General features: G+C 47.4%; 1 protein-coding gene across 1 annotated transcript; it reads left to right on the top strand.

Annotated features, from left to right (window-relative positions):
- Nucleotides 1-50924: 50924 nt before the first annotated feature.
- Nucleotides 50925-125301, top strand: LOC140387342 (long-chain fatty acid transport protein 2-like). Its single transcript, XM_072470288.1, has 10 exons — nt 50925-51473; nt 56904-57113; nt 61775-61933; nt 63913-64037; nt 65267-65461; nt 96582-96672; nt 98937-99135; nt 100539-100636; nt 119621-119751; nt 123418-125301. The coding sequence occupies exons 1-10, from the start codon at nt 50999-51001 to the stop codon at nt 123592-123594; spliced, it is 1860 nt and encodes a 619-aa protein (XP_072326389.1). The 5' UTR covers nt 50925-50998; the 3' UTR covers nt 123595-125301.
- The last annotated feature ends 18878 nt before the right edge of the window (nt 125302-144179 follow it).

The following is a 144179-nucleotide window of genomic DNA, read 5'->3' as shown; positions in this document are numbered from 1 at the left end:
ACATCATCAACACTAACTGGATTAATGTTAGATTATAAATCTCAGTGTGTGCTGGGACATCATCAACACTCACTGGATTAATGCTAGATTATAAATATCAGTGTGTGCAGGGACATCATGAACACTAACTGGATTAATGTTAGATTATAAATATCAGTGTGTGCTGGGACATCATCAACACTCACTGGATTAATGTTAGATTATAAATATCAGTGTGTGCAGGGACATCATCAACACTAACTGGGTTAATGTTAGATTATAAATATCAGTGTGTGCAGAGACATCATGAACACTAACTGGATTAATGTTAGATTATAAATATCAGTGTGTGCTGGGACATCATCAACACTAACTGGGTTAATGTTAGATTATAAATATCAGTGTGTGCAGGGACATCATCAACACTAACTGGATTAATGTTAGATTATAAATATCAGTGTGTGCAGGGACATCATCAACACTAACTAGATTAATGTTAGATTATAAATATCAGTGTGTGCTGGGACATCATCAACACTTACTGGGTTAATGTTAGATTATAAATATCAGTGTGTGCAGGGACATCATCAACACTAACTGGACTAATGTTAGATTATAAATATCAGTGTGTGCAGGGACATCATCAACACTAACTAGATTAATGTTAGATTATAAATCTCAGTGTGTGCTGGGACATCATCAACACTAACTGGATTAATGTTAGATTATAAATATCAGTGTGCGCAGGGACATCATCAATACTCACTGGGTTAATGTTAGATTATAAATATCAGTGTGCGCAGGGACATCATCAACACTAACTAGATTAATGTTAGATTATAAATATCAGTGTGTGCACGGACATCATCAACACTAACTAGATTAATGTTAGATTATAAATCTCAGTGTGTGCAGGGACATCATCAACACTCACTGGATTAATGTTAGATTATAAATCTCAGTGTGTGCAGGGACATCATCAACACTAACTGGATTAATGTTAGATTATAAATATCAGTGTGTGCTGGGACATCATCAACACTAACTGGATTAATGTTAGATTATAAATATCAGTGTGTGCAGGGACATCATCAACACTAACTGGATTAATGTTAGATTATAATTATCAGTGTGTGCAGGGACATCATCAACACTAACTAGATTAATGTTAGATTATAAATCTCAGTGTGTGCAGGGACATCATCAACACTAACTAGATTAATGTTAGATTATAAATCTCAGTGTGTGCAGGGACATCATCAACACTAACTGGATTAATGTTAGATTATAAATATCAGTGTGCGCAGGGACATCATCAACACTCACTGGATTAATGTTAGATTATAAATATCAGTGTGTGCAGGGACATCATCAACACTAACTGGATTAATGTTAGATTATAAATCTCAGTGTGTGCAGGGACATCATCAACACTAACTAGATTAATGTTAGATTATAAATCTCAGTGTATGCAGGGACATCATCAACACTAACTAGATTAATGTTAGATTATAAATCTCAGTGTGTGCAGGGACATCATCAACACTCACTGGATTAATGTTAGATTATAAATATCAGTGTGTGCAGGGACATCATCAACACTAACTGGATTAATGTTAGATTATAAATATCAGTGTGTGCAGAGACATCATCAACACTAACTGGATTAATGTTAGATTATAAATCTCAGTTTGTGCAGGGACATCATCAACACTAACTAGATTAATGTTAGATTATAAATCTCAGTGTGTGCAGGGGCATCATCAACACTAACTGGATTAATGTTAGATTATAAATCTCAGTGTGTGCAGGGACATCATCAACACTAACTGGATTAATGTTAGATTATAAATATCAGTGTGTGCAGGGACATCATCAACACTAACTGGATTAATGTTAGATTATAAATATCAGTGTGTGCAGGGACATCATCAACACTCACTGGATTAATGCTAGATTATAAATATCAGTGTGTGCAGGGACATCATCAACACTCACTGGATTAATGCTAGATTATAAATATCAGTGTGTGCAGGGACATCATCAACACTCACTGGATTAATGCTAGATTATAAATATCAGTGTGTGCAGGGACATCATCAACACTAACTAGATTAATGTTAGATTATAAATCTCAGTGTGTGCAGGGACATCATCAACACTCACTGGATTAATGCTAGATTATAAATATCAGTGTGTGCAGGGACATCATCAACACTAACTAGATTAATGTTAGATTATAAATCTCAGTGTGTGCAGGGACATCATCAACACTAACTGGATTAATGTTAGATTATAAATCTCAGTGTGTGCTGGGACATCATCAACACTCACTGGATTAATGCTAGATTATAAATATCAGTGTGTGCAGGGACATCATGAACACTAACTGGATTAATGTTAGATTATAAATATCAGTGTGTGCTGGGACATCATCAACACTCACTGGATTAATGTTAGATTATAAATATCAGTGTGTGCAGGGACATCATCAACACTAACTGGGTTAATGTTAGATTATAAATATCAGTGTGTGCAGAGACATCATGAACACTAACTGGATTAATGTTAGATTATAAATATCAGTGTGTGCTGGGACATCATCAACACTAACTGGGTTAATGTTAGATTATAAATATCAGTGTGTGCAGAGACATCATGAACACTAACTGGGTTAATGTTAGATTATAAATATCAGTGTGTGCAGGGACATCATCAACACTAACTGGGTTAATGTTAGATTATAAATATCAGTGTGTGCAGGGACATCATCAACACTAACTGGATTAATGTTAGATTATAAATCTCAGTGTGCGCAGGGACACCATCAACACTAACTGGGTTAATGTTAGATTATAAATATCAGTGTGTGCAGGGACATCATCAACACTAACTGGATTAATGTTAGATTATAAATATCAGTGTGTGCAGGGACATCATCAACACTAACTGGACTAATGTTAGATTATAAATATCAGTGTGTGCAGGGACATCATCAACACTAACTAGATTAATGTTAGATTATAAATATCAGTGTGTGCAGGGACATCATCAACACTCACTGGGTTAATGTTAGATTATAAATATCAGTGTGTGCAGGGACATCATCAACACTCACTGGGTTAATGTTAGATTATAAATATCAGTGTGCGCAGGGACATCATCAACACTAACTAGATTAATGTTAGATTATAAATCTCAGTGTGTGCAGGGACATCATCAACACTCACTGGATTAATGTTAGATTATAAATATCAGTGTGTGCACGGACATCATCAACACTAACTAGATTAATGTTAGATTATAAATCTCAGTGTGTGCAGGGACATCATCAACACTAACTGGATTAATGTTAGATTATAAATATCAGTGTGTGCAGGGACATCATCAACACTCACTGGATTAATGCTAGATTATAAATATCAGTGTGTGCAGGGACATCATCAACACTCACTGGATTAATGCTAGATTATAAATATCAGTGTGTGCAGGGACATCATCAACACTCACTGGATTAATGCTAGATTATAAATATCAGTGTGTGCAGGGACATCATCAACACTAACTAGATTAATGTTAGATTATAAATCTCAGTGTGTGCAGGGACATCATCAACACTCACATGATTAATGCTAGATTATAAATATCAGTGTGTGCAGGGACATCATCAACACTAACTAGATTAATGTTAGATTATAAATCTCAGTGTGTGCAGGGACATCATCAACACTCACTGGATTAATGCTAGATTATAAATATCAGTGTGTGCAGGGACATCATCAACACTAACTAGATTAATGTTAGATTATAAATCTCAGTGTGTGCTGGGACACCATCAACACTAACTGGGTTAATGTTAGATTATAAATATCAGTGTGTGCAGGGGCATCATCAACACTAACTGGATTAATGTTAGATTATAAATCTCAGTGTGTGCAGGGACATCATCAACACTAACTGGATTAATGTTAGATTATAAATATCAGTGTGTGCAGCGACATCATCAACACTAACTGGATTAATGTTAGATATTAAATATCAGTGTGTGCAGGGACATCATCAACACTCACTGGACTAATGCTAGATTATAAATATCAGTGTGTGCAGGGACATCATCAACACTCACTGGATTAATGCTAGATTATAAATATCAGTGTGTGCAGGGACATCATCAACACTCACTGGATTAATGCTAGATTATAAATATCAGTGTGTGCAGGGACATCATCAACACTAACTAGATTAATGTTAGATTATAAATCTCAGTGTGTGCAGGGACATCATCAACACTCACTGGATTAATGCTAGATTATAAATATCAGTGTGTGCAGGGACATCATCAACACTAACTAGATTAATGTTAGATTATAAATCTCAGTGTGTGCAGGGACATCATCAACACTAACTGGATTAATGTTAGATTATAAATCTCAGTGTGTGCTGGGACATCATCAACACTCACTGGATTAATGCTAGATTATAAATATCAGTGTGTGCAGGGACATCATGAACACTAACTGGATTAATGTTAGATTATAAATATCAGTGTGTGCTGGGACATCATCAACACTCACTGGATTAATGTTAGATTATAAATATCAGTGTGTGCAGGGACATCATCAACACTAACTGGGTTAATGTTAGATTATAAATATCAGTGTGTGCAGAGACATCATGAACACTAACTGGATTAATGTTAGATTATAAATATCAGTGTGTGCTGGGACATCATCAACACTAACTGGGTTAATGTTAGATTATAAATATCAGTGTGTGCAGGGACATCATCAACACTAACTGGATTAATGTTAGATTATAAATATCAGTGTGTGCAGGGACATCATCAACACTAACTGGACTAATGTTAGATTATAAATATCAGTGTGTGCAGGGACATCATCAACACTAACTAGATTAATGTTAGATTATAAATCTCAGTGTGTGCTGGGACATCATCAACACTAACTGGATTAATGTTAGATTATAAATATCAGTGTGCGCAGGGACATCATCAATACTCACTGGGTTAATGTTAGATTATAAATATCAGTGTGCGCAGGGACATCATCAACACTAACTAGATTAATGTTAGATTATAAATATCAGTGTGTGCACGGACATCATCAACACTAACTAGATTAATGTTAGATTATAAATCTCAGTGTGTGCAGGGACATCATCAACACTCACTGGATTAATGTTAGATTATAAATCTCAGTGTGTGCAGGGACATCATCAACACTAACTGGATTAATGTTAGATTATAAATATCAGTGTGTGCTGGGACATCATCAACACTAACTGGATTAATGTTAGATTATAAATATCAGTGTGTGCAGGGACATCATCAACACTAACTGGATTAATGTTAGATTATAATTATCAGTGTGTGCAGGGACATCATCAACACTAACTAGATCAATGTTAGATTATAAATCTCAGTGTGTGCAGGGACATCATCAACACTAACTAGATTAATGTTAGATTATAAATCTCAGTGTGTGCAGGGACATCATCAACACTAACTGGATTAATGTTAGATTATAAATATCAGTGTGCGCAGGGACATCATCAACACTCACTGGATTAATGTTAGATTATAAATATCAGTGTGTGCAGGGACATCATCAACACTAACTGGATTAATGTTAGATTATAAATCTCAGTGTGTGCAGGGACATCATCAACACTAACTAGATTAATGTTAGATTATAAATCTCAGTGTATGCAGGGACATCATCAACACTAACTAGATTAATGTTAGATTATAAATCTCAGTGTGTGCAGGGACATCATCAACACTCACTGGATTAATGTTAGATTATAAATATCAGTGTGTGCAGGGACATCATCAACACTAACTGGATTAATGTTAGATTATAAATATCAGTGTGTGCAGAGACATCATCAACACTAACTGGATTAATGTTAGATTATAAATCTCAGTTTGTGCAGGGACATCATCAACACTAACTAGATTAATGTTAGATTATAAATCTCAGTGTGTGCAGGGGCATCATCAACACTAACTGGATTAATGTTAGATTATAAATCTCAGTGTGTGCAGGGACATCATCAACACTAACTGGATTAATGTTAGATTATAAATATCAGTGTGTGCAGGGACATCATCAACACTAACTGGATTAATGTTAGATTATAAATATCAGTGTGTGCAGGGACATCATCAACACTCACTGGATTAATGCTAGATTATAAATATCAGTGTGTGCAGGGACATCATCAACACTCACTGGATTAATGCTAGATTATAAATATCAGTGTGTGCAGGGACATCATCAACACTCACTGGATTAATGCTAGATTATAAATATCAGTGTGTGCAGGGACATCATCAACACTAACTAGATTAATGTTAGATTATAAATCTCAGTGTGTGCAGGGACATCATCAACACTCACTGGATTAATGCTAGATTATAAATATCAGTGTGTGCAGGGACATCATCAACACTAACTAGATTAATGTTAGATTATAAATCTCAGTGTGTGCAGGGACATCATCAACACTAACTGGATTAATGTTAGATTATAAATCTCAGTGTGTGCTGGGACATCATCAACACTCACTGGATTAATGCTAGATTATAAATATCAGTGTGTGCAGGGACATCATGAACACTAACTGGATTAATGTTAGATTATAAATATCAGTGTGTGCTGGGACATCATCAACACTCACTGGATTAATGTTAGATTATAAATATCAGTGTGTGCAGGGACATCATCAACACTAACTGGGTTAATGTTAGATTATAAATATCAGTGTGTGCAGAGACATCATGAACACTAACTGGATTAATGTTAGATTATAAATATCAGTGTGTGCTGGGACATCATCAACACTAACTGGGTTAATGTTAGATTATAAATATCAGTGTGTGCAGAGACATCATGAACACTAACTGGGTTAATGTTAGATTATAAATATCAGTGTGTGCAGGGACATCATCAACACTAACTGGGTTAATGTTAGATTATAAATATCAGTGTGTGCAGGGACATCATCAACACTAACTGGATTAATGTTAGATTATAAATCTCAGTGTGCGCAGGGACACCATCAACACTAACTGGGTTAATGTTAGATTATAAATATCAGTGTGTGCAGGGACATCATCAACACTAACTGGATTAATGTTAGATTATAAATATCAGTGTGTGCAGGGACATCATCAACACTAACTGGACTAATGTTAGATTATAAATATCAGTGTGTGCAGGGACATCATCAACACTAACTAGATTAATGTTAGATTATAAATATCAGTGTGTGCAGGGACATCATCAACACTAACTGGACTAATGTTAGATTATAAATATCAGTGTGTGCAGGGACATCATCAACACTAACTAGATTAATGTTAGATTATAAATCTCAGTGTGTGCTGGGACATCATCAACACTCACTGGGTTAATGTTAGATTATAAATATCAGTGTGTGCAGGGACATCATCAACACTCACTGGGTTAATGTTAGATTATAAATATCAGTGTGCGCAGGGACATCATCAACACTAACTAGATTAATGTTAGATTATAAATCTCAGTGTGTGCAGGGACATCATCAACACTCACTGGATTAATGTTAGATTATAAATATCAGTGTGTGCACGGACATCATCAACACTAACTAGATTAATGTTAGATTATAAATCTCAGTGTGTGCAGGGACATCATCAACACTAACTGGATTAATGTTAGATTATAAATATCAGTGTGTGCAGGGACATCATCAACACTCACTGGATTAATGCTAGATTATAAATATCAGTGTGTGCAGGGACATCATCAACACTCACTGGATTAATGCTAGATTATAAATATCAGTGTGTGCAGGGACATCATCAACACTCACTGGATTAATGCTAGATTATAAATATCAGTGTGTGCAGGGACATCATCAACACTAACTAGATTAATGTTAGATTATAAATCTCAGTGTGTGCAGGGACATCATCAACACTCACTGGATTAATGCTAGATTATAAATATCAGTGTGTGCAGGGACATCATCAACACTAACTAGATTAATGTTAGATTATAAATCTCAGTGTGTGCTGGGACACCATCAACACTAACTGGGTTAATGTTAGATTATAAATATCAGTGTGCGCAGGGACATCATCAACACTACCTGGATTAATGTTAGATTATAAATCTCAGTGTGTGCAGGGACATCATCAACACTAACTGGATTAATGTTAGATTATAAATCTCAGTGTGTGCTGGGACATCATCAACACTCACTGGATTAATGCTAGATTATAAATATCAGTGTGTGCAGGGACATCATGAACACTAACTGGATTAATGTTAGATTATAAATATCAGTGTGTGCTGGGACATCATCAACACTCACTGGATTAATGTTAGATTATAAATATCAGTGTGTGCAGGGACATCATCAACACTAACTGGGTTAATGTTAGATTATAAATATCAGTGTGTGCTGGGACATCATCAACACTCACTGGATTAATGTTAGATTATAAATATCAGAGTGTGCTGGGACATCATCAACACTAACTGGACTAATGTTAGATTATAAATATCAGTGTGTGCAGGGACATCATCAACACTAACTAGATTAATGTTAGATTATAAATCTCAGTGTGTGCTGGGACATCATCAACACTAACTAGATTAATGTTAGATTATAAATATCAGTGTGTGCAGGGACATCATCAACACTAACTGGACTAATGTTAGATTATAAATATCAGTGTGTGCAGGGACATCATCAACACTAACTAGATTAATGTTAGATTATAAATCTCAGTGTGTGCTGGGACATCATCAACACTCACTGGGTTAATGTTAGATTATAAATATCAGTGTGTGCAGGGACATCATCAACACTCACTGGGTTAATGTTAGATTATAAATATCAGTGTGCGCAGGGACATCATCAACACTAACTAGATTAATGTTAGATTATAAATCTCAGTGTGTGCAGGGACATCATCAACACTCACTGGATTAATGTTAGATTATAAATATCAGTGTGTGCACGGACATCATCAACACTAACGAGATTAATGTTAGATTATAAATCTCAGTGTGTGCAGGGACATCATCAACACTCACTGGATTAATGTTAGATTATAAATCTCAGTGTGTGCAGGGACATCATCAACACTAACTGGATTAATGTTAGATTATAAATATCAGTGTGTGCAGGGACATCATCAACACTCACTGGATTAATGCTAGATTATAAATATCAGTGTGTGCAGGGACATCATCAACACTCACTGGATTAATGCTAGATTATAAATATCAGTGTGTGCAGGGACATCATCAACACTCACTGGATTAATGCTAGATTATAAATATCAGTGTGTGCAGGGACATCATCAACACTAACTAGATTAATGTTAGATTATAAATCTCAGTGTGTGCAGGGACATCATCAACACTCACTGGATTAATGCTAGATTATAAATATCAGTGTGTGCAGGGACATCATCAACACTAACTAGATTAATGTTAGATTATAAATATCAGTGTGTGCAGGGACATCATCAACACTAACTGGATTAATGTTAGATTATAAATCTCAGTGTGTGCAGGGACATCATCAACACTAACTAGATTAATGTTAGATTATAAATCTCAGTGTATGCAGGGACATCATCAACACTAACTAGATTAATGTTAGATTATAAATCTCAGTGTGTGCAGGGACATCATCAACACTCACTGGATTAATGTTAGATTATAAATATCAGTGTGTGCAGGGACATCATCAACACTAACTGGATTAATGTTATATTATAAATATCAGTGTGTGCAGAGACATCATCAACACTAACTGGATTAATGTTAGATTATAAATCTCAGTGTGTGCAGGGACATCATCAACACTAACTAGATTAATGTTAGATTATAAATCTCAGTGTGTGCAGGGACATCATCAACACTCACTGGATTAATGTTAGATTATAAATCTCAGTGTGTGCAGGGACATCATCAACACTCACTGGATTAATGTTAGATTATAAATATCAGTGTGTGCAGGGACATCATCAACACTAACTGGATTAATGTTATATTATAAATATCAGTGTGTGCAGAGACATCATCAACACTAACTGGATTAATGTTAGATTATAAATCTCAGTGTGTGCAGGGACATCATCAACACTAACTAGATTAATGTTAGATTATAAATCTCAGTGTGTGCAGGGGCATCATCAACACTAACTGGATTAATGTTAGATTATAAATCTCAGTGTGTGCAGGGACATCATCAACACTAACTGGATTAATGTTAGATTATAAATATCAGTGTGTGCAGGGACATCATCAACACTAACTGGATTAATGTTAGATTATAAATATCAGTGTGTGCAGGGACATCATCAACACTCACTGGATTAATGCTAGATTATAAATATCAGTGTGTGCAGGGACATCATCAACACTCACTGGATTAATGCTAGATTATAAATATCAGTGTGTGCAGGGACATCATCAACACTCACTGGATTAATGCTAGATTATAAATATCAGTGTGTGCAGGGACATCATCAACACTAACTGGATTAATGTTAGATTATAAATCTCAGTGTGTGCAGGGACATCATCAACACTCACTGGATTAATGCTAGATTATAAATATCAGTGTGTGCAGGGACATCATCAACACTAACTAGATTAATGTTAGATTATAAATCTCAGTGTGTGCAGGGACATCATCAACACTAACTGGATTAATGTTAGATTATAAATCTCAGTGTGTGCTGGGACATCATCAACACTCACTGGATTAATGCTAGATTATAAATATCAGTGTGTGCAGGGACATCATGAACACTAACTGGATTAATGTTAGATTATAAATATCAGTGTGTGCTGGGACATCATCAACACTCACTGGATTAATGTTAGATTATAAATATCAGTGTGTGCAGGGACATCATCAACACTAACTGGGTTAATGTTAGATTATAAATATCAGTGTGTGCAGGGACATCATCAACACTAACTGGATTAATGTTAGATTATAAATATCAGTGTGTGCAGGGACATCATGAACACTAACTGGATTAATGTTAGATTATAAATATCAGTGTGTGCTGGGACATCATCAACACTAACTGGGTTAATGTTAGATTATAAATATCAGTGTGTGCAGGGACATCATCAACACTAACTGGATTAATGTTAGATTATAAATATCAGTGTGTGCAGGGACATCATCAACACTAACTGGACTAATGTTAGATTATAAATATCAGTGTGTGCAGGGACATCATCAACACTAACTAGATTAATGTTAGATTATAAATCTCAGTGTGTGCTGGGACATCATCAACACTAACTAGATTAATGTTAGATTATAAATATCAGTGTGTGCAGGGACATCATCAACACTAACTGGACTAATGTTAGATTATAAATATCAGTGTGTGCAGGGACATCATCAACACTAACTAGATTAATGTTAGATTATAAATCTCAGTGTGTGCTGGGACATCATCAACACTCACTGGGTTAATGTTAGATCATAAATATCAGTGTGTGCAGGGACATCATCAACACTCACTGGGTTAATGTTAGATTATAAATATCAGTGTGCGCAGGGACATCATCAACACTAACTAGATTAATGTTAGATTATAAATCTCAGTGTGTGCAGGGACATCATCAACACTCACTGGATTAATGTTAGATTATAAATATCAGTGTGTGCACGGACATCATCAACACTAACTAGATTAATGTTAGATTATAAATCTCAGTGTGTGCAGGGACATCATCAACACTCACTGGATTAATGTTAGATTATAAATCTCAGTGTGTGCAGGGACATCATCAACACTAACTGGATTAATGTTAGATTATAAATATCAGTGTGTGCAGGGACATCATCAACACTCACTGGATTAATGCTAGATTATAAATATCAGTGTGTGCAGGGACATCATCAACACTCACTGGATTAATGCTAGATTATAAATATCAGTGTGTGCAGGGACATCATCAACACTCACTGGATTAATGCTAGATTATAAATATCAGTGTGTGCAGGGACATCATCAACACTAACTAGATTAATGTTAGATTATAAATCTCAGTGTGTGCAGGGACATCATCAACACTCACTGGATTAATGCTAGATTATAAATATCAGTGTGTGCAGGGACATCATCAACACTAACTAGATTAATGTTAGATTATAAATATCAGTGTGTGCAGGGACATCATCAACACTAACTGGATTAATGTTAGATTATAAATCTCAGTGTGTGCAGGGACATCATCAACACTAACTAGATTAATGTTAGATTATAAATCTCAGTGTATGCAGGGACATCATCAACACTAACTAGATTAATGTTAGATTATAAATCTCAGTGTGTGCAGGGACATCATCAACACTCACTGGATTAATGTTAGATTATAAATATCAGTGTGTGCAGGGACATCATCAACACTAACTGGATTAATGTTATATTATAAATATCAGTGTGTGCAGAGACATCATCAACACTAACTGGATTAATGTTAGATTATAAATCTCAGTGTGTGCAGGGACATCATCAACACTAACTAGATTAATGTTAGATTATAAATCTCAGTGTGTGCAGGGACATCATCAACACTCACTGGATTAATGTTAGATTATAAATCTCAGTGTGTGCAGGGACATCATCAACACTCACTGGATTAATGTTAGATTATAAATATCAGTGTGTGCAGGGACATCATCAACACTAACTGGATTAATGTTATATTATAAATATCAGTGTGTGCAGAGACATCATCAACACTAACTGGATTAATGTTAGATTATAAATCTCAGTGTGTGCAGGGACATCATCAACACTAACTAGATTAATGTTAGATTATAAATCTCAGTGTGTGCAGGGGCATCATCAACACTAACTGGATTAATGTTAGATTATAAATCTCAGTGTGTGCAGGGACATCATCAACACTAACTGGATTAATGTTAGATTATAAATATCAGTGTGTGCAGGGACATCATCAACACTAACTGGATTAATGTTAGATTATAAATATCAGTGTGTGCAGGGACATCATCAACACTCACTGGATTAATGCTAGATTATAAATATCAGTGTGTGCAGGGACATCATCAACACTCACTGGATTAATGCTAGATTATAAATATCAGTGTGTGCAGGGACATCATCAACACTCACTGGATTAATGCTAGATTATAAATATCAGTGTGTGCAGGGACATCATCAACACTAACTGGATTAATGTTAGATTATAAATCTCAGTGTGTGCAGGGACATCATCAACACTCACTGGATTAATGCTAGATTATAAATATCAGTGTGTGCAGGGACATCATCAACACTAACTAGATTAATGTTAGATTATAAATCTCAGTGTGTGCAGGGACATCATCAACACTAACTGGATTAATGTTAGATTATAAATCTCAGTGTGTGCTGGGACATCATCAACACTCACTGGATTAATGCTAGATTATAAATATCAGTGTGTGCAGGGACATCATGAACACTAACTGGATTAATGTTAGATTATAAATATCAGTGTGTGCTGGGACATCATCAACACTCACTGGATTAATGTTAGATTATAAATATCAGTGTGTGCAGGGACATCATCAACACTAACTGGGTTAATGTTAGATTATAAATATCAGTGTGTGCAGGGACATCATCAACACTAACTGGATTAATGTTAGATTATAAATATCAGTGTGTGCAGGGACATCATGAACACTAACTGGATTAATGTTAGATTATAAATATCAGTGTGTGCTGGGACATCATCAACACTAACTGGGTTAATGTTAGATTATAAATATCAGTGTGTGCAGGGACATCATCAACACTAACTGGATTAATGTTAGATTATAAATATCAGTGTGTGCAGGGACATCATCAACACTAACTGGACTAATGTTAGATTATAAATATCAGTGTGTGCAGGGACATCATCAACACTAACTAGATTAATGTTAGATTATAAATCTCAGTGTGTGCTGGGACATCATCAACACTAACTAGATTAATGTTAGATTATAAATATCAGTGTGTGCAGGGACATCATCAACACTAACTGGACTAATGTTAGATTATAAATATCAGTGTGTGCAGGGACATCATCAACACTAACTAGATTAATGTTAGATTATAAATCTCAGTGTGTGCTGGGACATCATCAACACTCACTGGGTTAATGTTAGATTATAAATATCAGTGTGTGCAGGGACATCATCAACACTCACTGGGTTAATGTTAGATTATAAATATCAGTGTGCGCAGGGACATCATCAACACTAACTAGATTAATGTTAGATTATCAATCTCAGTGTGTGCAGGGACATCATCAACACTCACTGGATTAATGTTAGATTATAAATATCAGTGTGTGCACGGACATCATCAACACTAACTAGATTAATGTTAGATTATAAATCTCAGTGTGTGCAGGGACATCATCAACACTCACTGGATTAATGTTAGATTATAAATCTCAGTGTGTGCAGGGACATCATCAACACTAACTGGATTAATGTTAGATTATAAATATCAGTGTGTGCAGGGACATCATCAACACTCACTGGATTAATGCTAGATTATAAATATCAGTGTGTGCAGGGACATCATCAACACTCACTGGATTAATGCTAGATTATAAATATCAGTGTGTGCAGGGACATCATCAACACTCACTGGATTAATGCTAGATTATAAATATCAGTGTGTGCAGGGACATCATCAACACTAACTAGATTAATGTTAGATTATAAATCTCAGTGTGTGCAGGGACATCATCAACACTCACTGGATTAATGCTAGATTATAAATATCAGTGTGTGCAGGGACATCATCAACACTAACTAGATTAATGTTAGATTATAAATCTCAGTGTGTGCAGGGACATCATCAACACTAACTGGATTAATGGTAGATTATAAATCTCAGTGTGTGCTGGGACATCATCAACACTCACTGGATTAATGCTAGATTATAAATATCAGTGTGTGCAGGGACATCATGAACACTAACTGGATTAATGTTAGATTATAAATATCAGTGTGTGCTGGGACATCATCAACACTCACTGGATTAATGTTAGATTATAAATATCAGTGTGTGCAGGGACATCATCAACACTAACTGGGTTAATGTTAGATTATAAATATCAGTGTGTGCAGAGACATCATGAACACTAACTGGATTAATGTTAGATTATAAATATCAGAGTGTGCTGGGACATCATCAGCACTAACTGGGTTAATGTTAGATTATAAATATCAGTGTGTGCAGAGACATCATGAACACTAACTGGGTTAATGTTAGATTATAAATATCAGTGTGTGCAGGGACATCATCAACACTAACTGGGTTAATGTTAGATTATAAATATCAGTGTGTGCAGGGACATCATCAACACTAACTGGATTAATGTTAGATTATAAATCTCAGTGTGCGCAGGGACACCATCAACACTAACTGGGTTAATGTTAGATTATAAATATCAGTGTGTGCAGGGACATCATCAACACTAACTGGATTAATGTTAGATTATAAATATCAGTGTGTGCAGGGACATCATCAACACTAACTGGACTAATGTTAGATTATAAATATCAGTGTGTGCAGGGACATCATCAACACTAACTAGATTAATGTTAGATTATAAATCTCAGTGTGTGCTGGGACATCATCAACACTAACTAGATTAATGTTAGATTATAAATATCAGTGTGTGCAGGGACATCATCAACACTAACTGGACTAATGTCAGATTATAAATATCAGTGTGTGCAGGGACATCATCAACACTAACTAGATTAATGTTAGATTATAAATCTCAGTGTGTGCTGGGACATCATCAACACTCACTGGGTTAATGTTAGATTATAAATATCAGTGTGTGCAGGGACATCATCAACACTCACTGGGTTAATGTTAGATTATAAATATCAGTGTGCGCAGGGACATCATCAACACTAACTAGATTAATGTTAGATTATAAATCTCAGTGTATGCAGGGACATCATCAACACTAACTGGATTAATGTTAGATTATAAATATCAGTGTGTGCAGAGACATCATCAACACTAACTGGATTAATGTTAGATTATAAATCTCAGTTTGTGCAGGGACATCATCAACACTAACTAGATTAATGTTAGATTATAAATCTCAGTGTGTGCAGGGACATCATCAACACTAACTGGATTAATGTTAGATTATAAATCTCAGTGTGCGCAGGGACACCATCAACACTAACTGGGTTAATGTTAGATTATAAATATCAGTGTGTGCAGGGACATCATCAACACTAACTGGATTAATGTTAGATTATAAATATCAGTGTGTGCAGGGACATCATCAACACTAACTGGACTAATGTTAGATTATAAATATCAGTGTGTGCAGGGACATCATCAACACTAACTAGATTAATGTTAGATTATAAATATCAGTGTGTGCAGGGACATCATCAACACTAACTGGACTAATGTTAGATTATAAATATCAGTGTGTGCAGGGACATCATCAACACTAACTAGATTAATGTTAGATTATAAATCTCAGTGTGTGCTGGGACATCATCAACACTCACTGGGTTAATGTTAGATTATAAATATCAGTGTGTGCAGGGACATCATCAACACTCACTGGGTTAATGTTAGATTATAAATATCAGTGTGCGCAGGGACATCATCAACACTAACTAGATTAATGTTAGATTATAAATCTCAGTGTGTGCAGGGACATCATCAACACTCACTGGATTAATGTTAGATTATAAATATCAGTGTGTGCACGGACATCATCAACACTAACTAGATTAATGTTAGATTATAAATCTCAGTGTGTGCAGGGACATCATCAACACTAACTGGATTAATGTTAGATTATAAATATCAGTGTGTGCAGGGACATCATCAACACTCACTGGATTAATGCTAGATTATAAATATCAGTGTGTGCAGGGACATCATCAACACTCACTGGATTAATGCTAGATTATAAATATCAGTGTGTGCAGGGACATCATCAACACTCACTGGATTAATGCTAGATTATAAATATCAGTGTGTGCAGGGACATCATCAACACTAACTAGATTAATGTTAGATTATAAATCTCAGTGTGTGCAGGGACATCATCAACACTCACTGGATTAATGCTAGATTATAAATATCAGTGTGTGCAGGGACATCATCAACACTAACTAGATTAATGTTAGATTATAAATCTCAGTGTGTGCAGGGACATCATCAACACTCACTGGATTAATGCTAGATTATAAATATCAGTGTGTGCAGGGACATCATCAACACTAACTAGATTAATGTTAGATTATAAATCTCAGTGTGTGCTGGGACACCATCAACACTAACTGGGTTAATGTTAGATTATAAATATCAGTGTGCGCAGGGACATCATCAACACTACCTGGATTAATGTTAGATTATAAATCTCAGTGTGTGCAGGGACATCATCAACACTAACTGGATTAATGTTAGATTATAAATCTCAGTGTGTGCTGGGACATCATCAACACTCACTGGATTAATGCTAGATTATAAATATCAGTGTGTGCAGGGACATCATGAACACTAACTGGATTAATGTTAGATTATAAATATCAGTGTGTGCTGGGACATCATCAACACTCACTGGATTAATGTTAGATTATAAATATCAGTGTGTGCAGGGACATCATCAACACTAACTGGGTTAATGTTAGATTATAAATATCAGTGTGTGCTGGGACATCATCAACACTCACTGGATTAATGTTAGATTATAAATATCAGAGTGTGCTGGGACATCATCAACACTAACTGGACTAATGTTAGATTATAAATATCAGTGTGTGCAGGGACATCATCAACACTAACTAGATTAATGTTAGATTATAAATCTCAGTGTGTGCTGGGACATCATCAACACTAACTAGATTAATGTTAGATTATAAATATCAGTGTGTGCAGGGACATCATCAACACTAACTGGACTAATGTTAGATTATAAATATCAGTGTGTGCAGGGACATCATCAACACTAACTAGATTAATGTTAGATTATAAATCTCAGTGTGTGCTGGGACATCATCAACACTCACTGGGTTAATGTTAGATTATAAATATCAGTGTGTGCAGGGACATCATCAACACTCACTGGGTTAATGTTAGATTATAAATATCAGTGTGCGCAGGGACATCATCAACACTAACTAGATTAATGTTAGATTATAAATCTCAGTGTGTGCAGGGACATCATCAACACTCACTGGATTAATGTTAGATTATAAATATCAGTGTGTGCACGGACATCATCAACACTAACGAGATTAATGTTAGATTATAAATCTCAGTGTGTGCAGGGACATCATCAACACTCACTGGATTAATGTTAGATTATAAATCTCAGTGTGTGCAGGGACATCATCAACACTAACTGGATTAATGTTAGATTATAAATATCAGTGTGTGCAGGGACATCATCAACACTCACTGGATTAATGCTAGATTATAAATATCAGTGTGTGCAGGGACATCATCAACACTCACTGGATTAATGCTAGATTATAAATATCAGTGTGTGCAGGGACATCATCAACACTCACTGGATTAATGCTAGATTATAAATATCAGTGTGTGCAGGGACATCATCAACACTAACTAGATTAATGTTAGATTATAAATCTCAGTGTGTGCAGGGACATCATCAACACTCACTGGATTAATGCTAGATTATAAATATCAGTGTGTGCAGGGACATCATCAACACTAACTAGATTAATGTTAGATTATAAATATCAGTGTGTGCAGGGACATCATCAACACTAACTGGATTAATGTTAGATTATAAATCTCAGTGTGTGCAGGGACATCATCAACACTAACTAGATTAATGTTAGATTATAAATCTCAGTGTATGCAGGGACATCATCAACACTAACTAGATTAATGTTAGATTATAAATCTCTGTGTGTGCAGGGACATCATCAACACTCACTGGATTAATGTTAGATTATAAATATCAGTGTGTGCAGGGACATCATCAACACTAACTGGATTAATGTTATATTATAAATATCAGTGTGTGCAGAGACATCATCAACACTAACTGGATTAATGTTAGATTATAAATCTCAGTGTGTGCAGGGACATCATCAACACTAACTAGATTAATGTTAGATTATAAATCTCAGTGTGTGCAGGGACATCATCAACACTCACTGGATTAATGTTAGATTATAAATCTCAGTGTGTGCAGGGACATCATCAACACTCACTGGATTAATGTTAGATTATAAATATCAGTGTGTGCAGGGACATCATCAACACTAACTGGATTAATGTTATATTATAAATATCAGTGTGTGCAGAGACATCATCAACACTAACTGGATTAATGTTAGATTATAAATCTCAGTGTGTGCAGGGACATCATCAACACTAACTAGATTAATGTTAGATTATAAATCTCAGTGTGTGCAGGGGCATCATCAACACTAACTGGATTAATGTTAGATTATAAATCTCAGTGTGTGCAGGGACATCATCAACACTAACTGGATTAATGTTAGATTATAAATATCAGTGTGTGCAGGGACATCATCAACACTAACTGGATTAATGTTAGATTATAAATATCAGTGTGTGCAGGGACATCATCAACACTCACTGGATTAATGCTAGATTATAAATATCAGTGTGTGCAGGGACATCATCAACACTCACTGGATTAATGCTAGATTATAAATATCAGTGTGTGCAGGGACATCATCAACACTCACTGGATTAATGCTAGATTATAAATATCAGTGTGTGCAGGGACATCATCAACACTAACTGGATTAATGTTAGATTATAAATCTCAGTGTGTGCAGGGACATCATCAACACTCACTGGATTAATGCTAGATTATAAATATCAGTGTGTGCAGGGACATCATCAACACTAACTAGATTAATGTTAGATTATAAATCTCAGTGTGTGCAGGGACATCATCAACACTAACTGGATTAATGTTAGATTATAAATCTCAGTGTGTGCTGGGACATCATCAACACTCACTGGATTAATGCTAGATTATAAATATCAGTGTGTGCAGGGACATCATGAACACTAACTGGATTAATGTTAGATTATAAATATCAGTGTGTGCTGGGACATCATCAACACTCACTGGATTAATGTTAGATTATAAATATCAGTGTGTGCAGGGACATCATCAACACTAACTGGGTTAATGTTAGATTATAAATATCAGTGTGTGCAGGGACATCATCAACACTAACTGGATTAATGTTAGATTATAAATATCAGTGTGTGCAGGGACATCATGAACACTAACTGGATTAATGTTAGATTATAAATATCAGTGTGTGCTGGGACATCATCAACACTAACTGGGTTAATGTTAGATTATAAATATCAGTGTGTGCAGGGACATCATCAACACTAACTGGATTAATGTTAGATTATAAATATCAGTGTGTGCAGGGACATCATCAACACTAACTGGACTAATGTTAGATTATAAATATCAGTGTGTGCAGGGACATCATCAACACTAACTAGATTAATGTTAGATTATAAATCTCAGTGTGTGCTGGGACATCATCAACACTAACTAGATTAATGTTAGATTATAAATATCAGTGTGTGCAGGGACATCATCAACACTAACTGGACTAATGTTAGATTATAAATATCAGTGTGTGCAGGGACATCATCAACACTAACTAGATTAATGTTAGATTATAAATCTCAGTGTGTGCTGGGACATCATCAACACTCACTGGGTTAATGTTAGATTATAAATATCAGTGTGTGCAGGGACATCATCAACACTCACTGGGTTAATGTTAGATTATAAATATCAGTGTGCGCAGGGACATCATCAACACTAACTAGATTAATGTTAGATTATAAATCTCAGTGTGTGCAGGGACATCATCAACACTCACTGGATTAATGTTAGATTATAAATATCAGTGTGTGCACGGACATCATCAACACTAACTAGATTAATGTTAGATTATAAATCTCAGTGTGTGCAGGGACATCATCAACACTCACTGGATTAATGTTAGATTATAAATCTCATTGTGTGCAGGGACATCATCAACACTAACTGGATTAATGTTAGATTATAAATATCAGTGTGTGCAGGGACATCATCAACACTCACTGGATTAATGCTAGATTATAAATATCAGTGTGTGCAGGGACATCATCAACACTCACTGGATTAATGCTAGATTATAAATATCAGTGTGTGCAGGGACATCATCAACACTCACTGGATTAATGCTAGATTATAAATATCAGTGTGTGCAGGGACATCATCAACACTAACTAGATTAATGTTAGATTATAAATCTCAGTGTGTGCAGGGACATCATCAACACTCACTGGATTAATGCTAGATTATAAATATCAGTGTGTGCAGGGACATCATCAACACTAACTAGATTAATGTTAGATTATAAATATCAGTGTGTGCAGGGACATCATCAACACTAACTGGATTAATGTTAGATTATAAATCTCAGTGTGTGCAGGGACATCATCAACACTAACTAGATTAATGTTAGATTATAAATCTCAGTGTATGCAGGGACATCATCAACACTAACTAGATTAATGTTAGATTATAAATCTCAGTGTGTGCAGGGACATCATCAACACTCACTGGATTAATGTTAGATTATAAATATCAGTGTGTGCAGGGACATCATCAACACTAACTGGATTAATGTTATATTATAAATATCAGTGTGTGCAGAGACATCATCAACACTAACTGGATTAATGTTAGATTATAAATCTCAGTGTGTGCAGGGACATCATCAACACTAACTAGATTAATGTTAGATTATAAATCTCAGTGTGTGCAGGGACATCATCAACACTCACTGGATTAATGTTAGATTATAAATCTCAGTGTGTGCAGGGACATCATCAACACTCACTGGATTAATGTTAGATTATAAATATCAGTGTGTGCAGGGACATCATCAACACTAACTGGATTAATGTTATATTATAAATATCAGTGTGTGCAGAGACATCATCAACACTAACTGGATTAATGTTAGATTATAAATCTCAGTGTGTGCAGGGACATCATCAACACTAACTAGATTAATGTTAGATTATAAATCTCAGTGTGTGCAGGGGCATCATCAACACTAACTGGATTAATGTTAGATTATAAATCTCAGTGTGTGCAGGGACATCATCAACACTAACTGGATTAATGTTAGATTATAAATATCAGTGTGTGCAGGGACATCATCAACACTAACTGGATTAATGTTAGATTCTAAATATCAGTGTGTGCAGGGACATCATCAACACTCACTGGATTAATGCTAGATTATAAATATCAGTGTGTGCAGGGACATCATCAACACTCACTGGATTAATGCTAGATTATAAATATCAGTGTGTGCAGGGACATCATCAACACTCACTGGATTAATGCTAGATTATAAATATCAGTGTGTGCAGGGACATCATCAACACTAACTGGATTAATGTTAGATTATAAATCTCAGTGTGTGCAGGGACATCATCAACACTCACTGGATTAATGCTAGATTATAAATATCAGTGTGTGCAGGGACATCATCAACACTAACTAGATTAATGTTAGATTATAAATCTCAGTGTGTGCAGGGACATCATCAACACTAACTGGATTAATGTTAGATTATAAATCTCAGTGTGTGCTGGGACATCATCAACACTCACTGGATTAATGCTAGATTATAAATATCAGTGTGTGCAGGGACATCATGAACACTAACTGGATTAATGTTAGATTATAAATATCAGTGTGTGCTGGGACATCATCAACACTCACTGGATTAATGTTAGATTATAAATATCAGTGTGTGCAGGGACATCATCAACACTAACTGGGTTAATGTTAGATTATAAATATCAGTGTGTGCAGGGACATCATCAACACTAACTGGATTAATGTTAGATTATAAATATCAGTGTGTGCAGGGACATCATGAACACTAACTGGATTAATGTTAGATTATAAATATCAGTGTGTGCTGGGACATCATCAACACTAACTGGGTTAATGTTAGATTATAAATATCAGTGTGTGCAGGGACATCATCAACACTAACTGGATTAATGTTAGATTATAAATATCAGTGTGTGCAGGGACATCATCAACACTAACTGGACTAATGTTAGATTATAAATATCAGTGTGTGCAGGGACATCATCAACACTAACTAGATTAATGTTAGATTATAAATCTCAGTGTGTGCTGGGACATCATCAACACTAACTAGATTAATGTTAGATTATAAATATCAGTGTGTGCAGGGACATCATCAACACTAACTGGACTAATGTTAGATTATAAATATCAGTGTGTGCAGGGACATCATCAACACTAACTAGATTAATGTTAGATTATAAATCTCAGTGTGTGCTGGGACATCATCAACACTCACTGGGTTAATGTTAGATTATAAATATCAGTGTGTGCAGGGACATCATCAACACTAACTGGGTTAATGTTAGATTATAAATATCAGTGTGTGCAGAGACATCATGAACACTAACTGGATTAATGTTAGATTATAAATATCAGAGTGTGCTGGGACATCATCAGCACTAACTGGGTTAATGTTAGATTATAAATATCAGTGTGTGCAGAGACATCATGAACACTAACTGGGTTAATGTTAGATTATAAATATCAGTGTGTGCAGGGACATCATCAACACTAACTGGGTTAATGTTAGATTATAAATATCAGTGTGTGCAGGGACATCATCAACACTAACTGGATTAATGTTAGATTATAAATCTCAGTGTGCGCAGGGACACCATCAACACTAACTGGGTTAATGTTAGATTATAAATATCAGTGTGTGCAGGGACATCATCAACACTAACTGGATTAATGTTAGATTATAAATATCAGTGTGTGCAGGGACATCATCAACACTAACTGGACTAATGTTAGATTATAAATATCAGTGTGTGCAGGGACATCATCAACACTAACTAGATTAATGTTAGATTATAAATCTCAGTGTGTGCTGGGACATCATCAACACTAACTAGATTAATGTTAGATTATAAATATCAGTGTGTGCAGGGACATCATCAACACTAACTGGACTAATGTCAGATTATAAATATCAGTGTGTGCAGGGACATCATCAACACTAACTAGATTAATGTTAGATTATAAATCTCAGTGTGTGCTGGGACATCATCAACACTCACTGGGTTAATGTTAGATTATAAATATCAGTGTGTGCAGGGACATCATCAACACTCACTGGGTTAATGTTAGATTATAAATATCAGTGTGCGCAGGGACATCATCAACACTAACTAGATTAATGTTAGATTATAAATCTCAGTGTATGCAGGGACATCATCAACACTAACTAGATTAATGTTAGATTATAAATCTCAGTGTGTGCAGGGACATCATCAACACTCACTGGATTAATGTTAGATTATAAATATCAGTGTGTGCAGGGACATCATCAACACTAACTGGATTAATGTTAGATTATAAATATCAGTGTGTGCAGAGACATCATCAACACTAACTGGATTAATGTTAGATTATAAATCTCAGTTTGTGCAGGGACATCATCAACACTAACTAGATTAATGTTAGATTATAAATCTCAGTGTGTGCAGGGGCATCATCAACACTAACTGGATTAATGTTAGATTATAAATCTCAGTGTGTGCAGGGACATCATCAACACTAACTGGATTAATGTTAGATTATAAATATCAGTGTGTGCAGGGACATCATCAACACTAACTGGATTAATGTTAGATTATAAATATCAGTGTGTGCAGGGACATCATCAACACTCACTGGATTAATGCTAGATTATAAATATCAGTGTGTGCAGGGACATCATCAACACTCACTGGATTAATGCTAGATTATAAATATCAGTGTGTGCAGGGACATCATCAACACTCACTGGATTAATGCTAGATTATAAATATCAGTGTGTGCAGGGACATCATCAACACTAACTAGATTAATGTTAGATTATAAATCTCAGTGTGTGCAGGGACATCATCAACACTCACTGGATTAATGCTAGATTATAAATATCAGTGTGTGCAGGGACATCATCAACACTAACTAGATTAATGTTAGATTATAAATCTCAGTGTGTGCAGGGACATCATCAACACTAACTGGATTAATGTTAGATTATAAATCTCAGTGTGTGCTGGGACATCATCAACACTCACTGGATTAATGCTAGATTATAAATATCAGTGTGTGCAGGGACATCATGAACACTAACTGGATTAATGTTAGATTATAAATATCAGTGTGTGCTGGGACATCATCAACACTCACTGGATTAATGTTAGATTATAAATATCAGTGTGTGCAGGGACATCATCAACACTAACTGGGTTAATGTTAGATTATAAATATCAGTGTGTGCAGAGACATCATGAACACTAACTGGATTAATGTTAGATTATAAATATCAGTGTGTGCTGGGACATCATCAACACTAACTGGGTTAATGTTAGATTATAAATATCAGTGTGTGCAGAGACATCATGAACACTAACTGGGTTAATGTTAGATTATAAATATCAGTGTGTGCAGGGACATCATCAACACTAACTGGGTTAATGTTAGATTATAAATATCAGTGTGTGCAGGGACATCATCAACACTAACTGGATTAATGTTAGATTATAAATCTCAGTGTGCGCAGGGACACCATCAACACTAACTGGGTTAATGTTAGATTATAAATATCAGTGTGTGCAGGGACATCATCAACACTAACTGGATTAATGTTAGATTATAAATATCAGTGTGTGCAGGGACATCATCAACACTAACTGGACTAATGTTAGATTATAAATATCAGTGTGTGCAGGGACATCATCAACACTAACTAGATTAATGTTAGATTATAAATCTCAGTGTGTGCTGGGACATCATCAACACTAACTAGATTAATGTTAGATTATAAATATCAGTGTGTGCAGGGACATCATCAACACTAACTGGACTAATGTTAGATTATAAATATCAGTGTGTGCAGGGACATCATCAACACTAACTAGATTAATGTTAGATTATAAATCTCAGTGTGTGCTAGGACATCATCAACACTCACTGGGTTAATGTTAGATTATAAATATCAGTGTGTGCAGGGACATCATCAACACTCACTGGGTTAATGTTAGATTATAAATATCAGTGTGCGCAGGGACATCATCAACACTAACTAGATTAATGTTAGATTATAAATCTCAGTGTGTGCAGGGACATCATCAACACTCACTGGATTAATGTTAGATTATAAATATCAGTGTGTGCACGGACATCATCAACACTAACTAGATTAATGTTAGATTATAAATCTCAGTGTGTGCAGGGACATCATCAACACTCACTGGATTAATGTTAGATTATAAATCTCAGTGTGTGCATGGACATCATCAACACTATCTGGATTAATGTTAGATTATAAATATCAGTGTGTGCAGGGACATCATCAACACTCACTGGATTAATGCTAGATTATAAATATCAGTGTGTGCAGGGACATCATCAACACTCACTGGATTAATGCTAGATTATAAATATCAGTGTGTGCAGGGACATCATCAACACTCACTGGATTAATGCTAGATTATAAATATCAGTGTGTGCAGGGACATCATCAACACTAACTAGATTAATGTTAGATTATAAATCTCAGTGTGTGCAGGGACATCATCAACACTCACTGGATTAATGCTAGATTATAAATATCAGTGTGTGCAGGGACATCATCAACACTAACTAGATTAATGTTAGATTATAAATCTCAGTGTGTGCTGGGACACCATCAACACTAACTGGGTTAATGTTAGATTATAAATATCAGTGTGCGCAGGGACATCATCAACACTACCTGGATTAATGTTAGATTATAAATCTCAGTGTGTGCAGGGACATCATCAACACTAACTGGATTAATGTTAGATTATAAATCTCAGTGTGTGCTGGGACATCATCAACACTCACTGGATTAATGCTAGATTATAAATATCAGTGTGTGCAGGGACATCATGAACACTAACTGGATTAATGTTAGATTATAAATATCAGTGTGTGCTGGGACATCATCAACACTCACTGGATTAATGTTAGATTATAAATATCAGTGTGTGCAGGGACATCATCAACACTAACTGGGTTAATGTTAGATTATAAATATCAGTCTGTGCAGAGACATCATGAACACTAACTGGATTAATGTTAGATTATAAATATCAGTGTGTGCTGGGACATCATCAACACTAACTGGGTTAATGTTAGATTATAAATATCAGTGTGTGCAGAGACATCATGAACACTAACTGGGTTAATGTTAGATTATAAATATCAGTGTGTGCAGGGACATCATCAACACTAACTGGGTTAATGTTAGATTATAAATATCAGTGTGTGCAGGGACATCATCAACACTAACTGGATTAATGTTAGATTATAAATCTCAGTGTGCGCAGGGACACCATCAACACTAACTGGGTTAATGTTAGATTATAAATATCAGTGTGTGCAGGGACATCATCAACACTAACTGGATTAATGTTAGATTATAAATATCAGTGTGTGCAGGGACATCATCAACACTAACTGGACTAATGTTAGATTATAAATATCAGTGTGTGCAGGGACATCATCAACACTAACTAGATTAATGTTAGATTATAAATCTCAGTGTGTGCTGGGACATCATCAACACTAACTAGATTAATGTTAGATTATAAATATCAGTGTGTGCAGGGACATCATCAACACTAACTGGACTAATGTTAGATTATAAATATCAGTGTGTGCAGGGACATCATCAACTCTAACTAGATTAATGTTAGATTATAAATCTCAGTGTGTGCTAGGACATCATCAACACTCACTGGGTTAATGTTAGATTATAAATATCAGTGTGTGCAGGGACATCATCAACACTCACTGGGTTAATGTTAGATTATAAATATCAGTGTGCGCAGGGACATCATCAACACTAACTAGATTAATGTTAGATTATAAATCTCAGTGTGTGCAGGGACATCATCAACACTCACTGGATTAATGTTAGATTATAAATATCAGTGTGTGCACGGACATCATCAACACTAACTAGATTAATGTTAGATTATAAATCTCAGTGTGTGCAGGGACATCATCAACACTCACTGGATTAATGTTAGATTATAAATCTCAGTGTGTGCAGGGACATCATCAACACTAACTGGATTAATGTTAGATTATAAATATCAGTGTGTGCAGGGACATCATCAACACTCACTGGATTAATGCTAGATTATAAATATCAGTGTGTGCAGGGACATCATCAACACTCACTGGATTAATGCTAGATTATAAATATCAGTGTGTGCAGGGACATCATCAACACTCACTGGATTAATGCTAGATTATAAATATCAGTGTGTGCAGGGACATCATCAACACTAACTAGATTAATGTTAGATTATAAATCTCAGTGTGTGCAGGGACATCATCAACACTCACTGGATTAATGCTAGATTATAAATATCAGTGTGTGCAGGGACATCATCAACACTAACTAGATTAATGTTAGATTATAAATCTCAGTGTGTGCAGGGACATCATCAACACTAACTGGATTAATGTTAGATTATAAATCTCAGTGTGTGCTGGGACATCATCAACACTCACTGGATTAATGCTAGATTATAAATATCAGTGTGTGCAGGGACATCATGAACACTAACTGGATTAATGTTAGATTATAAATATCAGTGTGTGCTGGGACATCATCAACACTCACTGGATTAATGTTAGATTATAAATATCAGTGTGTGCAGGGACATCATCAACACTAACTGGGTTAATGTTAGATTATAAATATCAGTGTGTGCAGAGACATCATGAACACTAACTGGATTAATGTTAGATTATAAATATCAGAGTGTGCTGGGACATCATCAACACTAACTGGATTAATGCTAGATTATAAATCTCAGTGTGTGCAGGGACATCATCAACACTAACTGGATTAATGTTAGATTACAAATCTCAGTGTGTGCTGGGACATCATCAACACTCACTGGATTAATGCTAGATTATAAATATCAGTGTGTGCAGGGACATCATGAACACTAACTGGATTAATGTTAGATTATAAATATCAGTGTGTGCTGGGACATCATCAACACTCACTGGATTAATGTTAGATTATAAATATCAGTGTGTGCAGGGACATCATCAACACTAACTGGGTTAATGTTAGATTATAAATATCAGTGTGTGCAGGGACTTCATCAACACTCACTGGATTAATGCTAGATTATAAATATCAGTGTGTGCAGGGACATCATCAACACTAACTAGATTAATGTTAGATTATAAATATCAGTGTGTGCAGGGACATCATCAACACTAACTGGATTAATGTTAGATTATAAATCTCAGTGTGTGCAGGGACATCATCAACACTAACTAGATTAATGTTAGATTATAAATCTCAGTGTATGCAGGGACATCATCAACACTAACTAGATTAATGTTAGATTATAAATCTCAGTGTGTGCAGGGACATCATCAACACTCACTGGATTAATGTTAGATTATAAATATCAGTGTGTGCAGGGACATCATCAACACTAACTGGATTAATGTTAGATTATAAATATCAGTGTGTGCAGAGACATCATCAACACTAACTGGATTAATGTTAGATTATAAATCTCAGTGTGTGCAGGGACATCATCAACACTAACTAGATTAATGTTAGATTATAAATCTCAGTGTGTGCAGGGGCATCATCAACACTAACTGGATTAATGTTAGATTATAAATCTCAGTGTGTGCAGGGACATCATCAACACTAACTGGATTAATGTTAGATTATAAATATCAGTGTGTGCAGGGACATCATCAACACTAACTGGATTAATGTTAGATTATAAATATCAGTGTGTGCAGGGACATCATCAACACTCACTGGATTAATGCTAGATTATAAATATCAGTGTGTGCAGGGACATCATCAACACTCACTGGATTAATGCTAGATTATAAATATCAGTGTGTGCAGGGACATCATCAACACTCACTGGATTAATGCTAGATTATAAATATCAGTGTGTGCAGGGACATCATCAACACTAACTGGATTAATGTTAGATTATAAATCTCAGTGTGTGCAGGGACATCATCAACACTCACTGGATTAATGCTAGATTATAAATATCAGTGTGTGCAGGGACATCATCAACACTAACTAGATTAATGTTAGATTATAAATCTCAGTGTGTGCAGGGACATCATCAACACTAACTGGATTAATGTTAGATTATAAATCTCAGTGTGTGCTGGGACATCATCAACACTCACTGGATTAATGCTAGATTATAAATATCAGTGTGTGCAGGGACATCATGAACACTAACTGGATTAATGTTAGATTATAAATATCAGTGTGTGCTGGGACATCATCAACACTCACTGGATTAATGTTAGATTATAAATATCAGTGTGTGCAGGGACATCATCAACACTAACTGGATTAATGTTAGATTATAAATATCAGTGTGTGCTGGGACATCATCAACACTAACTGGGTTAATGTTAGATTATAAATATCAGTGTGTGCAGAGACATCATGAACACTAACTGGGTTAATGTTAGATTATAAATATCAGTGTGTGCAGGGACATCATCAACACTAACTGGGTTAATGTTAGATTATAAATATCAGTGTGTGCAGGGACATCATCAACACTAACTGGATTAATGTTAGATTATAAATCTCAGTGTGCGCAGGGACACCATCAACACTAACTGGGTTAATGTTAGATTATAAATATCAGTGTGTGCAGGGACATCATCAACACTAACTGGATTAATGTTAGATTATAAATATCAGTGTGTGCAGGGACATCATCAACACTAACTGGACTAATGTTAGATTATAAATATCAGTGTGTGCAGGGACATCATCAACACTAACTAGATTAATGTTAGATTATAAATCTCAGTGTGTGCTGGGACATCATCAACACTAACTAGATTAATGTTAGATTATAAATATCAGTGTGTGCAGGGACATCATCAACACTAACTGGACTAATGTTAGATTATAAATATCAGTGTGTGCAGGGACATCATCAACACTAACTAGATTAATGTTAGATTATAAATCTCAGTGTGTGCTGGGACATCATCAACACTCACTGGGTTAATGTTAGATTATAAATATCAGTGTGTGCAGGGACATCATCAACACTCACTGGGTTAATGTTAGATTATAAATATCAGTGTGCGCAGGGACATCATCAACACTAACTAGATTAATGTTAGATTATAAATCTCAGTGTGTGCAGGGACATCATCAACACTCACTGGATTAATGTTAGATTATAAATATCAGTGTGTGCACGGACATCATCAACACTAACTAGATTAATGTTAGATTATAAATCTCGGTGTGTGCAGGGACATCATCAACACTCACTGGATTAATGTTAGATTATAAATCTCAGTGTGTGCAGGGACATCATCAACACTAACTGGATTAATGTTAGATTATAAATATCAGTGTGTGCAGGGACATCATCAACACTCACTGGATTAATGCTAGATTATAAATATCAGTGTGTGCAGGGACATCATCAACACTCACTGGATTAATGCTAGATTATAAATATCAGTGTGTGCAGGGACATCATCAACACTCACTGGATTAATGCTAGATTATAAATATCAGTGTGTGCAGGGACATCATCAACACTAACTAGATTAATGTTAGATTATAAATCTCAGTGTGTGCAGGGACATCATCAACACTCACTGGATTAATGCTAGATTATAAATATCAGTGTGTGCAGGGACATCATCAACACTAACTAGATTAATGTTAGATAATAAATCTCAGTGTGTGCAGGGACATCATCAACACTAACTGGATTAATGTTAGATTATAAATCTCAGTGTGTGCTGGGACATCATCAACACTCACTGGATTAATGCTAGATTATAAATATCAGTGTGTGCAGGGACATCATGAACACTAACTGGATTAATGTTAGATTATAAATATCAGTGTGTGCTGGGACATCATCAACACTCACTGGATTAATGTTAGATTATAAATATCAGTGTGTGCAGGGACATCATCAACACTAACTGGGTTAATGTTAGATTATAAATATCAGTGTGTGCAGAGACATCATGAACACTAACTGGATTAATGTTAGATTATAAATATCAGAGTGTGCTGGGACATCATCAACACTAACTGGGTTAATGTTAGATTATAAATATCAGTGTGTGCAGAGACATCATGAACACTAACTGGGTTAATGTTAGATTATAAATATCAGTGTGTGCAGGGACATCATCAACACTAACTGGGTTAATGTTAGATTATAAATATCAGTGTGTGCAGGGACATCATCAACACTAACTGGATTAATGTTAGATTATAAATCTCAGTGTGCGCAGGGACACCATCAACACTAACTGGGTTAATGTTAGATTATAAATCTCAGTGTGTGCTGGGACATCATCAACACTCACTGGGTTAATGTTAGATTATAAATATCAGTGTGTGCAGGGACATCATCAACACTCACTGGGTTAATGTTAGATTATAAATATCAGTGTGCGCAGGGACATCATCAACACTAACTAGATTAATGTTAGATTATAAATCTCAGTGTGTGCAGGGACATCATCAACACTCACTGGATTAATGTTAGATTATAAATATCAGTGTGTGCACGGACATCATCAACACTAACTAGATTAATGTTAGATTATAAATCTCAGTGTGTGCAGGGACATCATCAACACTCACTGGATTAATGTTAGATTATAAATCTCAGTGTGTGCAGGGACATCATCAACACTAACTGGATTAATGTTAGATTATAAATATCAGTGTGTGCAGGGACATCATCAACACTCACTGGATTAATGCTAGATTATAAATATCAGTGTGTGCAGGGACATCATCAACACTCACTGGATTAATGCTAGATTATAAATATCAGTGTGTGCAGGGACATCATCAACACTCACTGGATTAATGCTAGATTATAAATATCAGTGTGTGCAGGGACATCATCAACACTAACTAGATTAATGTTAGATTATAAATCTCAGTGTGTGCAGGGACATCATCAACACTCACTGGATTAATGCTAGATTATAAATATCAGTGTGTGCAGGGACATCATCAACACTAACTAGATTAATGTTAGATTATAAATCTCAGTGTGTGCAGGGACATCATCAACACTAACTGGATTAATGTTAGATTATAAATCTCAGTGTGTGCTGGGACATCATCAACACTCACTGGATTAATGCTAGATTATAAATATCAGTGTGTGCAGGGACATCATGAACACTAACTGGATTAATGTTAGATTATAAATATCAGTGTGTGCTGGGACATCATCAACACTCACTGGATTAATGTTAGATTATAAATATCAGTGTGTGCAGGGACATCATCAACACTAACTGGGTTAATGTTAGATTATAAATATCAGTGTGTGCAGAGACATCATGAACACTAACTGGATTAATGTTAGATTATAAATATCAGAGTGTGGTGGGACATCATCAACACTAACTGGGTTAATGTTAGATTATAAATATCAGTGTGTGCAGAGACATCATGAACACTAACTGGGTTAATGTTAGATTATAAATATCAGTGTGTGCAGGGACATCATCAACACTAACTGGGTTAATGTTAGATTATACATATCAGTGTGTGCAGGGACATCATCAACACTAACTGGATTAATGTTAGATTATAAATCTCAGTGTGCGCAGGGACACCATCAACACTAACTGGGTTAATGTTAGATTATAAATATCAGTGTGTGCAGGGACATCATCAACACTAACTGGATTAATGTTAGATTATAAATATCAGTGTGTGCAGGGACATCATCAACACTAACTGGACTAATGTTAGATTATAAATATCAGTGTGCGCAGGGACATCATCAACACTAACTAGATTAATGTTAGATTATAAATCTCAGTGTGTGCAGGGACATCATCAACACTCACTGGATTAATATTAGATTATAAATATCAGTGTGTGCACGGACATCATCAACACTAACTAGATTAATGTTAGATTATAAATCTCAGTGTGTGCAGGGACATCATCAACACTCACTGGATTAATGTTAGATTATAAATCTCAGTGTGTGCAGGGACATCATCAACACTAACTGGATTAATGTTAGATTATAAATATCAGTGCGTGCTGGGACATCATCAACACTAACTGGATTAATGTTAGATTATAAATATCAGTGTGTGCAGGGACATCATCAACACTAACTGGATTAATGTTAGATTATAAATATCAGTGTGTGCAGGGACATCATCAACACTAACTAGATTAATGTTAGATTATAAATCTCAGTGTGTGCAGGGACATCATCAACACTAACTAGATTAATGTTAGATTATAAATCTCAGTGTGTGCAGGGACATCATCAACACTAACTGGATTAATGTTAGATTATAAATATCAGTGTGTGCAGGGACATCATCAACACTCACTGGATTAATGTTAGATTATAAATCTCAGTGTGTGCAGGGACATCATCAACACTCACTGGGTTAATGTTAGATTATAAATCTCAGTGTATGCAGGGACATCATCAACACTAACAGGATTAATGTTAGATTATAAATATCAGTGTGTGCAGGGACATCATCAACACTAACTGGGTTAATGTTAGATTATAAATATCAGTGTGTGCAGGGACATCATCAACACTAACTAGATTAATGTTAGATTATAAATATCAGTGTGTGCAGGGACATCATCAACACTCACAGGATTAATGTTAGATTATAAATCTCAGTGTGTGCAGGGACATCATCAACACTCACTGGGTTAATGTTAGATTATAAATCTCAGTGTATGCAGGGACATGAACAACACTCACTGGGTTAATGTTAGATTATAAATCTCAGTGTGTGCAGGGACATCATCAACACTAACTGGATTAATGTTAGATTATAAATATCAGTGTGTGCAGGGACATCATCAACACTAACTGGGTTAATGTTAGATTATAAATATCAGTGTGCGCAGGGACATCATCAACACTAACTGGATTAATGTTAGATTATAAATATCAGTGTGCGCAGGGACATCATCAACACTAACTGGATTAATGTTAGATTATAAATATCAGTGTGTGCTGGGACATCATCAACACTCACTGGGTTAATGTTAGATTATAAATCTCAGTGTATGCAGGGACATCAACAACACTCACTGGGTTAATGTTAGATTATAAATCTCAGTGTATGCAGGGACATCATCAACACTAACTGGATTAATGTTAGATTATAAATATCAGTGTGTGCAGGGACATCATCAACACTAACTGGGTTAATGTTAGATTATAAATATCAGTGTGCGCAGGGACATCATCAACACTAACTGGATTAATGTTAGATTATAAATATCAGTGTGCGCAGGGACATCATCAACACTCACTGGATTAATGTTAGATTATAAATATCAGTGTGTGCAGGGACATCATCAACACTAACTAGATTAATGTTAGATTATAAATATCAGTGTGTGCTGGGACATCATCAACACTAACTGGATTAATGCTAGATTATAAATATCAGTGTGTGCAGGGACATCATCAACACTCACTGGATTAATGTTAGATTATAAATCTCAGTGTGTGCAGGGACATCATCAACACTAACTAGATTAATGTTAGATTATAAATATCAGTGTGTGCAGGGACATCATCAACACTAACTAGATTAATGTTAGATTATAAATCTCAGTGTGTGCAGGGACATCATCAACACTAACTGGATTAATGTTAGATTATAAATCTCAGTGTGTGCAGGGACATCATCAACACTCACTGGATTAATGTTAGATTATAAATATCAGTGTGTGCAGGGACATCATCAACACTCACTGGATTAATGTTAGATTATAAATCTCAGTGTGGGCAGGGATATCATCAACACTAACTAGATTAATGTTAGATTATAAATATCAGTGTGTGCTGGGACATCATCAACACTCACTGAATTAATGTTAGATTATAAATCTCAGTGTGTGCAGGGACATCATCAACACTCACTGGATTAATGTTAGATTATAAATCTCAGTGTGTGCAGGGACATCATCAACACTCACTGGGTTAATGTTAGATTATAAATCTCAGTGTATGCAGGGACATCATCAACACTAACTGGATTAATGTTAGATTATAAATATCAGTGTGTGCAGGGACATCATCAACACTAACTGGGTTAATGTTAGATTATAAATATCAGTGTGTGCAGGGACACCATCAACACTAACTAGATTAATGTTAGATTATAAATATCAGTGTGTGCAGGGACATCATCAACACTAACTGGGTTAATGTTAGATTATAAATCTCAGTGTATGCAGGGACATCATCAACACTAACTGGATTAATGTTAGATTATAAATATCAGTGTGTGCAGGGACATCATCAACACTAACTGGGTTAATGTTAGATTATAAATATCAGTGTGTGCAGGGACATCATCAACACTAACTAGATTAATGTTAGATTATAAATATCAGTGTGTGCAGGGACATCATCAACACTCACTGGATTAATGTTAGATTATAAATCTCAGTGTATGCAGGGACATCATCAACACTAACTGGATTAATGTTAGATTATAAATATCAGTGTGTGCAGGGACATCATCAACACTAACTGGGTTAATGTTAGATTATAAATCTCAGTGTGTGCTGGGACATCATCAACACTCACTGGATTAATGTTAGATTATAAATATCAGTGTGTGCAGGGACATCATCAACACTAACTGGATTAATGTTAGATTATAAATATCAGTGTGTGCAGGGACATCATCAACACTAACTGGATTAATGTTAGATTATAAATATCAGTGTGTGCAGGGACATCATCAACACTAACTAGATTAATGTTAGATTATAAATCTCAGTGTGTGCAGGGACATCATCAACACTAACTGGATTAATGTTAGATTATAAATATCAGTGTGTGCAGGGACATCATCAACACTAACTGGATTAATGTTAGATTATAAATATCAGTGTGTGCAGGGACATCATCAACACTAACTAGATTAATGTTAGATTATAAATCTCAGTGTGTGCAGGGACATCATCAACACTAACTAGATTAATGTTAGATTATAAATCTCAGTGTGTGCAGGGACATCATCAACACTCACTGGATTAATGCTAGATTATAAATCTCAGTGTGCGCAGGGACATCATCAACACTAACTGGATTAATGTTAGATTATAAATATCAGTGTGTGCAGGGACATCATCAACACTCACTGGATTAATGTTAGATTATAAATATCAGTGTGTGCAGGGACATCATCAACACTAACTAGATTAATGTTAGATTATAAATCTCAGTGTGTGCAGGGACATCATCAACACTCACTGGATTAATGTTAGATTATAAATCTCAGTGTGTGCAGGGACATCATCAACACTAACTAGATTAATGTTAGATTATAAATCTCAGTGTGTGCAGGGACATCATCAACACTCACTGGATTAATGTTAGATTATAAATATCAGTGTGTGCAGGGACATCATCAACACTAACTAGATTAATGTTAGATTATAAATCTCAGTGTGTGCAGGGACATCATCAACACTAACTAGATTAATGTTAGATTATAAATCTCAGTGTGTGCAGGGACATCATCAACACTCACTGGATTAATGTTAGATTATAAATATCAGTGTGTGCAGGGACATCATCAACACTAACTAGATTAATGTTAGATTATAAATATCAGTGTGTGCAGGGACATCATCAACACTCACTGGATTAATGTTAGATTATAAATATCAGTGTGTGCAGGGACATCATCAACACTCACTGGATTAATGTTAGATTATAAATATCAGTGTGTGCAGGGACATCATCAACACTAACTAGATTAATGTTAGATTATAAATCTCAGTGTGTGCAGGGACATCATCAACACTCACTGGATTAATGCTAGATTATAAATCTCAGTGTGCGCAGGGACATCATCAACACTAACTGGATTAATGTTAGATTATAAATATCAGTGTGTGCAGGGACATCATCAACACTCACTGGATTAATGTTAGATTATAAATATCAGTGTGTGCAGGGACATCATCAACACTAACTAGATTAATGTTAGATTATAAATCTCAGTGTGTGCAGGGACATCATCAACACTAACTGGATTAATGTTAGATTATAAATATCAGTGTGTGCAGGGACATCATCAACACTAACTAGATTAATGTTAGATTATAAATCTCAGTGTGTGCAGGGACATCATCAACACTAACTAGATTAATGTTAGATTATAAATCTCAGTGTGTGCAGGGGCATCATCAACACTAACAGGATTAATGTTAGATTATAAATCTAAGTGTGTGCAGGGACATCATCAACACTAACTGGATTAATGTTAGATTATAAATATCAGTGTATGCAGGGACATCATCAACACTAACTGGATTAATGTTAGATTATAAATATCAGTGTGTGCTGGGACATCATCAACACTCACTGGGTTAATGTTAGATTATAAATATCAGTGTGTGCAGGGACATCATCAACACTAACTGGATTAATGTTAGATTATAAATATCAGTGTGTGCAGGGACATCATCAACACTAACTGGATTAATGTTAGATTATAAATATCAGTGTGTGCTGGGACATCATCAACACTCACTGGGTTAATGTTAGATTATAAATATCAGTGTGTGCAGGGACATCATCAACACTAACTGGATTAATGTTAGATTATAAATATCAGTGTGTGCTGGGACATCATCAACACTAACTAGATTAATGTTAGATTATAAATATCAGTGTGTGCAGGGACATCATCAACACTAACTGGATTAATGTTAGATTATAAATATCAGTGTGTGCTGGGACATCATCAACACTCACTGGGTTAATGTTAGATTATAAATATCAGTGTGTGCAGGGACATCATCAACACTAACTAGATTAATGTTAGATTATAAATATCAGTGTGTGCTGGGACATCATCAACACTAACTGGATTAATGTTAGATTATAAATCTCAGTGTGTGCAGGGACATCATCAACACTCACTGGATTAATGTTAGATTATAAATATCAGTGTGTGCTGGGACATCATCAACACTCACTGGGTTAATGTTAGATTATAAATATCAGTGTGTGCAGGGACATCATCAACACTAACTAGATTAATGTTAGATTATGAATCTCAGTGTGTGCAGGGACATCATCAACACTCACTGGATTAATGCTAGATTATAAATCTCAGTGTGCGCAGGGACATCATCAACACTAACTGGATTAATGTTAGATTATAAATATCAGTGTGTGCAGGGACATCATCAACACTCACTGGATTAATGCTAGATTATAAATATCAGTGTGTGCAGGGACATCATCAACACTCACTGGATTAATGCTAGATTATAAATATCAGTGTGTGCAGGGACATCATCAACAATCACTGGATTAATGCTAGATTATAAATATCAGTGTGTGCAGGGACATCATCAACACTAACTGGATTAATGTTAGATTATAAATCTCAGTGTGTGCAGGGACATCATCAACACTCACTGGATTAATGTTAGATTATAAATATCAGTGTGTGCTGGGACATCATCAACACTCACTGGATTAATGTTAGATTATAAATATCAGTGTGTGCAGGGACATCATCAACACTAACTGGGTTAATGTTAGATTATAAATATCAGTGTGTGCAGGGACATCATCAACACTAACTAGATTAATGTTAGATTATAAATATCAGTGTGTGCTGGGACATCATCAACACTAACTGGATTAATGTTAGATTATAAATATCAGTGTGTGCAGGGACATCATCAACACTAACTGGATTAATGTTAGATTATAAATCTCAGTGTGTGCAGCGACACCATCAACACTAACTGGATTAATGTTAGATTATAAATATCAGTGTGTGCAGGGACATCATCAACACTCACTGGATTAATGTTAGATTATAAATATCAGTGTGTGCAGGGACATCATCAACACTAACTGGGTTAATGTTAGATTATAAATCTCAGTGTGTGCAGGGACATCATCAACACTAACTGGATTAATGCTAGATTATAAATATCAGTGTGTGCTGGGACATCATCAACACTAACTGGATTAATGTTAGATTATAAATCTCAATGTGCGCAGGGACATCATCAACACTCACTGGATTAATGCTAGATTATAAATATCAGTGTGTGCTGGGACATCATCAACACTAACTGGATTAATGTTAGATTATAAATCTCAATGTGTGCAGGGACATCATCAACACTCACTGGATTAATGTTAGATTATAAATATCAGTGTGTGCCGGGACATCATCAACACTCACTGGGTTAATGTTAGATTATAAATCTCAGTGTGTGCTGGAACATCATCAACACTCACTGGATTAATGTTAGATTATAAATATCAGTGTGTGCAGGGACATCATCAACACTAACTGGGTTAATGTTAGATTATAAATCTCAGTGTGTGCAGGGACATCATCAACACTCACTGGGTTAATGTTAGATTATAAATCTCAGTGTGTGCTGGGACATCATCAACACTCACTGGATTAATGTTAGATTATAAATATCAGTGTGTGCAGGGACATCATCAACACTAACTGGGTTAATGTTAGATTATAAATCTCAGTGTGTGCAGGGACATCATCAACACTAACTGGGTTAATGTTAGATTATAAATATCAGTGTGTGCAGGGACACCATCAACACTAACTGGATTAATGTTAGATTATAAATATCAGTGTGTGCAGGGACATCATCAACACTAACTGGATTAATGTTAGATTATAAATTTCAGTGTGTGCAGGGACATCATCAACACTAACTGGATTAATGTTAGATTATAAATATCAGTGTGTGCAGGGACATCATCAACACTCACTGGATTAATGTTAGATTATAAATATCAGTGTGTGCAGGGACATCATCAACACTAACTGGATTAATGTTAGATTATAAATATCAGTGTGTGCAGGGACATCATCAACACTAACTGGATTAATGTTAGATTATAAATATCAGTGTGTGCAGGGACATCATCAACACTAACTGGGTTAATGTTAGATTATAAATATCAGTGTGTGCAGGGACATCATCAACACTAACTAGATTAATGTTAGATTATAAATATCAGTGTGTGCAGGGACATCATCAACACTAACTGGGTTAATGTTAGATTATAAATCTCAGTGTGCGCAGGGACATCATCAACACTAACTGGGTTAATGTTAGATTATAAATATCAGTGTGTGCAGGGACATCATCAACACTAACTGGATTAATGTTAGATTATAAATATCAGTGTGTGCAGGGACATCATCAACACTAACTGGGTTAATGTTAGATTATAAATATCAGTGTGTGCAGGGACATCATCAACACTAACTAGATTAATGTTAGATTATAAATCTCAGTGTGTGCAGGGACATCATCAACACTAACTAGATTAATGTTAGATTATAAATCTCAGTGTGTGCAGGGACATCATCAACACTAACTAGATTAATGTTAGATTATAAATCTCAGTGTGTGCAGGGACATCATCAACACTCACTGGATTAATGTTAGATTATAAATATCAGTGTGTGCAGGGACATCATCAACACTCACTGGATTAATGTTAGATTATAAATATCAGTGTGTGCTGGGACATCATCAACACTCACTGGATTAATGTTAGATTATAAATATCAGTGTGTCCTGGGACATCATCAACACTCACTGGATTAATGTTAGATTATAAATATCAGTGTGTGATGGGACATCATCAACACTCACTGGATTAATGCTAGATTATAAATATCAGTGTGTGCAGGGACATCATCAACACTAACTGGATTAATGTTAGATTATAAATATCAGTGTATGCTGGGACATCATCAACACTAACTGGATTAATGTTAGATTATAAATATCAGTGTGTGCTGGGACATCATCAACACTAACTGGATCAATGCTAGATTATAAATATCAGTGTGTGCTGGGACATCATCAACACTCACTGGATTAATGTTAGATTATAAATATCAGTGTGTGCAGGGACATCATCAACACTAACTGGATTAATGTTAGATTATAAATATCAGTGTGTGCTGGGACATCATCAACACTAACTGGATTAATGTTAGATTATAAATATCAGTGTGTGCTGGGACATCATCAACACTCACTGGATTAATGTTAGATTATAAATATCAGTGTGTGCTGGGACATCATCAACACTAACTGGATTAATGCTAGATTATAAATATCAGTGTGTGCAGGGACATCATCAACACTCACTGGATTAATGTTAGATTATAAATATCAGTGTGTGCTGGGACATCATCAACACTATCTGGATTAATGTTAGATTATAAATATCAGTGTGTGCTGGGACATCATCAACACTAACTGGATTAATGCTAGATTATAAATATCAGTGTGTGCAGGGACATCATCAACACTCACTGGATTAATGTTAGATTATAAATATCAGTGTGTGCTGGGACATCATCAACACTCACTGGATTAATGCTAGATTATAAATATCAGTGTGTGCTGGGACATCATCAACACTATCTGGATTAATGTTAGATTATAAATATCAGTGTGTGCTGGGACATCATCAACACTAACTGGATTAATGCTAGATTATAAATATCAGTGTGTGCTGGGACATCATCAACACTATCTGGATTAATGTTAGATTATAAATATAAGTGTGTGCTGGGACATCATCAACACTAACTGGATTAATGTTAGATTATAAATATCAGTGTGTGCTGGGACATCATCAACACTATCTGGATTAATGTTAGATTATAAATATCAGTGTGTGCAGGGACATCATCAACACTAACTGGATTAATGTTAGATTATAAATATCAGTGTGTGCAGGGACATCATCAACACTAACTGGGTTAATGTTAGATTATAAATCTCAGTGTGTGCAGGGACATCATGAACACTAACTGGGTTAATGTTAGATTATAAATATCAGTGTGTGCAGGGACATCATCAACACTAACTGGATTAATGTTAGATTATAAATATCAGTGTGTGCAGGGACATCATCAACACTGACTGGGTTAATGTTAGATTATAAATATCAGTGTGTGCAGGGACATCATCAACACTAACTGGATTAATGTTAGATTATAAATATCAGTGTGTGCAGGGACATCATCAACACTAACTGGATTAATGTTAGATTATAAATCTCAGTGTGTGCTGGGACATCATCAACACTAACTGGATTAATGTTAGATTATAAATCTCAGTGTGTGCAGGGACATCATCAACACTCACTGGATTAATGTTAGATTATAAATATCAGTGTGTGCAGGGACATCATCAACACCAACTGGGTTAATGTTAGATTATAAATCTCAGTGTGCGCAGGGACACCATCAACACTCACTGGATTAATGTTAGATTATAAATATCAGTGTGTGCAGGGACATCATCAACACTAACTGGATTAATGTTAGATTATAAATATCAGTGTGTGCTGGGACATCATCAACACTAACTGGGTTAATGTTAGATTATAAATCTCAGTGTGTGCAGGGACATCATCAACACTAACTGGATTAATGTTAGATTATAAATATCAGTGTGTGCAGGGACATCATCAACACTCACTGGATTAATGTTAGATTATAAATATCAGTGTGTGCAGGGACATCATCAACACTCACTAGATTAATGTTAGATTATAAATATCAGTGTGCGCAGGGACATCATCAACACTAACTGGGTTAATGTTAGATTATAAATATCAGTGTGTGCAGGGACATCATCAACACTAACTGGATTAATGTTAGATTATAAATATCAGTGTGCGCAGGGACATCATCAACACTCACTGGATTAATGTTAGATTATAAATCTCAGTGTGTGCAGGGACACCATCAACACTCACTGGATTAATGTTAGATTATAAATCTCAGTGTGTGCAGGGACACCATCAACACTCACTGGATTAATGTTAGATTATAAATATCAGTGTGTGCAGGGACACCATCAACACTCACTGGGTTAATGTTAGATTATAAATCTCAGTGTGTTCAGGGACATCATCAACACTAACTAGATTAATGTTAGATTATAAATATCAGTGTGTGCAGGGACATCATCAACACTAACTGGATTAATGTTAGATTATAAATATCAGTGTGTGCAGGGACACCATCAACACTCACTGGATTAATGTTAGATTATAAATATCAGTGTGCGCAGGGACATCATCAACACTCACTGGATTAATGTTAGATTATAAATATCAGTGTGTGCAGGGACACCATCAACACTCACTGGATTAATGTTAGATTATAAATATCAGTGTGTGCAGGGACATCATCAACACTAACTGGATTAATGTTAGATTATAAATATCAGTGTGTGCAGGGACACCATCAACACTCACTGGATTAATGTTAGATTATAAATATCAGTGTGTGCAGGGACATCATCAACACTAACTGGATTAATGTTAGATTATAAATCTCAGTGTGTGCAGGGACACCATCAACACTAACTGGATTAATGCTAGATTATAAATATCAGTGTGTGCAGGGACATCATCAACACTAACTGGATTAATGTTAGATTATAAATATCAGTGTGTGCAGGGACACCATCAACACTCACTGGATTAATGTTAGATTATAAATATCAGTGTGTGCAGGGACATCATCAACACTAACTGGGTTAATGTTAGATTATAAATATCAGTGTGTGCAGGGACACCATCAACACTAACTGGATTAATGCTAGATTATAAATATCAGTGTGTGCAGGGACATCATCAACACTCACTGGATTAATGTTAGATTATAAATATCAGTGTGTGCAGGGACATCATCAACACTCACTAGATTAATGTTAGATTATAAATATCAGTGTGTGCAGGGACACCATCAACACTAACTGGATTAATGCTAGATTATAAATATCAGTGTGTGCAGGGACATCATCAACACTCACTGGATTAATGTTAGATTATAAATCTCAGTGTGTGCAGGGACATCATCAACACTCACTGGATTAATGTTAGATTATAAATATCAGTGTGTGCAGGGACATCATCAACACTAACTGGATTAATGTTAGATTATAAATCTCAGTGTGTGCAGGGACACCATCAACACTAACTGGATTAATGCTAGATTATAAATATCAGTGTGTGCAGGGACATCATCAACACTAACTGGATTAATGTTAGATTATAAATATCAGTGTGTGCAGGGACACCATCAACACTCACTGGATTAATGTTAGATTATAAATATCAGTGTGTGCAGGGACACCATCAACACTAACTAGATTAATGTTAGATTATAAATATCAGTGTGTGCAGGGACATCATCAACACTAACTGGATTAATGTTAGATTATAAATATCAGTGTGTGCAGGGACACCATCAACACTCACTGGATTAATGTTAGATTATAAATATCAGTGTGTGCAGGGACATCATCAACACTAACTGGATTAATGTTAGATTATAAATATCAGTGTGTGCAGGGACATCATCAACACTAACTGGATTAATGTTAGATTATAAATCTCAGTGTGTGCAGGGACACCATCAACACTAACTGGATTAATGCTAGATTATAAATATCAGTGTGTGCAGGGACATCATCAACACTAACTGGATTAATGTTAGATTATAAATATCAGTGTGTGCAGGGACACCATCAACACTCACTGGATTAATGTTAGATTATAAATATCAGTGTGTGCAGGGACATCATCAACACTAACTGGATTAATGTTAGATTATAAATCTCAGTGTGTGCAGGGACATCATCAACACTAACTGGATTAATGTTAGATTATAAATATCAGTGTGTGCTGGGAAATCATCAACACTAACTGGATTAATGTTAGATTATAAATATCAGTGTGCGCAGGGACATCATCAACACTAACTGGATTAATGTTAGATTATAAATATCAGTGTGTGCTGGGACATCATCAACACTCACTGGATTAATGTTAGATTATAAATATCAGTGTGTGCTGGGACATCATCAACAGTAACTGGATTAATGCTAGATTATAAATGTCAGTGTGTGCAGGGACATCATCAACACTCACTGGATTAATGTTAGATTATAAATGTCAGTGTGTGCAGGGACATCATCAACACTAACTGGATTAATGCTAGATTATAAATGTCAGTGTGTGCAGGGACATCATCAACACTAACTGGATTAATGCTAGATTATAAATGTCAGTGTGTGCAGGGACATCATCAACACTCACTGGATTAATGTTAGATTATAAATATCAGTGTGTGCTGGGACATCATCAACACTATCTGTATTAATGTTAGATTATAAATATCAGTGTGTGCTGGGACATCATCAACACTCACTGGGTTAATGTTAGATTATAAATATCAGTGTGTGCAGGGACATCATCAACACTCACTGGATTAATGTTAGATTATAAATATCAGTGTGTGCTGGGACATCATCAACACTCACTGGATTAATGCTAGATTATAAATATCAGTGTGTGCTGGGACATCATCAACACTATCTGGATTAATGTTAGATTATAAATATCAGTGTGTGCTGGGATATCATCAACACTAACTGGATTAATGCTAGATTATAAATATAAGTGTGTGCTGGGACATCATCAACACTAACTGGATTAATGTTAGATTATAAATATCAGTGTGTGCTGGGACATCATCAACACTATCTGGATTAATGTTAGATTATAAATATCAGTGTGTGCAGGGACATCATCAACACTAACTGGATTAATGTTAGATTATAAATCTCAGTGTGTGCAGGGACATCATCAACACTAACTGGATTAATGTTAGATTATAAATCTCAGTGTGTGCTGGGACATCATCAACACTCACTGGATTAATGTTAGATTATAAATATCAGTGTGTGCAGGGACACCATCAACACTCACTGGATTAATGTTAGATTATAAATATCAGTGTGTGCAGGGACATCATCAACACTCACTGGATTAATGTTAGATTATAAATCTCAGTGTGTGCAGGGACATCATCAACACTCACTGGATTAATGTTAGATTATAAATATCAGTGTGTGCTGGGACATCATCAACACTCACTGGATTAATGTTAGATTATAAATATCAGTGTGTGCAGGGACATCATCAACACTCACTGGATTAATGTTAGATTATAAATATCAGTGTGTGCTGGGACATCATCAACACTCACTGGATTAATGCTAGATTATAAATATCAGTGTGTGCAGGGACATCATCAACACTAATTGGATTAATTTTAGATTATAAATATCAGTGTGTGCAGGGACATCATCAACACTAACTGGATTAATGTTAGATTATAAATCTCAGTGTGTGCAAAGACATCATCAACACTAACTGGATTAATGTTAGATTATAAATATCAGTGTGTGCTGGGACATCATCAACACTAACTGGATTGATGTTAGATTATAAATATCAGTGTGTGCAGGGACATCATCAACACTCACTGGGTTAATGTTAGATTATAAATATCAGTGTGTGCAGGGACATCATCAACACTAACTGGATTAATGTTAGATTATAAATATCAGTGTGTGCACGGACATCATCAACACTAACTGGATTAATGTTAGATTATAAATATCAGTGTGTGCAGGGACATCATCAACACTAACTGGATTAATGTTAGATTATAAATCTCAGTGTGTGCAGGGACATCATCAACACTAACTGGATTAATGCTAGATTATAAATCTCAGTGTGTGCAGGGACATCATCAACACTAACTGGATTAATGTTAGATTATAAATCTCAGTGTGTGCAGGGACATCATCAACACTAACTGGATTAATGCTAGATTATAAATATCAGTGTGTGCAGGGACATCATCAACACTAACTGGATTAATGTTAGATAATAAATCTCAGTGTGTGCTGGGACATCATCAACACTAACTGGATTAATGTTAGATTATAAATATCAGTGTGTGCAGGGACATCATCAACACTAACTGGATTAATGTTAGATTATAAATATCAGTGTGTGCAGGGACACCATCAACACTCACTGGATTAATGTTAGATTATAAATATCAGTGTGTGCTGGGACATCATCAACACTAACTGGGTTAATGTTAGATTATAAATCTCAGTGTGTGCAGGGACACCATCAACACTAACTGGGTTAATGTTAGATTATAAATATCAGTGTGTGCAGGGACATCATCAACACTCACTGGATTAATGTTAGATTATAAATCTCAGTGTGTGCAGGGACATCATCAACACTAACTGGATTAATGTTAGATTATAAATCTCAGTGTGTGCAGGGACACCATCAACACTAACTAGATTAATGTTAGATTATAAATCTCAGTGTGTGCAGGGACATCATCAACACTAACTGGGTTAATGTTAGATTATAAATATCAGTGTGTGCTGGGACATCATCAACACTAACTGGGTTAATGTTAGATTATAAATATCAGTGTGTGCTGGGACATCATCAACACTCACTGGGTTAATTTTAGATTATAAATATCAGTGTGTGCAGGGACATCATCAACACTCACTGGATTAATGTTAGATTATAAATATCAGTGTGTGCAGGGACATCATCAACACTCACTGGATTAATGTTAGATTATAAATCTCAGTGTGTGCAGGGACACCATCAACACACACTGGATTAATGTTAGATTATAAATATCAGTGTGTGCAGGGACACCATCAACACTCACTGGATTAATGTTAGATTATAAATATCAGTGTGTGCAGGGACATCATCAACACTCACTGGATTAATGTTAGATTATAAATCTCAGTGTGTGCAGGGACACCATCAACACTCACTGGATTAATGTTAGATTATAAATATCAGTGTGTGCAGGGACACCATCAACACTCACTGGATTAATGTTAGATTATAAATCTCAGTGTGTGCTGGGACATCATCAACACTCACTGGGTTACTGTTAGATTATAAATATCAGTGTGTGCAGGGACATCATCAACACTCACTGGGTTAATGTTAGATTATAAATCTCAGTGTGTGCAGGGACACCATCAACACTCACTGGATTAATGTTAGATTATAAATCTCTGTGTGTGCTGGGACATCATCAACACTAACTGGGTTAATGTTAGATTATAAATATCAGTGTGTGCAGGGACATCATCAACACTCACTGGATTAATGTTAGATTATAAATCTCAGTGTGTGCTGGGACATCATCAACACTAACTAGATTAATGTTAGATTATAAATCTCAGTGTGTGCAGGGACATCATCAACACTCACTGGGTTAATGTTAGATTATAAATCTCAGTGTGTGCTGGGACATCATCAACACTCACTGGGTTAATGTTAGATTATAAATCTCAGTGTGTGCAGGGACATCATCAACACTAACTGGATTAATGTTAGATTATAAATATCAGTGTGTGCAGGGACATCATCAACACTAACTGGATTAATGTTAGATTATAAATCTCAGTGTGTGCAGGGACATCATCAACACTCACTGGGTTAATGTTAGATTATAAATCTCAGTGTGTGCTGGGACATCATCAACACTCACTGGGTTAATGTTAGATTATAAATCTCAGTGTGTGCAGGGACATCATCAACACTAACTGGATTAATGTTAGATTATAAATATCAGTGTGTGCAGGGACATCATCAACACTCACTGGATTAATGTTAGATTATAAATATCAGTGTGTGCAGGGACATCATCAACACTAACTGGGTTAATGTTAGATTATAAATATCAGTGTGTGCTGGGACATCATCAACACTCACTGGGTTAATTTTAGATTATAAATATCAGTGTGTGCAGGGACATCATCAACACTCACTGGGTTAATGTTAGATTATAAATCTCACCGTGTGCAGGGACATCATCAACACTCACTGGATTAATGTTAGATTATAAATATCAGTGCGTGCAGGGACATCATCAACACTCACTGGGTTAATGTTAGATTATAAATCTCAGTGTGTGCTGGGACATCATCAACACTCACTGGGTTAATGTTAGATTATAAATCTCAGTGTGTGCAGGGACATCATCAACACTAACTGGATTAATGTTAGATTATAAATATCAGTGTGTGCAGGGACATCATCAACACTAACTGGATTAATGTTAGATTATAAATCTCAGTGTGTGCAGGGACATCATCAACACTCACTGGGTTAATGTTAGATTATAAATCTCAGTGTGTGCTGGGACATCATCAACACTCACTGGGTTAATGTTAGATTATAAATCTCAGTGTGTGCAGGGACATCATCAACACTAACTGGATTAATGTTAGATTATAAATATCAGTGTGTGCAGGGACATCATCAACACTCACTGGATTAATGTTAGATTATAAATATCAGTGTGTGCAGGGACATCATCAACACTAACTGGGTTAATGTTAGATTATAAATATCAGTGTGTGCTGGGACATCATCAACACTCACTGGGTTAATTTTAGATTATAAATATCAGTGTGTGCAGGGACATCATCAACACTCACTGGGTTAATGTTAGATTATAAATCTCACCGTGTGCAGGGACATCATCAACACTCACTGGATTAATGTTAGATTATAAATATCAGTGTGTGCAGGGACATCATCAACACTCACTGGGTTAATGTTAGATTATAAATCTCACCGTGTGCAGGGACATGTTCCGCTGTAACTGGGTGAATGATTGACACTGTCCAGGACTTTGTTCCTGTGTTATGCAGTGAACAGTCCGCCCATTTCCCGAGCTCCAGTTGAAGACAGACTGTGCTGAGTTGTGTGCCTGTGCTTGCCGCCGTGTTCAGATCGATGTTGCCCTTTTCCATTCTGCTGGCAGCCTTGCTGCTGGCTGCGATCCTGCTGCGGGGCTACTTCCCCTACCTGTGGATTGATCTGACCACTTTTTGGCGAATGTTGTTGCTGGCTCGGAGGGTGGAGGGTTACAGGAAGCAGACCCCTCCCGTCACTCTGCTGGACGTTTTCCTGCAGCAAGTTGAGAAAAATCCTGGAAAAGCCTTCCTGATCTTTGAGGGTCGGAGCTTCAGCTACCGGGAGGTGGACAGACAGAGTAACAGAGTATCCCGGTGCCTACAGGCTGCTGCTGTGCTGAGGGAGGGCGATTGTGTGGCCATGTTTGTGGACAATCAGCCTCTCTTCCTGACTGTGTGGCTGGGTCTGGCCAAGCTGGGCTGTGCTGCCGCCTTCCTCAACACCAACAGCAGGGGCAAGTCTCTGCTGTACAGCGTGCAGTGCAGTGGAGCTCACTGTCTGATCACTGCTCCAGGTGAGCCTGAAACCGCCCTGAAATCGCCCTGAAACCACCCTGAAACCGCCCTGAAACCACCCTGACATCACCCTGAAATCTCCCTGAAATCTCCCTGACATCACCCTGACATCACCCTGAAACCACCCTGACATCACCCTGAAACCACCCTGAAATCACCCTCAAACCATCCTGAAATCACCCTGAAATCTCCCTGACATCACCCTGAAATCTCCCTGAAATCGCCCTGAAACCGCCCTGACATCGCCCTGAAACCACCCTGAAACCTCCCTGAAACCGCCCTGAAATCGCCCTGAAACCGCCCTGAAATCGCCCTGAAACCGCCCTGAAACCGCCCTGAAATCGCCCTGAAACCGCCCTGAAATCGCCCTGAAACCGCCCTGACATCGCCCTGAAACCACCCTGAAACCACCCTGAAACCGCCCTGAAATCACCCTGAAACCACCCTGACATCACCCTGAAATCTCCCTGAAATCACCCTCAAACCATCCTGAAATCACCCTGAAATCGCCCTGAAACCGCCCTGAAATCATCCTGACATCACCCTCAAAACACCCTGAAACCACCCTGAAATCACCCTGACATCATCCTGACATCATCCTGACCTCACCCTCAAATCACCCTGACATCCGTCTGAAACCGCCCTGAAATCACCCTGAAATCGCCATGAAACCACCCTGAAATTGCCCTGAAATCACCCAGACACCACCCTAACATCACCGTGATATCACCCTGAAACCATCCTGACATCAACCTGAAACCATCCTGTAATCACCCTCAAATCACATAAGAGCTAGGAGCAGGAGTAGGCCATCTGGCCCCTCGAGCCTGCTCCGCCATTCAGTGAGATCATGGCTGATCTTTGTGGACTCAGCTCCACTCTCCGGCCCGTACACCATATCCCCGAATCCCTTTATCCTTTAGAAAGGCATCTATCTTTTTCTTAAAACGTTGAAAGAAGGAGCCTCAACTGCTTCACTGGGCAAGAAATCACCCTGAAACCACCCTGAAATCACCGACAAATCATCCAGAATTGATAAAGATTATTATTGAACTGCACCCTCACCCCTAAAAGGCCCCCGCCCCCTCCTATCGCCCTTCTCAATCCCCCAAGCTGCTCCTGCATTCTCAAACTGCCCGTCACTCCCTAAAACCCGCCCCTCCCCCCAAACTCGCCCGTTCCTCCCTAAACCCACCCGTCATCCGAAACTGGCCCCTCACCCTCAAACTGCCTCGCCACCCTCCAAACTCGCCCCCCCCCCATACCCGCCCATTATCCCCCAAACTCATTCATAACCCCAAACTTGCCTGGCCCCCACACTTGCCAGTCCTTCCTGAAACCCGCCCGTCACCCCCCCAAGCTACCCCCTTACCCGTCACCCCCAAACTGTCCCCGCAGCCGCCAAACTGCCATGTAAAGCCCCCGACCACCCCCTCGTCCCCCAAATTGATCCATCAGTCCCCAAATGGCCCTCACCCCCCTAAACTACCCCCTCACCCCCCTAAACTACCCCCTCACCCCCCTAAACTACCCCCTCACCCCCCTAAACTACCCCCTCACCCCCCTAAACTACCCCCTCACCCCCCTAAACTACACCCTCACCCCCCTAAACTACCCCCTCACCCCCCTAAACTACCCCCTCACCCCCTAAACTACCCCCTCACCCCATAAACTACCCCCTCACCCCCTAAACTACCCCCTCACCCCCTAAACTACCCCCTCACCCTCCTAAACTACCCCCTCACCCCCCTAAACTACCCCCTCACCCCCCTAAACTACCCCCTCACCCCATAAACTACCCCCTCACCCCCCTAAACTACCCCCTCACCCCCTAAACTACCCCCTCACACCCCTAAACTACCCCCTCACCCCCTAAACTACCCCCTCACCCCCCTAAACTACCCCCTCACCCCCCTAAACTACACCCTCACCCCCCTAAACTACACCCTCGCCCCCCTAAACTACCCCCTCGCCCCCTAAACAACCCCTCACCCCCCTAAACTACCCCCTCACCCCATAAACTACCCCCTCACCCCCTAAACTACACCCTCACCCCCCTAAACTACCCCCTCACCCCCCTAAACTACCCCCTCACCCCATAAACTACCCCCTAAACTACACCCTCACCCCCCTAAACTACCCCCTCACCCCCCTAAACTACCCCCTCACCCCCCTAAACTACCCCCTCACCCCACTAAACTACCCCCTCACCCCCTAAACTACCCCCTCACCCCCCTAAACTACCCCCTCACCCCCCTAAACTACCCCCTCACCCCCCTAAACTACCCCCTCACCCCCCTAAACTACCCCCTCACCCCCCTAAACTACCCCCTCACCCCCCTAATCTACCCCCTCACCCCCCTAATCTACCCCCTCACCCCCCTAATCTACCCCCTCACCCCCCTAAACTACCCCCTCACCCCCCTAAACTACCCCCTCACCCCCCTAAACTACCCCCTCACCCCCGGAAACTACACCCTCACCCCCCTAAACTACACCCTCACCCCCTAAACTACACCCTCACCCCCTAAACTACACCCTCACCCCCCTAAACTACACCCTCACCACCCCTAAACTACCCCCTCACCCCCGGAAACTACACCCTCACCCCCTAAACTACACCCTCACCCCCCTAAACTACCCCCTCACCCCCTAAACTACACCCTCACCCCCCTAAACTACCCCCTCACCCCCTAAACTACCCCCTCACCCCCCTAAACTACCCCCTCACCCCCTAAACTACCCCCTCACCCCCCTAAACTACCCCCTCACCCCCCTAAACTACCCCCTCACCCCCCTAAACTACCCCCTCACCCCATAAACTACCCCCTCACCCCCTAAACTACACCCTCACCCCCCTAAACTACACCCTCACCCCCCAATAATGTCATCCCTACCCCATCACCTTGTCCTATATCCTCTCTCCACCCCGAACCACCTCCCTCTCCTCACCCCCAAACCACCCCTCACCATGCCCCATCCATATGGGGTTGGTTTAGCACACTGGGCTAAATCGCTGGCTTTGAAAGCAGACCAAGGCAGGCCAGCAGCACGGTTCAATTCCTGTACCAGCCTCCCCGAACAGTCGCCGGAATGTAGCTACTAGGAGCTTTTTCACAGTAACTTCATTGAAGCCTACTTGTGACAGTAAGCGATTTTCATTTTTCATTTCATATGGGGTGCACAGTGGTTAGCACTGCGGCCTCACAGGGAACCGGGTTCAATTCCGGCTTCAGGTGACTCTCTGTGTGGAGTTTGCGCTTTCTCCCCGCAGGGATTCTATGCTCTTCCTTCACCTTCCCAGACCTGTCTCCCCTCCCCCTCCCCTCCCACTCCCCACCCCCTTCCCCCCCCTCCCACTCCCCACCCCCTTCCCCCCCCTCCCCACCCCCTCCCCCTCCACACACCCTCCTCCTCCCCCTCCACACCCCCCTCCCACTTCCCCACACCTCCCCCTCCCCTACCCCCCAGCCCCTCCCCACCCCCTCCCCCTCCCCACCCCCTCCCCCTCCCACCCCCTCCCCTCCCCACCCCCACCCCCTCCCCTCCCCACCCCCACCCTCAGCCCCCTCCCCACCCCCACCCTCTCCCCCTCCCCACCCCCACCCTCTCCCCCTCCCCACCCCCACCCTCTCCCCCTCCCCACCCCCACCCTCTCCCCCTCCCCCTCCCCTCCCCCTCCCCTCCCCCTCCCCTCCCCCTCCCCTCCCCTCCCCTCCCCCTCCCCTCCCCCTCCACCACCCCCTCCTCCTCCCCTCCCCCTCCTCCTCCCCTCCCCCTCCCCACCCCCTCCCCACCCCAATCCCCTCCCCCCCCACTCCCCCTCCCACTCCCCACGCCCCCTCCCCATCCCCATTCCCTCCCCTCCCCACCCCCACCCCCTCCCCTCCCCACCCCCACCCTCAGCCCCCTCCCCACCCCCACCCTCTCCCCCTCCCCACCCCCACCTCCTCCCCCTCCCCACCCACTCCCCCTCCCCACCACCTCCCTTTCCCCACCCCTCCCCCACCCCACCCCCTCCCCCACCCCATCCCCCTCCCCTCCCCACCCCCACCCCTCCCCCTCCCACACCCACCCCCTCCCCACCCCCACCGCCTCCCCCTCCCCACCCCCTCCCCTTCCCCCATCCCCTCCACCTCCCCACCCCCTCTCCACCCCCACACCCTCCCCACCCCCACCCTCTCCCCCTCCCCACCCCCTCCTCCCTCCCCCTCCCCACCCCCACCCCCTCCCCCCTCTCCACCCCCTCCTCCACCCCCTCCCCCACCCCCTCCCCCACCTCCTCCCCCACCTCCTCCCCCTCCCAACCCCCACCCCCTCCCCCTCCCCACCCTCTCCCCCTCCCCCTCCCCACCCTCTCCCCCTCCCCACCCCTCCCCCTCCCCACCCCCTCCCACTCCCCTCCCCCCTCTCCCCCACCCCCACCCCTCCCCTTCCCCTCCCCTCCCCCTCCCCCTCCCACCCCACTCCCCTCCCCTCCCCACCCCCACCTCCTCCCCCTCCCCACCCCCACCTCCTCCCCCTCCCCACCCACTCCCCCACCCCCTCCCCACCCCCACCCCCTCCCCACCCCCTCCCCCACCCCATCCCCCTCCCCCACCCCATCCCCCTCCCCCACCCCATCCCCCTCCCCACCCCCTCCCCTCCCCACCCCTTCCCCTCCCCCTCCCACACCCACACCCTCCCCTCCCCACCCCCACCCCCACCACCTCCCCCTCCCCACCCCCTCCCCTTCCTCCACCCCCTCCACCTCCCCACCCCCTCTCCACCCCCACACCCTCCCCCCTCTCCACCCCCACACCCTCCCCACCCTCTCCCCCTCCCCCACCCCCTCCCCACCCCCCACCCCCTCCCCCTCTCCCACACCCCTCCCCCTCCCCACCCCCACCGCCTCCCCCTCCCCACCACCTCCCCCACCCCCTCCCCCACCCCCTCCCCATCCCCCACCCCCTCCCCCCTCCCCCTCTCCCACAACCCCTCCCCACCCCCACCGCCTCCCCCTCCCCACCGCCTCCCCACCCCCTACCCCACCCCCTCCCTATCCCCCTCCCCCTCTCCCACACCCCCTCCCCACCCCCACCGCCTCCCCCTCCCCCTCCCCACCGCCTCCCCACCCCCTCCCCCTCCCCTCCCCCCTCACACCCCCTCCCCTCCCCTCCCCCTCCCCACCGCCTCCCCACCCCCTCCCCCTACCCCACCCCCTCCCCATCCCCCACCCCCTCCCCCCTCCCCCTCCCCCTCTCCCACACCCCCTCCCCACCCCCACCGCCTCCCCCTCCCCCTCCCCACCGCCTCCCCACCCCCTCCCCCTCCCCTCCCCCTCCCACCCCCTCCCCTCCCCTCCCCACCCCCTCCCCCTCCCCACCCCCTCCCTTGCCCTCTACTCTGTGCTGATCTTGGTTTCAGTCAGATTGTTGTCTGATTTACAGAGCTGTGGAGTTCGGTGGAAGATGTGCTGCCCAGTCTCAGGGAGGAGAATGTCACTGTTTTTGTTGTGGGCGGTGATTGTACTGCAGAAGGCGCAGAAAACCTGAATCATAAAATCCAAACGGCCTCCGACGAGCCGCTGCCTCGCTCCCTCCGATCACACGTTACCTTCAACAGCCCCTTTGTCTATATTTACACCTCAGGAACAACAGGTATTGCGATGACCCTGCTTTGCAGATCATCAAACCTTTATCTCTTGTCATCTGAAACACTGCATTCCTCCTATTCCAAATGTTTTGCGAGTTTTTTGTGTCATCATATCTCAGATCATTTTGTTATCGCAGGTGGAGCTTGACTTAGCTGGTCTCGCACAGGCTGGTTTAGCACAGGGCTAAATCGCTGGATTTTAAAGCAGACCAAGGCAGGCCAGCAGCACGGTTCAATTCCCGTACCAGCCTCCCCGAACAGGCGCCGGAATGTGGCGACTAGGGGCTTTTCACAGTAACTTCATTTGAAGCCTACTTGTGACAATAAGCGATTTTCATTTCATTTCATTCACTTTCAACATATTTCTGAATGTGTTTTGAATGTTAAAAGATGCTGGAATGTCCCAGAGAAGGTCCAGTGGGTCTAAGGACAGGACATGAAGTGAATCGAAGGGAGTAAGTTTGGTAATAGAGACGGGTGCAGTTTGGGTAATGATAATTAGAATTTTTTTTTAAAATGTATTTATTACAAACATGTATCAAAACAGTTACAGCGAACACCCCGGGAAACATAACAATCAACTATACAGTCTGTACAGATTTGTCCCCTTCTTCCCTCCCTGCAGCAAACAGCTGCTCAAACATGGTCACAAACATCCCCCACCTTTCTTCAAACTCCCCTGAAGAGCCCCTTAACTCATACTTTATCTTCTCTAACCGCAGGAAGTCGTACAGGTCACCCAACCAAGCTGCTACCCCCGGTGGCGATGCCGACCGTCACTCCAGCAAAATTTGCCGTTGTGCAATCAGAGAGGTGAAGGCCAAGACATCGACCTTCCTGCTCTCCATGAGCTCCGGCTTCTCTGAAACCCCAAATATCACCACCAAAGGGTCCGGGTCCACTCCCTCCTCCACTATCCTGGCTAAGACCGTGAACACTCCCGCCCAGAATCTTCCCAATTTTTCACAACCCCAAAACATGTGTGCATGATTCACTGGCCCCCGCCCACACCTCTCACCCTCATCTGCTACCCCCTGAAAGAACCCACTCATTCTCGCTCGAGTCATGTGCACCCTGTGCACCAACTTAACCTGTATCCGGCTCATCCTTGCACAAGAGGAGGTCCCGTTTACCCTTCGCAGTGCCTCACTCCACACTCCCCAATTGATCTCCCCTCCCAACTCCGCTTCCCATTTCAATGATAATCAGAATATGGCAGGAAAGGACACAGAACAAATTCAAGCCAGAGATTTAAAGAAAAATGGCAGACAGACAGATTTGAAGCTTCTGTGTCTGAATGAGTGCAGCATTCATGAAAAAAAATGTCTGAATTGTCAGCACAGATTGGAATAAATACCTTTGGCCAGTTAGACGTGTCAGAGGTTTGGGTCAGAGTTTTACACTCCATGCCAGCTGGTTCCTGTGTGGACAGGACTTCCTCCGGGATGCACCCCGCACGCGGTTTTATGGAGGGGCAGGAAGGGCCTCTGGCAGGAAACCCGCCCACGGCCTAGTCCCATCCAGCCTCAAGTTTTAAACTGGTGGGTGCCTGATAACTGAGGTTGGGAAACTGAAAATGTTTTCACCCTTGATCTCGGGTGGGGAGGAGGAGGCTCCCTCAGTCGGAAGACATTTTCGGATTGGGTGCACCCTGCCCTCAGGGTCCTGGGAGTTTGGTTAATTATGGATGGAATTTGTTCGGTAATAAGAGATGACTTTAGTTGGAAAGCGCAAGAATGAGTTTGGGTTGAGATAAGAAATAGGAAAGCTCAGAGGTCGCTAACAGTAGTTCCAGAGTAGGACAGGGGAGACAAGAGGAAAGAAATGGGGTGTGTGAGTAAGATATCGCATGATCACGCTGTTGCTCATTTTAGCCTTAGTTTTATTAGCTCTAATTTTGTCACCTTTGCTCATGAGTCACTAGGTATCTTTCTGATACCGCCACGTGGTTCAAGTTCAAGTAATGATTAATAATGCAACACACCGCTTAGTAAGAGTTAAATCAACGCTCATTTATTATATACAGCAATAAATACTGATACAATAATCTTACTTCTAGACTGCTACCTACCACTAAAGGCCAATACTTAACTTTGGAAATGGCCCACCAGGTCAGGGAAACGAATGGTCTTTCGAATTGGTTCTGAGCCTGCGGGATTCAAAGGCTGGTACAAGTCGATAGTCAGGAGCGCCTATCTGGTAGCGATCGCTGGAGTAACACTTACAATTTTCTTTGTCGAAGGGGCTCGAAGGTTGCGAGCAGGAGAAGAATGGTCGAGTTGAACTTGGCCCCTATTCTTATAGTCCCCAGGGGCTTACCGCCTCTCGGGGTGGACCTCGTACCTGGTTCCAAGTGATTGGACTTGGTCCCAATCACTTGGTTCGATATGCTCCAATAATGGGGCGATTCCTTGATCGGGGGAGGTGGTCGTTTACCTTCCTCTGTCACAGCTCCTGCTGGCGCCGAAAGGTCTGGGTCGACTTTCAATTGCTAATTTGTAGCAATTGTTCCCGGGGATGGCTGCTTACTATGCAGATGGCTGGGTTGTTGTCATGTTGATGGCTGCAGGTATCGGTCTGGGCCGACTTCCCCAGAGGCGAATACACTGTTTTACCTGTAGCTGTCCGTTTGAGTCCTGTTGGCTGATTTTCCCATCAGCCTCTTCCGTTCGCCATTTTAGATCAGGGTTTGACCATTCTAATCGGGAATCAGCCATTTTACGTGGCTACAATGCGTGACTTTAATCTACACATTAATTGGGAAAATCGGGTTGGCAAACATAATCTGGAAAATGAGTTCAGAGAGTGTATTCAGGACAGTTTCTTAAAGCAGCATGTTCTAGAACCAACCAGAGAACAGGTTATTCTGGAAATGGTAATGTGCAATGAGACAGGAGTAATCAATAACCTCAGAGTAAAGGAGCCTCTAGGCAACAGCGATCATAACATGATAGAATTTCATGTTTGGTTTCAAGGAGTGAAATGTGGGTCTAAGACTAGTGTTTTAAACTTGAATAAATTAATTATCAGGGAATGAAGGCAGAGGTAACAAAGTGAAGTGAGAAACTGGGTTAAAACGGAAGACAGTGGGAATGTAGTTGCAGTCCATTAAGGAGATATTTATTAAGTCTTCCAAAATTCCTTAGATTCTGGAAAGATTCCAGTGGATTGGAAAATAGCAAATGTAACACATTTTTATTCAAGAAGGGAGAGTGGCAGAAAGCAGGAAATTATGGGCCAGTCAGTCCAACATCTGTCACAGGGAAAATGCTGTAATCTATTATTTAAGGGGGTTATAGCAGGAGACCTCGAAAATCAGAATGTTATCAAACACAGACAACATGGTTTTGTGAAAAGGAAATTGTGTTTAACTAATTTATTAGAATTTTTTAAGGCGGTAATAAGCAAGATGGATAAAAGAGAACTTGTATTTGCATGTGGTAATGTGTCACATCGAAGGTTATCACCCAAGGTAAGATTACATGGTGTAGGGGTGTAACATATTAGCATGAATATGGGATTGGTTAGCTAACAGAAACCAGAGAGTGGGTTAAATGGGACTTTTTCAGATTGATAAACTGACAAATGGAGCACCACAGAGATCAGTGCTGGGACCTCAACTATTTACAATGACTTTTATTAAGGGATTGAACGTATGGTAGATAAATTTGAATTCAATAAAATGTCTAATGATGACCATGAAACCATTGTTGTAAAAACCCACCTGGTTCACTGGTGGGGTCTATCTCCTGGTCTCCGAGTGCTCCCAGAGATCCACCTTCATGTTCAACAGCTCCGCATTCTTCCTTCAGGAGTGATGTTGGGCACCTGACACAGTGGTGGATTGTGCGCCACCCAGGTCTTCCCCACCATGGAATACAGGCAAAACAGACGGGTGCATAATTAATGAGGCTGGGCCGGAGGATTTGGTGTGATTTCCCAGCAGCCTCATCAGTGGGAAACACTCCCATCTTCCCGCCCCTCCCACGGCAATTAGTCCCAAAACAGGAGAATTCTGCTAAATCTTGCAGTTCCGAGAAGGTTCACTCATCCCATTCCTAGAGTTTAGAAGAATGAGAGGTGATGGTATTGCAAGATACAGGGGATTTGATGGGCTAGATACTGGGAGAGTGTTCCCACTTGTGAGAGAGAGACTTAAGCTGAGAGAGACTTCACCTGAGGAAGGAGCAGCGCTCCGAAAGCTAGTGACATCGAAACAAACCTGTTGGACTTTAACCTGGTGTTGTAAGACTTCGTACTAAACTGGGGGAGACAGTTTAAGAATAAGTGGTCTACAGACTGAGATTTAAAAAAATTTGTCTCAATGGGTCTTGGGTCTTTGGGACTCTCTTCCTGAAAAAACATTCAAAGCAGATTTGAGCTTACTGTCAGGTCAGCCATGATGCAATTGAATGGCGCAGCGGGCTCGAAGGGCTAATTGGCCGATTCCTGCTCCTTAGGTTCCAATGTTTCTCACTCACTGAGTTGTTGTAACACACAATCAGCATTAAGAGTTACCCTATTTGTTTAACTATGGATCATTTTCATTGGGTTATATTCCATCAGTTTGTATAGGGCAGGTTTGTTCAAGCTGTCTGAGGAATTAAGTAAAAGGTTTGACAGGTTTTGTCCTGCTGTTGTCTGAATTCTTTTCTTTTCTTTCAAGGTTTGCCCAAAGCTGCTGTCATCCCTCATGGACGCGCGCATCGCATGGCGTCCTTCATTTTGGGATGTGGCCTCTCCAGTAATGATGTGATATACACCACTCTGCCCCTTTACCACAGCGCGGCCTCCATGATTGGCATCTGTGGTTGCATTTTCCTAGGTAGGACCCTGGATCTAAACTTGCTCTTAACTGTTTTCACCTTCTCCCTGGTGTGGTCTGACCTTCCATTTGTCAGAAGGCCAGGGTTGGGGTCGGGGGGGGGGGGGGGCGTCGGGGGGGGAGGACATGCAATCCAAGGTCTATCACTTCCTCAACCCTTTTCAATGCTTGCTTTATTTTTTCCCTTCCCAAATGTCTTAGGAATTTTCTGGATTGAATTCTATTTGCAACTTTTCCAACCAAACCATTGATAATCATTCAGGAGTACACAGCTGTCCTCTTCATTACCAACCATACGGACAATTTTTGTGTCATCTGCAAAATTCCCAATCATGCCTCCCACATTTCAGTCTTAGATACAGGCTGAGAGACAATTTAAGAACATACAGGGAAAATATGAAGATACTTTTCTGTCTGCAATGTCGGAACATTCTGTGAAGTGACCCTGAAATTGTCTGGCTGATATCAGATTGGCGGGTGTGAACGGGACTCGCTCCTCCTGTTGCTTGGCAGTCCTCCCACTGCCTTGTCCAGCTGGAAATGGCACAATCCTCAAAACAGTTTCTCCCACTCACACACAGACTGAGTCCTTTCCTCATTTTTCACAATTTCTCTTTAGTTCACATTTTATATTACAATTCTCTTCCCGGGGGTGGGGGGGGGGAAAGGCAGGGTAGCGCAGTGGTGAACTGCTGCCCGAGGGTGTCGTGGCGGCACATTGGTTAGCACAGCTGCCCGAGGGTGGCACGGTAATGCAGTGGTTAGCACAGCTGCCCGAGGGTGGCGCGGTGGCACAGTGGTTAGCACTGCTGCCCGAGGGCGGTACGGTGGTGCAATGGTTAGCACTGCTGCCTCACGGCACCGAAGACCCGGGTTCAATCCCGGTCCCGGGTCACTGTCCGTGTGGAGTTTGCACATTCTCCCCGTGTCTGCGTGGGTCTCACCCCCACAACCCAAAGATGTGCAGGGTGGGTGGATTGGCCACGCTAAATTGCCCCTTAATTGGAAAAATTAAAATATAAAATGATCTTCCCAGTACTGAAGGAGGATTAATTTGAACTAACAAATACTTTCCTGTGACCCTGGACATCTGGAGTTGAGATCAAAGATATAGTCAGCGATTCAGTGGACTCGAGTTAAAATCCACTTTCTGGCACGTTTACCGGGGCACATACAGACCAAGAAAGACGCCGCTATTCAATGGCACTTTGCTGGTTTTTGGCCTTGGCGAGGAATGCCACTTTGAGACCATTCTTTAAGTAATTTCTGCACTGATCCCTACGGCCTGCCCCACCCCACATCTTATGGGCAAAGCCTGACCCCTGACCCCTGACAAGGGCAACCTGGCACCTGGGTTCATGACTTTGTCAACAGTACCAAACATCGCAGGCTTGAGATCTCAGTGAACCCCAGGCCCCGGGTGAATTGAGTGTGCACATTTCTAAACGAGCCCAATGGCTCATTTAAATAATCGCTCCTGGAACTCGCCAGCGAGAGTGAGATCCAGACCGCTGTGTGCCGCGAGATTCCGTTGAATCTTTCAGAGGGTCGGTGCAGATTGAATGGGCCGAATGGCCTCGATCTGCACTGGAGGAATTCTATGCTAATAATGCCCTCAGCATTACTCAGGGAAGAAAAGTAAGTGGTTAAATATTCAGAGCTGTAATAGTTTCTGTTGATCCACCGGACATAGAGACCTGCAAATTCCAAAATATCTAATACCAAAAAGTTAATAACATAGCAACTGTTTGTTTGGAGGAGAGTTTAATCCCTCAGCTCTTATGTCCTCTGCATTAATCGGGTGCCTTTCCCAGAACCCAGGATCTTAATTGTTGCGATGAACAGAAACCAGTTTAACAAGCGGTCCCTGTGGGAATGAGTATTAATTACATTCCATTACTCTCACTGTTCAAAATGATCTGGGAATGCGGAGAAGTGAAAAAACTTCTTATTTCTATTTTATTCCTTTTCTGTGACAGGGGCAACTGTTATCTTGCGTCGTAAGTTTTCTGTCAGTCACTTCTGGGGCGATTGCCGAGAGCACGATGTGACCATTATCCAGTATATTGGGGAGGTGTTACGCTATCTCTGCAATGCTCCAAAGGTAAATCAACCCAGGATAAAAGCAAATTACTGCGGATGCTGGAATCTGAAACCAAAGAGAAAATGCTGGAAAATCTCGGCAGGTCCGGCAGCATCTGTAGGGAGAGAAAAGAGCTAACGTTTCGAGTCCGATGACCCTTTGTCAAAGCTAAAAGACAGAGAAAGTAGGAAATATTTATGCTGTGGAGTGGGAATGAAAGATGAGTCACAGTGAGTGGACATCTGTTAAATGTTAATGTCCTGAAGTTCCCGAAAGTGTGGGACACGTGTGCTCTCAGCTTTTGTGAACCCGGCGTTGTGGCTGCGGACTGTGTCCAGCGCCACCACAGTCAGGCGGAAACCGCGATGCTGGCCGGGGGGTCTTCTGTGAGGGCCGGGGGGTGGCGGGGTGGTGTCCGGGGAGGCACTATCTGGCAGGTCGGGTCCATGCACGGCCGACGCCATGTTGTACGGCGCGACCGCTGCAGGCCGTCACTGTGCGCATGCGCGGACACGGACTCGCCAATTCTCTGGCCATTTATATCGGGAAGGCCGTTCATTTTACCTGGCGTGGCTGCTAGCCCCTCACCGGTCGTAGCATCGGACCGAGGGCGGCGCCAACCTTTTTGGCGTAAAACCTGACACTTCCTCCGAGCACAACCTCCAAATCGGAGAATCCAGCCCAGGTTTTCTCAAAGCTACTCAGCTGTAGTAAGGAGCATTTGAAGCTCCTGTCCTTACTCCATTATTTGGGTCTGGGTGCAGCTGGCCAGGCCTGGTGGATGGCCTCGGGGAAATGCTCATACTGCAGGAATAGAGAGGAGCCTCTGAACCAGGGGTAATTAACGAATAAGTGTACATAAGGACTTCATGTGACTTTGGAAACTTGAACACATTTCTATGACTTTCCCTGTTGTTGCTGAAGGGTCAGGATTAAAAATGGGAATTTTCCACATTTGACAATGTGTGAATATCCCAAAGTGTCGTGCCAGGAATTGAAGGATAGTCACTGGGTGTAATGTAGGAACTGCCCCAACCCGTTTATATCAGAAGGATGCTGGAACCTGCCAAGCGACATGCAAAGGGGTTGGAACCTGCCAAGCGACATGCAAAGGCATTGGAATGTGCCACGCGACACGCAAAGGGATTGGAATGTGCCAGGAGTCACCCAAACATTCAAACATAAAAGGCGTAATTTCTCTTCCATTACATTGTTCATCTTCACTTTGTTTCAATTCTTTAATTTTGTAGAGAAACAACGATGGTGACCACAAGGTGAGGATAGCGATAGGGAATGGTGCACGGGCAGATGTCTGGAAGGAGTTTTTAAATCGATTTGGAGATATCCGTGTTTGTGAGTTTTATGGAGCAACGGAAGGAAATATCGGCTTTCTGAACTATGTGGGCAAAATCGGTGCATCAGGGCGAGTAACCGTCTTCTCCAGGGTAAGGAAAGCAATGTTACTGTACCTTTCTGGGTGTGAGAGAGAAAGAGGGATTGAGAACTGAATGTTATTTGGTCATCTTAGACTCGGCACGTGTACCTGGACGTGGAAACATGGTTTCAACTGGTTTAAATCGATGGTCCCGCTGTTGTATCCATTGTGGTTATATTGAGGGCTGGACCACCAATCCAGGGGAGTCTCGTCACTCTCTGCTTGATGTAGTTTGACACAAACTCAGTTTAAAAATACTTTTATTTTAAAAAATCCAAGGACTTCCTGTAATTCCGGGGATAGGATGGGGGTGTGGGTCTAGGCAGGGTGCTGTTTCGTGGGATGGGTACAGGCTCGATGGGCTGAATGGCCTCCTCTGTGTCATAATCACTCTGAGATATATCAGTGTCCGCACTGGTTGTTACCCTTTTACTTGTATCTATTCTCCTGTAGCTGGACACATTGGATATGGATATGGTGTAATGTTCCCTCCGTTCTGACCCACCAAAATAATGAACGTAACTCCTCTATTCAATAAGTGAGGAAGACAGAAATCAGGGGCGAAATTCTCCGGAAACGGCGCGATGTCCGCCGACTGGCGCCCAAAACGGCGCAAATCAGTCGGGCATCGCGCCGTCCCAAAGGTGCGGAATGCTCCGCATCTTTGGGGGCCGAGCCCCAACCTTAAGGGGCTAGGCGGGCGCCGGACGAATTTCCGCCCCGCCAACTGGCGGAAAAGGCCTTTGGTGCCCCACCAGCTGGCGCGGAAATGACATCTCCAGGCAGCGCATGCGCGGGAGCGTCAGCGGCCGCCGACAGTTTCCCGCGCATGAACAGTGCAGGGGGTCCCTTCCGCCTCCGCCATGGTGGAAACTGTGGCGAAGGCGGAAGGGAAAGAGTGCCCCCACGGCACAGGCCCGCCCGCGGATCGGTGGGCCCCGATCGTGGGCAAGGCCACCATGGGGGCACCCCCCCGGGGCCAGATCGCCCCGCGCCCCCCCCAGGACCCCGGAGCCCACCCGCGCCGCCTTGTCCCGCCGGTAAGGTAGGTGGTTTAATCTACGCCGGCGGGACAGGCATTTTAGCGGCGGGACTTCAGCCCATCCGGGCCGGAGAATCGCGGAGGGGGGCCCGCCAACCGGCGCGGCGCGATTCCCGCCCCTGCCGAATATCCGGTGGTGGAGAATTCGGCAACCAGCGGGGGCGGGATTCACGCCAGCCCCCGGCGATTCTCCGACCCGGCGGGGGGTCGGAGAATCTCGCCCCTGGAATCTGGCGGACGGATCTTGCGGGGCTGCGGAAGGAAGTAAGTCCTCCTTCAGAGAGGATGGCCCGACGATCAGTGGGCACCGATCGCGGGCCACCCCACATCTGAGGTACCCCCCCCCCCCGGTGCAGGATCCCCCCGCAGGCCGCCCCCCCCCCAGTGTTCACGCACCGCTCACGACTGCAGCGACCAGGTGTGGACGGCGCCGGGGGGAACCCGCCGTTTTGGCCTGGCCGCTCGGCCCATCCGGGCCTGAGAATAGCAGGGGTGCCAGAGAATCGCCATTTTCGGTGTCTCCGGCGATTCTCCGGCCTGCGGCCCACGAAACTCGACGGGGCCGTTCCCGCCGCTTGGGAGAATCGCGGGAGGGCGTCGGACCGGCGTCCCGGGAAATTTTGCCGGCCCAGGCGATTCTCCCAACCGGCGCGGGAGTAGAGAATCGCGCCCCATGTTTGACTAACTTATTACAGTTTTTTAAGGAACTAATAAGCAATGTGAATAAAGGGAACCTGTAGATGTACTGTACTTGGTATTACGATTCCAGACTAGACCCCAAAATTGGCTAGGATATTGGAACGAAACCCCAATATATCTGTAAGACTGCGCGGAAAGAATGCTTCACTCCAGGAGTGATTGCACAAACAAATAGGGAGTTGGTTTTTATTTAAACAAAACTTTATTATGAATACAATATTAAGCTTTTAACTTCATACCCAAAAAGAATAGCTTACAATTATCCCTTAAACACTATTACTCAATTTCCCATTAAACAACGAGAAAAGAAACATAGAGCTCCCAATCCAGCTGAATATTGGCAGGGCATAGAGCAATACTTTATAAAACAGATTTGGTTCTGGGTGGAACCCCTTCAGACTTTGGCTGAATGTCTTCAAATAGCCGCTTCCACTGGGTTGTTTCCTCCTCTTCCTTGTCTCCAGACGAGACTTACCTGCTTTAAAATATTCTTACTCTTTTTTTTCAAAACTATCCTACTGGGAAAGAATTCTGGATTCAGAGTCAGGCAGATCAGAATTCAGTTCCTCTCTCTCAAAGCTTCTCCAAACTCACTGTCTCTCTCTCTCTGTCTTTCTGGCTTCCAGCCAGCGATGTCCGCATGTCTCCAAGCTGAAAAACTGACCATCTCTGCAGGCTGCAAAAGCACGTTAACTCCCCAGAGACCTGCCACATTCCTCTGGTCAATTTCACCTGCGCTTTGCAAGAAGCAAACCAAAATCTTTCTTTTTAAACGTGACCATTGCAATCAAACACACTGGGCGCGATTCTCCACTCCAGCGCCGAAGTGCCCACGCCATCGTGAACGGCGTCGAGGTTCACGACGGCGCGAAACGGCCCTGATCCCGACCGATTCAGGGCCCGAAAATGGGCTAGGGTTGAGACCGCGAGAACCTCGGGGGGGGGGGGGGGGGGGGGGGGGGCGTGTCGCGAAGGCCGAGTCGTCACCGCGTGGCGCCCGAATGACGCGGCGCTGCGTCATAAATGGCACGATCCGTGCACAGAGGACCCGGAGAAGAGAGGAGATGGCTGAGCCCCGAAGAGCCGCACTGAGGTTCCGGGACACGGACCTGGACACCCTGGTGGATGAGGTGGAACAGAGAAGGGACACCCTCTGCCCAAGACGTGGGCATCGCCAGCCATCCAGCGCGGTGAGGCGCGGCTGGCGGGAGGTGGGCACCGCAGTCAGTGCTGTGGGGCAGACCCCCCGGACGGGGGAGCAGTGCCGCAAGAAGCTGCACGAGCTCACCCGGGCTGCCAGGGTAAGTGCCATGAGGGTGCCCCCAGGCGCCCCGCCCCCGGAAGTGGGGGGGGGATCAGAGGGGGTTGGGAGTGTTGGGGGGGATTGGGGCATCAGGGGCGGTGTTGGGGGGGGCATCAGTGGCGGTGGTGGGGGGGGGGGGGTATCAGGGGCGGTGTTGGGGGGGGTTGAGGGGGTCACGGTGCCCAACTATCTACTCGACCCACATGAGCCCCGGGACCCCCCCGGAGCGATGCCATGGCGTGCTGTCTCCTGAACCAGCAACAATGTCGTCTATATCTGCCCTGATGATACCCGCCGAATGGTGATGCTTTATCCAACCCCCCCCCCAGGACAAGACAGCGCACAACCAGCGTGAGCGCATGAGAACCGGAGGGGGTTCTCCGGTCCTGCACCCCCGAACCGTTCCCGAGCAGAGGGCCCTGGACCTCACTGGGGGATCCGCCACCCGGGAGGTCGCGCCCTGCCAGGTCGGAGGCGCAGAAGCAAGTGAGAGAACCCAGCATGTCCTCTCCACCCCCAACCCGTCATCGCCCCCCTCACACTCTGGCCACTGCACCCCCGATCCCCTCCCCCCTCACACTCTGGCCACTGCACCCCCGATCCCCTCCCCCCTCACACTCTGGCCACTGCACCCCCGATCCCATCCCCCCTCACACTCTGGCCACTGCACCCCCGATCCCCTCCCCCTCACACTCTGGCCACTGCACCATTGATCCCATTCCCCTCACACTCTGGCCATTGCACCCCCGATCGCCTCACCCTCACACTGTGCACCCACCACCACCATACACCCGGGCCACCGTGTCCAACGAACCCCGAATCTTTATGTTCCCCAGGGCCACCCGCCGAACCTTCAGGGACGTCTCGCCCAGGAAGCAGCGCAACATCGCCAACCGCAACTGCACCCAGGGACGCACGCCAGAGGTTGGCAGTCGGTCGGACAGGAGGGCAGACCTCTCAGTCTGGGACACAGGACCGGGACGCTGAGACCTCCGGGACAGACATTAGTGAGGGGCACAGGGTGCACATCACGGCCACACACCCGCTGGATCCACCTGGAGGCCCGCATGGCCCGCATGGAGCTTACGCCGGGCCATGAGGGGGACCAGTACACACCAGACTTCCTGACGGATGATGACCTCGAGCTTGCGGCACTGCTGTCTCCCACACCGTCCACCATCGCAGAGACACTCACCTCGGTTGGGCAGATAAGTGATGAGGCTCCCGGGTCACGGTCTGATGCGCACCCCACAGCCGAGCCGGTACAGCAGGTGGAGTTTGGAGCAGCCAAGGGGCTGGACGGTCGGAGGGCATCCCAGGCCCAGCAACCAGCTGCCACCCAGACGGTTCCCAGGTTCCTGGACGTAATTGACCCACCCGGACAACCGATGCGTGTGGACACCCAGGGACTGAGTAACGGGATGAGGGCCATCTTCCAGGACCTGCACACGCAGCAGGAGGAGTCTATCCGCGGCCAGGAGCAGGGAGTGGTGCCGCTCATCGCAGCCACCCAGGCCGACACCGCACGGGTGGCGTCCGCGGTGGAGGCAATGGGTGAAGGGGTTTCGGCCATGGGTCAGGTTCTTCAAGGCGTTGGGCTTCACGTGCACGTGTCATCCATGGCCCCGGAGAGGGCTGCCCTCTCACAGGCAGCCATGCGCCAGAGCCAACACGACATTGCCGCCGCTCTCCAGACCCTGGCTGAGTCTCACCATGCCGTGGCCCGGTCCCAGCAGCGATGGCACTGTCCCAGCAGTCGGTCGCGGAGAGCATTGACCGCCTGCCGCACGTGATGGATGGCGTCGCGCACTCACAGGTCGAGATCGCACAGACCTTGGCAGGAATGTGGCACTCCCTGGGCCCCGCCTCGGCAAACATTCGGACCGTGGTCGATACCGCTGCAGGCCTCCAGGACTGGCAGCGCCAGGTGTCGGTGGTGCGATGGGGCATGTCTCCGAGCGCATCTCCGTCCCACAGCGAGGCCCGGGGGCCATCGGGCTCCCCGAGGGAGGAGGAGGTTCTGGGGCCCGTCCCGGTAGCTCCACCAAGGGACGTCCCGGTACGCTCGGCCTCCCCCCGTTCCGTCCCTGGCGCATCTGGTGGGCAGCGGGCAGGACAGGGTGGCACCACGCCTGGCCCATCGAAGCCGGGCCGCCCCAGGAAACGCGTGCCGACGGGGAGCCATGTCGAAGGGCGTGATTCTCAGCAGTCCGCCTCCACTCCTGCTGTACCATCTGGGAACACACCTAGACGTAGTGGTAGGGCCCGTAAGGCAAAGTTGTTAGGCACGTAAGAAGATGGCATGGGTGCAGGGCACGGTCTAGTTGTAGTGGGTAGGGCACCTATGTCAACCACACGAATAAACGCACTGTTAAATTTGACTTGTAAGACTGTGCTATGTCCGGTGCCAGGGGGCTCGGGAGGGTGCCCGAGTGGCGTAGTGGTATACGAGCCGTTCAAGGTCTGTTCTGGATGTGCTGACCCTTTCCCCCCCCCCCCCCCCCCCCCCCCGCCCCCCATAATCGGACACCGTTGTCCTCGGTACACCGACGCCAGCCACCCCACGGGCATGTGGTGAAATATCCGTCAGGAAGGCTGTGACCACCGGAGTGCATGGTTCAGCTATAGCCATGAGTCAGACCTCGGCTGGCGAATCTGAGCACACAGCTCATCGCAGAGCGGGCTGTCATCATTCAACATGGCACTGATCACACCCGCTTACCCAATCAGCACTGTGCAATCCCGTAGTGCCGCAGTGGTGAGGTGATGTGGGATTGTTGCCGTGAGTGCGGGGGGGGGGGGGGGCGCTGTGTGGTGCCCCTGTACAGGACTGATGGTGCAAGTGGCAGTGTTCAGCGAATCCCACCCCCACAGTGCGTGAACCGTGCGGCCTCCAACGCGTCGCGTGCCCGCTGTCCGCGGCGGTGCCGTCGCGCAGCCTCCTGGGCGTAACCAGCACCCGGGCAGTGCCTGCGTCCTGCACCCCTCCCCCCACCCTGATGCGCCCCATCCTCCTCCTCCTCCGCATCCTCCTCTTCCCCATCCCCCTCGTCTGCGTTGGCTCCGGTGCCGTCGGGTCCTCCCTCCGGCTCCTCCACCAGGGCATCTCCCCTCCGCATGGCAATGTTGTGCAGCGCACAGCAGACCACAACCATGCGACCGACCCTGTCGGGCCGGTACTGCAGGGCCCCTCCGGAGCGGTCCAGGCATCTGAATCGCATCTTCAGCAGCCCGAAGCACCGCTCCACCACACCCCTGGTTGCTGCATGGGCCTCGTTGTATAGGCTCTCCGCGTTGGTGTGAGGCCTCCGTATTGGCGTCAGCAGCCATGACCTCAACGGATAGCCCCTGTCGCCCAGCAACCAGCCCCTCAGCCGGGGGGGGGGGGGGGGGGGCGGGGTTGGGGGGGGGGGGGGGGGGCAACACTGCGTGGATGAATGACTGTGCCAGAATGTAGGCGTCATGCACATTCCCGGGGTACCTTGCACACACGTGCATGATCTTCATGTGGGGGGTCGCACACCACCTGAATGTTCATGGAGTACGCGCCCTTCCTGTTCATGAACACGTCCCTGCTGTCTGCAGGCAGGCGCATGGAGACGTGCACACCATCGATGACACCCTGGACCATCGGTATCCCGGCCACCTTGGTGAATGGTGAATCCACGTGCCCGTGCTTCCTGCTGTGCTCGGTCCTCGGGGAATTGAATGTACCTGTCCACGATGGCGTACAAGGCGTCAGTCACGGCCCTGATGCACCTGTGGACCGATGCCTGTGGGATCCCGGATAGGTTCCCGCTTGGCGCCTGGAAGGAACCGGTCGCATAAACGTTTAGGGCCACCGTCACCTTGACGGAGACTGGTATCGTGTGTCCTCCTCCCATTCCACGTGGTGCGAGGTGCGCCACGAGCTGGCATATATGTGCGACCGTCTCCCTGCTGAACCGTAGTCTCCTCCTGCATGTGATGTCCGGTAGGGTCTCGAACGACATTCTGTCACGGTACACCCTCGGCCTTGCTGGACGCCTGTGGCGCCCTGGCACCACCATCAGTGGCTCCTCCTCCTCCTCCTCCCGCTCCCCCCCCCCCCCCCCCCCCCCCCAAGCACTTCCTCTGCATTCCTCGCCCTCTGGCGGTCAATGTTCCCCTCGGCATCCCCCTGTACATTCGGGCACTGAGCGCCTGCGGCCTGCGCGGCGACGACGGGCCACTCCGCCGCCGTCCCCTCTGCTGCACCGGCGACCGCTGCATCTGCAGCCACTGTGGGCCGTCTGACTCTACGCTGCCGGATGACAAACTCCAGAGTTGCGGCTCCAACCACGGCAGTGAACATCGCTGTCTGGTTGGCAACATGGTGACCTGCAGGAGGGTGGTGGGGGGCAGAGAAACGACATGTTACACCGAGGTTCTTCCACACCTCGCCAGCCGGGCTGCCTGGGATCCCTGTGTGCCCCGGTGCCCTGGTCGCGCTGCAGACACGCAGCCAGCCCAACACCTGGTCACTGTCTGCGCCCAACGGTCACTTCACACCGTACTCACCAGTCTGCCCCTCGCCTGTGCCCATCAGCCACACGCACCCTGCGGCCGTGTCCTCGTCACCGTCCTGCCATATCAGGGCGGCTGACATGTGGCATCCGCGGATGGACGATACCCTCCACGCTCTCCCTTACCCCCCCCACCTGCACACTCTCCGTCACCCCCCTCCCACCTCCACACTCTCCGTCACCCCCCCTCCCACCTGCACACTCTCCCTCCCACCTGCACACTCTCCCTCCCCCACCTGCACCCTCCCCTCACCCCACTCCCCTCACTGCCTCTCCCTCACCCCCCCACCTGCACACTCTCCTCACCCCCCCACCTGCACTCCGCTCCCTCACCCCCCTCCCACCTCCATACTCTCCCTCACCCCCCCTCCCACCTGCACTCCGCTCCCTCACCCCCCCATCTGCACTCCGCTCCCTCACCCCCCCACCTGCACACTCTCCCTCACCCCCCCACCTGCACACTCTCCCTCACCCCCCCCCACCCACCTGCACACTCTCCCTCACCCGCCCCACCTGCACACTCTCCCTCACCCCCCCCCCACCTGCACACTCTCCCTCACCCCCCCCCCCACCTGCACACTCTCCCTCACCCCCCCCAACCACTTGCACACTCTCCCTCACCCCCCTCCCACCTGCACACTCTCCCTCACCCCCCTCCCACCTCCACTCCCTCCCTCACCCCCCCACCCACCTGCACACTCTCCCTCCCCCTCCCACCTCCACTCCCTCCCTCACCCCCCCCTCTCACCTGCACACTCTCCCTCAACCCCCCCCCACCTTCACTCCCTCCCTCACCCCCCCTCCCACCTGCACACTCTCCCTCACCCCCCCCTTTGGCCGCAGCGTTCTCGGGGAAGCCGCCCCGGTCTCCGGGCGCTGCGCTGCAGTCCGCTCACCTCCCCCCTGCTCAGCCTCAGCCAGCACGACTGGCTGTCCACTTTGAAAAGCAGGTGTGAACGGCGACGGCGTGAACTGGGGTCGCGCCGCCGGGACTTCGGCCCATCCGGGCCTGAGAATAGCAGGGGTGCCGGAGAATCGCCATTTTGGGTGTCTCGGGCGATTCTGTGGCCTGCGCCGCGCGGAACTCGACGGGGCCGTTCTCGCCGCTTGGGAGAATCGCGGGAGGGCGTCGGACCGGCGTCGCGGGAAGTTTTGGCGGCCCAGGCGATTCTCCCAACCGGCGCGGGAGCGGAGAATCTCGCCCACTATACCCCAGGCTTTTAACTCTTAACTTGTCCCAATACTTCGAAGCCAATATTTCTCAAATCCTCCAATTGTCACACTTCACAAAGAAAGACTTGGGAATAAAAATGGGGAGATACTGAAACAAAAATAGAAACATTGGGAGGCCATTCATTCTTCCCGTCTGGACCCTGCCTGCCAAGGACAGCAGACTAGGATAATTTAATTTACGGAGCGAGGACCAGTTGTGGACCACCAGATTCCCAGAATCCCAGAGAGCCAAAGCTGGATCTGGACAAGTAAAAAGGCATTTTTAAAATATTTATTTACGGGATGTGGGTGTCGCTGGCTGGGCCAGCATTTATCAGGATATGGGCAGCACGGTAGCACAGTGGTTAGCACTGCGGCTCCACAGCTCCAGGGTCCCAGGTTCGATTCCCGGCTTGGGTCACTGTCTGTGTGGAGTCTGCACGTTCTCCCCGTGTCTGCGTGGGTTTCCTCCGGGTGCTCCGGTTTCCTCCCACAGTCCCGAAAGACGTGCTTGTTAGGTGAATTGGACATTCTGAATTCTCCCTCTGTGTATCCGAACAGGCGCCGGAATGTGGCGACTAGGGGCTTTTCACAGTAACGTCATTGCAGTGTTAATGTCAGCCGACTTGTGACAATAAAGATTATTAATATTAACACTCACTAAGTCCACTTTCTGACATGGTAGCACAGTGGTTATCACTGTGGCTCCAGAGTTCCAGGGTCCCAGGTTTGATTCCCGGCTTGGGTCACTGTCTGTGCGGAGTCTGCACATTCTCCCCGTGCCTCCGGGTGCTTCAGTTTCCTCTGAAGTTAAAAACTCACCACTATTCTTAGAATTCCCCCTGTACCAAAAAGGGTTGATATTCTAAATAGTGAACAGGGATTCTCACTCCCCGACTCCTATGCAGGCTTCGGTAGGTGCTATTCAGGTCAAACTATATTTTCAAGTTATCCCCGGTATACCCCATACCTTCATAGAAGAATTTTATCTACTTACCACTTAGTAGCATCGATCCTGGGTCCCGCGTAGACTTTGTAATAACCACTTTTTCAGGTTAAAACTTTTAAGTTATTTTATTATATTTTTTCTTTTAAAAGATGCAATCACTGTCTTTACAGAAAAGTAAAACGATCTTGCTTCTGGATTCTCCTGGTTGGTTGAAGAGACCTTCAGGTCCACCTTGACAATCACGTTTCTTTAGCTTTTGGTCTTCCTCAGATGTATTCGCTGTTCTGCTCGGTTGCTATGCTCTAACGTTTCCATGTACCGAGCTGTGAGAGCTGACTCTGAGCTGATTCTGCTGGCTGTCCTCTTTCTTAGGGTTTATATATCTTTCTAACAGTTATTAAGTTTTTATGACTTTATTGTAAAGTAACTTTTATTTCACTTGGATTGTAAAAGGTACCTTTAATCTAAATTTTTCTAACACAACTTAAGTATTCATTTTGAGCATGACCTCAGCTCATAGATCTCTGATTACATTGTATCCTTTGTGATGTTCAAAATGCTTTGATTTCAAAGTGGTGTGACTTTTGATTCCTGTCATTTCTATATTATTTCTTTATTATTATCAAATTGTGTCCACAGCTCATAATTTTGACTTTGATTTGGGTCTAACGTGTGTTCCTGTAGATAGGTTGTCTCCAGCTTTCTTTAATTTACCTGATGTCAGCAGAAATTTACACCTATACATTTGTCACCTAATTCAACTGAAAACCTTATCCATTCTTTTCCATCTGCAAAACATTGCTTTTAGCTGTATACTAAAATTCACTCGATTGTGACTTGATAGACGTGCTTGTTTTGTTTGCTAAGCCTGTTTGACCAAGGCTATTTGCATTTCACAGCCCTCTCCTGCAGCTGCTGTTAACCCTTCGTGGGATTTTTCCCTACATTCTCTCATGCACTCTTAGATCAGGTATTGCCAGACTTCCATGTTTCAAAAGACATATCTTTCCATATTTTCAATTACACCTCCCACAGTCCGAAGACGTGCAGGTTAGGTGGATTGGCCATGCTCAATTCCCCTTAGTGTCCAAAAAGGTTAGGAGGGGTTAGAGGATAGGGTGGAAGTGTGGGCTTAAGTGGGGTGGTCTTTCCATAGGTCGGAGAAGACTCGATGGGCCAAATGGCCTCCTTCACTGTAAATTCTATCTCTGTAACCTTTAATTCCCCCACTGGTTAAAAACCTACCAATCTCAGCCTGGAAAATGTTCAAGGACTCGGAATCCACAACTTCCTGAGGGAAGAAATTCCAAAGATTCACCCCTCTTTGAGAGAAGAAATTCTTCCTGAAATCTTCCTGAAGGCATGATTATCTTCACAAGCATTAAGTCTTTGATGAGACTGTCCTGAATCAGATTTGCACCCGGCAAGGGATACCGTCAGCGGGAGCGGTAAATCCTGCAGCAGGAACGCCGGAGAAGCCTGTGCTGGGTTAATGATGGATATTTATTGAGAAATCCCAGTTAATTATGCACTGATATTCCAGAGACACGAGGCACTACTCATCTTTGTCTTTTGAAAAGGATTCGCCGAGGTGACAGAACTCCTCTCCCAACCCCCCTCACCCCCCCCCCCCCCACCTCTCCCCAACCCCTCTCCCCACCCCCACCCGTAACCCCTCGCCCCCTCCGCCCTCCACCCCTCCCCAGACTCTTCTCCCCCCTGGCCCTCCTACCACACCCCAACCCCTCATCCCTCGCCCTTCTCTCCCTTGCCCCCTCCATCCCTCCCACCTCCCCCTTACCCCCTCCCCCTCATCCCCCCCCCCCCTCCATGCCACCCTCTCCCCTTTCTCCCCCTCCCCCTCCACGCCTCCCCCACCCCTCCTCCCCACCCCCTCTCCCCATCCCCCTTCTCCCGCTCCCCCCACCCCTCTCCCCCACCCCTCTCACCCCCACCCCCTCACCATTCCCCTCTCCCCCTCCCCCTCACGCCTCCCCTCCCCCCTTACCCCCTCCCCCTCATCCCCCACCCCTCCATGCCACCCTCTCCCCTTTCTCCCCCTCCCCCGCCCCTCCTCCCCACCCCCCTCCCACTCCTCCCCCACCCCTCTCCCCTCCCCCTCCACCCCTCCCCCACCCCTCCTCCCCACCCCCTCTCCCCTTCTCCCACTCCCCCCACCCCCTCACCCCTCCCCTCCCCCTCACCCCTCCCCTCCCCCTCTCCCCCTCCCCCTCCCCCTCACGCCTCCCCTCCCCCTCCCCCCCATCCATCTCCACCCCTCCCCCACCCCCCCCCCCCCACTACATACCCCCTCCCCCCCTCTCCCACCTCTCCCCCTCCCCCTCTCACTGCCCCCTCCCCCTCTCCCCCCTCCCCCAGCTGTTTCAATACATTGAACTTTGCCCGTTGTCAACTAAAGAACTCAAATCCTTGTCTTAGGGGAAATCCTTGAACCGGAAATGTTGCTGCTTTGCACAATCTCACCAGGCATTGCTAAATCATCAAAATATTTTCAGTTTTGGCAGCTTTTTAAGCAGAATATTTTAAGGATATCGAACCAACAAAACATTTTCATGTTTCACAAAAATCTTTCTTTAAATAATATGAGTGATACTTATTTATTTAATGTCTCCTCTGACGACATGTTCTTTCCTGTTTCACATGCGGCAGCTCCTAAGCTGAAGATAAGCAGCTGCTCCAAAGTTCATATCACAGCTGGTCTGAGTCTGGTCCAGTCTGGGTCTGGTCCAGTCTGGTCTGGTCTGGTCTGGATCTGGTCCAGTCTGGTCTGGTCCAGTCTGGGTCTGGTCTGGTCTGGTCTGAGTCTGAGTCTGGTCCAGTCTGGTCTGGTCTGGTCTGGATCTGGTCCAGTCTGGTCTGGTCCAGTCTGGGTCTGGTCTGAGTCTGAGTCTGGTCCAGTCTGGGTCTGGTCTGGTCCAGTCTGGGTCTGGTCCAGTCTGGTCTGGTCTGGTCTGGATCTGGTCCAGTCTGGTCTGGTCCAGTCTGGGTCTGGTCTGGTCTGGTCTGAGTCTGAGTCTGGTCCAGTCTGGGTCTGGTCTGGCCCAGTCTGGGTCTGGTCTGGTCTGAGTCTGGGTCTGGTCCAGTCTGGGTCTGGTCTGGGTCTGGTCCAGTCTGGGTCTGGTCTGGTCTGAGTCTGAGTCTGGTCCAGTCTGGGTCTGGTCTGGTCTGAGTCTGGGTCTGGTCCAGTCTGGGTCTGGTCTGAGTCTGAGTCTGGTCCAGTCTGGGTCTGGTCTGGTCTGAGTCTGAGTCTGGTCCAGTCTGGGTCTGGTCTGGTCTGAGTCTGGGTCTGGTCCAGTCTGGTCTGGTCTGAGTCTGAGTCTGGTCCAGTCTGGGTCTGGTCTGGGTCTGGTCCAGTCTGGGTCTGGTCTGGTCTGAGTCTGAGTCTGGTCCAGTCTGGGTCTGGTCTGGTCTGAGTCTGGGTCTGGTCCAGTCTGGGTCTGGTCTGAGTCTGAGTCTGGTCCAGTCTGGGTCTGGTCTGGTCTGAGTCTGAGTCTGGTCCAGTCTGGGTCTGGTCTGGTCTGAGTCTGGGTCTGGTCCAGTCTGGGTCTGGCCTGGCCCAGTCTGGGTCTGGTCTGGTCTGAGTCTGGGTCTGGTCCAGTCTGGGTCTGGTCTGGCCCAGTCTGGGTCTGGTCTGGTCTGAGTCTGGGTCTGGTCCAGTCTGGGTCTGGTCCAGTCTGGGTCTGGTCCAGTCTGGGTCTGGTCTGGTCTGGTCTGGTCTGGTCTGGTCTGGTCTGGTCTGGTCTGGTCTGGTCTGGTCTGGTCTGGTCTGGTCTGGTCTGGGTCTGAGTCTTGGTCTTTGTCTGGGTCTGAGTCTGCGTCTGGTCCAGTCTGGGTCTGGTCTGGTCTGGTCTGGGTCTGAGTCTTGGTCTTTGTCTGGGTCTGAGTCTGCGTCTGGTCCAGTCTGGGTCTGGTCTGGTCTGGTCTGGGTCTGAGTCTTGGTCTTTGTCTGGGTCTGAGTCTGCGTCTGGTCCAGTCTGGGTCTGGTCTGGTCTGGTCTGGGTCTGAGTCTTGGTCTTTGTCTGGGTCTGAGTCTGCGTCTGGTCCAGTCTGGGTCTGGTCTGGTCTGGTCTGGGTCTGGCCCAGTCTGGGTCTGGCCCTGGTCTGGGCCTGGTCCGGTCCGGTCTGGGTCTGGTCTGGGTCCGGAGCATCCAGGAGGGCTTCTTAAAACAATATGTATACAGTCCAACTAGGGAAGGGGCTGTACTGGACCTGGTATTGGGGAATGAGCCCCGCCAGGTGATAGAAGTTTCAGTAGGGGAGCATTTCGGGAACAGTGACCACAATTCAGTAAGTTTTAAGGGGTGGACAAGGATAAGAGTGGTCCTAGGGTGAATGTGCTAAATTGGGGGAAGGCTAATTATAACAATATTAGGTGGGAACTGAAGAACCTAGATTGGGGGAAGATGTTTGAGGGCAAATCAACATCTGACCTGTGGGAGACTTTCAAATGTCAGTTGAAAGGAATTCAGGACCGGCATGTTCCTGTGCGGAAGAAGGATAAATACGGCAAATTTCGGGAACCTTGGACAACAAGAGATATTGTAGGCCTCGTCAAAAAGAAAAAGACGCATTTGTCAGGGCTAAAAGGCTGGGAACAGACGAAGCCTGCGTGGAATATAAGGAAAGTAGGAAGGCACTTAAGCAAGGAGTCAGGAGGACTAGAAGGGGTCACGAAAAGTCATTGGCAAATAGGGTTAAGGAAAATCACAAGGCTTTTTACACGTACATAAAAAGCAAGAGGGTAGCCAGGGAAAGGGTTGGCCCACTGAAGGATAGGCAAGGGAATCTTATGTGTGGAGCCAGAGGAAATGGGCGAGGTACTAAATGAATACTTTGCATCAGTATTCACCAAAGAGAAGGAATTGGTGGATGTTGAGCCTGGAGAAGGGTGTGTAGATAGCCTGGGTCACATTGAGATCCAAAAAGATGAAGTGTTGGGTGTCTTAAAAAATATTAAGGTAGAAAAGTCCCCAGGGCCTGATGGGATCTACCCCAGAATACTGAAGGAGGCGAGAGCGGAAATTGCTGAGGCCTTGACAGAAATCTTTAGATCCTCACTGTCTTCAGGTGATGTCCCGGAGGACTGGAGAATAGCCAATGTTGTTCCTTTGTTTAAAAAGGGTAGCAAGGATAATCCCGGGAACTACAGGCCGGTGAGCCTTACTTCAGTGGTAGGGAAATTACTGGAGAGAATTCTTCGAGACAGGATCTACTCCCATTTGGAAACAAATGGACGTATTAGTGAGAGGGCAGCACGGTTTTGCGAAGAGGAGGTCGTGTCTCACTAACTTGATAGAGTTTTTTGAAGAGGTCACAAAGATGATTGATGCAGGTAGGGCAGTGGATGTTGTCTATATGGACTTCAGTAAGGCCTTTGACAAGGTCCCTCATGGCAGACTGGTACAAAAGGTGAAGTCACACAGGTGAGCTGGCAAGATGGATACAGAACTGGCTAGGTCATAGAATGCAGAGAGTAGCAATGGAAGGATGCTTTTCTGATTGGAGGGCTGTGACTAGTGGTCATAGAATCATAGAATTTACAGTGCAGAAGGAGGCCATTCGGCCCATCGAGTCTGCACCGGCTCTTGGAAAGAGCACCCTACCCAAGGTCAACACCTCCACCCTATCCCCATAGCCCAGTAACCCCACCCAACACTAAGGGCAATTTTGGACACTAAGGGCAATTTATCATGGCCAATCCACCTAACCTGCATATCTTTGGACTGTGGGAGGAAACCGGAGCACCCGGAGGAAACCCACGCACACACGGGGAGGATGTGCAGTCTCCGCACAGACAGTGACCCAAGCCGGAATCGAACTTGGGACCCTGGAGCTGTGAAGCAATTGTGCTATCCACAATGCTACCGTGCTGCCCCAATAGAGGGATACGGACCCCGGAAGTGTAGAAGATTTTAGTTTAGACGGGCAGCATAGTCGGCTCCAGCTTGGAGGGCTGAAGGGCCTGTTCCTGTGTTGTACTTTTCTTTGTTCTTTGTTCTTTGGTCTGGGTCTGGTCTGGGTCTGGGTCTGGGTCTGGTCCAGTTTAGGTCTGGTCTGGGTCTGGGTCTGGACTGGTCTGGGTCTGGCCCAGTCTGGGTCTGGCCTGGTCTGGTCTGGTCTGGTCTGGGTCTATGTCTGGGTCTGGGTCTGGTCTGGTCTGGGTCTGGGTCTGGGTCTGGTCTGGGTCTGGAACTGGGTCTGGTCTGGGTCCGGTCTGGGCCTGAGCCTGGTCCTGTCTGGGTCTGGGTCCGGTCTGGGTCTGGTCCTGTCTGAGTCTGGGTCTGGTCTGGTCTGGGTCTGGACTGGTTCTCGGTCTGGGTCTGGTCTTGGTCCGGTCTGGGTCTGGGTCTGGTCCTGTCTGGGTCTGGGTCGGTCTGGGTCTGGTCCGGTCCAGTCTGGGTCTGGGTCTGGTCTGGGTCTATGTCTGGGTCTGGTCTGGGTCTGGGTCTGGGTCTGGGTCTGGTCTGGGTCTGGGTCTATGTCTGGGTCTGGGTCTGGTCTGGGTTTGGGTCTGGTCTGGGTCTGGGTCTGGTCTGGGTCCAGTCTGGGTCTGGTCCTGTCTGGCTCTGGGTCTGGTCCTGTCTGGGTCTGGATCTGGGTCTGGTCTGGGTATGGTCTGGGTCTGAACATAGAACATAGAAAATACAGCACAGAACAGGCCCTTCGGCCCACGATGTTGTGCCGAACCTTTGTCCTAGATTAATCATAGATTATCATTGAATTTACAGTGCAGAAGGAGGCCATTCGGCCCTTTGAGTCTGCACCGGCTCTTGGAAAGAGCACCCTACCCAAACTCAACACCTCCACCCAACACCAAGGGCAATTTGGACATTAAGGGCAATTTATCATTGGCCAATTCACCTAACCCGCACATCTTTGGACTGTGGGAGGAAACCGGCCTGGTCTGGGACTGGGTCTGGTCTGGGTCCGGTCTGGGTCTGGGTCTGGGTCTGGTCCTGTCTGGGTCTGGGTCCGGTCTGGGTCTGGTCCAGTCTGGGCCTGGTCCAGTCTGGGCCTGGGTCTGGTCTGGGTCTGGTCCAGTCTGAGTCTGGGTCTGGTCTGGGTCTATGTCTGGTCTGGGTCTATGTCTGGGTCTGGTCCGGCCTGGGTCGGGTCTGGTCTGGGTCTATGTCTGGGTCTGGGTCTGGTCTGGTCTGGGTCTGGTCTGGGTCCGGTCTGGGTCTGGGTCTGGTCCTGTCTGGGTCTGGGTCTGGTTCCGGTCTGGGTCTGGTCCTGTCTGGGTCTGGGTCTGGTCTGGTCTGGGTCTGGTCTGGGCCTGGTCTGAGGACTGGGTCTGGTCTGGGTCCGGTCTGGGTCTGGGTCTGGGTCCGGTCTGGGTCTGGTCCTGTCTGGGTCTGGGTCTGGTCCGGCCTGGGTCTGGTCTGGTCTGGGTCTGGTCTGGTCTGGGTCTATGTCTGGGTCTGGGTCTGGTCCAGCCTGGGTATGGTCTGGTCTGGGTCTGGTCTGGTCTGGGTCTATGTCTGGGTCTGGGTCTGGGTCTGGTCTGGGTCTGGGTCTGCTCTGGTCTGGGTCTGGTCTGGGACTGGGTCTGGTCTGGGTCTGGTCTGGGTCTGGGTCCGGTCTGGGTCTGGGTCTGGTCTGGCTCTGGGTCTGGTCTGGGTCTGGTCTGGTCTGGCTCTGGCTCTGGGTCTGGTCTGGGTCTGGCTCTGGGCCTGGGTCTGGTCTGGGACTAGGTCTGGTCTGCTCTGGCTCTGGCTCTGGCTCTGCATCTGGTCTGGTCTGGGTCTGGTCTGGGACTGGGTCTGGTCTGGGTCTGGGCCTGAGTCTGGGTCTATGTCTGGGTCGGGGTGTGGTCTACGGTGTGGGTCAGTGTGTGCAGTTGTCAGGGTTCCGGTTTCTTCACTGCTCCATTGAAGCAGCACCGGCCCCACAGGTTTCAATAGTTGAACATTCAAACAACAAAGAGCAATGCAGCTCAGGAACAGGCCCTTCGGCCCTCCAAGCCTGTACCGGCCATGATACCAGCCTTTGCCAAAACCCTCAGCACTTCCTTGTTCCGTATCCCTCTATACCCGTCCTATCCATGTGTTTGTCAAGATGCCTTTTGAACACCGTTAATGTATCTGCTTCCACAACCGCCCCTGGCAACGCGTTCCAGGCACTCACCACCCTATGTGTAAAAAACCTGCCTCGCACATCTCCTCTAAACTTTGCCCCACGCACCTTAAACCTTCCCCCCGCCCCCCCCCCCCTCCCTCCCCCGTTCAACCCCATTGACCCAGTTCCCACACTAACCACCGTTACTGACTCTGACACAAAGTCTGCCCTGTTAGTCGTGGCCAGAATTCCCCAGCTGTTCGCTGGTGGTGGGATTAGTACTTGGAACTATGATGTTGTTGCCATTACAGAGACCTGGTTGAGGGAAGGGCAGGATTGGCAGCTAAACTTTCCAGGATTTAGATGTTTCAGGCGGGATAGAGGGGGATGTAAAAGGGGTGGCGGAGTTGCGCTACTGGTTAACAAACAAAGAACAAAGAAATGTACAGCACAGGAACAGGCCCTTCGGCCCTCCAAGCCTGTGCCGACCATGCTGCCCGACTAAACTACAATCTTCTACACTTCCTGGGTCCGTATCCTTCTATTCCCATCCTATTCATATATTTGTCAAGATGCCCCTTAAATGTCCCTATCGTCCCTGCCTCCACTACCTCCTCCGGTAGTGAGTTCCAGGCACCCACTACCCTCTGCGTAAAAAACTTGCCTCGTACATCTACTCTAAACCTTGCCCCTCTCACCTTAAACCTATGCCCCCTAGTAATTGACCCCTCTACCCTGGGGAAAAGCCTCTGACTATCCACTCTGTCTATGCCCCTCATAATTTTGTATACCTCTATCAGGTCGCCCCTCAACCTCCTTCGTTCCAGTTAGAACAAACCGAGTTTATTCAATCGCTCCTCATAGCTAATGCCCTCCATACCAGGCAACATTCTGGTAAATCTCTTCTGCACCCTCTCTAAAGCCTGCACATCCTTCTGGTAGTGTGGCGACCAGAATTGAACACTATACTCCAAGTGTGGCATAACTAAGGTTCTATACAGCTGCAACATGACTTGCCAATTCTTATACTCAATGCCCCGGCCAATGAAGACAAGCATGCCGTATGCCTTCTTGACTACCTTCTCCACCTGTGTTGCCCCTTTCAATGACCTGTGGACCTGTACTCCTAGATCTCTTTGACTTTCAATACTCTTGAGGGTTCTACCATTCACTGAATATTCCCTACCTGCATTAGACCTTCCAAAATGCATTACCTCACATTTGTCCGGATTAAACTCCATCTGCCATCTCTCCGCCCAAGTCTCCAGACAATCTAAATCCTGCTGTATCCTCCGACAGTCCTCATCGCTATCCGCAATTCCACCAACCTTTGTGTCGTCTGCAAACTTACTAATCAGACCAGTTACATTTTCCTCCAAATCATTTATATATACTACAAAGAGCAAAGGTCCCAGCACTGATCCCTGTGGAACACCACTGGTCACAGCCCTCCAATTAGAAAAGCATCCCTCCATTGCTACTGTCTGCCTTCTATGGCCTAGCCAGTTCTGTATCCACCTTGCCAGCTCACCCCTGATCCCATGTGTCTTCACCTTTTGTACTAGTCTACCATGAGGGACCTTGTCAAAGGCCTTACTGAAGTCCATATAGACAACATCTACTGCCCTACCTGCATCAATCATCTTAGTGACCTCCTCGAAAATCTCTATCAAGTTAGTGAGACACGACCTCCCCTTCACAAAACCGTGCTGCCTCTCACTAATACGTCCATTTGCTTCCAAATGGGAGTAGATCCTGTCTCGAAGAATTCTCTCCAGTAATTTCCCTACCACTGAAGTAAGGCTCACCGGCCTGTAGTTCCCGGGATTATCCTTGCTACCCTTCTTAAACAGAGGAACAACATTGGCTATTCTCCAGTCCTCCGGGACATCCCCTGAAGACAGCGAGGATCCAAAGATTTCTGTCAAGGCCTCAGCAATTTCCTCTCCAGCCTCCTTCAGTATTCTGGGGTAGATCCCATCAGGCCCTGGGGACTTATCTACCTTAATATTTTTTAAGACACCCAACACCTCGTCTTTTTGGATCACAATGTGACCCAGGCTATCTACACCCCCTTCTACAGACTCAACATCTACCAATTCCTTCTCTTTGGTGAATACTGATGCAAAGTATTCATTTAGTATCTCGCCCATTTCCTCTGGCTCCACACATAGATTCCCTTGCCTATCCTTCAGTGGGCCAACCCTTTCCCTGGCTACCCTCTTGCTTAGGGAGAATATCACAGCTGTACTATGGGTGGACACCTCAGAGGGCAGTGAGGCTATATGGGTAGAGATCAGGAATAAGAAGGGTGCAGTCACAATGTTGGGGGTTTACTATAGGCCTCCCAACAGCCAGCGGGAGATAGAGCAGCAGATAGGTAGACAGATTTTGGAAAAGAGTAAAAGCAACAGGGTTGTTGTGATGGGAGACTTCAACTTCCCCAATATTGACTGGGACTCACTTAGTGCCAGGGGCTTGGATAGGGCAGAGTTTGTAAGGAGCATCCAGGAGGGCTTCTTAAAACAATATGTAGACAGTCCAACTAGGGAAGGGGCGGTACTGGACCTGGTATTGGGGAATGAGCCTGGCCAGGTGGTAGAAGTTTCAGTAGGGGAGTATTTCGGTAACAGTGACCACAATTCAGTAAGTTTTAAAGTGCTGGTGGACAAGGATAAGAGTGGTCCTAGGGTGAATGTGCTAAATTGGGGGAAGGCTAATTATAACAATATTAGGCGGGAACTGAAGAACCTAGATTGGGGGCGAATGTTTGAGGGTAAATCAACATCTGACATGTGGGAGGCTTTCAAGTGTCAGTTGAAAGGAATTCAGGACCGGCATGTTCCTGTGCGGAAGAAGGATAAATACGGCAGATTTTGGGAACCTTGGATAACGAGAGATATTGTAGGCCTCGTCAAAAAGAAAAAAGAAGCATTTTCCAGGGTTAGAAGGCTGGGAACAGACGAAGCCTGTGTGGAATATAAGGAAAGTAGGAAGGAACTTAAGCAAGGAGTCAGGAGGGCTAGAAGGCGTCACAAAAAGTCATTAGCAAACAGGGTTAAGGAAAATCCCAAGGCCTTTTACACGTACATAAAAAGCAAGATGGTAGCCAGGGAAAGGGCTGGCCCACTGAAGGATAGGGGAGGGAATCCATGTGTGGAGCCAGAGGAAATGGGCGAGGTACTAAATGAATACTTTGCATCAATATTCACCAAAGAGAAGGAATTGGTAGATGTTGAGTCTGGAGAAGGGGGTGTAGATAGCCTGAGTGACATTGAGATCCAAAAAGACGAGGTGTTGGACATCTTGAAAAATATTACGGTAGATAAGTCCCCAGGGCCTGATGGGATCTACCCCAGAATACTGAAGGAGGCTGGAGAGGAAATTGCTGGGGCCTTGACAGAAATCTTTGGATCCTCGCTGTCTTCAGGTGATGTCCCGGAGGACTGGAGAATAGCCAATGTTGTTCCTTTGTTTAAGAAGGGTAGCAAGGATAAACCAGGGAACTACAGACCGGTGAGCCTTACGTCAGTGGTAGGGAAATTACTGGAGAGAATTCTTCGAGACAGGATCTACTCCCATTTTGAAGCAAATGTACGTATTAGCGAGAGGTAGCACGGTTTTGCGAAGGGGAGGTCGTGTCTCACTAACTTGATAGAGTTTTTTCAGGAGGTCACAAAGATGATTGATGCAGGTCGGGCAGTGGATGTTGTCTATATGGACTTCAGTGAGGTCTTTGACAAAGTCCCTCATGGCAGACTGGTACAAAAGGGGAAGTCACACAGGTGAGCTGGCAAGATGGATACAGAACTGGCTAGGTCATAAAAGGCAGAGAGTAGCAATGGAAGGGTGCTTTTCTGATTGGAGGGCTGTGACTAGTGGTGTTCCGCAGGGATCAGTACTGGGACTTTTGCTGTTCGTAGTACATATAAATGATTTGGAGGAAAATGTAACTGGTCTGATTAGTAAGTTTGCGGACGACACAAAGGTTGGTGGAATTGCGGATAGCGATGAGGACTGTCAGAGGATACAGCAGGATTTTGATCGTTTGGAGACTTGGGCGGAGAGATGGCAGATGGGATTTAATCCGGACAAATGTGAGGTAATGCAATTTGGAAGGTCTAATACAGGTAGGGAATATGCAGTGAATGGTAGAACACTCAAGTGTATTGACAGTCAGAGAGATCTAGGTGTACAGGTCCACAGGTCACTGAAAGGGGCAACGCAGGTGGAGAAGGTAGTTAAGAAGGCATACGGCATAGAACATAGAATTTACAGTGCAGAAGGAGGCCATTCAGCCCATCGAGTCTGCACCGGCTCTTGGAAAGAGCACCCTACCCAAGGTCAACACCGCCACCCTATCCCCATAACCCAGTAACCCCACCCAGGCATGCTTGCCTTCATTGGCCGTAGCATTGAGTATAAAAGTTGGTAAGTTATGTTGCAGCTGTATAAAACAGCCAAGTTGGGCCACACTTGTAGTGTAGTGTTCAATTCTGGCCGCCACACTACCAGAAGGATATGGAGGCTTTAGAGAGGGTGCACTAGAGATTTACCAGAATGTTGCCTGGTATGGAGGGCATTAGCTATGAGGAGAGGTTGAATAAACTCGGTTTGTTTTCACTGGAATGACGGAGGTTGAGGGGCGACCTGATAGAGGTCTACAAAATTATGAGGGGCATAGACAGAGTGGATAGTCAGAGGCTTTTTCCCAGGGTAGAGGGGTCAATTACTAGGGGGCATAGGTTTAAGGTGCGAGGGGCAAGGTTTAGAGTAGATGTACGAGGCAGGTTTTTTACACCGAGGGTAGTGGGTGCCTGGAACTCGCTGCCGGAGGAGGTGGTGGAAGCAGGGACGATAGTGACATTTAAGGGGCATCTTGACAAATACATGAATAGGATGGGAATAGAGGGATACGGACCCAGGAAGTGTAGAAGGTTTTAGTTTTGACGGGCAGCATGGTCGGCACGGGCTTGGAGCAACAAACCAAGAGAAAAAAACAAAGGAACATGCACCAATCTTCTTTTACATCTACCCCCTTCCCCCAACACGGCAAAAGGGAAACGGCAACCTATCTACATCGTACAAATACACCCCTAGACCGGACGGGTCGGCGTATACCTTTCCAGGGAACATCATCTACGGCAGGAACGCTGTGGTGGACAATCGGGTAGAGATGGCTGATCAGTATACAAGGCCTCAGAGGCCATTTCCAAATCGGACATGTCGGTGTCGAGGGAGACAGCAGGCATCAGAGCCGCTGGATCAGCAAGGGAGCCGGAGGATTCAGGACAGGATTCTGAGGAACGTGATGAGGGAGCATCCTGCTGGAGTGAATGGAATCAAATGCCTTCTCATCAGTTGCCCCCGGACCTGAACTTGGTAATAGACTTGTCCCGTTTGGCGGACGATGATCCCAGAGAGACAGCGAGCACCATCGTGGAGGGCACAGCAGACCAACACAAAGCGGGAGTCCTTGTGGGGGATGTACAGTCCCATGCGACTCTGAGGTTCTGCCTCTTTGAGCGGATTACGAGACCTTCAGCATCTTTCTTATTGGCCACCAGAACGATCTCCGCCTCCAGCGAGATAGTTTGCTCGCAGTGCCTTGACAAAGCCGTTTCCACGCCCTTAACCGCACCACGCTCCATGACCTTCTCACACATGTTCTCCTGCTTCAACTGGTTGGGACCCAAGGCTGCCAGGATCGACGTTAGAAGGTCCCGAGACATAACTCTCCATTACGTCTCAAAATGTTACTCAGATTGCGTTGCTTGTACCCCAGCTGCGGTCACAGTGGCCGGGTCACAGGACCATCCTCCACCATTTTCTCCGCCAAGAACCCTCATGAAGTTGTCCAATCTGTCGACGGATTTCTATCTGTAGGTTTCTTTCCCCTGGCCTTTCTGCCTTCTCTCTAATGTGGGCATCTTATAGTATCTGGTGGATGGGACTTTTCAAAAAATAACCCCAGAGACAGGCTGAAAATCCCGAACCCTGTCGGGAGCTACCTCGTAGCGCGACCTTTCCCAACATTCCACCACTGGAAGTCAGGAGCACCCGTTATTACCAGGAAGGGATTCCACTTCCTGAATGTTCAACTCGTGTGCGGTCACCACCTCCGGGTCGTGCATGTCTGCAGCTTCCCCGCGAGCGTGTATGCCGGCTACGTCCTGGGATCCCGGCGTCTTCGAGGACCACCCCAGGATGACTGGTTGGCTCTTGGGGGATAAAGGGTTCCCGCTGAGGGCCTGGCTGATGATGGCAGTGCGGAGCTGGAGACCGAGGCGGAGACCCGAGATAGCGAGGTCCCTGCTGCCACTGTGCAGTTACTGAGCGGTGGATCAGACAGCTCAGAGTGTGGTTCCGATGTCTGGACCGCTCTGGTGGTGCCCTGCAGTACACCCCCCAGAGGGTCTCTCTCTTTGTGCTGGTCTGCTGTGCCCTCCACAACCTGGCACAGCAGCGGGACGACGTGCTGGAGGAGGAGGAGGCACAGGCGGCCTCCAGGCTAAGGAGGAAGAGGTGAACCAACAGGAGATGGTGGACAAACCGAATGAAGAGCCTCAGGGTGGAGGATTGGGCCTACCCGGAGGACCAGGGAGGCCCTTATCCTTGCCCGATTCTCGTAGGACGAGACTCTGCCCATCAGCCTGCAGTCTCCCCCCCCCACACCCCCCCACCCACCCTCCAAGGGTCTGTGTAACATCATCCCAGGGTGATGGGCCTGTGCCGTCAGTGGGTCAGTGAACAGTTTCTGTGGCAGTCTGACTCCTGTCTCTCTGCTGACAGCGCCTCACACCCATCCTCTGAGCCGGCTCTGCATCTGGGGGGGTTTGATCTTCGAACATTGTGCCAGGGAAGGCCCCCCACCCCCACCTCCCGAGTGACCCTCAATCTCCTTGATTTTCCGTGGTCGAGGGCTACGCCTATGTTGCCAGGATGCACATGCCAGGTGGGAGCAGCCAGCTGCATTCTGAGCCCTGCGGCTTTTGAGGCCCTTGGCGGACGTGGTGTGGAGGAGCTGGAGCCAGAGGGGCCCCGGCTGACTATCCAGTGTGATTGGCTTTGCCGCGCCACCTTGTTCTGCCTGCTGTCCCTGAGATGCTCCAGTGTCAGGAGGGGGGGGATTCTGAAGAACTGGAGACCGCCGTTGTCCATTTGCTGGCAGGTTGGCCTCCAGGGCTTCCTCCTCCTTGATGGTGCCTGTAGGGCCCTGTGGGACTCCATGGGATGGAGGGGCAGCTGGAATTAGCTCCTGGAGCCTCTGGGTCTTCTGGCTCTGCCAGTCCTGGTGGCTTTCCATTGTCTACACCGTTGTGTCAACGCCCTAAGCGATGGTCCTCAGTGACTGGGCCGTGCTCTGCAGTGCCTCGGTAATGTCCACCTGCGTCTGGGACATGCCCCTCGGTGACTGGGACATGATGTCGAGGCCCTCGGCCGTGGTCCTCACAGACTAAGCCACGCCTTGGACACCACCACTCAAGACACTAACCTCGTGCTCCAGATTTTCTACTGCGGTCATCACATTAGCCATGCTGTCCTCGGTGCCACGCATTGTCAGCATCACCTCCTGTGCCCGCAGTCGCAGGAATGTCGCTGAATCTCACGGCCGAGTCCTGTCATCTCCATCAGCTCTGGGAGAACCTATTCCAGAGGCTCGGCATCCAACTGGGACCCAGCAGAGTCCTGGGATCCAGCAGAGTCCTGGGATCCAGCAGAGTCCTGGGACCCAGCAGAGTCCTGGGACCCAGCAGAGTCCTGGGACCCAGCAGAGTCCTGGGACCCAGCAGAGTCCTGGGACCCAGCAGAGTCCTGGGACCCAGCAGAGTCCTGGGGCCCAGCAGAGTCCTGGGGCCCAGCAGAGTCCTGGGGCCCAGCAGAGTCCTGGGGCCCAGCAGAGTCCTGGGGCCCAGCAGAGTCCTGGGGCCCAGCAGAGTCCTGGGACCCAGCAGAGTCCTGGGACCCAGCAGAACTGGAACTGCTGTCGCCCTTGGATGTTCCTGCCTCCACCTTGTTTTGTTATGCTCTTGTCGTAGCATAAGCTGCTTCCTTGATTTATACTCTGACAAAGGAAGGTTCAGACTTGGAGATAGGTTTAACACGTTTATTAAACTGTTAATGATTCTCCTACTTGGATTAGACTCTCCTGTTAATCCTGCTATAGTTACTCAGACTAACTAACCAGTCTGCTACAATCCACGTGGTGGGTGTGATGTGTTTCAATCAACCCTGTGTACTCCGTGAGTGTCTCCACTGGAAAGAGGAAGATCGTGTGTGCAGTGTCCTTATATATGGGTTGGTGTAATGCCCCCTTGTGGTAGTGTCACGCCTGGGTGTGTCGTGACTGCCCATTGGTCGTGTCCTATCTTACTGACCCATTGGATGAATGTCTGTGTATCATGATGTCTCTGGTGCTCCCTCTGGTGTCTAGCTAGGTGTAGTGTGTTCACATTAACCCCTTGTGCATTTACAGTGATGCATATCATCACATCCCCCCTCTTTCCGTGTTACATATTTTCTGTACAGTGTTCAAGAAAATTGAACGAAAACAGGTAGATAAGTGATGCTATGTACAAGTTATGTTGACTGTGATGACTATACAATAGTATACAAGACCAAATAATAGTTGCGATGACTTTGAGGATAAGACAGTACAAAATAAAAGTTATGAGTCCAATAGTTCATGAATTTATATGGTCTGGTATAGAAGTGTCAGTGGTGACGTTGTCATTCCCTTGTGAACGCAGTCAGTGTCCTGGTGTTTGGTCATCAGGAGGTGTCCAAGTGGTCAAATCACCTCATTGACTGATTTGGACTCTTTCTTTCGATGCTTGTGGTGGTAATTCTTGAAGGCATCTGTCCTGGAAGCCGGGTTGCCTGTTGCTAGTGCAGCAAACGTGAATTGGTAAGATGCATCGTCCTGCCATGTTATGTCATTGTACTGAGCTGAGCAGTAACAGTGTCCCTCATTTGCAGAGTTGTACCATGTCGAACCAGTCGTAGTTCCATTGTTGTTGTGTTTGTCGTGCTTGTTGTCGACGTTGTTGCTTTTGTTGCGCTTCTTGCTATAGTCTTTGATGTTGTTGTTGTGTTGGTTGGTTTAGTTGTCGTGTTTGCTGCGCTCAAGGACCACACTCTGTGGATAATACGAGTCCTTCACACAGTTACTCGTGTCAGCGTGCTTTGTGGCATCTGCTGTCTCCTTGAGCGTGCCATCACTGAGTTCGCGGCGCTCCCCGTCTGGAGTCATGTCCGGCTTACTGGAATCAGCTTTGGCTTGTCGATGTTCCCCGTCTGGAGCCCTTTCTGGTTCACCTGAATCAGCTTTGGTTTCTTGATGCTCCCCGTCCGGAGTCATTGCAGGTTCACTTGAGTCAGCTGAGGTTTCTTGATGCATTGTCTGCTGCTGGTTGCTCAGAGAAGGTTGCTAGACCCTCATGGTCTTGTTCATGCAAGGACTGCGCTCTGGAGTCTTACATTACTTCTATCGTGGAGGTTGTCCACGAGTTCGCTGCGGAGGCTTGTGTCACTCGAGTCACTTCTTGTTCATGCAAGGACTGCGCTCTGGAGTCTTGCGTTGCTTCAATCGTGGAGTCTGTCCACGAGCTCGCTGCGGAGGCTTGTGTCACTCGAGTCACTTTCTGTGTGGAGACCTGCAGTTGTCTCGCTGTGGAGTCTTTCATCGCTTTCTGTGTGGAGTCCGGGACCCTTTGCGGTGCGTGGACCACGCTCTGTGTGGAGTCCGGGACCCTTCGCGGTGCGTGGACCACTCTCTGTGTGGAGTCCGGGACCCTTCGCGGTGCGTGGACCACGCTCTGTGTGGCAGCAGGCCGCTCTCTGTGCGCTTGTACCGCTCTCTGTTTCTTGGCGTCAGGCCGCAGCATAATCCTGCTCTCACGAGTCGGGATGTCTGCTGGGCTGAGGATTCACCAGTCCGAAGAGCACACCCGTGCCTGTGTCGGATTCTTCACTATAGAACACATCTCGTTGCGGTTCGGATTTGGTACTGGGGTCGCCATCTCCAATGATGAAATCATCGTCTGAGTCGTAGTCTTCAAGGACTATATCACCTCTTTGGGCTACTTTCAGCTACTGTTCGAAGTTCAGGCATTGTGCTGTCATTCCAGGTGAAAGAATCTTGTTTTGAGGCTTAAAATGTTTTTTTTCTTGTTTTGGGACATTTTCCCTTTAAGTGGGCGTGGTCTGGGGCCTCTGACGTCACAACGCTTGTGACGTAGAGCGTAGGAAGCAATTGCGCATGTGCAGATCGCTGTTCCTTTACTTTGCGCATTTCTCTCAACTGCGCATGTGCGACAACTTTTCAAAGATGGCCGCCAATCAAAATTGTTGTTCGTTGCTCCGGTACCTCGGCCTCGTGGTTAGTATTGGCGCCTCTTTTACCGTTTTCTATTGGTTTCTTTGTCTTTTCCTCACAGTATCGTTCAAACTTATCCAGGACTGCCTGGAAGTCGCTCCTGTTTTGCCCTTTGGAGAACTTGAATGTTTTGAAGATTTCTTCTGCTCTTGCACCCGCGATGGTGAGCCGAAGCTCTGTCTTTTCAGCATCGGCCACGTCTTGTAGGTCGGCTGCTACGGGGAAGATCTCAAACCTTTGCCTGAATGCACGCCAGTTTGCACTGAGATTGCACCTGAGGCGCTGTGGAACCGGAATCTCGATCATTTTGCCTGGGTGCTGTTGCTGGCTGTCACAAATTTGTTGAGTTGAAACTATAGGGTTTCAACAGGTCACTCCTTGGTACCATGTTTTGTTCTGCTCTTGATGTAGCATAAGCTGCTTCCTTGATGTGCACTCTGACAAAGGAAGGTTCAGACTTGGAGATAGCTTTAACACGTTTATTAAACTGTTAACAATTCTCCTGGTTGGATTTGACTCTCCTGTTAATCCTGCTATAGCTACTCAGACTATTTAACCAGTCTGCTACAATCCACGTGGTGGGTGTGATGTGTTCCAATCAACCCTATGTACTCCGTGAGAGTCTCCACTGGAAAGAGACTGAGCATGTGTATTGTGTCCTTTTATATGGGTTGGTGTAATGCCCCCCTTCTGGTAGTGTCACGTCTGGTTGTGTCGTGATTGCCCATTGGTCGTGTCCTATCTTACTGACCCATTGGATGAATGTCTGTGTGGCATGTCTCTGGTGCTCCCTCTAGTGTCTAGCTAGGTGTAGTGTGTTCACATTAACCCCTTGTGTGTTTACAGTGATACATATCACCACACACCTGGGCCGGGATTCTCCCCTACCCAGGGGGGCGGAGGGTCCTGGCGTGATGGAGTGGCGGGAACCACTCCGGCGTCGGGCCGCCTATAAGGTGTGGAAGTCTCCGCACCTTTAGGGGCCAAGCCCTCACCTTGAGGGGCTAGGCCCGCGCCGGAGTCGTTTGCCTTTGGCGCCACGCCAGACAGGGCCGAAAGGACTTCGCCGGCCTGTCCACACATACGCGGGAGCGTCGGCGGCTGCTGACGTTATCCCCGTGCAAGCGCAGAAGAGGGGAAGACCATGGCGAAGGCGGAAGAAAAAGAGTGCCCCCACGGCACAGGCCCGCCCGCAGATCGGTGGGCTCCGTTCGTGGGTCAGGCCACCGTGGGGGCACCCACCGGGGCCAAATCGCCCCGCGCCCCCCCCCCCCCAGGACCCCGGAGCCCGCCCGCGCCGCCTGCTCCCGCCGGTAAGGTAGGTGGTTTAATCCACGCCCGTGGGAGAGGGTTGACAGCGGCGGGACTTCGATTCCCGCCCCCGCCGAATCTCTGGTGGCGGAGAATTCAGGATACGGCGGGGGCGGGATTCGCGCCGACCCCCGGCGGGGGGTCGGAGAATCCCGCCCCTGATGTCCATCAACATTTGTGTGGTGCTCACTAGATGATGACCCAGAGGCCTGTTCACTACTGTTCCTCTCTGTTCACTACTGTTCCTCTCTGTTCACTGCTGTTCCTCTCTGTTCACTGCTGTTCCTCTCTGTTCACTACTGTTCCTCTCTGTTCACTACTGTTCCTCTCTGTTCACTACTGTTCCTCTCTGTTCACTACTGTTCCTCTCTGTTCACTGCTGTTCCTCTCTGTTCACTGCTGTTCCTCTCTGTTCACTGCTGTTCCTCTCTGTTCACTACTGTTCCTCTCTGTTCACTACTGTTCCTCTCTGTTCACTGCTGTTCCTCTCTGTTCACTACTGTTCCTCTCTGTTCACTGCTGTTCCTCTCTGTTCACTGCTGTTCCTCTCTGTTCACTACTGTTCCTCTCTGTTCACTGCTGTTCCTCTCTGTTCACTGCTGTTCCTCTCTGTTCACTGCTGTTCCTCTCTGTTCACTGCTGTTCCTCTCTGTTCACTGCTGTTCCTCCCTCCACAGATGCTGTCAAACCTACAGAATATTCCCAACATTTCTGTTTTGATTTCAGATACCCAGCGTCTGCAGGATTTTGTTTTTGAGGCTGAACAAACTTATTTCGCAACAAGGGTCCTTATTTCCAGCAAATACCTTCAGGTGGGATTTTGCTGCCCGGGCAGGGAGCTTGAGTTCGGAGATTTCATTTTGGACTCAAGGCGGCTTGAACCTGTTTTTTTTTTCCTATTTAAATGGTGGGATTTCTGAACTGAGCAGTAAAGTGCAAATGTTCCTGCGGAGTTTGGGTGCCCTGTTGTGTGGCTCATGCCAGATCCGTTCTCTGACGCCGTGGACCATTTTGCAAGTCTCCAGAATTGGACCATCTGGGATTGCTGACCTTTTGTTTCTGTGGTTCCTGACTCACGGGAGGTGGGTGCTGGCGGAGCCGGCGCTTATTACCCATCCCTAATTGCCCTTGAGCTGCATGACGTGCTAGGCCATTGCAGAGTCAACCACATTGTTGTGGGGTAAAAGCAAATTACTGCGGATGCTGGAATCTGAAACAAGAACAGAGAACACTGGACAGTCCCAGCAGGTCTGACAGCCTCTGTGGAGAGAGAAGGGAGCGAACTTTTCGAGTCTGGATGACTCTTTGTCAGAGCTGTGTGTCTGGAATCCCAACATCGTCTGGAACCACATGGCTGTGGGTCTGGAGTCACATGTAGGCCAGACCAGGTAAGGACGGCAGATTTCCTTCCCTAAAGGACATTAGTGAACCAGGTGGGTTTTTACAGCAATCAGTGATAGTTCCTTTGTACACCATTACCAAGACTGGCTTTATATCCAGATTTACTCATTGAGTTAAATTCCACGGTGGGATTATTTTATTCAAATATTGTACCATGAATCGAATCCACTGATATTAACACAAAGTTAATCAGCCAGTGTCTTGTCTTCCAGACAGTCATGCCCTTTCACCTGGTTAAGTATGATGTTGAACAGGAAGCCCCTGTGCGAGATTCCAATGGCCATTGCATTGAAGCTCCTCAAGGTACCAGTTTGTACATTTTACAGTTTCTCTACTCAGAGATTAATATGCTGAGTTTCGAAAATTCTGCTTCTATGAATAGCAACTCTCAACAAACACGACCTTGCCAGTTGGAATTTAACAACTGTGGAGGACCTAAAACTAAAGATCATCTCCTTTAGTATGGAAACCTAAAGGAGTTTCTCAGATACACTGTAATGTGCACAGATATTTTCGAAACAACTGGGATGGTTTAACAGTTTTTGTAGACTGACATAATAAATACTCCAAAAGGAAACCGGAAAGTCTGTCTGAATTAAAGAACAAAGAACAAAACAGCACAGGACCAGGCCCTTCGGCCCTCCAAGCCTGCGCCGACCATGGTACCTGCCTAAACTAAAACCGTTTACACTTACAGAGTCCGTATCCTTCCATTCCCACCCTTTTCATATATTTGTCTAGATTCCCCTTAAATGTCTCTATTGTACCTGCTCCCACGTCCCCTAGTACTTGACTCCTACCCTAGGAAAGAGAATCTGACTATCCACTCTGTCCATGCCACTCAATCTTGTAGACCTCTATCAGGTCGCCTCTCAACCTCCGTCGTTCCAGTGAGAACAGACCGAGTTTATCTAACCTCTCCTCATAGCTAATGCCCTCCATACCAGTCAACATCCTAGTAAACCGCTTCTGTGCCCTCTCCAAAGCATCCACATCCTTCTGGTAGTGTGGCGACCAGAATTGTACAAAATATTCCAAATGAGGCCTAACTAAGGTCCTGTACAGCTGCAACATGACTTGCCAATTTTTATATTCACTGCCCCAACCGATGAAGGCCAGCATGTCGTATGACTCCTTGATCACCTTATCCACATGCGTTGCCACTTTGTGATCTGTGGACATGCACGCCCAGATCTCTCTGCCTGTCAATAGTCGCAGGAGTTCTACCATTTACTGTGTAATTCCTACATGCATTGGACCTTCGAAAGTGCAGTAGCTCACACTTGTCCGGATTAAACTCCATCTGCCATTTCTCCGTCCAAGACTCCAACCAGTTTATATCTTGCTGTATCCTCTGACAATCCTCTTCACTATCCGCCACTCCAATTTTTGTGTCGTCTGCGAACTTTACTAATCAGACCAGCTACATTTTCTTCCAAATCATTTATATACACTACGAACAAAGGTCCCAGAACTGATCCCTGTGGAAACCGCTAGTCACAGCCTTTCATTCAGAAAAGCACCTTCTACAGCTACCCTCTGTCTTCTCTGCCCAAGCCAGTTCTGTATCCAACCTGCCAGCTCTCCTCTGATCCTGTGTGACTTCACCTTTTGTACCAGTCTACCATGAGGTACCTTGTCAAAGGCACCTCCAGATAGACTTGTAAACAGGAAGATTATTGCGAGATTTTAGAACATATAGAACATAGAACATACAGTGCAGAAGAAGGCCGTTCGGCCCATCGAGTCTGCACCGACCCACTTAAGCCCTCACTTTGTCAATGTTTAACAATTATTCTATTGATCTTGGTGTTAAAGCAATGGGAGGCCAGAGGTTGACAGCGTTAAATTGCACTGCTATCTTTCAACAATCCTGTAAATGGAATCCCTCAAAATAACATGTTTTAAAAAAGAATTTGTGCTATCTTTTGCCAGGTCTCCTGTGGAATTGATTTATAAACACTCAAATACAACTTTATAATTAGAAATAAAAACACAAAAAACCAGGAAGTCTGTGAAGACAAAGGACAGGTTTTGGGCAGATTCTTGTACTGATGAAGGTCCCAGAAATGTGAACTCGTTCTTTCCTTTTTCAGCATTTCCAACCTTCTCCTGTTAGATATACAGCATTTTCTGATTTGAAAATTTCTGTAAGCGACCTTTTTTTACATTTGCCCTTCAGATGTGGCCGTCGCCGGCTGTGCCAGCATTTATTGCCCATCCCTAATTGCCCTCAAGGGGCAGTTAAGAGTCCACCACATGGCTGTGGGTCTGGAGTCACGTGTAGGCCAGACCGGGTAAGGGCGGCAGATTTCCTTCCCTGAAGGACATTGATGAACCAGATGGGTTTTTACGACAATCGATAATCGATTTTGTGGTCGTCATTGGACTTTTAATTCCAGATTTTTATTGAATTCAAATTTCACCATCTGGCGGGATTTGAACTCAGAGCCCCAGAGAATTCCCTGGGTGTCTGGATTACTAGTCCGTTTCTGGAAGTTAGAAATGTTAATTATTGAGGAAATGAATAACGTGTCCAATCTCCTGACTCTTTAATGACTTGACAGGAGAGACTGGGCTCCTCATTGCCAAAATCACGGCCAAATCCCCATTCATTGGGTATGTGGGAAACGAATCCTTAACTGCTAAAAAACATTTGAGAGATGTGTTCAGCAAAGGAGACCTGTACTTCAACAGTGGAGACCTCATGATGCTGGACCACGAGAATTTCATCTACTTCCAAGACAGAATTGGAGACACATACAGGTATGAGCCACAAGGGTTTGTCCCAGACTTTTAATGCTGTGCTTTCCATGGCCAATGGGCGGGATTCTCCGTCCCGCCGCACCCGTTTTCTGCCTTGGCGCACCCCCGCCAGCAGCAGGATCCTCCCTCCCGGCAGCCAGCCAATGGGGTTTTCCATTCTGGGCACCCCCACGCCGTCGGGAAATTCCCGGGCGTGAGTGCGCTGCCGGCGGAGCAGAGGATCCAGACCCAAGTCTTTTGGATGCCCGGAGGTAACATTGCTTCAGATTCTAATCAATGGAATTCTAATTCTTTTTTAAAGTTGTTTTGAACGCTATATTAAGTATAAAACCCAGATCTTTTTTTAAAAAATCATTTATGGGATGTGGGCGTTGCTGGTTAGGCCAGGTTTATTGTCCAGCCCTAATTGCCCTTCAGAAGGTGGCGGTGAGCTGCCTTCTTGACCCGCTGCAGTCCCTTAGGTGTAGGTACACCCACTGTGCTGTTAGAGAGGGAGTTCCAGGATGTTGCTCCAGTGACAGTGAAGGAACAGCGATATATTTCCAAGTCAGGAAGGTGAGTGACTTGGGAGGGGAACCTCCAGATGGTGGGGTTCCCAGGTATCTGCTGTCTTTGTGTCTAAGGAAGCTTGGTGAGTGACTGCAGTGTATCTTGTCGATAGTACACATCTCCAACAATAATATTGGAAGCAAGTGGCTACAGGGTACAGGCAGCATTTAACAGCCTCATTACTGCATTATATCAACTTCACCTAATTATTGAAGTTCCCATATTCAGGGTAAAACCAATGTGTTTATGAAGATTTGTTTGTGATGATCAATGTTTCACTTCTCGAACAGATTTTAGCAATACTTGGGATGGAAACAAATGGGAATATTTCACACAACTGCTGGGGCGCAGGTGAGGCAGTCGGCAGTACCTCACCTCCATGCTGCCCCCATGTGAAACTTCCCTCAGGAAAGGGGAAATGACAGAATATTCACATGGGGCACTTCCAACTAGGGGTGCACCCATCCCGATACCCGTGATCAAGCTATTCGGTTACCCCATCCCTCATTAGAGACTCCAGTAACTTCCCCACCACAGATGTCCGGCTAACAGCTCTGTAATTCCCCCTTTTCACCCTTCTTAAAAAGTGGAGTGACATGAGCAAATTTCCTAATCCAGAGGGACTATTCCTGAATCTCAGGAACTCTGGAAGATTATAGTTGGGGCATCTACAATGTGCTCCCCTACTTCCATAAACACCCTCAATAGAAATCGTCAGGTCCTGGGGATTTGCCGCTCTTTACTCCCAATAGTTTCCTAGTTAATGAATCAATGAAAGTAACGTGTGTGAATGCATGAATCCCAATGTTTAAAATCCGCTTGCCTTGTTTTAAATAATTGGTCTTTACTTTTAGATGGAAAGGAGAGAATGTGTCTACCAATGAGGTAGCTGACATTCTGTCGATGCTGGATTTTGTTCAGGAGGCGTGTGTATATGGTGTGACTGTTCCAGGTATGAGCCCTGCTTTCTAACGTCCATCTCGAATCATCAGTAAAAAAAACTAACCCCAAAACAGCCCATCTCTAACCTCCCCTTCCTCCTCGAGCAGGTTCTTGTCTCCCAAATTCATTCCCATCTTTTCTGGAACTCAATGTTTGAATCCCTTGCGGTTTGCAAACAGTTCTTGTCAAAGTCACAAATGTGACCCTGTGCGACTGTGACAAATGTAAACACTCCCTTCGTGTCCTTCTCTTCCTGTCTGCAGTCGTTTACACAGTCACCACATCATCCTTCTCCGATGCCTCCCTAATGTTGTCCAGCTGGGTGTGACTGCTCTCACCCAAATCCATTCTAATCACAGCCAGAGAATCACTGACAATGGTCCCACATCATTACCTGGGATTCCCTAAGAATCTATCCTTGGACTCCTCCTCTTTCCTGGCCACCTGCTGGCCCTCAGCCACATCACCATCCAAAGACAGATTGTGAAATTTCACATGTCTGCTGACAATAGACGGCCCTCCCCCACCCCCACCAATTTCCCAAATCCTTCCCCGTCCCTGAGAATGCCCATCTGAGAATTAGTACCTGAGTCAATATTTCCTGTAGATAAACAGCAGAAAGACTGAAGCAATTGCCTTCATTCCCAATCCCCATCCACCACACCTAACTCCACTCCCACGCCACAGATTTCATCACCACCACCATGCCACCTGCATGGCCATTGGAGCTGCACTCATCCGGGCAAGTGGAGAGTATTCCATCACACTCCTGACTCCCGCCTTGTAGTGGTGGATAGGTTTTGGGGAATCAGGAGGTGAGTTGATTGCTGCTGAATTCCCAGCTCCTGTAGCCTGCACTAAATGCATCGCTGGATTCTCTTTGACTGAGGTTTGACCCCATAATCCTCTCCATCACCAAGGTCACAGCCATCTGTTTCCACCTCCATAACATTGCCTGTTTCTGCAAGATCTCAACCTTCCTGCCATTGGTCTATGAATTCACCGTCTCGCTTCCATGCTGACATTCCTGACCTGGGATTGCTGCAATGCCTCAGTCAAGACCAGTACAATCTGCACCTCACCTCCCGGTCGGACATCCTGCTGGACTCAACATCGAGTTCAACACCCTCATGGCCATGAGCTCTGTCTCCGTTTTGAATCTTGTTGAGTGTCTGTAACTTCCCCTCATGCTTTTTACTTTCAGGTAGCAGTGGCCGTCTCTCTGGAATGAAATGATTCTGCCGTTTTGCTTTCAGACAACGCTGACCTTTATTCTATTATTGCCACCTACCCAGTACCAAAGCTTTCACCTCTAATGTTATCATTATCACTCCCTTTGTCTTGTGTTCCATGACTTTTTTGTTATTTAATCTCTCTTACCCCCCCCCCCCCCCCCAACCTATCCCTGACCTATTTTGTCCATCTGTCACTCCCACTTTTTTGGCTACATAAACCCATCACATTCTGCCTTGCTTCAAGCTCCAAAGAGTCACATGGGCTCGAAATGTTTACTCTGTTTTTTGCTGCCAGGTCTCCTGAAATTTTTCAGAAATGTTCTTTTGTTATTTCAGGTTGCCAGCCCCGCAGTGTTTTGTTTTTATTGTGGGTTCTCTCCCTGCCTCAGCCGATCCTGCTCTTCAAATCCTCATCAATGTCTTTGCTGCCGTAAGATTTGACTATTCAAATGTTCTCTGAGCAGCATCCGTCACGCCCTTGTCCCGAAACTAAAATGCTGCTGCCGGTAACGTCATTCACACTCAGCTTCTTTCACCTTCCAGCCCTGCCTGTGATTGGCTGATTGAGATTGGCCCCTGATTCTGCAACACCTCCATTTTAAAATTCTGGCCCTTGTTTCAAAACTCTCCATGGCATTTTCCCTCTCTCTCTCTCTCTGGCCTCCTATTACAGCCAGAGACCTTTCCCCAGGGTGGAAATGGCTGTCACGAGGGGACATAATTTTAAGGTGATTGGAGGAAGGTATAGGGGAGATGTCAGAGGTCGGTTCTTTACACAGAGAGTGGTGGGTGTGTGGAATGCACGGCCAGCAGAGGTGGTGGAGTCAGAGTCATTCGGGACATTTAAGCGACTCTTGGACAGGCACATGGACAGCAGTAAATTGAAGGGGTGTAGGTTAGGTTGATCTTAGATTAGGATAAATGATCGGCACAACATTGTGGGCCGAGGGGCGTGTACTGTGCTGTACTGTTCTATGTTCTATGATCTAACCCTGTGACCTCTACGGACATGGGAGCCCATTTAGCCTTTCAACCAGATCATGGCTGATGTGTAATCTAACCCCACAAACCCAACTCCACAAACCCGACTTCACCCATCGTTTAATCCCTTTGGATGACATCAATCTCATATTAAACTTGGAGTTGGGGGCGTCACGTGACGTGAGGGCGAGAGCAGCTGCGTTCCCAGGGGATCCAGTTCTGCTCACCTTTTTTTTTCAGAAAATATTTTATTGAAGCATTTGTAATTTTCACAATTTAACAAATTGACATTTTTAAAACAACCGCATGGATTGACGCGCAAAATACCCCCTAAAAGGACTTTCGGTTGCGGCTATGCGGAGCTAAGTCGCACATTCGGCGGCTCCCGCAAAAACTGACTTTTGGGCTCTTTTCAGGGCCCGTAACGGCGCTTGTTCGACGTTTCCCGGTGTGGGAAGGAGTTTATAACAGTTCCCCGACAGTATATGGCTTCTACTAGGCCGGGGCGGCTAAAAAGGTGGTGGTGGACCCGAAGAAGGTGCGAGGGAAGAAGAACAAAATGGCGGCGGGCAGAGACCAGGCAGCGTGGAGGCAGTGGGCGGAGGAGCAGCAGGAGGGTATCCAGCGCTGCTTCAGAGAGATTAAAGCGGACCTGCTAGAGCCGATGAAGGCTTCTATTGATAAGCTGCTGGAGACACAGACGGCCCAGGGGGTGGCGATCTGCGGAGGCTCGACAAAAGATCTCTGACAATGAGGACGAGATCTTAGGCCTGGCGGTAAAGGTGGAGGCGCACGAGGCGCTCCACAAGAAATGGCAGGAGCGGTTCGAGGAGATGGAGAATCGGTCGAGGCGGAAGAATCTGCGGATTCTGGACCTCCCAGAGGGGCTGGAGGGGCCGGACGTGGGGGCCTATGTGGTCACCATGTTGAACTCGCTGATGGGAGCGGGGTCTTTCCAGGGGCCACTGGAGCTGGAAGGGGCCCATAGAGTGCTGGCGAGGAGGACCAAGGCTAACGAGCCTCCGCGGGCGGTGCTGGTGAGGTTCCATCGGTTCGTCGATCGGGAGTGTGCGCTCAGGTGGGCCAAGAAGGAGCGGAGCAGCAGGTGGGAGAACGCGGAGGTTCGAATATACCAGGACTGGAGTGCGGAGGTGGCGAAGAGGAGGGCCGGGTACAATCGAGCGAAGGCGGTGCTGCACAGGAGGGGGGTGAAGTTTGGCATGTTGCAGCCGGCGCGACTGGGGGTTACCTTCAAGGACCGACCATTATTTTGAGTCTCCGGAGGAGGCGTGGGCCTTTGTTCAGGCCGAGAAGCTGGACACAGACTGAGGGTCGGGATGGGCGATTGGGGACTGCGGTGGATATGTTTTTTTTTGAGGGGGGGCCTTTGCTTTGTTCCTGGTTTCTTTTTCTCTGTTTTTCTCTTTCGGGTCGGTGAGGGTGGTTGGGGCGGGTTGGGCACTGTTTTGGTTGGGTTGGTCGGGGGGGGGGTGGGGGGGGAGGCTCTTGGAGGTGGGTAGGTAAATGGAACAGGGGTGGTGGCCGGCGGTGAGATGGGGCCCCGCGGGGAGGGGGAGGCCCGAGTCGGGGGGTGAGGGGACTGGGCCTGTAAAAGGAGCTGCGTCAGAGGTGGCGGGGCCGGGTAGGTGGAAAGCGCGGGCTTTTTCCCGCGCTGAAGACTGGAGGGGCGGGGCCGGGAAGCGAGGGTTGTTTCCCGCGCTCAGAATGGAAGGGGGAGGGGGAGAACGGGAGAGGAGGGCGTGTCACACAATGGGAGGAGTTGGAGAGGCGGGAGTGGCCGGGGTCAACAGGAGTCAGCTGACTTGCGGAAGTGCAATGGGGGGAGTAAATCAGCTAGGATGGGTCCTAGCCGGGTTTGGGGGGGGGGGGGGGTCGAGTTGCTGCTGCTATGGTCAAGGAGGAGCTGGAGCGAGTGGGGTGGGTCGAGACGGGGGTATGCCGCTGTGGGGAACGGACCGGGTGTGGGGTGCGGGCGCGTGGCTGGCCAAGGAGGGGTCATGGCTAGTCGGCGGGGGAGGGGGGCGGGTAGCCCCCTGATCCGGCTGATAACCTGGAATGTAAGGGGACTGAATGGGCCGGTTAAGCGGGCCCGCGTGTTCGCGCACCTGAAAGGGCTCACGGCGGATGTGGTTATGCTCCAGGCCACACACCTGAAGGTTGCAGACCAGGTAAGATTGAGGAAGGGGTGGGTAGGTCAGGTGTTTCACTCGGGGCTAGATGCCAAAAATCGAGGGGTGGCGATCTTGGTGGGAAAGAAGGTGTCGTTCGAGGCGTTGAGCATTGTGGCTGATAATGGCGGTAGGTACATAATGGTAAGTGGTAAGTTGCAGGGAGAGAGGGTGGTACTGGTCAATGTGTATGCTCCGAACTGGGACGATGCGGGTTTTATGCGGCGTATGTTGGGTCGGATCCCAGACTTGGAAGTGGGGGGCCTGATAATGGGGGGAGACTTTAACACGGTGCTGGATCCGGCACTGGATCGCTCCAGGTCTAGGACGGGTAGGAAGCCGGCGGCGGCTAGAGTGCTGAGGGGGTTTATGGACCAGATGGGAGGGGTGGACCCGTGGAGATTTGCAAGGCCGGGGGCGAGGGAATTTTCATTCTTCTCACATGTCCATAAGGCTTATTCCCGAATCGACTTTTTCATTTTGAGTCGGGCGCTGATAGCGAGAGTAGAGGATACCGAGTATTCGGCAATAGCCATTTCGGACCACGCCCTGCAATGGGTGGACTTGGAGATGGGGGAGGAGAGGGACCAGCGCCCGCTGTGGCGCTTGGAGGTGGGGCTGTTGGCGGACGAGGAGGTGAGTGAGCGGGTCCGAGGAAGCATAGAGAGGTACCTGGAGGCCAACGATAACGGGGAGGCCCGAGTGGGGATGATATGGGAGGCGCTGAAGGCAGTGGTGAGGGGAGAGCTGATCTCCATTAGGGTCTACAAGGAGCGGGGGGAGAGGGAGAGCCTGGTGGGGAAGATGGTGAGGGTAGACAGGAGGTATGCAGAGGTGCCTGAGGAGGGACTGTTGAGGAAGAGGCGTAGCCTCCAGGCCGAATTCGACCCGGTGACCACCAGGAAGGCGGAGCTGCAGTGGAGGAAGGCCCAGGGGGCGATTTACGATCGCTGGCGCATCAGCTTCGGAAGCGGGACGCAGCTGGGAGATCGGGGGAGTTAAGGACAGGGGAGGGAGTGTGGTGCGGAGTGGGGTTGGCATCAATGGGGTCTTCAGGGACTTTTACGAGGAATTGTACCGATCCGAGCCCCCACGGGAGGAGGGAGGGATGGGCCGCTTCCTGGATCAATTGAGGTTTCCAAAGGTGGAAGAGGGACTGGTGGCAGGATTGGGGCCCCCGATTGGGCTGGAGGAGCTGACCAAAGGGATAGGAAGCATGCAGGCGGGGAAGGCACCGGGGCCGGACGGTTTCCCGGTCGAATTCTATAAAAAATATACGGACCTGTTGGGCCCGTTGCTAGTCAGGACCTTCAATGAGGCAAGGGAGGGGGGGGCTTTGCCCCCGACGATGTCCCGGGCACTGATCTCCTTGATCCTGAAGCGGGACAAGGATCCCCTGCAGAGTGGGTTTTACAGACCGATTTCCTTGCTAAATGTAGATGCCAAGGTGCTGGCGAAGGTCTTAGCCACGAAGATTGGGAATTGTGTGCCGCAGATCATCCATGAAGACCAGACGGGGTTTGTGAAGGGGAGACAGTTGAACGCGAATGTGCGGAGGCTTTTGAACGTTATCATGATGCCGGCGAGGGAGGGGGAGGCGGAGATAGTGGTGGTGATGGACGCTGAGAAAGCCTTCGATCAGGTAGAGTGGGGGTACCTGTGGGAGGTGCTGAAGAGGTTCGGGTTTGGGGAGGGGTTTGTCAGGTGGGTTAGGCTGTTGTTTGAGGTCCCGATGGCGAGTGTGGCCACAAACAGGAGGAGGTCCGAATACTTTCAGTTGCACCGAGGGACGAGGCAGGGGTGTCCCCTGTCCCCCCTGCTCTTCGCACTGGCGATTGAACCCCTGGCTATGGCACTGAGGGAGTCAAGGAACTGGAGGGGGTTGGTGCGGGGTGGGGAGGAGCATAGGGTGTCGCTCTATGTGGACGACTTGCTGCTGTATGTGGCGGACCCGGTGGGAGGAATGCCGGAGGTAATGAGGATTCTTCGGGAATTCGGGGACTTTGCGGGGTACAAGCTCAACATGGGGAAGAGCGAGCTGTTCGTGGTGCACCCAGGGGACCAGGAGAGGGGGATTGGCGAGCTCCCACTAAAAAGGGCGGAGAGGAGCTTCAGGTATTTGGGGGTCCAGATGGCCAGGAGCTGGGGGGCCCTGCATAGGCTTAACTTTACAAGGCTGGTGGAGCAAACGGAGGAGGAGTTCAAGAGGTGGGACGCGTTGCCGCTGTCCTTGGCAGGTAGGGTGCAGTCAGTCAAAATGACGGTGCTCCCAAGGTTTTTGTTCCTGTTCCAGTGCCTCCCCGTGTTTATCCCGAAGGCTTTTTTCAGGTGGGTTAACAGGAGTATAATGGGGTTTGTGTGGGCGCGAGGGACTCCGAGGGTGAGAAGGGTATTCCTGGAGCGGAGTAGAGATAGGGGGGGGACTGGCGCTGCCCAACCTTTGTGGGTACTACTGAGCCGCCAATGCGACGATGGTGCACAAGTGGGTGATGGAGGGGGAGGGGGCTGCATGGAAGAGGCTGGAGACGGCGTCCTGTGTGGGTACGAGTCTGGGGGCGCTGGCAACGGCACCGCTGCCGCTCCCTCCAAGGAGCTATACCACGAGCCCAGTGGTGGCGGCTGCTCTCAAAGTTTGGGGACAGTGGAGGCGGCATAGGGGGAAGTTGGGGCCTCGGCGTGGACCCCAATATGGGGGAACCACCGGTTTGCCCCAGGGTTTTCAGGGTGGCACAGGGCAGGGATACGAAAGTTGGGGGACCTGTTTGTGGACGGGAAGTTCCCGAGCCTGGGTGAGCTGGAGGAAAAGTACGGGCTCCCCCCCGGGGAACACCTTCAGGTACTTACAGGTAAGGGTGTTTGCCAGACGGCAGGTGGTGGAATTCCCCCGGCTGCTGCCACGCACAGTACAGGACAGGGTGCTCTCGGGGGGGTGAGTGGGAGTGGGGAAGATCTCGGAAATTTACCAGGTGATGCAGGAGGAGGAGGAGGCCTCGGTGGTGGAGGTAAAAGGTAAGTGGGAGGAGGAGTTGGGAGAGGAGATTGAGGAAGGGACGTGGGCAGATGCCCTAGGGAGGGTGAACTCTTCCTCATCGTGCGCGAGGCTCAGCCTCATACAGTTTAAGGTGCTGCACAGGGCACACATGACCGGGACAAGGATGAGCCGTTTTTTGGGGGGTGAGGACAGGTGTGTTAGGTGCTCAGGGGGCCCAGCAAATCACACCCATATGTTCTGGGCATGCCCAGCGCTGGAGGAATTTTGGAAGGGCGTAGCGAGGACGGTGTCGAGGGTGGTAGGATCCAGGGTCAAACCGGGCTGGGGGCTCGCAATATTTGGGGTGGCAGAGGAGCCGGGAGTGCAGGAGGCGAAAGAGGCTGGAATTCTGGCCTTTGCGACCCTGGTAGCCCGGCGAAGGATTCTCCTTCAGTGGAAAGATACGAGGCCCCCAAGCGTGGAATCCTGGATCAGCGATATGGCAGTGTTTATTAAGTTGGAGAGGGTGAAATTCTCCTTGAGAGGGTCGGTACAAGGGTTCTTTAGGCGGTGGCAACCGTTCTTAGACTTCCTGGCAGAACGGTAGACAATGGTCAGCAGCAGCAGCAACCAGGGGTGGCCGGGGGGGGGGGGGGTTTACTTTATAATTATTATTGTTTTTGTTATTTACACTGGAGGGTCTGAGGGGGTGTATATACCTGTTGTGTTAGGTCAGGGTGTTAATGTTAATTTATTATTTATGTACAGGGGGGAGGGGGGTATGGAGGGTTGATTTTCTGGACTGTGTTTTGTACTTAACCCTGTTGGGTTCTTTTTTCATTTTGTTATTGATATTTTATGAAAACCTTAAAAAAAGCAACCCTAAAATAGTAACAAACAATACCCCACTTCTCCCGCCCTTTACCCAATTACCCGTACAATAAATTCCCTGTCCTTATTTAACATTACCATGCCTTTATTTTATCCTCATGCACATTCCATAATTCCCTGTTTTGGGGATAAACGTCTTGCGCAGTGTTCCTGAGTGACCCTGGCTGTAGATTGTTGACGAGGAGCTGAGTTAAGTCAGAGCGAATCCTCGTTTCACGTAGGCGGTTGGGTTGGGGTCCAGTGGCGGTTTTGCCGGTGAGCGGCCCCGCACCTCGGCGATCGGCATCAAGGTGGTGGCTGCCATTGAGACCGATGTTGTGGACAATGATTCCGGCTCTATGGTGCAGGCTGTTTGGTCCTGACTTGGATAAGCTGCAAAGTATCCCCGGCAGAATGGTGGAAGCGGAGTAGAGAATCTTTGGTAGTTGTTTTTGACAGCACAGAGGTATTGGGCCAAAGGGCCTCTTCGTCGCCTGGGCGTTGCCATGGCAGTGGTGAAGCCACTTCATTCGCTGTAATTTTCGAGCGATCCTGAGGATTGTTGAACGATCCTGTCATGGCTTTGACCTTTCCCAGCGACACAGATGGTGTTATTATCCTGCTGTTCAAAAAAAAAATGTACAGCACAGGAACAGGCCCTTCGGCCCTCCAAGCCTGCGCCGACCATGCTGCCCGTCTAAACTACAATGTTCTACACTTCCTGGGTCCGTATCCCTCTATTCCCATCCTATTCATGTATTTGTCAAGATGCCCCTTAAACCTCACTATCGTCCCTGCTTCCACCACCTCCTCCGGCAGCGAGTTCCAGGCACCCACTACCCTCTGTGAAAAAAACTTGCCTCATACATCTCCTCTAAACCTTGCCCCACGCACCTTATACCTATGCCCCCTAGTAATTGACCACTCTACCCTGGGGAAAAGTCTCTGACTATTCACTCTGTCTATGCCCCTCATAATTTTGTAGACCTCTATCCGGTCGCCCCTCAACCTCTGTCGTTCCAGTGAGAACAAACCGAGTTTATTCAGCCGCTCCTCATAGCTAATGCCCTCCATAGCAGGCAACATCCTGGTAAATCTCTTCTGCGCCCTCTCTAAAGCCTCCAGATCCTTCTGGTAGTGTGGCGACCAGAATTGAACACTATACTCCAAGTGTGGCCTAACTAAGGTTCTATACAGCTGCAACATGACTTGCCAATTCTTATACTCAATGCCCCGGCCAATGAAGGCAAGCATGCCGTATGCCTTCTTGACTACCTTCTCCACCTGTGTTGCCCCTTTCAGTGACCTGTGGACCTGTACACCTAGATCTCTCTGACTTTCAATACTCACAAGGGTTCTACCATTCACTGTATATTCCCTACCTGTATTAGACCTTCCAAAATGCATTACCTCACATTTGTCCGAATTAAACTCCATCTGCCATCTCGCCGCCAAGTCTCCAAACGATCTAAACCTGCTGTATCCTCTGACAGCCCTCATCGCCATCCGCAATTCCACCAACCTTTGTGTCGTCCGCAAAGTTACTAATCAGACCAGTTACATTTTCCTCCAAATCATTTATATATACTACAACAGCAAAGGTCCCAGCACTGATCCCTGTGGAACACCACTGGTCACAGCCCTCCAATGAGAAAAGCATCCTTCCATTGCTACTCTCTTCCTCCTATGACCTAGCCAGTTCTGTATCCACCTTGCCAGCTCACCCCTGATCCCGTGTGACTTCACCTTTTGTACTAGTCTACCATGAGGGACCTTGTCAAAGGCCTTACTGAAGTCCATATAGACAACATCCACTACCCTACCTGCATCAATCATCTTTGTGACCTCCTCGAAAAACTCTATCAAGTTAGTGAGACACGGCCTCCCCTTCACAAAACCATGCTGCCTCTCACTAATACGTCCATTTGCTCCCAAATGGGAGTAGATCCTGTCTCGAAGAATTCTCTCCAGTAATTTCCATACCACTGACGTAAGGCTCACTGGCCTGTAGTTCCTGGGATTATCCTGGACTTTATTCCCTTGTGATTATTCTGTTGATTTCATGTTATTGTCTTTTCTCCGAGCAAGAGCTTGCGATGTGTGAACATGAGGGCGAAGGTTGTCTGTTATCCTGTTTCAGCAAAAACCACATTGAGTGGGTGAAATGAAATGTAGTTTGTGCAGTTTTGCTCCTTTTATTTATGTCCTGTAATCCTTGCAATTCCGAGAAGGGAGTGATTTTCGACACCCCTCATCTTGTGTATGGAGAAGATGAATGGAGCCAGGGAGGTGGATGGCTGGGGTGGTGGTCGGGTTAGATTAGTCCTCATTTGGATTGAAGAAAGCCCCAAGTGCGAGGTAATTGTATCAGGTTTTTATTTTGTCTTTTTTATTACTTTGAATTTTGAGAATCCATGTGTATACTGGAAACATACACATGAAGCAGGAGGAGGCCATTCGGCCCCTCGAGCCTGCTCTGCCGTTCATTATGATCCAAGCTGTTCATCAAGTTCGATACCCTGATCCTGCCTTCCCCCCATATCCTTTGATCCCTTTAGCCCCAAAAACTATATCTAATTCCTTCTTGAAATTACCCAATGTTCTAACCTCAACTACTTTCTGTGGGAGCGAATTCCACAGATTCACCGCTCTCTGGGTGAAGACATTTCACCTCACCTCAGTCCTAAAAAGTTTAGCCCTTATCCTCAAACTGTGATCCCTTGTGGGGGGAGAGTGGGAGCGGAGGGGGGAGCGGGTTGGGGGGGGGGGTGAGCCAGATGGGGGTGGGGCTGGGAGAGTGGGGGGGGAGCGGGTTCAGGGGGAGGGAGGAGCCAGATGGGGGTGGGAGAGGGGGTGGGTGGGTGGGAGCGGGTTGGGGGGGGTGCGTGGGTGTGGGGCAGGAGCGGGATGGGAGTGGTGGGGGGGGGGGCAGGGGGGTGGTGGGAGTGGGGGGGATGGGGGTGGTGGGGGGGGGCAGGGGGGTGGTGGGAGTGGGGGGGATGGGGGTGGTGGGAGTGGGGGGGATGGGGGTGGTGGGGGGGGCAGGGGGTGGTGGGAGTGGGGGGGATGGGGGTGGTGGGGGGGGCAGGGGGGTGGTGGGAGTGGGGAGGATGGGGGTGGGAGAGGGGGTGGGTGGGTGGGGGGGGGCAGGGGGGTGGGAGGAGTGGGGAGGATGGGGGTGGGAGAGGGGGTGGGTGGGTGGGGGGGGGCAGGGGGGTGGGAGGGGTGGGGGTGGTGGGGGGGGGCAGGGGGGTGGTGGGAGTGGGGGAGATGGGGGTGGGAGAGGGGGTGGGTGGGTGGGGGGGGCAGGGGGGTGGTGGGAGTGGGGGGGATGGGGGTGGTGGGGGGGGCAGGGGGGTGGTGGGAGTGGGGGGGATGGGGGTGGGAGAGGGGGTGGGTGGGTGGGGGGGGGGCAGGGGGGTGGGGGTGGGGAGCTGCTATTCCGCCTGGCGGTAACTCACTTCAGGTATTTTGGAGTTGCAGGTGGCCTGGGGTTGGGAACGGCTTTGGAAGTTCGATTTCACTAGTTTGGTGGGGCGGGGGGGTGAAGGCCGATTTGTCGAGTTGGGACAATCCCCCGCTGTCATTGCCGGGCCCGGGCAGGCAGTGAAAATTAATGTTTTGCCGCGATTCCTGTTTTTATTCCGACTTCGGCTGGTCTTTACCCAGGGTCTCCTCCATGGGGGGGGTCAGGCCCATCTCCTCATTCAGTTGAGGAGGGGGTAGTGTTGGCCAGGATTTGGGGCTGGTATTGCAGAGGGGGCGGCACACAGGGGGGGTCAGGCCTCCCAAACCTGCGGTATTATTATTGGGTGGCGGATGTGGAGAAGGTGCAGAATTGGAGCAAAGAGGTGAGGGGGGGTGGAGGGCTCTGTGGGTGAGGAGGGGGGGTGGGGGGCCCTGTGGGTGAGAGGGGGTGGGGGGCCCTGTGGGTGAGAAGGGGGGGTGGGGGGCTCTGTGGGTGAGGAGGGGGCTGGAGGGCCCTGTGGGTGAGGAGGGAGGGGTGGGGGGCTCTGTGGGTGAGGGGTGGTGGGCACTGTGGGTGAGGAGGGGGGTGGAGGGCCCTGTGGGTGAGGAGGGGGGTGGGGGGCTCTGTGGGTGAGGAGGGGGGGGTGGGGGCTCTGTGGGTGAGGAGGGGGGGTGGGGGGCCCTGTGGGCGAGAGGGGGGTGGGGGGCCCTGTGGGTGAGGAGGGGGGTGGGGGGCCCTGTGGGTGAGGAGGGGGGTGGGGGGCCCTGTGGGTGAAGGGGGAGCTCTGTGGGCGAGGAGGGGGGGTGGGGGGCTCTGTGGGTGAGGAGGGGGGGTGGGGGGTCCCTGTGGGTGAGGAGGGGGGGTGGGGGGCTCTGTGGGTGAGGAGGGGGGGGTGGGGGGCCCTGTGGATGAGGGGGGTGGGGGGCCCTGTGGGTGAGGAGGGGGGGTGGGGGGCCCTGTGGGTGAGGAGGGGGGGTGGGTGGCCCTGTGGGTGAGGGGGGGGGGCTCTGTGAGTGAGGAGGGGGGGTGGGCGTGGGGGGCCCTGTGGGTGAGGAGGGGGGGTGGGGGGCCCTGTGGGTGAGGAGGGGGGTGGAGGGCCCTGTGGGTGAAGGGAGGTGGCTCTGTGGGTGAGGAGGGGGGTGGGGGGCCCTGTGGGTGAAGAGGGGGGTGGGGGCCCTGTGGGTGAGGGGGGGGTGGGGGCTCTGTAGGTGAGGGGGGGGGTGGGAGGCCCTGTGGGTGAGGAGGGGGGGTGGGGGGCCCTGTGGGTGAGGAGGGGGGTGGGGGGCTCTGTGGGTGAGGAGGGAGGGTGGGGGGCCCTGTGGGTGAGGAGGGGGGTTGGGGGGCCCTGTGGGTGAGGAGGGGGGGTGGGGGGCCCTGTGGGTGAGGGGGGTGGGGGGCCCTGTGGGTGAGGAGGGGGGGTGGGGGGCCCTGTGGGTGAGGAGGGGGGGTGGGGGGCCCTGTGGGTGAGGAGGGGGGGTGGGTGGCCCTGTGGGTGAGGGGGGGGCTCTGTGAGTGAGGAGGGGGGGTGGGTGTGGGGGGCCCTGTGGGTGAGGAGGGGGGTGGAGGGCCCTGTGGGTGAAGGGAGGTGGCTCTGTGGGTGAGGAGGGGGGGTGGGGGGCCCTGTGGGTGAGGAGGGGGGTGGGGGCCCTGTGGGTGAGGGGGGGGTGGGGGCTCTGTAGGTGAGGGGGGGTGGGAGGCCCTGTGGGTGAGGAGGGGGGGTGGGGGGCCCTGTGGGTGAGGAGGGGGGTGGGGGGCTCTGTGGGTGAGGAGGGAGGGTGGGGGGCCCTGTGGGTGAGGAGGGGGGTTGGGGGGCCCTGTGGGTGAGGAGGAGGGGTGGGGGGCCCTGTGGGTGAGGATAGAGGCCTGGCAACGCCACCACTCCCAGCGGCACCAGGAAAGTACTCAGTGAGCCGGGTGGTGGTGGACAGGTTGCAGATTTAGAACAAAGAACAAAGAAATGTGCAGCACAGGAACAGGCCCTTCGGCCCTCCAAGCCCGTGCCGACCATTCTGCCCGACTAAACAAATCTTCTACACTTCCTGGGTCCGTATCCCTCTATTCCCATCCTATTCATGTATTTGTCAAGATGCCCCTTAAATGTCACTATCGTCCCTGCTTCCACCACCTCCTCCGGTAGCGAGTTCCAGGCACCCACTACCCTCTGTGTAAAAAACTTGCCTCGTACATCTATTCTAAACCTTGCCCCTATCACCTTAAACCTATGCCCCCTAGTAATTGACCCCTCTACCCCGGGGAAAAGCCTCTGACTATCCACTCTGTCTATGCCCCTCATAATCTTGTCGTGATCTGGAGGCAGGTGAGGCGACACTTGCAAGCTGGGGGCCGGGTCAGGGGCTGCCGATCGGGGGAATCATGGGTGCGAGTTGGGGGGATGGATGTGTGGATTCGGGGATGGGGGAGAAGGGGATCATGGACATGAAGGACTTGTTCCTGGGGGGGTGGGGAGGCGATTCACGAGTTTAGAGGAGCTGGGAGAGAAGTTTGGGTTGGCCCAGGGGAAGGGTTTAGGTACCTGCAGGTTCGGGGCTTTACAATGAAGGTTTCCTGACCTTCCGATAGCGCCGGCCTCCTCGTTGCTGGAGGCGATGCTGTCAGTGGGGGAATTGGGGAGGGGGGTCGTCTCGGCGATGTAGGGGAAGATCCTGGAGGAGGAGAGGGTGTCCATGGAGGGGTTACGGTGAAGTGGGAGGAGAGCGGGGGCGCGGGGTGGGGCTGCGGTGTGAGGGGCTGCGGTGTGAGTGAGGCGTGTTGCTGGTGTTGAGGGAGAAGTGTTGCTGGTGTTGAGTGAGGTGTGCGCTGGTGTTGAGGGAGATGTGTGCTGGTGTTGAGGGAGATGTGTGCTGGTGTTGCTGGTGTTGAGTGAGGTGTGTGCTGGTGTTGAGTGAGGTGTGTGCTGGTGGTGAGGCAGGTGTTACTGGTGTTGAGGGAGGCATGTTGCTGGTGTTGAGGGAGATGTGTGCTGGTGTTGCTGGTGTTGAGTGAGGTGTGTGCTGGTGGTGAGGCAGGTGTTGCTGGTGTTGAGTGAGGTGTGTGCTGGTGTTGAGGGAGATGTGTGCTGGTGTTGCTGGTGTTGAGTGAGGCGTGTTGCTGGTGTTGAGTGAGGTGTGTTGCTGGTGTTGAGTGAGGCATGTTGCTGGTGTTGAGGGAGATGTGTGCTGGGGTGTTGAGTGAGGTGTGTGCTGGTGTTGAGGGAGATGTGTGCTGGTGTTGAGGGAGATGTGTGCTGGTGTTGCTGGTGTTGAGTGAGGTGTGTGCTGGTGTTGAGTGAGGTGTGTGCTGGTGGTGAGGCAGGTGTTAATGGTGTTGAGGGAGGCCTGTTGCTGGTGTTGAGGGAGATGTGTGCTGGTGTTGAGTGAGGTGTGTGCTGGTGTTGAGGGAGATGTGTGCTGGTGTTGAGTGAGGTGTGTGCTGGTGGTGAGGCAGGTGTTGCTGGTGTTGAGTGAGGTGTGTGCTGGTGTTGAGGGAGATGTGTGCTGGTGTTGAGTGAGGCGTGTTGCTGGTGTTGAGTGAGGTGTGTTGCTGGTGTTGAGTGAGGCATGTTGCTGGTGTTGAGGGAGATGTGTGCTGGTGTTGAGTGAGGTGTGTGCTGGTGGTGAGGGAGGTGTTACTGGTGTTGAGTGAGGTGTGTGCTGGTGTTGAGGGAGATGTGTGCTGGTGTTGCTGGTGTTGAGTGAGGCGTGTTGCTGGTGTTGAGGGAGATGTGTGCTGGTGTTGCTGGTGTTGAGTGAGGTGTGTGCTGGTGGTGAGGGAGGTGTTACTGGTGTTGAGTGAGGTGTGTGCTGGTGTTGAGGGAGATGTGTGCTGGTGTTGCTGGTGTTGAGTGAGGTGTGTGCTGGTGGTGAGGGAGGTGTTACTGGTGTTGAGTGAGATGTGTGCTGGTGTTGAGGGAAATGTGTACTGGTGCTGTCCGAACATGGGGTGAGTAACCTATCCTGAACTCGCAAGATGGTTGTGAGCAATTCCCACGTGGGGAGGAATGCTCCATTTGACCATGTTTCCATGGCTTTATTCTGCTCTCCCTTGTTCTCTGGTGATGTGGATAGGCACCAAGTTGGGTCTGATGATTGTACTGAGACAGGTTATATTGCTGTTTACCTATCCTCCTCTGTACCCATGTAAGTTTGATTGATTGATTGATTTGATTTATTGTCACATTACCGAAGTACAGTGAAAAGTATTTTTCTGCTGCCGAGGGAACGTACACAGTACGTACATAGTAGACAAAAGAATAATCAACAGAGAACATTGACAAATGGTACATTGCCAAACAGCGATTGGTTACAGTGCGGAACAAGGGGCCAAACAAAGCAGATACATGAGCAAGAGCAGCATAGGGCGTCGTGAATAGTGTTCTTACAGGGAGCAGATCAGTCCGAGGGGGAGTCGTTGAGGAGTCCAGTAGCTGTGGGGAAGAAACTGTTCCTATGTCTGGATGTGCGGGTCTTCAGATTTCTGTACCTTCTGCCTGATGGAAGGGTCTGGAAGAAGGCAATGCCTGGGTGGGAGGGGTCTCTGATAATGCTGTCTGCGGCAGTGGGAGGTGTACGCAGAATCAATGTGGGGGTGGAAAGTTGGGTGATGCATTGGGCTGAGTTCACCACACCCTGCAGTTTGTTGTGATCTCGGACTGAGCAGTCGCCATACCAAGCTGTGACATTTTTATTTCTTGCTGAGCAGTACCAATCCTGTGGTTTTGTGGCGCTGTTTGTTAAAATGCAATAAACATATTTGATATGGTTTTCCTTAATATCGTGAAACATTTGATCATCCCGTAACTTCCAAAGTTACAGGAAATACAGCACCAGTTTGTGAATTCTTTCCTCCTAATTTAACTGTTGAAGCCAAGGTGTCTTTATCGTAAACCACCATTGCAGTCTGTCCTGGGTTAGTATAGCCAAACAGGCGTGCTCTCATGATCTCTGTCCTGGGCCTACTGTGAAATTCCAGTGAAGCCCAACCCAGATTGGAGGAACAGCGAATCATCTTCCAATTAGGCACTTTACAACCTTCTGGACTTAATTCAACAATTTCAGAGTGCATATCCCCCCAGTGCCAGTCTACATCCGATTCTCGTGTTTTTTTTAATACATTTTTTCCAATTAAGGGGCAATTTAGCGTGGCCAATCCACCCACCCTGCACATCTTTGGGTTGTGGGGGTGAGACCCACCCAGACACGGGGAGAATGTGCAAACTCCACACGGACAGTGACCCAGAGCCGGGATCGAACCTGGGACCTCGGCGCCGTGCAGCAGCAGTGCTAACCACTGCGTTTTGCTTTCAGACAACAGACATTTATTCTGCTATTAAGACCTACTCTGGATTTATGCTTGGTTCTTTTATGACTACCGTTCTCACTCTCTTTGCCTTTTGTTACATGCCCTCTTTGTAGTTTAATCTAACCTGACCTCTAACCTGTCCCCAACCTTTTCTTTTTGCTTCACGTCCCCTTCCATAAAATACAGTTTCTCTTCCTTTTGTAAGCCCTGAGGAAACGTTAACTCCGGTTTCTCAGATATTGTCAGACTTGCTGAACTTTCCCAGCTTTTTCTGTTTTCATTTCTGATCTCCAACTAGTCTAGTTTTATTCTAAACGTTTGCTCTGGACTGCTCACTAACCTTTGTGCATTTCTAACTTCCAGCACTCATGGCTGCACTTGCAACTGCCTGTGCTCCAGGCCTGGCCTTGTCCTCATTGTCTTCCGGGATGTCTGACCAGCTACCCAGCTGTCTTTTGTAAAATGTAAGCAGCCACCCCCTTACCCAGGCATTCGTCTTTTATTAAATGTGTTTCTTCTCTCTCCCCTCGATTGTTTCATACAATCTCTCAAAAGTTTATTTTCGTCAGACCTGATCAAAATTCTTTCTTTACTTCATAGCTTCATATTAAAAAAAATAAACTTACCGCCTCTCTGCCTCACTAACTTCCCATTTTACAATTTATATATGTTTCCCTTTGAACTAAAACAACCAACTTCAAAACTAGCTGTTTTATTGCTTTGTGAAACTTTTATTGAAGTTCCTCTTGGTTCATAAGACACAGGATCTGAATTAGGCCACTCGGCCCATCGAGTCTGCTCCGCCATTCAATCATGGCTGATATTTTCCCATCCCCATTCTCCTGCCTTCACCCCATAACCCCTGATCCACTTATTGATCTGCAGCCCGCCTGCTTCCTCAATACTACCTGTCCCTCTACAGATCTTTGTATCATCTGCAAACTTAGCAACTGTGCCTTCAGTTCCTTCTTCCAGATCATTAATGTATATTGTGAAAAGTTGTGGTCCCAGCACCGACCCCTGAGGCACACCACTAGTCACCAGCTGCCATCCTGAAAAAGACCCCTTTACCCCCACTCTCTGCCTTCTGCCAGTCAGCCAATCCTCTGTCCATGCCAGGATCTTACCCTTAACACCATGGGCTCTTAACTTATTTAACAGTCTCCTATGCGGCACTTTATCAAAACCATTTCTTACTGATGGTTAGACCTTTGCAGCCTCTCTATCTCTGAATATAATTACACCAATCACATCCCCAGCAACCTGCATTCCAGTATATGAGAGTTATCACAGTGATAGCACCACAGAAAATATATTATCATTTCTAGCTTTCTTGACAATGTGCACTCAATTTATCATAGAATTTACAGGGCAGAAGGAGGCCATTCAGCCCATCGAGTCTGCACCGGCTCTTTGAAAGAGCACCCTACCCAAGCCCACATCTCCACCCTATCCCCATAGCCCAGTAACCCCACTCAACACTAAGGGCAATTTATCATGGTCAATCCCCCTAACCTGCACATCTTTGGACTGTGGGAGGAAACCGGAGCACCCGGAGGAAACCCACGCAGACACGGGGAGAACGTGCAGACTCCGCACAGACAGTGACCCAAGCCGGGAATCGAACCTGGGACCCTGGAGCTGTGAAGCAATTGTGCTAACCACCATTTAAAAACATTTTTTTTTTAAATTTAGAGGGCCCAATTCTTTTTTCCAATTAAGCAGCAATTTTGCGTGGTTAATCCACCCACCCTGCACATCTTTGGGTTTTGGGGGTGGGAGCCACTCAGACAGGGGAAGAATGTGCAAACTCCACACGGACAGTGACCCAGAGCCGGGATCGAACCCGGGTCCTCGTCGCCGTAAGGCAGCAGTGCTAACCACTGTGCCACCCTAATTTGCATTCAGTTCAAATACATTTTTTTTTTCTTCAGCTTAATCCTAATAAGCAGACATTTACACTGGACATGTTGCCTTTTAGGCCTTGAAGGTAGAGCTGGAATGGCAGCTATTCAGCTGCAGAGTGGAAGTGACTTTGATGGAGCACAGCTGTATGGACATGTGACAACTAACCTGCCGAGTTATGCTCGGCCACGCTTTCTGAGACAACAGGTGAGTCCTGAGTGCCTTTACAGAAAACCTTTGATATTTTCTCTGGGGCTAAATGTATATATTATATAGACGGCTGGATTCTCCGACCCCGACACCAAAATCGCGTTCGGCAACGAGGCAGAAAGCCCCTGATGACGGCCAAATCGGGGCGGCCCATCGTTCGCAATGCTGCTCCCCCTGAAAAGCGGCGTACTCTAAGAGTAAGCTGCACGCTGTATCCACGGCCTCAGGCCATTGCCTGAGGCCCACCCCCCCGGATTCTCCGTCCCCGACCGGCCGGGTTCCCGACAGCGTGGGACTCGCATGGTCCCGCCCGTCATGAACTCAGCATGGCAGCTGCGGATTCAGTCCAGGTCCGCCACAGTCGGGGGAGGGCCGATCCGCGGGCAGGGGGGTCTTCAATCGGGGCTGGGGACACTGCGGGGTGGGGGGGCTGTCCGGGGCCCGCGAGCGGCCGGAGGGGGTACTATTTTTGCTGTCTGGGTTTGCGGGCTGCGTCCGCCATGAAGCACGGCGCGGCCGCTGCAGGCCCCCCCCCCCTGCACATGCGCAGCCACGGACCCGCAATGCTCTACGCTGCCTCCCTGCCAGCCCCTCCCCCGGAGCAGTGAATCGGTGGGCGTTTTGCGCCAGTTTCCTGTTTTCACACCGCTGTGGGAATTTAGTCTCCCAAACAGAGAATCCAGCCCAGAGTCTCTATTGTACAGAATATAGGGATGGTATTATATAGGGATGGTATTATATAGGGATGGTATATAGGGTCTGTATTATATTCGGACAATATTACATAGAGGCTATATTATGGGAACAATTTAATTTAAAATTGCGATCGTAATGTCATACAAGATCGCATTAGATCTCGTGAAGTGTGGTGAATCGAGTAAATCCAGAAAGAGCCCTGTCCCAGCAACTACCTGCCACATCTCAGCCCCGCTCAGGTGTGACGTGGACAGTCGATCGCACCTTTAGAATCTTTTTCATCACTGGGGGCTGACCTCACTGCCAGGCCGGCCCCTCAGAGATTGGGTCACCATTTCGAAAGGGTACCCCGATCTCCAAGTGAGCTTCAAGGTCAACCCCACATACACACACACACACGTAGGCATTATCCCTCCCACGATGAGTTCGCTGAGGCACCAGCCTGGAAATGCCAAAGTGTCCGGGTGCCCTGGGGAAAGCCAGGGTCTACCCGGCCCTGTCCCTAACCACCCAGGGCCTCCAATGGCCTGGGTGCCCGTTCCACCTGGTCCACGTGGACACAATATGTATATGTTGTGTTGCCCTATTATGTATTTTCTTTTATTCCCTTTTCTTCCCGTGTACTTAATGATCTGTTGAGCTGCTCGCAGAGAAATACTTTTCACTGTACCTCGGTACACGTGACAATAAACAAATCCAATCCAATCCAGTAGTAAATGGCCCCTGGCTGCGGTCTCCCCAGGGAGGCTGGTAGATGCTGGAAGCGAATTAGATCTGGCATCAGCACGGTTAAGTGGGTCTTCTGGCGACCCGGTTGGAAGCAAGAAGACGCTGCGAGACCAGGTACGTGATATTGATCCACGTGGGCCACCTGATGGTGTTGTTGAAGAAATGCTTTTGCAGGCTGCTGATGCTCTTGTTGCTGGTGTGGTGAGTGCTGTGTGTAACTGGCTCATCACCAACGGTTAAACATGCTGGAATCAAGGATGTTCAACTGCACCTTGAGCTCCAGTGGAATATGTGGATGGCAGGATTTGGTTCTGGTGAGATTGGGCCTGCACAGCCGCGGCTCCTGTGCACAGACTGGCACCCTGTGGAGGAGGTGGACACCTGCTCCCGGTGGCCATGAAGGTCATACAGATGTAAACCTCTACGCCACGGGGTCATTCCAGGGCTCAAGCAGGGAGCTGTGTGTCATAACCCCATCTTCAGCTCACAAGAGTATCTGTCAGGTCATGGGTCATGCCCGGGCATCAGACCATAATCACCTTCGACTTGGACCAGGCCACCAAGATGCCCGACTGCAGGATCTGTCTCCATCACGGGGATGCCCCAGGGGGCAATCGATGAAACGCCTGTCGCGTTGCACGCACTGGGGAGTGCCCTTTATTAACAGGTCACTGTCTGTGCGGAGTCTGCACGTTCTCCCCGTGTCTGCATGGGTTTCCTCCGGGTGCTCCGGTTTCCTCCCACAAATCCCCAAAGATATGCTGTGGGATTCTGCGACCACCTGCTGGGTCGGAGAATCCCTGGGGGGGGGGGGGGGCGGCGTGAATCCCTCCCCACCGCTCCGATGCCGGCGGGCTCGGGGATCACGCCACGTCGGTCGGGGGCCATTGGCAGCGCCCCCCCCCCCCGGCAATCCTCCCCCGATGGGCCGAGCAGCTGTCAGTTTCTGGCCAGTCCCGCCGGAGTGGAATGGACATGGTCCCACACGGGGGGGGGGGGGGGGGGGGGGGCACGGGGGCATCCGGTTCCATGGGGGTGGACCCACGGTGGCCTGGCTCGCGATCGGGACCCACCGATCTGCGGGCGGGCCTGTACCGTGGGGGCACTCCTTCCTTCTGCACCGGCCTCTGTCGGGCTTCGCCATGGCCGGCGCGGAGAAGGGAACCACTGCATATGCGCAAGAATACGCCGGCGGTTCCGCGCATGCGCTAACTCGCGCGGCCCTTCGCCGCCGGCCCAACCCCTCAGGCGCCGGCCTAGCCCCCAGAAGTGCGGAGGATTCCGCAACTTCTGGTTGGCCCGACGCCGGAGTGGTTCGCGCTATTATTTTACGCTGGCGTCGGGCCGATGGGGAGCTCGGGACAGTCCTGCCCTGGCGGTTAGGTGAATTGGACATTGTGAATTCTCCCTCTGTGTACCCGGAGGGTGGCGACTAGGGGATTTTCTCAATAACTTCATTGCAGTGTTGATCATAATCATAGAATTTACAGTGCAGAAGGAGGCCTTTCGGCCCATTGAGTCTGCACAGGCCCTTGGAAAGAGCACCCCACTTAAGGCCACACCTCCCCCCTATCGCTGTAACCCAGCAACCCCATTTAACCTAAGGGCAATTGATCATGGCCAATCCACCTAACCTGCACATCTTTGGACTGTGGGAGGAAACCGGAGCACCCGGAGGAAACCCACGCAGACACGGGGAGAACATGCAGACTCCGCACAGACAGTGACCCAAGCCGGAATCGAACCTGGGTCCCTGGCGCTGTGAAGCAACTGTGCTAACCACTGTGCAAAAGTGCTGCCCATTATTATATAGGGACTATATAAAATAGGGTCTGCATTATATTAGAACTACACTATATCGAGTGTTATATAGGGTCTATGTTATATATTTTACAGAATCTATGTTATGTAGGGTCTAAATAACATATAAGGTCTGTTATACAGGTCTATATTTTATAGCATCCATATTATAGAAGGATTATGTAATATTCCTCAGATTCACAGTCTTCTCGCCCAATTCTTTAATCTGAACTTGTAAATGATGCCAGTCCGGGGGCAGCTGCGACAGTCCCAACTGGGAGCCGAGGCGGACACTCGGAGTGCTCACACAGTCTGTGCGGAAACCAGTTTTCAGATTGGAAACGGATTCCTCTCCGACTCACAGAATAGAGTGACGAGAGATATTCAGAGAGGATCAGGGAGCAGGAAGTGTAAGTAATTGTTTATATTTTCTTTCAGACAAGGATAGAGACGACAGGAACCTTTAAATACTATAAAGTCACGTTGGTGAAGGAAGGTTTTAATCCAACGACTGTTCAAGACTCACTTTTCTTCCTTGATGACCAGAAAAGAAGCTACATGCGAATGGATGAAGGAATTTATAACTCCATCATCACTGGCCAGATCAGACTGTGAATCCTGAATGCCTATTCCGAGTGCCTTACTGTAGAATTGGGTTCTTCGGCGGGTTCTGTCCAATGCTTTGTTTATAAGGTTTTGTGTTGTGAAGAGCTGGTGAGTGATGTGAGCTACAAACCAAATTCAGAAATCCCTCACTCCACATCTAATCTCCGCTTCCCCAGCCGCGCTATCTGCGGCACTGCACCGGTCGCTGGCGGCATGAGTCCCTCTTCCCGCCGCTGGACAATCGGATTTCCCATTGAAGTCGCTCCGCTGGGAAACCTCCGGCAGGGTGCACTGCAGCTTAAAGGCTGGTTTAGCACACTGGGCTAAATCGCTGGCTTTGAAAGCAGACCAAGGCAGGCCAGCAGCACGGTTCAATTCCCGTAACAGCCTCCCCGAACAGGCGCTGGAATGTGGTGACTAGGGGCTTTTCACAGTAACTTCATTTGAAGCCCACTTGTGACAATAAGCGATTTTCATTTCATTTCATTTCATTTTCAAAAGCGAATCCCATTAGCAGGATAATTCTGGCCTAAAGGTCAAATAGTTTTGTTGATTCTTCCCCAGATAATGAGAGTTGGAAAAAAATGAAAACAATGACACCGGGATTTATTCCTGTTAATAAGTAACATCCTGCTTGGCTGGAAATCAACTGCTGACCTGGTCACGTCTCTCTCTCTCTCCCTCCCTCCTGTGCCCCCCCCCCCCCAACCCTCTGTCCCTCTCTCTTTCACTGTCCCCTTCTCGCACTCCCACCACATCGACCCCTCCCCCTTTCTCTGTCCCTCTCTCTTTCTTCCTCTCTGTCCCCCACTCCCTCTCTCCTCTCCCTCCTTTCCGCTCTCGCTCTTCCCACCTCCCCATTTTGATAATGGAAAATCCCACTCCTTTGTAAGCTGGTGTCACTCTCACAGGCCTCGTTGTTTCAGATATAATCCCCCCTATTGCTGCAAACTATTTTGACAATTGACAGATTCTCCTTGCTTGAAATTGTGGCTGAGGCTGTTTTGAACACGTCTCCCATTTCATTGAGCTCGATCAAAGATCTGTTTGAGCAGAATTCTCAGCTGGTCTCACTGGGCAAGACACCACTGAAATATCCCCAACCCACATGGTCATATCGCAGCACACGGTCATATCACAGCACACGGTCATATCGCAGCACACGGTCATATCGCAGCACACGGTCATATCACAGCACACGGCCATATCACAGCACACGGTCATATCGCAGCACACGGTCATATCGCAGCACACGGTCATGTCACAGCACACGGTCATATCACAGCACACGGTCATGTCACAGCACATGGTCATATCGCAGCACACGGTCATATCGCAGCACACGGTCATATCGCAGCACACGGTCATATCGCAGCACACGGTCATATCGCAGCACACGGCCATATCGCAGCACACGGTCATGTCGCAGCACACGGTCATGTCGCAGCACACGGTCATGTCGCAGCACACGGTCATGTCGCAGCACACGGTCATGTCGCAGCACACGGTCATTGTGGTGGTCTGTGTTAGGAGGACTACGGTACCTAGTAATGCCGGAATACCATTGGTGGAGAATGTACTTGTTCCCATTGGGTAAGCTTGTATATTAGCTCCGCCCTGTAAGGCGGGGTATAGGAGCCCGTGCCGCCCCAGCAGCTTTCTTCTGTACCTGCGCTGCTGGGGGAAACATCTCGCGTATTAAAGCCTTCAATTGTCTCCAACCTCGTTTCTGGGGTTATTGATCGTGCATCAGTCATATCGCAGCACACGGTCTTATCACAGCACACGGTCTTATCACAGCACACGGTCATGTCGCAGCACACGGTCATGTCGCAGCACACGGCCATATCGTAGCACACGGTCATATCACAGCACACGGTCATATCGCAGCACACGGTCATATCGCAGCACACGGTCATATCACAGCACACGATCATATCGCAGAACACGGTCTTATCGCAGCACGCGGTCATATCACAGCACACGGTCATATCGCAGCAGACGGTCATATCGCAGCACACGGCCATATCGCAGCACACGGTCATATCACAGCACACGGTCATATCGCAGAACACGGTCTTATCGCAGCACACGGTCATATCACAGCACACGGTCATATCGCAGCACACGGTCATATCGCAGCACACGGTCATATCACAGCACACGGTCATATCGCAGCACACGGTCATATCGCAGCACACGGTCATATCACAGCACACTGTCATATCGCAGAACATGGTCTTATCGCAGCACACGGTCATATCACAACACACGGTCATATCGCAGCACGGTCATGTCGCAGCACACGGCCATATCGCAGCACACGGTCATATCGCAGCACACGGTCATATCGCAGCACACGGTCTTATCGCAGCACACGGTCATATCGCAGCACACGGTCATATCGCAGCACACGGCCATATCACAGCACACGATCATATCGCAGCACACGGTCATATCGCAGCACACGGTCATATCGCAGAACACGGTCTTATCGCAGCACACGGTCATATCGCAGCACACGGTCTTATCACAGCACACGGTCATGTCGCAGCACACGGTCATATCGCAGCACACGGCCATATCGCAGCACGGTCATGTCACAGCACACGGTCATACCACAGCACACGGTCATGTCGCAGCACACGGTCATATCGCAGCACACGGTCATGTCGCAGCACACGGCCATATCGCAGCACACGGTCATATCGCAGCACACGGCCATATCGCAGCACGGTCATGTCGCAGCACACGGTCATATCGCAGCACACGGTCATATCGCAGAACACGGTGTTATCGCAGCACACGGTCATATCACAGCACACGATCATATCGCAGCACACAGTCATATCACAGCACACGATCATATCGCAGCACACGGTCATATCACAGCACACGGTCATATTGCAGAACACGGTCATATCGCAGCACACGGTCATATCGCAGTACACGGCCATGTCGCAGCACACGGTCATATCGCAGCACACAGTCATATCGCAGGACACGATCATATCGCAGCACACAGTCATATCACAGCACACGATCATATCGCAGCACACGGTCATATCACAGCACACGGTCATATTGCAGAACACGGTCATATCGCAGCACACGGTCATATCGCAGCACGGTCATGTCGCAGCACGGTCATGTCGCAGCACACGGTCATATCGCAGCACACGGTCATATCGCAGTACACGGCCATGTCGCAGCACACGGTCATATCGCAGCACACAGTCATATCGCAGGACACGGTCATATCGCAGCACGGTCATGTCGCAGAACACGGTCATATCGCAGAACACGGTCTTATCGCAGCACGCGGTCATATCACAGCACACGGTCATATCGCAGCAGACGGTCATATCGCAGCACACGGCCATATCGCAGCACACGGTCATATCACAGCACACGGTCATATCGCAGAACACGGTCTTATCGCAGCACACGGTCATATCACAGCACACGGTCATATCGCAGCACACGGTCATATCGCAGCACACGGTCATATCACAGCACACGGTCATATCGCAGCACACGGTCATATCGCAGCACACGGTCATATCACAGCACACTGTCATATCGCAGAACATGGTCTTATCGCAGCACACGGTCATATCACAACACACGGTCATATCGCAGCACGGTCATGTCGCAGCACACGGCCATATCGCAGCACACGGTCATATCGCAGCACACGGTCATATCGCAGCACACGGTCTTATCGCAGCACACGGTCATATCGCAGCACACGGTCATATCGCAGCACACGGCCATATCACAGCACACGATCATATCGCAGCACACGGTCATATCGCAGCACACGGTCATATCGCAGAACACGGTCTTATCGCAGCACACGGTCATATCGCAGCACACGGTCTTATCACAGCACACGGTCATGTCGCAGCACACGGTCATATCGCAGCACACGGCCATATCGCAGCACGGTCATGTCACAGCACACGGTCATACCACAGCACACGGTCATGTCGCAGCACACGGTCATATCGCAGCACACGGTCATGTCGCAGCACACGGCCATATCGCAGCACACGGTCATATCGCAGCACACGGCCATATCGCAGCACGGTCATGTCGCAGCACACGGTCATATCGCAGCACACGGTCATATCGCAGAACACGGTGTTATCGCAGCACACGGTCATATCACAGCACACGATCATATCGCAGCACACAGTCATATCACAGCACACGATCATATCGCAGCACACGGTCATATCACAGCACACGGTCATATTGCAGAACACGGTCATATCGCAGCACACGGTCATATCGCAGTACACGGCCATGTCGCAGCACACGGTCATATCGCAGCACACAGTCATATCGCAGGACACGATCATATCGCAGCACACAGTCATATCACAGCACACGATCATATCGCAGCACACGGTCATATCACAGCACACGGTCATATTGCAGAACACGGTCATATCGCAGCACACGGTCATATCGCAGCACGGTCATGTCGCAGCACGGTCATGTCGCAGCACACGGTCATATCGCAGCACACGGTCATATCGCAGTACACGGCCATGTCGCAGCACACGGTCATATCGCAGCACACAGTCATATCGCAGGACACGGTCATATCGCAGCACGGTCATGTCGCAGAACACGGTCATATCACAGCACATGGTCATATCGCAGAACACGGTCTTATCGCAGCACACGGTCATATCACAGCACACGGTCATATCGCAGAACACGGTCTTATCGCAGCACACGGTCATATCGCAGCACACGGTCATATCGCAGCACACGGTCATATCGCAGCACACGGTCATATCGCAGCACACGGTCATATCGCAGAACACGGTCATGTCGCAGCACACGGTCATATCGCAGCACACGGTCTTATCGCAGCACACGGTCATGTCGCAGCACACGGTCATATCACAGCACACGGCCATATCGCAGCATACGGTCATATCGCAGCACACGGTCATATCGCAGCACACGGTCATACCATAGCACACAGTAATGTCGCAGCACACGGTCATATCGCAGCACACGGTCATGTCGCAGCACACGGCCATATCGCAGCACACGGTCATATCGCAGCACACGGCCATATCACAGCACACGGTCATATCGCAGCACACGGTCATATCGCAGCACACGGTCATATCGCAGAACACGGTCTTATCGCAGCACACGGTCATATCGCAGCACACGGTCATATCGCAGCACACGGTCATATCGCAGCACACGGTCATATCGCAGCACACGGTCATATCGCAGCACACGGTCTTATCGCAGCACACGGTCATATCGCAGCACACGGTCATATCGCAGCACACGGTCATATCGCAGCACACGGTCATATCGCAGCTCACGGTCATATCGCAGAACACGGTCTTATCGCAGCACACGGTCATATCGCAGCACACGGTCATATCGCAGCACACGGTCATATCGCAGCACACGGTCATATCGCAGCACACGGTCATATCGCAGCTCACGGTCATATCGCAGAACACGGTCTTATCGCAGCACACGGTCATATCGCAGCACACGGTCATATCACAGCACACGATCATATCGCAGCACACGGTCATCACAGCACACGGTCATATCGCAGAACACGGTCTTATCGCAGCACACGGTCATATCGCAGCACACGGTCATATCACAGCACACGATCATATCGCAGCACACGGTCATGTCGCAGCACACGGTCATGTCGCAGCACACGGCCATATCGCAGCACACGGTCATGTCGCAGCACACGGTCATATCACAGCACACGGTCATATCACAGCACACGGTCATATCGCAGCACACGGTCATATCACAGCACACGGTCATGTCGCAGCACACGGCCATAACGCAGCACCCGGTCATATCACAGCACACGGTCATGTCGCAGCACACGGCCATATCGCAGCACACTGTCATATCGCAGAACACGGTCTTATCGCAGCACACGGTCATATCACAGCACACGGTCATATCGCAGCACATGGCCATATCGCAGCACACGGTCATATCGCAGCACGGTCATGTCGCAGCACACGGTCACATCGCAGCACACAGTCACATCGCAGCACACGGTCATATCGCAGAACACGGTCTTATCGCAGCACACGGTCATATCGCAGCACACGGTCTTATCGCAGCACACAGTCATATCACAGCACACGATCATGTCGCAGCACACGGTCATGTCGCAGCACACGGTCATATCACAGCACACGGCCATATCACAGCACACGGTCTTATCGCAGCACACGGTCATATCGCAGCACACGGTCTTATCGCAGCACACGGTCATGTCGCAGCACACGGTCATATCGCAGCACACGGCCATATCGCAGCATACGGTCATATCGCAGCACACGGTCATATCGCAGCACACGGTCATATCGCAGCACACGGTCATACCACAGCACACGGTCATATCGCAGCACACGGCCATATCGCAGCACACGGTCATGTCGCAGCACACGGTCATATCACAGCACACGGTCATATCACAGCACACGGTCATATCACAGCACACGGTCATATCGCAGCACACGGTCATATCACAGCACACGGTCATGTCGCAGCACACGGCCATAACGCAGCACCCGGTCATATCACAGCACACGGTCATGTCGCAGCACACGGCCATATCGCAGCACACTGTCATATCGCAGAACACGGTCTTATCGCAGCACACGGTCATATCACAGCACACGGTCATATCGCAGCACATGGCCATATCGCAGCACGGTCATGTCGCAGCACACAGTCACATCGCAGCACACAGTCACATCGCAGCACACGGTCATATCGCAGAACACGGTCTTATCGCAGCACACGGTCATATCGCAGCACACGGTCTTATCGCAGCACACAGTCATATCACAGCACACGATCATGTCGCAGCACACGGTCATGTCGCAGCACACGGTCATATCACAGCACACGGCCATATCACAGCACACGGTCTTATCGCAGCACACGGTCATATCGCAGCACACGGCCATATCACAGCACACGGTCATATCGCAGCACACGGTCATATCACAGCACACGGCCATATCGCAGCACACGGTCATATCGCAGCACACGGTCATATCGCAGCACACGGTCATATCGCAGCACACGGTCATATCGCAGCACACGGTCATATCACAGCACACGGTCATATCGCAGAACACGGTCTTATCGCAGCACACGGTCATATCGCAGCACACGGTCATCACAGCACACGGTCATATCGCAGAACACGGTCTTATCGCAGCACACGGTCATATCGCAGCACACAGTCATATCACAGCACACGATCATGTCGCAGCACACGGTCATGTCGCAGCACACGGTCATATCACAGCACACGGCCATATCACAGCACACGGTCTTATCGCAGCACACGGTCATATCGCAGCACACGGCCATATCACAGCACACGGTCATATCGCAGCACACGGTCATATCACAGCACACGGCCATATCGCAGCACACGGTCATATCGCAGCACACGGTCATATCGCAGCACACGGTCATATCGCAGCACACGGTCATATCGCAGCACACGGTCATATCACAGCACACGGTCATATCGCAGAACACGGTCTTATCGCAGCACACGGTCATATCGCAGCACACGGTCATCACAGCACACGGTCATATCGCAGAACACGGTCTTATCGCAGCACACGGTCATATCGCAGCACACGGTCATCACAGCACACGGTCATATCGCAGAATACGGTCTTATCGCAGCACACGGTCATATCGCAGCACACGGTCATATCGCAGCACACGGTCATCACAGCACACGGTCATATCGCAGAACACGGTCTTATCGCAGCACACGGTCATATCACAGCACACGATCATATCGCAGCACACGGTCAACACAGCACACGGTCATATCGCAGAACACGGTCTTATCGCAGCACACGGTCATATCACAGCACACGATCATATCGCAGCACACGGTCATATTGCAGCACACGGTCATATCACAGCACACGGTCATGTCGCAGCACACGGTCATATCACAGCACACGGTCATATCACAGCACACGGTCATATCGCAGCACACGGTCATATCACAGCACGCGGTCATGTCGCAGCACACGGTCATGTCGCAGCACACGGTCATGTCGCAGCACACGGTCATGTCGCAGCACACGGTCATGTCGCAGCACACGGTCATATCACAGCACACGATCATATCGCAGCACACGGTCATATCACAGCACACGGTCATATCGCAGCACACGGCCATATCGCAGCACACGGTCATATCGCAGCACACGGTCATATCGCAGCACACGGTCATGTCGCAGCACACGGTCATGTCGCAGCACACGGTCATATCACAGCACACGATCATATCGCAGCACACGGTCATATCACAGCACACGGTCATATCGCAGCACATGGCCATATCGCAGCACACGGTCTTATCGCAGCACACGGTCATATCGCAGCACACGGTCATATCGCAGAACACGGTCATGTCGCAGCACACGGTCATATCGCAGCACACGGTCTTATCGCAGCACACGGTCATGTCGCAGCACACGGTCATATCACAGCACACGGCCATATCGCAGCATACGGTCATATCGCAGCACACGGTCATATCGCAGCACACGGTCATACCATAGCACACAGTAATGTCGCAGCACACGGTCATATCGCAGCACACGGTCATGTCGCAGCACACGGCCATATCGCAGCATACGGTCATATCGCAGCACACGGCCATATCACAGCACACGGTCATATCGCAGCACACGGTCATATCGCAGCACACGGTCATATCGCAGAACACGGTCTTATCGCAGCACACGGTCATATCGCAGCACACGGTCATATCGCAGCACACGGTCATATCGCAGCACACGGTCATATCGCAGCACACGGTCATATCGCAGCACACGGTCATATCGCAGCACACGGTCTTATCGCAGCACACGGTCATATCGCAGCACACGGTCATATCGCAGCACACGGTCATATCGCAGCACACGGTCATATCGCAGCTCACGGTCATATCGCAGAACACGGTCTTATCGCAGCACACGGTCATATCGCAGCACACGGTCATATCGCAGCACACGGTCATATCGCAGCACACGGTCATATCGCAGCACACGGTCATATCGCAGCTCACGGTCATATCGCAGAACACGGTCTTATCGCAGCACACGGTCATATCGCAGCACACGGTCATATCACAGCACACGATCATATCGCAGCACACGGTCATCACAGCACACGGTCATATCGCAGAACACGGTCTTATCGCAGCACACGGTCATATCGCAGCACACGGTCATATCACAGCACACGATCATATCGCAGCACACGGTCATGTCGCAGCACACGGTCATGTCGCAGCACACGGCCATATCGCAGCACACGGTCATGTCGCAGCACACGGTCATATCACAGCACACGGTCATATCACAGCACACGGTCATATCGCAGCACACGGTCATATCACAGCACACGGTCATGTCGCAGCACACGGCCATAACGCAGCACCCGGTCATATCACAGCACACGGTCATGTCGCAGCACACGGCCATATCGCAGCACACTGTCATATCGCAGAACACGGTCTTATCGCAGCACACGGTCATATCACAGCACACGGTCATATCGCAGCACATGGCCATATCGCAGCACACGGTCATATCGCAGCACGGTCATGTCGCAGCACACGGTCACATCGCAGCACACAGTCACATCGCAGCACACGGTCATATCGCAGAACACGGTCTTATCGCAGCACACGGTCATATCGCAGCACACGGTCTTATCGCAGCACACAGTCATATCACAGCACACGATCATGTCGCAGCACACGGTCATGTCGCAGCACACGGTCATATCACAGCACACGGCCATATCACAGCACACGGTCTTATCGCAGCACACGGTCATATCGCAGCACACGGTCTTATCGCAGCACACGGTCATGTCGCAGCACACGGTCATATCGCAGCACACGGCCATATCGCAGCATACGGTCATATCGCAGCACACGGTCATATCGCAGCACACGGTCATATCGCAGCACACGGTCATACCACAGCACACGGTCATATCGCAGCACACGGCCATATCGCAGCACACGGCCATATCGCAGCACACGGTCATGTCGCAGCACACGGTCATATCACAGCACACGGTCATATCACAGCACACGGTCATATCGCAGCACACGGTCATATCACAGCACACGGTCATGTCGCAGCACACGGCCATAACGCAGCACCCGGTCATATCACAGCACACGGTCATGTCGCAGCACACGGCCATATCGCAGCACACTGTCATATCGCAGAACACGGTCTTATCGCAGCACACGGTCATATCACAGCACACGGTCATATCGCAGCACATGGCCATATCGCAGCACGGTCATGTCGCAGCACACAGTCACATCGCAGCACACAGTCACATCGCAGCACACGGTCATATCGCAGAACACGGTCTTATCGCAGCACACGGTCATATCGCAGCACACGGTCTTATCGCAGCACACAGTCATATCACAGCACACGATCATGTCGCAGCACACGGTCATGTCGCAGCACACGGTCATATCACAGCACACGGCCATATCACAGCACACGGTCTTATCGCAGCACACGGTCATATCGCAGCACACGGCCATATCACAGCACACGGTCATATCGCAGCACACGGTCATATCACAGCACACGGCCATATCGCAGCACACGGTCATATCGCAGCACACGGTCATATCGCAGCACACGGTCATATCGCAGCACACGGTCATATCGCAGCACACGGTCATATCGCAGCACACGGTCATATCACAGCACACGGTCATATCGCAGAACACGGTCTTATCGCAGCACACGGTCATATCGCAGCACACGGTCATCACAGCACACGGTCATATCGCAGAACACGGTCTTATCGCAGCACACGGTCATATCGCAGCACACGGTCATCACAGCACACGGTCATATCGCAGAATACGGTCTTATCGCAGCACACGGTCATATCGCAGCACACGGTCATATCGCAGCACACGGTCATCACAGCACACGGTCATATCGCAGAACACGGTCTTATCGCAGCACACGGTCATATCACAGCACACGATCATATCGCAGCACACGGTCAACACAGCACACGGTCATATCGCAGAACACGGTCTTATCGCAGCACACGGTCATATCACAGCACACGATCATATCGCAGCACACGGTCATATTGCAGCACACGGTCATATCACAGCACACGGTCATGTCGCAGCACACGGTCATATCACAGCACACGGTCATATCACAGCACACGGTCATATCGCAGCACACGGTCATATCACAGCACGCGGTCATGTCGCAGCACACGGTCATGTCGCAGCACACGGTCATGTCGCAGCACACGGTCATATCACAGCACACGATCATATCGCAGCACACGGTCATATCACAGCACACGGTCATATCGCAGCACACGGCCATATCGCAGCACACGGTCATATCGCAGCACACGGTCATATCGCAGCACACGGTCATGTCGCAGCACACGGTCATGTCGCAGCACACGGTCATATCACAGCACACGATCATATCGCAGCACACGGTCATATCACAGCACACGGTCATATCGCAGCACATGGCCATATCGCAGCACACGGTCTTATCGCAGCACACGGTCATATCACAGGGTATGATTAACCTTGGTCTCTCTCTCTCGGATTGGTGGTTCGACTCCTCATCCCTGACGGAAGTAACTAAACAGGTGACGGTGCTTGAATCTAAATTGTACTGTTAGTAGAGTACTTAGGGTCAGGGACCCCAATTGTGGTTAGCCTTAGGTCAGGGACCTCGTGCTTGTTTTACAGGTTTAAGTTTGGGTCAGGGACCTCTTATACAGTTTGGGTCAGGGACCCTGCAATTTGATTTGGCACCAGGGATTTTTTTGATTGCCAGGGGCACATTTTATTGACATTATGGGACAGAGTTTAGACAAAACTGGGGGCAATTCCCCTCTATTTTTCATGTGCTCTGAAAACCCTTCTCAAGAACATAATTTACGGAGATTATCTGCAGCGCTGAACAATAAATTGGGTAATGATATTTGGCCACTAGGGGGCACTTGGAACTACGATAATTGCATTTCTGCTGAGAAAATCATTTGGCAAAGAAACGCCGGTATTAAATGGAAATTTTTAATCTCAGAGTGGAAGACACAATCCACTAAGCGCCACGAACAATCACTATTAATGAGTTGGAGAGATAACGCCCGCAGAAAAGGGATTGATGATTGTGTGGATGGTAAAGCAGAAAATTGGGAGACTTTAAAATTGGAATGTGAACTTTGGGATAGAAAGCATAAACAACAAGGCGAAAATAAAAAATCTCCAACCAATAGGCAGAGAGGGCTAGCCCAGCAAATGAAACAAAAGGAGGATCCTCCAGTTGCTCTGGCATGCCGATGTTTCCCTATTCAGGCGATCCGGAAGAGGAGGAGGATTTAACCCCAGGATCCTACCTTCATCCTGCACACCCCGATCCTACAATTCCACCGTCCCAAGTCCAGACTCCACCTTATGCTCCCACTGCCAATGAAACTCCTGCTAACGCACCCCCCGTAGCAACACGCACTCTGTCACATACGCAAGCCGTTATTCTGGAACAACCCTTCACCTCTGTTAATCAGGCTCTTCTTGATTTATCACTCCAACCTAAGGAGGAGGAAACTTTTCTGCCACCACTTCGCCCTGTAAATTATCCCATTAGTAGTGTTATTAACCCCCACGCTGGTGATAATGACGATCCATTCATTGAGGTGTGGCAGGCTTTTAAGCCCCATGAGCTATGTTTGATCATGGCCCAATGTCCCTCCTGCAAAGAGGACCCAGAGGGGTTCACTGAGTTTTTGAGGAGAACTGCGACCATGTACGGTGCTCCCGCACGTGATCAATATTCACTGATTTATTCATCCCTTCCCCCAGAATTAGGGGAAAGATGGAAAAATGAATTAGGACTCCATGGGGACACGTGGACGGCCTTCAGCGCCGCACACCAAACGGAGGACGATCAGCGCACTTTAATGCTCCCTGCACTAAAGCGGGCTCTCCGTAAACCCGCTGACATCGCCGAACTCCTTCAATGTGCCCCCACTTCTAAGGAAGATGGTCCAGAATTTTTTGACCGCTTTTGTGGCGTGTACACTCTTTACTCCGGGGACATTGCTTTCAATGCAGACACACAGTCTCCCCAATTTAATGCACTATTAATGCAGGTTTTACCTGACCGCGTAGCATCCAGTATTAAAACTAATAACATGGACTGGCCTGACAATTCTAAACCTCAAATGAAACCTGCTGTGTCTTATTATTGGAGCAATGGCCGTAATCGTGAGACCTGTTACAAAGACACTTCGCCCAAAATTAAATCTGAATTCATCCAATGTCCCTCTCAAAGAAGAGCTCCTAAAGGTCAGAACTCTCAGACAGATTCCCGTTACTATCGCCCAGATTGCACGGACCCTCCTGAATTTGGTTACCGCTCACAGGCTCCACACCTTCACTCCACACACGGAGGATTTCGATAGCGCTCCTCCGCGTCGTCCTCCTGCCAAATATAATGTCACTTGCTTCAACTGTCAACGTACAGGGCACCAAGCTAGGGATTTTCCAGCACCCCGACGACAAGGTAGATTTCAACCCCGTCGGCAGACACCCTTCACTACCTCTAACCCCTACTGACTAGCCCGATCGAACTTTCCGGTCCTCTCAACAGACCACTCTGACGAGCCCACACCCCCTTCCTGATTGACACCGGCGCGACTCATTCTACGCTAGACCGGACATTAATTCAGAAACATTGCTTTCCCCTTTCTGATAAGTATGTGGAACTTGCTGGTTTCATGGGGGAAGGTGCTGTTTATCCGCTAACAAAGCCGCTCTCTGTTCAATTTGAGGGCCGGGAATGTTGCATCCCTTTCACAGTTACCCGCGTCCTCGGTGTCAACCTGGCCGGACGTGACTTGCTGTGTCCCTTGCAGGTGCAAATTGTTTGCCTTGATAACGGCATTACTATATCAGCTATCCCGCAGGCCCAGCTTCAAAATTTTCCCCTTTTCACTACTCCACAGTGGTGGTCGGTTGATTTTGATCCCTCACACCTTTCACCTCCCTTCGATATTCCCGATCCACATGTCACTCTTTGCTACGATCATACAGGATGCTCGCCTGATTTGGAGAGCATGTACCAAGACGCCCTCAGTTCTCTACAATCCGTTTCCTTTGTTGGCCTCGCTAAGGGAAAAGAAGGGTCTGCCTTTCTTGTCAATTTACTCCATGGCCTCTGGCGACAGTCGGGACTTGTGTCACCCCACGTGACCCTTTCTGTGAACGAAGGCTACAGTGCCAAGTCCTTGGGGTTTCTGGCAGCTGCACTACGAGGACAAGCTGATCCTTTCTTTAACGGGAGTCAAATCCTACCCGCACGCACTTTCGAATATTTTCAACGCCCATTTGTCCTCATTGGCACACTGCACCACCATCGCTCAGTCCAATCTACGACCTCTGAACTACCCGCAGATTTATGGGCGGCCTCCAAACACGAAGTTGGTCTCACTAATGTCCCTCCCGTTGTTATTAAAGTTAAACCTGACATGCCCTTGCCCTCGATTTCACAGTACCCTTTGCGCCCCGAGGCTGAAGAAGGAGTCTCGGTCATGATTCAATCGTTCCTTCAACAGGGAATTGTGGTACCATGCCAATCGCCCTGTAACACCCCGATTCTTCCAGTTCCTAAGATAGGAAGACCATCCGAATGGCGTTTGGTCCAAGACCTCCGACGTATTAATCAGATAGTAGAACCCTTACATCCTATTGTCCCAAACCTGGCGACAATCCTGAGTAATGTCCCACCGGAAGCGACTGTTTTCACCCTTGTTGATTTACAACATGCCTTTTTTGCGATACCCCTCGCCCCTGAATCATAGTATTTGTTTGCCTTTACATTTAAGGGCAACCAATACACTTGGACCAGGCTCCCACAGGGCTTCATTCATTCTCCAACCCTTTTCTCACAAGCATCGCACTCCCAGTTAGCGACATTATCAATTCCTGGTGGCTCCACCATCATCCAATATGTTGATGACTTACTCCTTGCCAGCCCGGACTTCATCGCTAACCAGCGTGACACCGTTTACCCGCTCATCCGTCTCCATTCATGGGGATAGGTGATCCCGCCCACTAAAGTTCACAAAGGCCAACGGCAGGTCAAATTTTTGGGTGTCCTAATAAGTGCTACGGATCGCTCCCTTACTCAGGAACGCATTACTCCTATACTCAGACCCCATTTCCTGTCTCGCCCAAGCAGGTGCGAGCCTTTTTAGGATCGGTGAACTTTTGCAGACAATGGATTCCGAACCTTACTGTCCATACTAAAGATTTAACTCTGTACTCCTCTCAGAATGCTCCTCTGAAGTTTGAACTTCCTGATTCAGCAAAACAATCTTTTGTTACTCTCAAAGAAACCCTGGCTATCGCCCCAGCGCTAGGGCGACCTATGTATGACAGACCCTTTCAGTTGTACGTTAATGTTCTTGATGAATGTGCCACTGGTGTTCTTACACAAGAACACGGTGACCGGCGTCGCCCGGTCGCCGACTATTCTACGAAATTGGATCCTGGAGCTTGCGGTCTACCTCCCTGCACCCAAATTCTTACGGCTGTCCATTTGTTAGCACAGGCAGCCCCGAATCTGACCCTTCACCAGCCAGTACAAGTGCACACCTCGCACTCTATTGTGGCTCTCCTAACGTCTCAGCAAACTCAGCATCTGACTCAAGCCCGCTTGAGCCGCTATGCGGTTTCACTATTGCAGAACCCCTACCTCTCTTTTCATTACTGTTCTACCTTAAATTCTGCTGTGGTCCTCGAGCAGCCCCCCGATAACCTTGCTGACCCACCGCATGATTGTTTGCTTCGGAATCACTTCCTTACCTCGCCTTGCCCAGATTTAACGGAACGGCCTATTGATAATCCAGGTCTAATTTTTTATGTTGATGGCAGTTCCTCCATTTCTCTCACTGGCATCCCACAGTCGGGATATGCCGTGGTAACAGACACTGACGTGCAGGAAGCAGCAGCCTTCCAGACCCCTGTCTCCGCACAAAAAAACGAGCTATTTGCCCTTACTCAAGCATGTATTTTGGCCACAGATAAAAGTACTAATGTTTACACTGATTCTAGGTATGCCTTTGGCGTGACCCACGATTTCGGTCGCCTCTGGCAACAGCGAGGCTTTCTCACCTCTGCGGGAGCTCCCATTCAAAATGCTCTTTGGGTTAAAAATCTCCTCGATGCTATTCAGCTTCCCCATCAATTGGCAATTATTAAATGTGCTGCGCACACGAAGGGGGACACTCCTGTTCAATTAGGAAATGCCCGTGCTGATTGGGCTGCTAAGGCTGCGGCTACATCAGCCTCTCTGATTGTTCCCAGTGGGGCTAATCAGGCTCTGAACCAGGTACCTGCATTAGGAACGAAGGGCATGCCAGACATAACTGAAGTTCAAAATTTACAGAGGGACGCCTCTGATTCCGAGCGCACACTATGGAAGTCAATGGGGTGTTCACACTCCTTGACACAAGACCTCTGGCTTACTCCCGTTGGTCAAGTTTGTATTCCGAGACTTCCGGGTGCGGCGATGACTAGCTAAGTCGCACGTTTCGGCACCTCCCGTTTCAACGGACTTTTGGGCTCTTATCGGGAGCCCCAACGGAAATTTTCAAAGGCTAAACCCAGTGTGAGGCGACAAAGGAAGGAGTCCCCCCGGGTGTGGATGGAAAGAAGTGATAGTAGTGGCCAGATTGCGGAGGATCCTCTGGAGCAGCGGCAGAGAAGGGAAGGGAGAAGCAAGATGGCGGCTGAAGGAGCCCAGTTAGTATGGGGCCTGGAACAGCAGGAGTTCCTCCGGCGATGTGTGGAGGAGCTCAAGAAGGAGGTGCTGGCGCCGATGCTGCATGCGATTGAGGGGCTGAAGGAGACGCAAAAGACCCAAGAGATGGAGCTCCGTGGAGTGAAGGCAAACGCTGCCGAAAATGAGGACGAGATACAGGGCTTGGTGGTGAAGACGGAGATGCACGAGGCACTACACAAGAGGTGTATGGAGAGATTGGAAGCCCTGGAAAATAGCTCGAGGAGGAAGAACTTAAGGATTTTGGGTCTTCCCGAAGGGGCAGAGGGAGCGGACGTTGGGGCGTACGTGAGTACGATGCTCCATACCTTAATGGGAGCTGAGGCCCCGACGGGCCCCCTGGAAGTGGAGGGAGCGTACCGGGTCCTCGTGAGAAGGCCAAAGGCAGGGGAAATACCACGAGCAATAGTGGTGAGATTCCACCGCTACAAGGACAGGGAGACGGTCCTGAGATGGGCTAAGACGACACGGAGCAGCAGATTGGAGAACGCGGTGATCCGCGTCTACCAAGATTGGAGTGCGGAGGTGGCGAGAAGGAGGGCGAGTTTCAATCGGGCCAAGGCGGTGCTCCACAGGAAGAAAGTGAAATTCGGAATGTTGCAGCCGGCAAGACTGTGGGTTACACACCAGGGCAAACACCACTACTTCGAGACGGCAGAGGAGGCGTGGACATTCATTCAAGAGGAGAAGTTGGACTAGATTTGGGAAAGGATGCTTGGAATGAAGTAGCGAGGTGGTGGCAAGAAATTGTAAATCAGATGGGGGAATTTTTTCCCCTCGAAGGAGGGGGACACGAAGAAATGTGGGCGCCGGTGGGGAAGGGGATGGGGAAGGAGAGAGGGAGCTGCGCCATTAGGGGCGGGGCCGAGAGAGAAGCGCGGGCTCTGTTACCGCGCTATGAAAACTGTGGCGGGAAAAGGGGGCGTAGGAACGAGGGGCCTCACACGCAGGGAGGCTAAGGATAAATGGGGGAAGCCGAGGTCAGCCAGAGTTTGCTGACTCTGGGAAGCAATATGGGGGGTGCAATCAAGCTAGAGCGGGAGCCCCCCAACCCGGTTGATCACGTGGAACGTGAGAGGGTTGAACGGGCCGATTAAGAGGGCAAGGGTATTTGCGCACCTAAAGAAGCTAAAGGCAGACGTAGTTATGCTTCAGGAGACGCACCTGAAACTGGCGGATCAGGTTAGATTAAGAAAAGGATGGGTGGGACAGGTATTCCACTCGGGCTTGGATGCGAAAAATAGAGGGGTGGCAATACTGGTGGGGAAACGGGTATTGTTTGAGGCGAAGACCATAGTGGTGGACAGTGGGGGTAGGTACGTGATGGTGAGTGGCAGATTGCAAGGTGAGGCGGTGGTGCTGGTGAACGTATATGCCCCGAACTGGGATGATGCGAACTTTATGAAGCATATGTTGGGGCGCATCCCGGACCTGGAGATGGGAAAGTTGGTAATGGGGGGGGGACTTCAACACGGTGCTGGACCCAGGGCTGGTCCGGTCCAGATCTAGGACCGGGAGGAGGCCGGCAGCGGCCAAGGTGCTTAAGGGCTTTATGGAGCAGATGGGAGGAGTGGATCCCTGGAGATTTACTAGGCCAAGGAGTAAAGAGTTTTCCTTCTTCTCCCACGTCCATAGAGTGTACTCCCGGATAGATTTCTTTGTCCTCGGAAGGGCGCTGATCCCGAAAGTGGCAGGAGCGGAGTACTCGGCTATAGCCATTTCAGATCATGCCCCATATTGGGTAGATCTGGAACTAGGTGAGGAAAAGGAGCAACGCCCACTTTGGAGATTGGACATGGGACTGTTGGCGGACGAGGGGGTAAGCGGAAGGGTGAGGGGATGTATTGAAAGATACCTAGAGGTTAATGATGATGGAGAGGTCCAGGTGGGAGTAATATGGGAGGCGCTGAAGGCGGTGGTGAGAGGGGAGCTGATCTCCATAAGGGCCCATAAGGGGAAACAAGAGGGTAAAGAAAGGGAGAGACTGATTGGGGAGATCTTAAGGGTGGATAGGCAATATGCGGAGGCTCCAGACGAAGGGCTATACAGGGAAAGACGGAGACTACACACGGACTTTGACTTGTTGACCACGGATAAGGCGGAGACGCAATGGAGGAAGGCACAGGGAGTACAGTATGAATACGGAGAGAAGGCGAGCCGACTGTTGGCCCAACAACTTAGGAAGAGGGGGGCGACGAGAGAGATCGGAGGAGTTAGAGACGAGGAGGGAAGGATGGAACAGAGAGCGCAGAGGGTGAACGGGGTATTTAAGGTATTCTACGACAGGCTGTATAAGGCCCAACCCCCGGAAGGAAAAGAGGGAATGATGCATTTCCTAGACCAGTTGGAGTTCCCGAAGGTTGAGGAGCAGGAGAGGACAGGACTGGGAGCGCAGATTGAGGTAGAGGAGGTGGTAAAAGGAATCGGGAGCATGCAGGCAGGGAAGGCCCCGGGACCAGATGGGTTCCCGGTGGAATTTTATAGGAAATATGAGGACCTGCTGGCCCCACTCCTGACGAGAACCTTCAATGAGGCTAAGGAAAGGGGGACACACCCCCGACGATGTCGGAGGCGACGATATCGCTGATCCTGAAAAGAGACAAAGACCCGCTGCAGTGCGGGTCATATAGGCCTATCTCACTCCTGAACGTAGATGCCAAGTTATTGGCCAAAATGATGGCAACAAGGATAGAGGACTGTGTCCCTGGGGTGGTGCATGGTGGCCAACCAGGATTTGTCAAAGGGAGGCAATTGAATACCAATATACGGAGGTTGTTAGGGGTGATGATGATGCCCCCACCGGAGGGGGAGGCGGAGATAGTGGTGGCTATGGATGCAGAGAAGGCATTTGATAGAGTGGAGTGGGACTTCCTGTGGGAGGTACTGAAGAGATTTGGATTTGGAGAGGGGTTCATTAGATGGGTTCGGCTCCTATACGGGGCCCCGGTGGCAAGTGTGATTACGAACAGGCAACGATCCGACTACATCCGACTATATAGGGGCACAAGACAGGGGTGCCCCTGTCCCCGTTACTGTTTGCGTTGGCAATTGAGCCATTGGCCATAATGCTGAGGGGCTCCAGGAAGTGGAGAGGGGTACTTAGAGGAGGAGAAGAACATCGGGTGTCATTATACGCGGATGATCTGCTGTTATATGTCGCGGACCCAGTGGAAGGGATGCCTGAGATAATGCAGACACTCAGGGAGTTTGGAGAGTTTTCGGGATACAAACTGAATATGGGGAAGAGTGAACTGTTTGTGGTGCACCCCGGGGAACAGGGCAGGGGAATAGACGAGCTGCCGCTGAGGAGGGTAACAAGAGATTTCCGGTATTTAGGGATCCGGGTGGCCAGGGACTGGGGAACCTTGCATAAGCTTAACTTGACGCGACTGGTAGTGCAGATGGAGGAGGACTTTAAGAGGTGGGATATGGTGCCCCTGTCATTGGCGGGCAGGGTGCAGGCGGTTAAAATGGTGGTTCTCCCGAGGTTTCTTTTTGTGTTTCAGTGCCTCCCCATCCTGATTACAAAGACCTTTTTTAAGAAGGTGGACAGGAGCATCATGAGCTTTGTGTGGGCCGGAAAGACCCCAAGGGTAAAGAGGGGGTTCCTGCAGCGCAGTAGAGATAGAGGGGGATTGG

The sequence above is a fragment of the Scyliorhinus torazame genome, chromosome 12 (assembly GCF_047496885.1).
Source record: "Scyliorhinus torazame isolate Kashiwa2021f chromosome 12, sScyTor2.1, whole genome shotgun sequence".
Lineage (NCBI taxonomy): Eukaryota > Metazoa > Chordata > Chondrichthyes > Carcharhiniformes > Scyliorhinidae > Scyliorhinus > Scyliorhinus torazame.
This window is presented reverse-complemented; position numbering and strand designations above follow the sequence as displayed.

Coding starts and splice junctions, on each gene's coding strand:
- LOC140387342 (XM_072470288.1), top strand. CDS start 50,999: ATGTTGCCCTTTTCCATTCTGCTGGCAGCCTTGCTGCTGGCTGCGATC. Junction 57,114..61,774: donor TTACACCTCAGGAACAACAG/GTATTGCGATGA, acceptor TTTTCTTTCAAG/GTTTGCCCAAAGCTGCTGTC. Junction 61,934..63,912: donor CTGTGGTTGCATTTTCCTAG/GTAGGACCCTGG, acceptor TTTCTGTGACAG/GGGCAACTGTTATCTTGCGT.